Here is a 144179-nt window from a genome sequence, read left to right on the forward strand (position 1 = left end):
TAGTCACTCCTGAACATCAAGAGTCTAAAAGTAGTCAAACTACTATTCTCGAGCCTGCTATATAATGAATAGTAAGTAGAGGTACTAGCTCCTCTTTTTAGAGGCTCTGAAATGATAAATGTCGTTGATTGCATGAGTTGAGTGTTTGACTAGATAAATTGTGTTTCTGATTGCATAGACTATATTTCTGATTGCATGAATTATGTGGCATTATTTTGATGCATGTTTGTGATCCCTGAAGCCCCAACTGATATAAGCCCTAATGACATCTAAAGGGATACCTCGGATAATTACTCCCCCAGTCTTCAGGTGACGGTTCACTTGACTGTTTTATCGAGTCTTAGATAATGACTTAGTTGCATATGGTTTCTCACTACTCTACTCGTGTATACTGTAACCCATCCTTCCTCGAGTCCCATGATGGGCCGGGATATGTTATCGTGTACAGTGTTACTGCTTCTTTCACCGCATCCCGAACCGGATATGTATAGTTCCATGCACGAGGAGATGATGCCGTACGTGAGGTGTGATATATGTTATATGTTATGATGATACGATTATTCATCGAGTCCTGGGCCGGCTGTAATATGATAGTATATGTGGTGAAATAAGGAAGGAACACCGAGTCCCTCCTTAGAGGGCCGGGTACATATGTATATTATGATGGTACGCTATAGACGTACACCACTTCATTCACCTAGTCCCTCACTAAAGGGATGGATACTTTATGTAGGCATGCATATGAGATTAAAGCAATACATTGTGACCCTGAGCCCCGTAGTGAACCGGGTATAATACGATGATATACATGATAAGATGATACCGTATACGATGGTATGATACCGTATACTATGATATGATGAAATGAAATGCATTATGACACGATGATATGTGATTATGAAGTAATGATAATGACACTGAGTTCACTAGAGGGCCGGGCACAGTATATGATAGTGTATAGGATCACGTGTCCTAAGGTGCAGGTACAGTAATTTGTTAATTGTTATACTTATCCCCTGCATCCCTATTTCAGTTATGATCTCAGTTACGATGTGTTATTCTTTGCATACTCAGTACATATATCGTACTGACCCCCCTTTTCTCGGGGGGGCTGCGTTTCATGCCCGTAGGTACAGATGTTTATTCTGGAGATCCATCAGCGTAGGAGTTCCTCTCAGCTATGTTGGAAGTGCTTCACTGTTTTGGAGCCTAAATTTTGATGCTGGTCACTTAATGTATATATTTGTACATTCAGGGGTACGGTGGGGGTCTTGTCCCGCCATATGTTGTTGTTACTATTCTTAGAGGTCTGTAGACATATGTATACGTGGGTTGTTTGTGAGTTAGTTTCAATGTTGCCTATTCGATATGTTGTGAATGTTTCTGTTATAGCAGCCTTATCGGCTCGCGTGCCTTTTCATGATATGATACAAATGAAATAGGCTACATGTACATGAAAAAGTTTTAAACTATTGGGGTTTTTGTATATAGTATCATATCACACACGGTTCAACTTAAGTGTAGTTGATAAATACGAATGAGAGGGTCCAGGTCAGAACCCAGTTGCGGCCTACGGGGTTGGGTCGTGACACTTAAAACCCCAAATATGATTCATAAATCTTATTCACTTCTTGATATTAGGACTCTTGTGATAGTTGAGTCATTGTCTTACAAGCTCTCTATGTAATGAAAAGTAGTACATGTAAAACTTGTCTCTCCTTTCCTCTGGATAACTTGACTGTAAGTAGTGTATGATATGAGTTTGGGGGTTATTCCATCTTTAATTCCTATATAACTCATGACTCGTAGTTACTTAGGTATGTTAAAGGCTCTATAAGAGTGAAAGTTTCTGATTGCATAAACTATATGGCATCGCCTTGACACATGCCTTTAATGCCCAAGACTTCACTTGATATGAGTCCTATTGACCGTTAGAGGGTGCATAAAATGACTATTACCCTGATCATCAAGAAGTGGTTCACTTGATCACACAGTTGAGCCTTGGATGATAATATGGTCATATAGGGTCACGCACTGTTTTGCTTATGCATACCATAGTACATGCATATGATTATCTTTTTCCCTACTAAGGTTGACTAACTCGTTCCCCATTATAAAAGATACTATCTAAGAACTAGAAAAACGATAAACCTATGAGAGAACTCCTTTCAATACACTACGACTAAGAAAAACATAAATGAGGGAGACTCTCCCCTTCCATGAGAATAAAAGAAATAACCTACACTAGTCCTATTCAATTAAGCTACATATCATACATAGCTAAAATAAAGAAGAGCAAGTATATGAAAATTCTATTTCACATGGATCGAGAAAGTTCTTTTCATCTTTGTCCTTCTTAATCTTGCATACCAAGGTTGTCCTAAAAATAGGAAGAACAAAGTCTCTGCAGCTGTGCAATTTCTCAAACAATGAACTGTGAATGCTCCTCTTGTTATGGAGAAAAAGTTGAAGATGTTGATGTCCAACTGGGTGTCCTTGCAGCTTGAATTCCTGTCCAAATGTAGCTCAGCAACTCAGGAGAAGAACCAACCAAGGTTGCTCGAGTGGTATAGCAAGAATGGAGTGTGTAGTTCCTTGAAGAATCCCAGGATTTAGAGTTCTCCAAGAGTGGCTCAAGTGCAAGTCTGCTCCTTACTGTAGTTCAGCACTTTGTTGGTTGAAATTGGATGTTGTAGGTCCAGGTGTTGTGAATCAGTTGTTGTGATTATAGCAACTCCTCTTGTTGTTGTTATTCTTGGCTGCTGCAGCAGTGTGTTTAGATTAGCTCTATAGCTGTTGCACTCAGTAGCTCTATGAAGCGTGCACACAACAAGTAAACAAAGAACACACAACCAGCTATTGTGATTGCTGTAGTTTCTCTTGTTGTTGTTGTTTCTAGATGTTGCACTAGGGTATTGCATATTGAAGTAGCTCCACAGTGCAATAACTTTGGTGGTGTTGCTTTTCTGAAGTGTGTCGTTCCTTAAAGAAAGTGTGTTGGTGGTTGTTACTTCCCAGCAAAATGCCTCCTCTAAGTTGGAACTTCATTTTGGTTGCTGCAGGTTCATGGTAAGTGTTGGTGTTGTTGTGTAATGTTCTTGGTGAGTGTTTTTGCACCTTTGCATTAGCTGTAGTCTGCACAAAAACAATCAAACAAAAAACAAAAAACAACCAACCAAACAAGGACCAATAACCAGTGCTACAAAGCATTAAAGTTTCTACACAAACAAACAAACAAACAAACAAACATACAAACAAACTTCCAAGCAAGGACTTGTAAGTGTTCCTTGTGAATTGCAAGTTGCTGTGATTGTTTTTGGATGATGTGATTGTTGGATGATGTAGCTTACAAGTTAAAAATGTTGCACATGGAGAAATCTATAGCTTTGCACCATTCTTACTTCTCCAATACATGGCCTAAGCTGTCAACTGATGCACCATGCCACTATTGAACCAAAAACAAACAAGATTGGGCCTCTAACCCAATTGTATGTACCTGTACAGCCAATAAAAAGAAGATAAAAGGTAAAAACAACTCTATTCCTTACCTCTAATGGTAAGTTGGTTATTCTAGGAAGGCAATAAATGAGGGAGACTCTCCCCTTTACAATGGTTCTAACTATGGAATCTTCAAGGTAGTTATAACTATGCATAGTAATACCCATGTTGAAGAATGAGTTAGAACATCAGGGAAGAGTTCAGGGAGGTTTCTTGATTCTCTTGAGCCTTTTTCTTCTGAAGCTATCCATACCCAACTTGTCAAGTTCTAAGTATGCTCTAGCTTCTTTGGGGAGGTCCTGATTAGTAAAGTAAAGTTCTGGAGAAGTGCATTTGTGACTGTGCTTTGACAAAGCATCAGCAGTGGAATTGGTTTCTCTGAAGGTATGGTTGCATTTGAAGAGTTAGAATTGGTTGATGATGTTATTCAACTTGTCCAGGAGCTCTTTGATGGACCAGGGGGGTTTTGCTTGTTGTTGCAGCCACCTGATGAGAAGCTTAGAGTCCACTTCTAGTTCTACCTGGGAGTATCAAAGCTGAAGGCACCAAGAAAGGCCAAAGATAGTAGCTTCAATCTTAGCTTGGTTGTTTGAACCTGTACCTAAAGGGACAGAAAAGGCAAAGATGAGATGTGAATGAGCATTTCTAAGAATTCCACCTCTACTGATGTTGCTAGGGTTGTCAAGGGCACTGCCATCAGTGTTCAATTTGACCATGTGGCCAGTTGGTTTAATCCAGCTCATAGGAGTGATTTTGATAGCATGTGAACACTAATCAATCAAAAGGATCAGTTCCTTCTAGCTGGTTGGCCAAGTAATATAGGGGAAAGCAGTGTTGAGCAAGTTATGAGTATATTTGTAGATAGAGAACTTGACTCTAGCAATATTGGAAATTTTTCCATGATATTTAGAGGCACATCTATTTTTCCAAAGGTTCCAATAAATGAAAATGGGGGTAGCTTGTAAGATGAGCTTGTGGGCCTGATTCTTATGCTTTGATGTCCACCATCTCATCAATAGGGTTCTGAGGGGTGTGTACCCCTTATTAATGCCCAAAGAATTAGAGAAAAACTTCCAAATGTTAGTAGCAAAGGATCCAGCAACAAAGTTATGATCAATGGTGTCTTGGCCTGGAGTGTAACAGTAATAGCATTGAGAGGGAGATTTTCCAAATCTGATAAGCTTCTCATTGGTGGGCAATTTTCCTCTAAGGGCTCTCCAGACCAGGAAGGAATATTTGAAGGGGATGAGCTTATGCTAGGTACAAGTGTTGAGTCTAGTCTTGGGTCTTTTGTCTCTAATCAGATCCCAAGCAGTAGAGCAACTAAACTCCCCAGTGCTGTTAAGAGTCCAACAAGGTTGGTCTTGTTGGAAGGGTTGATAGTTGATGTAGGTAGCAAGAATGGTAGAAACAAATTATGGAAGGGCTTTTTGAATGATAAGCTCAACATTTCATTGGCCATTGTAGATGAAGGATGACACCTGAGTATTGTTGAACCTGCAGCTGCTAGAAGAGTAGTGTGCTAAAGGACCAATATCCAACTAGTTGTCCCACCAAAAAAGACAAGAACCAGACAAAATTTGCCATTGAATATGGGGCTCTATGCTGTGCTTGTTTTGCATTAAATGCTTCCAGGTAAGGGACTGACCAGTATGCCATTTATTGGTGATGATATTAGCCCTCTGACAGTACTTGGCTTTAATGAATTCTCCCCACAAAGTGTTCTTAGTTCTAAGAATCCACCATTGCTTGTATTCATGTATACGATTATGTGATATACGGATCGGGCTGTCGTACATCGGCATTATTATGCAATATATGGATTGGTCCATTGTACCTCGGTATTTTTATATGAGATACGTATTGGGCCATTGTTCTTCAGCATTATTATATGATATGTGGATCAAGCCATCGTTCCTCGGCAGGTACTTGCTATATATATGGATTGGGCTGTACGTTCCACAGCACTAATAATACACATGTGCTCATGATATCAAAATGAAATAATTATTACACCAAGTCCTTGAACGGACCGAGTATGGTATGTGATAATAGTATGTATGACTTTGTTTCATAAGATGCAGGTACGGTGAATGGCTAAACATTATAATTGCCCCCACATCCCTATTTTAACTGTAATTCTTCATTACTATTACATGCTTACATACTCAGTACATATGTCGTACTGACCCCCTCTTCTCGGGGGGCTGCATTTTATGCCCGCAGGTACAGACATGTGCTTTGGGGATCCACCAGCCTAGGGTTCCACTCAACAAGTTTAGGGAAAAGCTCCACTGTATCAGACCCTAGCTTTTGGTACTAAACTTCTGATATATATATTTGTTTATTCAGGGGTACGGTGGGGGCCCTATCTCTCCATATGTTATCACTAATACTCTTAGAGGTCTGTAGACACGTATATGGGTTGTGTATATATGCGTGTTCAATTGTGCCTGTATGACCTATATTTTGGGATATTCCCTTTGTTGAGGCAGCCTTGTCGGCTCACATATGTGTTTAGTGAGATGACCCCATAAGCTATAATAGCCTCGCCGGCTTATAAGTTGTATTGCCTATTGAGACGTTGTGACCCAAACAGGCGATAGGTTTACTCACGGTTACTAGGGGTATATGCGAGTATCCAGGTCGGATACCCAATCGCGCCCCACGGGATTGGGTTATGATAGAAATGTGTGCTACTAAGATCAAGGGATTTAAACTTGTTAAATATCACTCAAGAGTATAGCAAATATTTGGTACAACCGATAGGAGGAAAATCATAGTAAGGATGTTGAACCACCTGTTTGGGATAATATCAAGGAAGAATTTCTAAACCATTTCTTTCCCTAGAGCTATGGGAGGCCAAAGTGGAAGAGTTTGTGAACATAAAGCAGGAAGGGTGGACTGTGAAGGAGTACAATCTCAAATCCATTCAACTATCTAGCTATGCTCTAGAGATGTTTCCGGATATGAGATCTGGGATGAGGAAGTTTGTCTTTGTCTTAGGCAAACATATGAAGAAGGAATTCTAGGCTACACTATTGATTTATGATATATACATCTCCCGACTCATGGTGTATGCTCAATAGGTTGAGGAAAAAATTCAAAAGGATAAGGAAGACCACTAAAGTAAGAAATCAAAGTTAGTGGTTCATGAGCCTAGTCAATAAAAAAATGGTAATGATAACAAGTCTTTTTCCAAAGAGGTCATCTAGACCTGCTCATCATCAGCTAGTACACCTTCCCTTAGAAATTGAAATGATAAGAAGTTTCAGTTTGTCAAAATTTAGAGCTCGGGTTTTTGAATGTAGGGTAGTGTGGCACAAGGATCTACTCAGAATCCACGTTGTAGAAAGTATGGTAGGACCTATTTGGGAAAGTGTTGTCAAGTCACCAGTAGGTGCTATAAGTATGGCCAGTTAGGCCGCTCTCTAAAAGACTACTTGATATGGAAATAAGGTAATAGAGGCACTATAGTCCAGTCTTCATTGATAGCTCCAACAGGTAGGAGCTATATTAGAGTCAGGTAGAGGTTCAAACCATCTGTATGCTATGTCTAATCGCCAGGATCAGGAAAACTCTCTAGATGTCATTACTAGTATGCTAAAAGTATTCTCCTTGTATGCTTATACTTTACTTGATCCAGGTGCTAATTTGTCTTTTGTGAATCCTTATGTTTCCATAAAGTTTGGGATTCATACCAAACAACTTCGAGAGCCTTTCAGTTTTCTACTCAAGTTGGTGAGTCTATTCTTTCTAGGAGAGTTATAGAAATTACACCATCTCAATTCATCAAAAAGACACCACAACTAACTTAGTTGAGTTATATATGGTGGATTTTGATTTCATTCTAGGCATGGACTAGTTGTATTCGTGTTATGCCTCAGTCAATTGTAAAACCTGAGTTGTAATATTTTAGTTTCCAAATAAGCCATTCTTAGAGTGGAGGAGTAGTCTAGATGTAACGAGGTCATTTTATTTGATACCTTAAGGCTAGAAAGCTAGTTTCATAGGAGTGTATCTATCATATAGACAATGTTAAAGACTCTAGGGTTGAGACACCAACCCTTCAGTCAGTCCTAGTTGTGAATGATTTCCCAAAAGTCTTTCCCAACGATCTTCCTAGAGTATCTCCTAATAGGAAGATAGACTTTGAAATCGATGTTCTTCCCGATACTCAACCCATATCTATTCGTATATATTAAATGGCTCCATCCGAGATAAAATAATCAAAAGATGAGTTGAAAGATCTGCTTGATAAGGGTTTTATCAGATCGAGTATCTAGCCTTGGGGTGCTCCTGTCTTTTTTGTGCGATAAAAAGATGGTTCCCCTATAATGTGTATCAATTATTGCCAATTGAATAAGGTTACCATATAGAATAAGTATCCTCTTCCTCGAATTAATGACTTGCTCGACCAACTTCAGAGTACCACTTATGTTTCTAAGATAAACATTAGATCCGACTATCATCAATTGAAGGTGAGAGAAAGTGAAATCTTGGAGACAACCTTATGACTCGATACAGTCATACTAAGTTCCTTTTTATGTCCTTTGGTTTAAATAATGCACCTGCAATATTTATGGATATCATAAGAAGAGAAAAAAGCTTTTAGGAATTAAAAACTCATTTGACAATCAGTCTATAGTATTGACCTTTCCAAAGGGTACAAAGGGTTTTATCGTGTACTATAATACGTCTAGAGTTGGATTTGATTGTGGGTTGATGGCACGACGAGAATGTCATGAATTATGTTGCAAATAACTAAAAATATACGAGAGAAATTATTATACTCATGATCTTTTAACGACTCATTTTAGTTGTTATAGGTAAGCCACGGAAGGAATTTTGGTCCAAGAAACTTTGAATAGTAACTTAGAAATTTTGAGGCTAGGCTAGACTTAAACAAAATCTAAGTTGTGTAGGGTCTACAAAAATCTGATAATGTATTGAGCTTGATTTTTGAGTTTTTATTAGTTGAGGTAGTAGTCCAGACATTAAGGAGCCTTACGACTTTACAAAATTGAATTCGGGCTAATATAACTCCTAAAATTGATCATGGCATGAAAATATTATTTTAGAATGCCAAGGTTTAAGATTGTGTTGCGAAATGGGGGCTTGGACATGAATTTCAAGATTTTGTCTCCATGAAAGCCATCATAGTAGACAAAATCCTGCTATAGCGGGTCGAAAGCTGCCATAGCCGGCCAGTCGTAGATTAATCAATGAAAATTCCCAATAATGTTATTATTTATGCAAATTCATTCTTTGTAGAGAAAGGGTGACTTAGGGCTATTTCCTTCAATTTTTAATCAATTCTTTAGCTAAAGGTAAGTTAATTACTCCCCTATACTATATTTGATTCTTATAGCTTAGAAAACATGGGAATGATCTTAGGAGAGAGTTACTGGCCTAAAATAAATGTTAGGAAGCCCTAGTTGGGTGGTAAAATTATGAAATTGGCCAAGGGTTAGTATTTGAGTATAATGCAGGTGATTTAGGTCATTTTTATGGGCTATTTGTAGTTTTTATTTATTTTATACCAAGAACAAGTCAACGCACTTCAGAAAGGGGAAGCTCAAGTTCGTTAGAGCATTACAGCTTGATTCGAGGTAGGTGATGGTTGTGTTTTTTCGTATGTATTATATGTGCATGTTAAGTAATTCATTAGTATTGCATTTATGATATAAGATTAGGGAAAATGGAAAGAACATGAATTAAAATAAGGATTGTGATCTAATTGCATGCAATGACTGAATTTTACTATTATGCAACTGTTCATTGGTGTTGTTATTGTGATATATGATTTGAGGTTGGACCGGGTACTATATCGGTATTTTAATTGGGTACCATACTGGTATGATTGGGTTGGGTACCACACTGGTATTTTTAGAATGGATACCACCTCGGCACACTAACAGTTTGGGTATAGGCTCCATGAGAAGACCATTATTTTGTTGTTGTATTGTAATTGACTATTCTCATTTGTATAATTATTTGTATGTAATGGCATGCCTCGAGTCTACACCTAGGAATGACAGACACTCAGATATTATAGCTCGTTCCTAAGTGAAACCTTGACCTGGCTAACTACTCAGCGGAAGACTCAACTCATTGAAATAATTTAAGATGGGCATGCAAATTTATTAAATACAAGTGCTCATCGGTAAGTCTCAAAAATACTCTGAATATAATATAATTAAATATTTGCAAAATATGAACTCAAGTGATAATAATACTAAATAAACTCTACTATGTCTGTGTCTAGTCTATAAAACTTCTAAATCTGACTCTGAAGTGGGTACTTGGACATACCCATTGCTACCTCAAAAGACTAATAGTAATAACTGAAATAAATGACTCGAGATTTCCTCCAGAAGCAAAGAGGTCATACCAAAAGCAAGATGAAAATATGTTCTTCAACGATGTGCATGTGAAGGATCTCTATCATTTGTGTCTGCATCATAAAAAGATGTAGCGCCAAATGGCGTCAGTACATAAAATATATGATATGTAAAATAGCTGAAAAAAAACTACTCAATAATACTAAACTCGACTCAATAGAATGAATACTCAATTAACTCAACTAAATGGAATAGCTCAACTCTATAAAGCATGCAATATATATATATATAACTTTAAAAGAGTGAACTCCTAAATTAAAATGTTACATTGCTAAAATGTCCCTCTAAATTATCTATATATATATATATATATATATAACTTTAAAAGAGTGAACTCCTAAATTAAAAAGTTAAATTGCTAAAATGTCCCTCTAAATTATCTAAGTATCCTATATTATTAAAATCTTTCATATTTCTGAAAAAACCCAATTTATCAATTTAAAAAAGAAAAAATGAACAACCGCAAACTCAACCTTGCTTCTTGCGATGATGTACGAATAGTTTCCATAGAGATGCCTCTTTCCAACAACCACGTTGCTCTGCCAAGATTTGTCATAGATTCCTTCAAATAACCGTCTTCTTCTTCTCTCACTCATCTTCTTTACATAACTTTTTCTTCTACCTCTTTGCCAGAAGTTATGCCTATATGCTATTACATCCTCAACAAAACTTAAATAGATTGCAAGTTCACATTTTTTTACATCATGAAGCTTTGTGTTATAGAAACTTTTCATGTTACCCCTAATCCTTTTTCTCAAATGATTTCTAAATAAGGATTCCTTATTTTGTTGCTAAAACTACTGAAATTGTTTGTACTAGATCTCTATAACATCGACATGATTTGAGATAACACTGCTTTCTTTATTCCTCACATAATTGTGTGATAATTAAGGATATAGAAACTGCATAATACTTCTTCACATTGCAGAGCAAAATTTCACGAATACAAAAGACTGAAACAATCTAAAAACCTCCTGCCTCCTAATTATCTTTACACAACTTCATTCTTTGTTAAATCAACAAGCTTTATTTTTCGAATTTTGGGCATCCATACAAAGGGTAGTTTAAATATTATTTCCTTATCCATTGACCATATAGTACTTACAATATATTTTGAAACACAACACAAAATTGACTTGACAGTTTTCATAACCATGTAGTACCTTTTATATGTAAAGTGATTCTTTTATGCTCGTTAGTTTAAGCTTTATTTATCCTCAAAGAATCTTTACATTTTGTGTTCTTCTACTTCATTTGTCCCATTCATGATCATGTAGTACTTACTATTTAATCACTTATCAGATGAATTTTTTTCCAAACAAGTCTCTGTCCAAACTAATCACCCAATTAACTAACATTTGGATACTTCTTTCGAATGATCTATCTGCTTTGGTAATTGATATTATTCCTTCATGTTTATATATTATGCTTATACTAATACTTCTCTAAACTTTGTTTTCTATTCTAATTAAAGAATTTTGTAAGATCAACTATTTATAATAGTAGTGTGCTAATCAATTCAACAATTTAAAAAGTCACATATCTCCTAAATTGGTAATGTTAATTTTTTCCGATTTCTCCATAACTCTTCTTTTCACCTTCTAGCATGTTGGACTTTGTAATATATAATTAGACTAATTTACACATCATTAGGACATGGGGATCCTGAGTTAGGCGTACTGATTGATGAGTGATTAAGTAATGTTTATTATATACCTTCTTTGTTTCACTCATAATTTTAGAGATTTTTAAACTCATGTACTTCAATCAAGTACAATAATTTTTTCTCTGGTTTACTTTTGGTATTGACTTTTTAATTTGTTTGTTACCTACTGGTGGAGGCTTTGGTAGAAAGTAAAATTTTACATGGTTAATTTTACTTTGCACTTTTAAGAGAAATAAAAATGTGACAAGAAGAGGTATGGGGATGACAAAGTAATTAAAATGGATGAAAGAAATATACAATAACATACCCAATTTAATCCTATAAAGTGGGGTATGGGAAAGATATAGTGTACGTAGAATTATCTCTACATCAGAACTAGAGAGCTTATTTCCAATAGACCTTTGGCTCAAGAAAAATCGCCCAAAACATTATATAAAAGAGTAATAATAGGCGTACAGAAAATAAAGATAGTACAAAAAACAACAAAGAGTAACATGACAATAACTACAATAAAATGATATAATAATCAAGGTAGACAAGTAAACACAAATAATAACATAAATTGACGAGAAATAAACTACCGAGGAACTACCTTCTAACCTTCAATCCTAATGTGAATCTTCCACAAACTCCACGAAAGAATATACACTGTGAATACCGTTTATAAGGAAGTATTATGTGAGATACACTTAATTACTAGACTGAAACTCATAAAATCAAAACAAGAATTAAAAATAAATTATTTCTAAATAAACTTTGATTAATTAACGTCGGAAAATAAGTCACAATTCAACAATTACCATTGACCATTCACAAAAGCATTTACTTTATTCTTTCATTGACTTAATTAATTTTTTAATAAACAGTATTGATATTATTCTAAGAAAATGTTTATAATATAACGTCAACGCGATGTCCAATCATCTTGCCATGAATTGATAATCACGATCAATGCACGTGTCGAGAGACTAGTATATATATAAAAGAGAATACTTTAAAAGATATAAATATGTAAATGCAACTCAGTATAAAATAACATCTTACTCTAGGTGTGTCACGACCCGAATTAGGGCCAAGCCGCGACACGACGACCAGGAAATGAGGGACCCCAAACATAAGCCATCTTAGCATACATCGCATACATAAGGTAAAGAACATAAAAATATAAGAGGAAGTAATCATCAAATGGGGAAACAGGACTAAGGGAAACAATCCAATAGACGTCCAAATCGGACTACATCATAAGTCGTGTAATCATGCCTCTAGTATAGTCTTTGATGGGAGCTTAGGACAAGCTCCTAGATCACCCTAACAATAGAATAAAGTCAAAAGAATAACAACATGAATAAAAATCATGAGGGAAATCTCTAGCCACGAATAGGATGGTCGTGAGTGTCGTTCGTCCCTATATTATGAGATAATATAGGTAAAATATGCATTAGTATATTTGAATATACTGAGTACATGAGGTATGCATGAACAAGTAAAAGACTGTAATCAATATGCCATAAGATGCATGATGAGTCATAATGAACATGAGTAAATCATAAAAGAATTCTAAAACATGTGAAACTCATGGTCAACGCATATCATACAACTTCAACTTTCAACTCATAACATAACTTCAACTTGTGTGGTATAAGACCTTTAATCGACATCTAAGACCATGCGAGCTATTACATAGAATATGATAACTCCTACATCAAGATAGGGGAGGCTACCTTGCCAGGGCATACTCCATAAGTAACTCATCTCAACTCAACTCAACTCAACTCAACTCAAATCAACTCAACTCAATTGTGCTATATGTAGATCCACTACTATGCCATAAAGGCAATCCTACATGGGAAATATAGTTTGAGACGTTTGGTTGCTATTAGGATTCCCTTTGGTAACTAACTGCATTATCGGACAAAACCCCACCTAGAAGTCCTCTCGGTGCTTAGTCAATATCCCAACGGAGACTCATAAAATATGATCTTAATATAATAGAGAAAGCTAATAACTGCCTATCAACCCATCTTTGAAAAACATATTAGGAATTGCTCATCTAACTTAGTGATTCATAAGAATCCATAACTTCTATGAGAATTGTCCTTATCACCATCTTTGAACAAGATTGTGTGAGAATTGGACTTATCACACTATAATAACATCTTTGATCTTAAATTTTCTCATCACAATAACTTCACCTTTTTCAAAATCGTAATCTCATCTTTAACTCATAAAACTTCCGTTGAAAATCATTTAACTCATGATCAATTCATAAAATCATCTTTAAACAATTCATAAAATCATCTTTAACTCATAATCATAGCTTGAGAATAGATTTATGCATGAGAATTCATAATTCAACTTAAAATCATGCAATTTATAGGAGAACATTTATATAATAATCATTGATAATATCTAAAAACAGAATTTAATCAGCCCAATGCAATTCATCAAAACTAGGATTCATAATCAATTGAAATTGAATGAAAACTTGAGAAATCTTTGGGACTTCATGGGTAAAAGGGACCATGAATCAATCCCCACATACCTGCTTGAATTCACAAAGAATTAAAGAAGAACGTTGAAGAAATCTGGAAATCCTAGCTTGAATTTGGGGTGAAACGTTGAGAGACTTTGAGAGTTTTTTCCTTGAGAAATGTTGAGATAATGAATTGAATAGGAAGGGAATATGAAGAAATGAATACTTATAGATTTTGAACTTGGCCACAAAAGTGTCTAGGTTCCTTAAACTGAACTTTGTAAAAGACACAATTACCCCTCATTAATCTTCGAATTTTAACCCTACAGATCATCTTCTATGGGCCACCTAAAGAATGACGAATCGTCTAAATGATTCGTCTTGCAGATTTGAGAAAAGTTCCAAAAATCGATTCTCTGAATTTTGGGAAAGGGTCATGTTTACGACCCGTCAAAGTGTCTACGGGTCATTCTTTGGGATCGTCCTGCAAATCCTAAAAACCTGCAATTGGAGAGTCTCTAAAGTTTTTTTTACGTGTCGTTCTTATGACTCATAAAAACTTCTACTACCCATCTGGAAAGTCGTAGAACCTCTCCTGAGGACAACATCTATTTTTCTCAAGGGGTCATTCTATGAGAAATCTCTACGAGCCGTAGAGTGACTTGTTCACATGGGTCAGTTCAGGATTTTTGAGAATTTTCTCCTTGGTTCCAACTTTCCGACTTATGGGGTCTTATAATATCTCCCCCTTAGAAATATTCATCCTTAAATGAGATAACCTTATCATAGAAAGGACACAGAAAGAGGACTAGCAACCCAACACGAACATGATGATATGTAAAAATGCATGAAACTTGAAAACTTCAAATTAACATAAAATCATGACTTAAAAATCAACATGAACATCAATGCATATGAATGACATAGGAGGAACTGAATTCATAAGAGTTCAATTAACTTGAATAAGGAAAACTTACTACTTTAGGCTTGAGTAGAGAGAAAGAGGTACAAGTATCATTTCATCATATCCGCCTCCGCCTCCCAAGTAGCACTTTCTACTTGTTGATTCCTCCATAATACTTTGACGGATACAACTTCTTTGTTCCTTAACTTCTTAACTTGCCGATCTAAGATTTCCACCAGAACTTCTTCATAAGTCTAATTCTCCTCAACACTTACATCTTTCAAAGGTACATTGGAATGTGGATCACCCACGAACTTTCTCAATATAGACACATGAAACACCGGGTGAACCATAGCTAACTCAAGTGGAAAATCTAACTCATAAGATACCTCGCCAACACGCCTCAATATCTTATAAGGTCCAACGAATCTAGGACTCAATTTCCCTTTCTTGCCAAAATAAATTACACCCTTCATGGGTGAAACCTTCAAATCAACCCAATCATCTATTTTAAATTCAAGCTCACTTTTCCTAATATCCGAATAAGAATTTTAACGACATTGAGACATTTTCAACCTCTCCCTTATAAGTCTTACCCTTTCCATAGCATCTATCATGAAATTTGGACGATTCAAGGCCATCTCACCTACTTCAAACTATCCCATCGGGGATCTACATCTCATCTCATACAATGCTTCAAACGGAGATATTTGGATGCTAGAGTGATAACTATTGTTATAGGCAAATTCGATCAAGGGAAAATGTTCATCCCAACTTCCGTTAAAATCAATTACACATACCCTTAACATATCCTCTAAAGTTTGGATCGTCCTTTCGTCTTGACCGTAGGTTTGAGTATAGAAAGCGGTACGCAATTAACCTTTGTACCAAGACCCTTTTGAAATAACTTCCAAAAGTGTAAAGTGAATTGTGTACCTCGATCCGATATGATGGACAAGGGCACACCGTAAAGTCTTAACATTTCATAAACATAATCTTCGACATCATAGGAAGTCTTAACCGATAGAAAATGAGCCGATTTGTTCATTCGATCTACAACAACCCAAATGGAATTATGTTTCTTCTTAGTATGAGGCAAAACCATTACAAAGTCCATATTCACATTTTCCCACTTCCAAATAGGAATTTCAATGTCTTGGGCTAGCCTTCCCAATCTTTGATGTTCAACTTTAACTTGGTAGAAATTTCGACATTTAGCTACAAACTCCGCTATGTCTTTCTTCGTGCCATTCTACCAATACACTTCCCTCAAATCATGATACATCTTGGTGGAACCCGGATGAATTGAATATTAGGAATTATAGGTCTCATTCAATATCATCTTTCTCAATACATCAACATTAGGTACACACAACCGACCTTGATAACGAAGCGCACCATCTCTCCCTTGGGAGAAAGCCTCAATAGCCTTTTCATCACCTGACTTCTTCAACTCTATAAACATCGGATCATAGTATTGTTTGGCCTTAACATCTACCACAAGAGACAATTCTGAACCATTATAAACAAGAATAACTCCATAATCGGATTCAACCAATCGCACACCTAAACATGCCAATTTATGAACGTCTTTGATCAATTATTTCTAATATTCCTCAACATGTGTAACACTACTCATGGACAACCTACTTAGTGCATCGGCAACCACATTAGCTTTGTCTGGATGATACAACACACTCATATCATAATCCTTCAACAATTCGATCCATCGTTTTTGCCGAAGGTTCAATCTTTTTGTTTAAACACGTATTGTAAACTCTTATGGTCGGTGAACATATTCACATAGACACCATAAAGATAGTGTCTCCAAATCTTCAATGCAAACACAATCTCTGCTTGGTAAAGATCATGGGTTGGATAATTTCGTTCATGCATCTTAAGTTTCCTAAAAGAATAGGATATTACCTTACCTTGTTGCATCAATACACAACCAAGACCAACGCTTGAAGCATCACAATATACCACGAAACCTTCGGACCCTTCCAGCAAGGTCAAGATAGGGGTGGTAGTGAGATGATCTTTCAACTCTTGAAAACTCTTTTCACATGCCTCCGACCATTGAAACTTCACCTTCTTTTGAGTCAACTTGGTCAAAGGTGACGAGATCGATGAAAATCCTTCCACAAATCTTCTATTGTATCCGGATAGCCCCAAGAAACTTCTAATATCAGAAGGAGATAAGGTTCTAGGACAATTCTTAACCGCATCGGTTTTCTTAGGATCAACCATAATCCCTTTGTCGGACACAATGTGACCAAGGAAGGCCACCCCCTTAACCAAAACTCACATTTTTTTAACTTTGCAAATAGTTGTTTGTCTCTTAGAGTTTGCAACACGATCTTTAAGTGATTAGCATGCTCTTCCTCATCCCGAGAGTAAACTAAAATATGATCAATGAATACAATCACAAACATGTCTTAATATTGCTTGAACACCCTATTCATTAAATCCATGAAAGTCGCGGGGGCATTAGTCAAACCAAAAAACATAACTAGGAATTCATAATGGCCATATCTCATCTGAAATGCCATTTTGGGAACATCACACTCCCTCACCCTCAATTGGTATAACCGGAATGAAAATCTATTTTGGAGAAGTAACTTGCTCCTTGCAATTGATCAAACAAGTCATTTATCCTCGAAATCAGGTATTTATTCTTGATGGTTACATTGTTCAATTACTAGTAGTCAATGCACATACGTAATGAGCCATCCTTTTTTCTACCAAACAATACGGGAGCACCCTGTGGGGATATACTTGGTCTAATAAAACCCTTTTCTAACAATTCTTTACATTGATCCTTCAACTCTTTTAACTCTGCCAGAGCCATCTGGTAAGGAGGAAGAGAAATAGATTGGGTATCTGAAAGAAGGACTATGCCAAAGTCAATTTCTCTTGCTCTCACTTTTTTATTGATCAAACCAAATTTGAGCAACACCCTTTAATTAGTAAGTAGCCAACTCCGCCCTCTCAATCGGGATAATCGCCATGATCTCAACAATCTTATGGATACTATCAACAAACTCTTGTGGGTCCTCATCAACTTTAGAACCCCAAAACTCTGGAGGATTCATTTTCATGAAATCATGAACTTTTGTCGCCACCATACCAACATTTGGGTTCAAGTGAGCAACCACCTCATGGTTAACTTGAGCCATAAAGTCTTGAGCAAGTACTTGAAAGGCCACTTGAAACTTGGTATTGGAAACTTGATCATTCAAAGGATCATTCAGAGCTTGTTGCTCCTCTTCAACCACGTTGCTTCTAGTGTGGTATTGTCACGACTCGACCTAGGTCCTAGTCATAACACGGCAATCAAAATCCCGAATAGGCTCCAACCAAGCCTATTTTACATATCATAAACATACATAAGGTAAAGTAAAAGTAGAAACAGCATAATATAGTCTAAACCATGAATAGTAAATTAAAAATGTCACATGACAACATAGACTCGAAATATTTGTCCAACTAGATGCCTCTACTCATGAACATGGGCGGGGGCTAAGATATATTCCTAGCTCACCCTCAATATAAAACATAACAAAAGTCTTTGAAAATAATAACCAACTCAATGACTAGTTCTCGATAAATAAGGACTCACCACAAACATCGCCGGATAGGAAAGTTTAACTAGCCATGTGGATGAATATGATCTTCAATCTCAACCCCTACATTATGAGACAATGTAGGCAAAGAGTATGCATTAGTAAGTTGGAATGTACTAAGTATGAGGGCATGACATGCAATGTAAATTATGGGATGCAATGGTCAAGTAAGACACATGATAAGATGAGATGAGTACAGTCATGAGAAGATCATAATGACCAAAGCATTAGAAAAGCATATTTTAGATTATGAAAATACATATGAGGTCGTACAAATGTGGGATAGGAGTCATAACCGACAATAAGACCATGCGAGATATAACATGGAATCCCGTTGTCTCCCCATATAATAAAGTAAAAGGAGAATCTACTTGCCAAGGTAGACTCTACCCCGCTAGGCGGGTCATATATATGCTATTTATGGATCAAATAGCTAATCCATGAAGGCAACCTATGGTGGCACGTAATTTAAGAGACATGGGGTTCCTGCTAGAGCTTTTGGTAGGGCCCCCACCTCAAGTCCACTCGATGCTAAGTCAAATCCCACGGAATACATACATAACATAGAAATCATAATTACATATATCATAGTCATTATCATAGGTTTAAAACTATAGAGTAGCTCATTTTCATAACATACTTATAATTTGAGAATTGTCTTTTCATCATTACAATAACATTTGTATAATTCATATAGTTAGGTCTTAGGTCACCATATAGGTCCCTAAGTCACCTTACTTCATAACTTGCATAAAATTCATATCTTGAACTTAAAGTAAAACTCAAATGCATAATTAATTGAATTGAAAATCATGAAATTTACTTGAAAACATGCATGATCATATACTTTCTATCGCCCATAGATAATTCATAAAGATGATATCATTAGGAAGTATAATTGAAAATACCCATAATTTACATCAAAAACCCTAGTGATCAATATAGGAGAATTCATGAAAAAACTCTTCAATTCAATGCAATAACTATCAATTTATATCAAAATAGACTCATAATCATAATTTGGATCATAATTTATGCAATTGGACAAGAGATCATAATACCCATAAAATACCATACTTTAAATTTGATAGAAAACTAGAGAAATTTATTGGGTTTCATGGATGAAAGAATCAATGAATCAATACCCATATACCTTAAGTGAGAAAACCAAATAATTTGGAAGAACTTAAGAGTTTTGAGTGAATTTACTTGAAGTCTTCAATGGAGTCCTTGAGAGTATTTTGTAGAGAGAGAAATATTTGAGTAGGTGAATTGTAGATGAATGAATAGAATTAGAGGTTTAGGTTAATTTATAGAGCTGAATTAAGTCCTAAAAACATCTAGGTTCATTAACTAAAAATTAGGAAAAATTCTAAAGTGCCCTTACTAAAAAAATGAAATTCAAACAAAAACCACTGCCCAGGTCCACGACACGAAGGTGTTCCCTGATAGGCAAATTTTGAGCCTATGAGATTTTGGCTAGATTTTGACTTGAGAAAATTGAACTGAATGGGAGCAAGCCCGCAATGTTTACTTGTCGCGCACTTTACTGATTTGCATAATTTCTTTGAAAAATCTATCTTTCGATATATGGATCCTAAAAATCCACCGAGACCATTTTTCCGTAGGTTTTGACCCCCTATCGATATTTTGGACCTGAATTTGCCAAATATATTAAGGATAATGCATTACTTGAGCGACATATTCCCAAGGCATTCTTAAGGCACTTGTGAGCATTTTTGAGGAATGTTACAATATCTCCCCTTTGGGAACATTCATCCTCGAATGAGATTCAACTAATATAGGGAGGATATAAAAAAAGGACTAGCAACCCAAAATGAACATGAAGACACTTTGAAAAATGCATAGAACATGTAAACTTCATACTTAACATAAGACATAGTCTTTGAGAGAAAATCATTTTAATGAATCATGCATGCACATGAATGACATATGGAACTAAAACATAGGAGTTTAATCGATTTGATCATGAACATCTTAGTAACTTTAGACTTGAGTGGAAAGAAAGAGATATGGATAATGCTTTATCATGTCTGATTCTGCTTCACATGTACCACTCTCTACTTGTTGATTCCTCCATAACACTGTGACGGATAACAACTTCTTTATTTCTTAACCTCTTCACTTTTTGGTCTAAAATCTCAATCGGGACCTCTTCATAAGTCAAATTCTCTCTAATACTCACATTCTCCATTGTCACAATAGAATTTGGATAACCCACAAACTTTCTCAACATTGACACATGAAATACCGGATGAACCAAAGCAAACTCAAGTGGCAAGTCTAACTCATATGCCACTTTGCCAATGCGCATTAATATTCTATAGGGTCCTACATATCTAGGAATCAACTTCCCTTTCTTACCAAACCACATTACCCTTTCATAGGTGAAATCTTCAAATACACCATATCATCCACATCAAATTCAAGATCTCTCCTCCTACTGTCCGAATAGGACTTTTGATGACTTTGAGCCATTTTTAATCATTTTCTTATGAGCCTTACTTTCTCTATTGCATTAACTACCAAATATGGACCAATCAATGTCATCTCACCCACTTCAAACCACCCCACTAGAGACCTACATCTTCTTCCGTACAAGGATTCAAAAGGTGCCATTTGAATGCTAGAGTGATAATTATTATTGTAGGCAAACTCAATCAATGGAAAATGCTCATCCCTACTTCCTCTAAGATCAATCATACATGCCCTTAACAAATCCTCCAAAGTTTGAATTTTTCTTTCATCTTGTCCATCGGTTTAAGGATGGAAAGTGGTACTTAGCTTGACTCTAGTACAAAGACCTTTCTGAAATGACTTCAAAAAATGTGAAATGAATTGGGTACCTCTATCTGATATAATTGACAAAAGAACACCATGAAGTTTCACAAGTTCTTGAATGTACAACTTAGCATAATCTTCGACACCATAAGATGTCTTGACCGGTAGAAAATAACCCAAATAGAATTATGTTGTCTTCTAGTACAAGGCAAACCAGTGACAAAGTCCATATTCACATCTTCCCACTTCCAAGTAAGGATTTTGATTTCTTGAGCTAGACCTCCCGACCTTTTATGTTCAACTTTCACTTGTTGACAATTAGGACACTTATCCACGAACTCCGCTATGTCCTTCTTTATGCCATTCCACCAATACACTTCCCTCAAATCATGACACATCTTGGTGGATCCCAGATGAATTGAATATCGAGAACTATGGGCCTCATTAAATATCAACTCTCTTAATCCATAAATATTTGGAATGCATAAACGACCTTAGTAACGTAGTGCCCCATCTTCCCCTAGGGAGAAAGCCTCAATGGCTTTTTCAACAACTAACTTCTTTAATTCAACCAAAATTGAATCATTGTCTTGCTTGGCTTTGATGTCTGCCGCAAGAGATAATTTTGAACCATTTTGTATAAGAACGCCTCCATCATTGCAATCAACCAAATGCACACCTAAACGTGCCAATCTATGGACCTCTTTAACCAATTCCCTTTTGCCTTCCTCAACATGTGCAACACTATCCATAGATAACTGACTAAGAGTATCGGCTACAACATTTGCCTTACCCGGATGGTACAACACTCTCATGTCATAGTCTTTTAGGATTCAAGACACCTCTTTTGCCTAAGGTTCAAGTCCCTTTGGCTAAACACATATTGCAAGCTTTTGTGGTCGGTGAACACATCAACATTCATCCCATAAATATAATGGCGCCAAATTTTCAAAGAAACACAACCGCCGCAAGTTTAAGATCATGGGTTGGATAGTTCCTTTCATGCACTTTAAGTTTCCTAGAGGCATAGGCTATAACCTTATCATGTTGCACCAAGACACAACTCAGACAAACACGTGAAGCATCACAATAAACAACAAACTCATTCAAACCTTCAGGCAATGTCAAAATAGGAGCCGACATGAGATGATCCTTCAATATTTGGAAACTTTTCTCATATTCATCCAACCATTGAAATTTTGCCTCCCTTTGTGTCAACTTATTTAAAGGCGAAGCAATAGATGAAAACCCTTCAACAAACCTTCTGTAGTAACCGGATAAGACCAAAAATCTTCTAATGTCCAAAGGAAATAATGGTCTAGGCCAATTTTTAACCACCTCTATTTTCTTTGGGTCTACTTTAATCCCATCACCGTACACCACATGCCAAAGAAATGAAACTTCCCTTAGCAAAAACGCGCACTTACTAAATTTAGTGAATAATTTCTTCTCTCTTAATGTTTGTAATACAATCCTCAAGTGACCCATATGATCTTCCTCATTTCGAGAATAAATAAAGATGTCATCAATAAACACCACTACAAATATATCCAAGTATGGATTGAAAATACGATTCATCAAATCCATAAATATAGAAAGAGCATTAGTCAAACCAAATGATATTACTACAAATTCAAAAATGGCCATATCGTGTCCGAAAAACCATTTTAGAAATATCGCACTCCCGTACCCTAAATTGATGATAACCAGAATAGAGGTCAATCTTAGAGAAGTAGCTTGCTCCTTGTAATTGATCAAACAAGTCATCTATCCTTGGAACTGGATACTTGTTCTTTATGGTGATCTTATTCAATTGTCGATAGTCTATACACATTCGGAGTGACCCATCTTTCTTCCTAACAAATAACACGGAAGTACCCCATGGTGAAATACTCGGTCTTATAAAACCCTTATCCAACAAATCCTTTAATTGTTTTCAACTCCTTAAGTTCCACCAGATCCATACGATAAGGAGAAATAGAAATAGGTTGGGTATTGAGAAGGAGATCTATGGCAAAGTCAATTTCCCTTTCGGGAGGAATACCGAGAAAATCATCGAAAACCACATCAAAAAACTCATTAACTATAGGGATCGGCTCAAGAGTAGGAGTTTTTGAATCGACGTCCCTAGCTCACACAATATGATAAATGCACCCTTGAAAATCATTGTCTGTGCCTTAATACATGAGATGAATCGACCCTTAACCACAGAATCATTACCCTTCCATTCAAGAATAGGCTCATTAGGAAAGTGAAACCTAACCACACGAGTACTACAACATATAGATGTGTAAGCAGCAGATAACCTATCCATACCAAGAATGATATAAAATTCAGTCATGCCAAGTTCAAAAAGATCACATGGAATAACTCTACACAAGACCCCTACAGGATAATTTCTATAAGCTCTCTTGGCTAATAACGAATCACTAACGAGAGTATAAACCAAAAAAGTTTCTAATAATACTTTGGGGCACACATCGAATCTCATAGCAATGTAAGGAGTAACAAAACAAAAGTTGCCACCCGGATCAAGATATGCATAAACATAAAAGTTAAAGACTCGTAACATACCCATGACCACATCGGGAGTCTCATCAACATCTTGCCTAACTGAAGAGCATAGAATCAGTTGTTATATTGGCCACCCTTGGGTTGAGCTTGGGTGCATTGTTGCACTTGGCCTCCTAGAGAATGACCTTCTCCACCCTTGTTGGCAATATGAGGGCACTCGTATTTCTTATGGACCCTCTTGCCACATCCATATAAAGTACCTGTTCCCATCTAGAACTTTCTTCTATGATTTTTTCCATATTTTGCACACTTAGGAAAAAAAGGGCAACTAACATTCACACCTCCTTGTCCTTGAGCTTTAGGGTATGGCACCCTATCCTTAGAAAACTTCTTCCCTTGGCTTTTTTTCAAGCATCCACTACTACCACCGATCATAGCATTGGAGAATCCACCTTCATACCGAGCCCTCTTAGAATCCCTTATCCTTATTTTCTTGATCTTTTCTCCTTTAATTTGTTTGGCAAAAGTCATGATCCAAGATATGTCTACCTCCTTAACAAGCATAGCAGTATGAAATTCCTTAGAAACCAAGTAGGACACCTCCAATATGAATTGACTTATTCGAGCATGTGGATTGGCAGCCAATGAAGGAGCATACTTGGATAGCTTAGTAAACTTGAGGACATAGTCCCTCATCCCTGTATTGCCTTGTCAAAGATTTATGTACTCCAACAATTTATCCTCCCTTAACTCAAGACGGAAATAATGATCAAGGAAAGCAAGTTTGAAAGCTTCCTATTTAATAGGACATCCATCCACCCTCTTCATCTTCCATTGAGTGTACCAAACTTAAGCAACACCCTTAAATTGGTAAGCTGCCACCTCCGCTTTTTCTTCCAAAGTCACCCCCATAATACTTACTATCTTATAGACCTCATCAATGAACTCTTGAGGATCCTCATGATCTATGAAACTCCAGAGGATTCATTTAGGCAAAGTCCCTCACCCTTGAGGCCGGAGTAGGAACATTAGAAGGAGCCGCAATTCCTTGGTTGGTCACCACTTGGGCTATCATGGTAATGGCAGTTTGAAACTCCGCACTAGTCACTTGGTCCTATAGAGGACCATTGTCTTGAGGAGACGAGGGAGATTGGCATCATTAGCATTATTTCCCCTTAGAAATGGTGGTCTTCTTGGAGCCATTCTTCTGAAAAAATTACAAAGAAAGACCATTAGAAAAAAGAAGTCTTACGATAAACTCTATAGCACGACATAGATTATGAAAGATGTGAGAACTCTCATTAAATTTCTCTATAGAAAATCTCTCTACTAGGGGCAAAAGTGTCATAAAATCGGATATAGGGTGAGACCCACCTCCGAATATCGAAACGTTCGAAAGATAAGAACGAAGATATCGGTAATACGAACACAACGCAACTTGTAACATCAAAAAATTCCACCACAACTTTGTTAATTTGCAAAATCAATCTGCAATCAGTGTTGCACTATCAGAAGAGCAGCTTGCCTGGGTTCATCAAATAATCGACTTGGAGAAATCTGGTTTGATTCAAGTTAAACCAAAAATTGGGGATGATTCCTCATTGCAAGGTCTACAATATACTCAAATTTCAGCTGATTCTAACCAGAGGAACTCGAGAAATCCACTAGCGACTGAAGGCAGAAGTGAGACTGAGTCGCCTGAAAATCAATCTCAAATTTGACCAAGTTCTGGTAACCTTCGAGTGGCTCTCAACCCTGGGGTTTGTTCCTCATATCAAAGAGCCCCTCCTCACCAATTTTCAGACCCAATGGACGGAGGAATAGTGGAGGAGCAAGTCGTCAGAGAAGACACCGGAGCGCTGGCAACTTTTTAAGGCAAACAACAAGGCCATCCTGGGTGCTTCAGTGTCCTTAATCATCCCCACCAGGTGCGAGCTCTCGAATCAGTACACAATGATTCGAATTTCAAAAATATGGCTACTAAAACTCGAGCTGATGAACAATCAAAGGATGAAATTCAAGCGTTCAATTTGGATAATTCAATGATTTTTGGATTATTTGGAATTGAAAATGTTGATACACACCTACCAATCAGTAGAGAAGGAATCGAATCATGCCCACATAGCTCAAATATGCAAAAGATCCAAGATTACTATTCTAGTAATGGCGCCGGAGCTCTGGCGAACTAATTGTTGCATCTCCAATGCCAAAATGTTCCTTAAAGTGTTGCGGATATCCCTAGCTAAGGTAGAAACCTCGAATCATTACCAAAAAATTCAAATTCAAAAAGTCGTCAAGACACTCGTCAAGGTGATGTGCACAGTCTCACTACTTTTCAAGCTGAAGAACATACATTGGTCCATGACCAATGTCAGCAACAAGATCAATGCAATTAACTAAATGATGGTATGCACATAATTTACAATGCAAAGTTGATGAACCATTGTTCCAAGACTGATCATGACTTAGGAACTACACAGCACTGTCACAGTTCTGATGTTATAAAACTCCAAGATAAGTTCCTTGAATTATCTAACCAATATTTACCATATAATAACTATGTTAATAATAATGATCAAATATTTGCTAAGCCTGCTGAACCATATTTGCAAAATAATATTGCCCCTGCCACAAGTAGTATGCTGAAATCCATCGGAACTCATTTGCAATCTAATGCAAATAAGAACCATGGTGCTGTGATAGTTAATTCAAATGATAACAAAAATACTCAGAATATTAATGTTCAAAATACCTTAAGAGTCGAGCAAAATGTTCAAGAAATAAATCAGTCGTAAGGAGGGACAACCATAGGTAAGTCCACTTTCTCTAACTTGATATGTTCTAAAATTGATAAGTTGAAAGCCAGTGGAGTCCACTTGCAACCTCATGCAAATGTACTCCCTCGTACTGCTATAAACTTCTCCATGCAGGGCCCTGACTATAACAATATCAAATCTACTAGCAGCCTTGAAATTCTTCCCAAAGTTTTTAACAAGGTAAATTCTTAGCCTAATAACCAGCAACACTTTCAACAGCCCACCAACACCTACAACAACTTTCCTAAGGTGTCTAGCAACTTTGACATCCATGTTCAGAACAATCAACCTAAGATACCCAGCAACTTAGATAATACTAGTCCTAGATAGCTTGGAACTAAAGCAGCCAGTCCTCAGATTCAACCAAATAATAGTAATCAAAATCCCCAAAAAACAATTTTCTCAACTTGAATGACCTGGTCCCTCAACCTGCTCCTTACACTATTATTTAGACATTTGCAACCAAACTTAGAGCAAACCAGGCAAAAATGAGCCCTCTTTGACTAGCCACCCCTGAGTACACTACCAAGTAGGGCCTGCCTGCTGTTTTCTTTCAAAGAGAAGACTTCATGCACAAACTAGGTGACAGATGCAAGTACACACTAGTTGGCAAATTTAGTAACACAATGCCAAAGATAGAGTTAATAAGAAAAAGTTTCATTATTCAAACTCAACTCTCAGGTGGTGTCAAAATAGCACATTTCAATGCAAGACATGTCTACATTGATTTGGATAATGAGTTGAACTATACCACTATTTGGAAAAACAGAGGATGACTATAGAGGGACAACTCATGAGAATTCAGACATCGACACCTACTTTCAAACCAGATGAAGAAACTCCAATAGTGCTAATTTGGGTAGCACTACCTGAACTACCTTGGCACTATTATAACAAGGAGTTCATAAATGCCCTACTAGCCTCTTTAGGGAAAGTGCTCTATCTTGACACTACTTCCATTCAAAAAACAAGGGGAAGCATAGCTAAGGTGAAACTACAAGTGGATCTCACCAAAGAAAGACATCCCCATGTATGATTGGGATATGACAAAGATGATAAATCTCTAGGGTGGTGGCAGCCTGTCCTATATAAAAGTGTACCTAATTATTGCATGTACTGCAAATATCAAGGTCATTTGATATATGCTTGTAATATTCAAAGGAGGGATAAAGAACAGAAAAAAAAGAACAAAAACAAGGAGGGCATGATAAACAAGGATCATGATGAGGTACACATTAGTACACCTGCAAATGATGCTCCTACTCAACCACAACAGGCAGGTGATAACACAAAAGAAAAATTGTGGTAAGTTCAGAGGAAGAAACAGTCTAAGGGACAAAACAAGCCCCAACAAACCAATATGATCAATTCTATTCTACCACAGCATAACAGGGGATTGGATAAACCTCAGCAAAAAATCATAAGTCTAGGTAAGCACTCTATTCTTATTTCTACTTCTAATAATTATGTTGATCTTGGTACACAAGATCAAACCAATATCCAAGATGCAGGAGAACTAATCAACCAAAGGAATTTAATATTGAAGAATTCATCAAAAAAATAGGAAAACACCAAACTTCAAAAACAAGGTATTGACTTAGCTCTCCCAAAGTCCCATTCCCCCCATATTGAATGCATAGGTACTGCTTTAGCAGATACTAATCAAGGGAACAATACAGGAAGTAATGTAGGTATTGACTTATTACTCCCCATACCCCTGAAACCCCCCAGATTATATTTTTGCTACTGTTGATTCTGTAGTTGATGGAGGTATGGTTGGAGGAGTTCTAAAGAATCCCACTAATCTGCAGGATGGGGAACCCAAAAGGGAGGGGGGATTTTACCTCATGTTTTGCATGAGAACATCACTGACCCTAGGAGTGACCTTAGAGCTCCTGCTACCCCTGCACAAAGCCCAAACAGATACTCCAACTCCTGAATCCATAAGAAGAGATGTCCCTACTGATGATTCTACCATACAAAACATCATAGGCTCTATGGCCAAATATTTGGGCTCCATTGCAAGTACTAGTAGCAAAGGCTCTACTGCTAAAAAGAACAACTGGAGCAAGAAAAAAAGAGAGGCCATAAAAAAGAAAATTGCAGAAAAAAACTCTGCTGAGAAATGCCAAACTCCTATAACTGAAAGTGTAGTACTACAGCAAAGTGAGAAGGGATGTCAATAGTTTGTACTTGATGATGATCAGGTGGGTATGGATATCAATCCTCTTCAATCTCAATGCATCCTCACATATCCCATCCTCAACACCAACATACAGAATCTTACTAATGAGTATGTTGTGTGTTAGTCAGAAAATGAAGAGAACAATGATTATCAGCCATTGTAAGATCATAATAAAGATGATATTATAAGTGAGCAGTTAATCAAAACCTTCAACCCTTCTTCTGATAATGTATATGAGGAAGAGATTCAACAGATGGCTAGTTCACAGGGCCTTTCCCCCAGAAGGATACACAGGACCAGACTTAGCACCAATGCAAAAATCTCTACTATATCTACCCCTATAGGCAAACCAAGAACCAAGCTCCACATTTCCAAAGCCTCTCAATGATTAGTATTCTCAGCTGGAATGTGAGGGATATTAATACCCAAGGAGCTATGAAAAGGATCAAGCAGCTAAAAAAATGCATCAAATCTCCTTTATTGCCTTATTGGAGCCCTTTTCTGATAACTCTCAACTGCAACATTTTAGAAATCAGCTTAATATGGATTATGCCATCCATAATCCAAATGGTAAGTTTTGGATTTTTTGGAGCAAAGATGTTGACTGCAGGATTTTGGAAAATGATGAGCAATTGATCACATGTGTGGTTAATCATGTTATAATCCCAAATCAGTTCATCACTACATTTGTCTATGCAAAATGCAAGGACCAACTCAGAAGGCCTCTTTGGGATAGCCTACTACAGCAGTCAACCACTCCCCTCTCTTGGTGCACCTTAGGGAACTTAAATGTTATAACAGAACCTGAAGAAAAGCTTTGAGGGCTTACTTATAATATGAGAAAGAGTCTTGACTTTATCAGCATTATAGAAGCTTGTGGTTTGCAGGATCTTGGCTTCTCTAGGCAGAAATAAACATGGTCCAACCTAAGAGGTATTATGTTCAGAGTTTGGAAGAGATTGGATAGAGGGATGGTTAATGACAAGTGGATGGACACCATGCCTCACACTAGCATCACTCATCTCCCTTCTATGGGCTCAGATCATTACCCCTTTCTCTTGGAAATGGTGGATCATCATCACAACCCCGTAAAGTACTTCAGATTTTTGAATTGTTGGCTAGACCAACACTCATTCATGGACACTGTCAAGGAGTGTTGGAGCATATCAGTAGTAGGCAATCCAATGTAGAGCTTTCACCAAAAAATAAAGAGACTAGCTTCCACTCTTAGCAGGTGATCCAGAAATCAATTTAGAGATATTTATGCTAGAGTTAAAGAATATGAGGAGAAAGTTAGACAAGCTGAAGAGAACCTGATCAATATACACTCCAATGAAAACAGGTGTAAGCTTCATGCCATCAATGTTGAATACATCAAATACCTGAAAATGGAAGATGCAATTCTCAGGCAGAAAACTCAGCTGCACTGGTTCAAAGAAGGAGATGTGAACTCTAGCTATTTTTATGCCTTGATCAGAGATAGGAGAAGGAAGCTGTATATTCACAAGATCCAAACTGAAGAAGGTTCTTGGGTAAAAGAAGATACTGAAATAGCTGAAGCAGCTTGCAAGAACTTCCAAGACATATTCACTGGGGAGGACAAGTATATTCAGCAATAGGCTCTGCAGTGCATCCCCTCAATGGTTACTGAAAAGCACAATAAGGATCTCCAAGCCATGCCTACTATGGATGAATTAAGAATGTAGTATTCACAATGAATCCAAACTCAGCAGCAGGTCCAGATGGGACGAATGGAAAACATTTTCAAGTGTGCTGGGATATCATCAAAGAATATCTTCTTAGTGTGGTCAATTCCTTTTTCTGTGGACAAGCCATGCCTAAGTACTTCACCCATACTTGTTTGGTTCTACTTCTAAAAGTAAACCATCCTACCAAAATCTCTGAATTCAAACCCATAAGTCTGAGTAACTTCACCAATAAAATCATCTCCAAACTCCTTTATTTAAGGCTGGCTCCAATTTGTCCTAACCTCATCTCCCTTAATCAATCTGGCTTTGTCAATAATAGAAGCATCTCTGAGAATATTATGCTTGCACAAGAAATCATACACCAGATCAAAAAAACAAATGTAGGAGGCAATATTGTGATCAAACTTGACATGGCTAAAGCTTATGATAGGGTCTCTTGGTCCTACACTTGTCTGATTTTGAGAAGAATGGGATTTGGTGAAAGATTCATTGACATGAATTAGAGAATTATGGCATATAATTGGTACTCTTTCATATTTAATGGTTCAAGACATGGTTTCGTTCATTCAACAAGGGGTCTCAAGCAAGAAGACCCCCTTTCCCCTATCTTATTCATCTTTGAAGATGAGGTGCTCTCCAGACTCATGAACAACCTACACTATCATCCTTAATTTCATGGCTTCTATATGGCAAATCATGGTCCTCAAATTAACCATCTCAGCTTTGCAGATGATATCATCATCTTCTCTTCAAGAAGAAAGTAGACTTTGACACTTATCATGGAGACTCTAGATGCTTATGAAAAAGTCTCTGGACAGTTGATCAACAAGCATAAGAGTCACTTCATGATCCCCTCCAATGAATTCAAGTCTACTGTGGTGAGAATTAAGAAAATTACAGGCTTCAACCAAAAAGATAGCCCCATAACTTACTTGGGATGTCCTATCTATATTGGCAGACAAAGAGTAATTTATTATTCTGATCTTATTGCAAAGGTGGTTAACAGGATCACTGGATGGCATGCAAAAATCTTTAGCTATGGGGGAGAGTTGTACTAATCAAGCATGTTATCCAAGCCATACTAATACACCTGCTATCAGCTAGTACTCCACCTTCAACCACCATCAAGCAGATACAAAGCATAACATCCAACTTCTTCTAGGGATGGAAAAATGATAAAAGGAAATATCATTGGTCCTCATGGAAGAATCTGAGCTTTTCTTATGATGAAGGAGGCATATGAGTAAGGAAAATTGCAGATATGGCTAAGTCATTTCAATACAAACAGTGGTGGATACTTAGATCCAAGAATACCCTAAGGGGAGACTACATTAAAGCAAAATACTGTCAGAGGGCCAATATCATCACCAAGAAATAGGACACTGGTCAATCCTTGACTTGGAAACACCTGATGATCAATAAACATAACATTGAGCCCTATATTCAGTGGCAAATTCACTCAGGTTCCTGCCTCTTTTGGTGGGATAACTGGCTTGGAGTTGTCCCCTTAGCATACTTCACAACTGAAAGTTGCAGATTCAACAACACTCAGGTTTCAAATTTTATTACTAATGGCCAATAGAATGTTGATCTGATCATCCAAAAAACTCCCCCTTAGTAATCATCCTAGATACTCACATTAACTACCAACCCCTCAAATAGGACCATCCCTGCGGGATTCGAAACAGCACAGGGGAGTTTAGTTGCTCTTCTGCCTGGGAGCTTATCAGAGAAAAGAGGACCAAAACCGTGACAAATTCATGCACTTGGCATAAGCTCATCCCTTTCAAATGTTCATTCCTAGTTTAGAGAATCCTTAGAGGGAAGTTGCACAGTAATGAAAAGCTTATCAGCTTTGGACAAGCTCCTTCACAGTGCTATTGTTGCTATAGACCTGGACAGGATACCATTGAGCACATCTTTGTTGTAGGAGCTTTTGCTCAGTGTATTTAGAGGATGTTTGTTGACTCCTTGGGCATAAATAAAAAGTACACACCTATCAGAAACTTGTTAATGAGATGGTGGAACTCAAAGCATAAGAATGAGGCTCACAAACTTATTTTGCATGCAACTCTTATTTTCATCTGCTGGAACCTTTGGAAGAATAGATGTGCCTCCAAGTATGGTAGGAAGCAGTCTAATCTTGCTAGAGTCAAGTTCTCCATCTTCAAAGACACCTCTAACCTGCTCAACACTGCATTTCCATATATTGATTGGCTAAATAACTGGAGGGACCTGGTCTTTTTGATTGAAAAGTGTTACCATGACACCAAAATCACTCCTGTCTGCTGGACCAAGCAAACTGACCACATGGTGAAATTGAACACTGATGGCAGTGATTTTAATAACCCTGGCAACATTGGTGGAGAAGGAATCCTTAGGAATGCACATAGTGAACTCATATTTGCTTATGCAGTCCCTTTGGGTGCAGGTACTAACAACCAAACAGAGATTAAGGTTGCAATATTTGGTCTCTCTTGGTGTCTTCAACTTGGTTATACACAGGTAGTGCTGGAAGTTGATTCTCAGCTTCTACTCAAGTGGCTGCAACATGAAGCAAATCCACCTTGGGCCACAGAGCTACTGGACAAGCTCAACAACATCATCAACCAATTCCAATCTTTCAGCTGCAGCCATACCTTCTGAGAAGCCAACTCCACAGCTGATAGTTTGTCCAAACATATCACAAATGCACTGCTCCAGAACTCTACTTCACCAAGCAAGATCTTCCTAAAGAGGCAAGAGCTCACATGGAACTAGACAAGCTGGAAATGGCTAACTTTAGAAGGAGAAGGCTCAAGAGAATCAAGAAACCACCATTACCTCTTCAACTTTGTTAGTCCAACTTACTCTTCAAAATGGTTATTATTATGCATAGTTATAGCTACTTTGAAGGTTCTATTGTTAGGATCAATATAAAGGGGAAAGTCTCCCCAGCTACCGGCTTGCTTAGAATAACCAAACTAACTTTACAAGTTAGGATTAGAAGAGATATTTTCTTCTTTTTTCTTCTCTCTTGGCTGTGCAGGTACATACAAACCTGTAACATATCAACCATCAATTGGAAGGCCATTTAAATATGCATCCTGGTATAGTAGTGGCATGATACAATACTTGAAAACCTAGACATTGCCTAGGAGATGCAAGTATGATGCAGAACTGCAACAATGGAGCCAGCAAACTGAGGTGCATGCTGCTATAATGCAACCTCTTATTGGTATATTATACCTAGTACATGTGCTTGCCTTGGCTTCTTTTGGTGTAGGTACAGGATGTGGCAGGTAGTTAAGCAGCTGCAACTCTTAAACCATCCAACGTACAACATCCAACAACAAAATCATTCATCAACAAGTCCAGCAATCTACAACACACAAGGAATAAATCCAAAGTACAAGTTATAGCAGCCTGTACCTTTGTTTGCTAGCTTGTGCAGGTTGCTTGGTTGTGCAGTATCTGAGAAGATGCAGTGGGATTTAGAGAGAAAGGGCATAATGCTGAAGGTTGCCATAATAATATACACTAAGAAGCTCCCACACATGAACCACCAACAACTCCAAGAGATGAAATAAGATGAAGCAGCTAATCAGGAAGCTACAAACATCTTCAAAGCAATATTGCAGGTCTTTCCTCTCTTGTTAGTTTATGTTGGTCCTTTTTGGTCTTGTTTGTTGGTTTGTGTAGGTACACCATAGTATGAAGCCTGGAATGATTCAACACCAGTAAGAACAAGAGGAGTAGCAACTTATTGGTTTAGTTGGTTTGTTTTTTATGAAGTTGCAGGTTGCTGGAATAGAGGCAGCCATCAACAACAAAGCCATCAGAGATATGCACCTATCATCTACTCAAACTCTCAACACTCAAGACAAGCTGCAGTACTTATGGTTTTTTCCAATATGCATCACAGCACATTAGTAAACTTTGCAGATGGGGAAATGTAGCACATCCAAAGCTGTAGAATTATTCTACCTCCCACATTTGGGGAACCCAAGAAGTTGCGGCTTGAATGGATAATCGAAGATGTTAGTCAAGCGATCTTGAAAATCTAGCTATTTTTTAAATTCCTTCAATGATGGACACACTATTCATATCCAAATCAGCAACATCATGACAACATATACTTGCCTTGCATGACGCACCCGCATTACATGGATAAACTCGGTATGAAAAGATTAAGAAGGACAACGATGACACAGCCACTCTCGATCCATGAAAATAGGAAGTTTCATATACTTGCTCTACTTCGATTTAGCTATGTTTTTAATGTAGCTTAGTTGAATAGGACTAATGTAGGTTTCTTTCTCGTATTTATATGGAAAGGGAGAGTCTCCCTCATTTACGTTTTTCTTAGTCGCATTGTATCGAGAGGAGTCCTCTCATAGGTTTATCGCTTTTCCACCTAGTATTCGGGGATGAATTGGCCGACCTTAGTAGGTTAGCCAACTTATGAACCACCTTAAGTTTGGAGGTAAGGTTTATATCCCCCTTCGTGTATTTTTATTATTATTTTTATTTATGATAAGGCTTGGGGGTGCTGCTCAACCCCTGACTGTCCACGAGAGGTGGAAGCCTCGTATAGGGTCTGTTCTCGCAAAAAGAAGATGTGAGAATTCCTAAAATGTATCATAGCCTCCTATTCATAGATGTGGCGCACTTTACAATCATCAATAAGACTACTAAAGCGATATGTTGGACTCCCTAGGACACTTGAACCTTGTGCTCTGATACCAAATTTATCACAACTCGACCTAGGGCCTAATTGTAATATGACGATCGAAGCCCCGAAGGGGCTCCAACCAAGCCTTGTACATATCATAAGAATACATAAGGTAAAGTAAAAGCAAAAACATCATAAAATAGTCTAAACCATGAATAGTAAATGAAGAATGTCACATGACAATATAGACTCAAAACATTTGTCCGGATAAGATAGCTTAACTAGCCACGTGGATGAATATGATCTTCAATCTCAATACCTACATTATAAGACAATGTAGGCAAAGAGTATCCATTAGTATGTTGAAATGTACTAAGTGTGAGGGCATGACATGTAATATAAATCATGTGATGCAATGGTCAAGTAAGACACATGATAAGATGAGATGAGTAAACTCATGAGAAAATCAAAATGACCAAAGCATTAGAAAAGCATAATTTTGATCATGAAAATAAATATAAGGTCTTACATATGTGGAATAGGAACCATAACCGAAAATAAGACCATGCGAGCTATAACATGGTTGGCATGCAGTTAAACAGGTTAACACTAGAAACTGCCTCATTCCATTCGTCCATCCCTCTTCACGAACTTGTACAATAGATGCAACAAAGATTGTTTCCCCATACAACAAATAAACAGGGGAATCTACTTACTAAGGTAGACACTACCCCACCAGGTGGGTCATACATACGCTATATGTGGATCCATAACTAGGCCATGAAGGAAACCTATGGTGGCACATAGTTTAAGAGACATGAGATTTCTACTAGGGCTTTTTGTAGGGCCCCCACCTTAAGTCCACTCGGTGCTAAGTCAAATCCCACATAATACATACATTGCATAGAAATCATAATTACATATATCATAGTCATGATCATAGATTTGAAATCATAGAGTAGCTCATTTTCATAACATACTTGTAATGTGAGAATCGTCCTTTCATCATTACAATCATATTTGTATAATTCATATAGTTAGGTCCTAGGTCACCACATAGGTTCCTAAGTCACCTTACTTCATAACTTGCATTAAATTCATACCTTGAACTTAGAGTAAAACTCAAACGCATAATCAATTGAGTTGAAAATCATAAAATCTACTTAGAAACATGCATGATCATATACTTTCGATCAGCCCATAGATAATTCATAAAGATGATATCATTAGGAAGTATAATTTAAAATACCCATAATTTACATCATAAACCCTAGAGATCAATATAGGTAAATTCATAGAAAAACTCTTCAATTCAATACAATAACTATCAATTTATATCAAAATAGACTCATAATCATAATTCATGCAATTGGACTAGAGATCATAATACACATAAAATACCATACTTTAATTTAAGAGAAAACTTGTGAAATTTATTGGGCTTCATGGATGAAAGAATCCATGAATCAATACCCACATACCTTAAGTGAGAAAATCAAATAATTTGGAAGAACTTGAGCTTGAGTGAATTTACTTGAAGTCTTCAATGGAGTCCTTGAGAGTCTTTTGTAGAGAGAGAAATATTTGAGTAGGTGAATTATAGATGAATGAATAGAATTATAGGTTTAGGTTAATTTATAGAGTTGAATTAGGTCCTAAAAACATCTATGTTCATTAACTAACAATTAGGAAAAAGTCTTAAGTTCCCTTACTAAAAAACTAAATTAATACAAAAAACAACTGCCCAGTTCTGCGACGCAGAGGTGTTCCATGATAGGCAAATTTTGAGCGAATGAGATTTTGGCCAAATTTTGACTTGGGAAAAATTGTACTGAATGGGAGTAAGTCCACGATATGGACTTGTCGTGCACTTTACTATTTTGCGCAGTTTCTTCAAAAAATCTATCTTTCGATATACGGGTCATAAATATCCACCGAGACTATTTTCCTGCAAGTTTTGACCCCCTAATCGATATTCCTGACTCGAATTTTCCAAAAAGATTAAGGATAATGCATTACATGAGCGACCTATTCTCAAGGCATTCTTAAGGCACCTGTGAGCATTTTTGAGGAATGTTACAGGTATCTTCGTGGAGGCATATTCTGAAAATCACAAAAAATGAGCGTTAGAGAGAAACAACTTAACCACTCTACCGTACGACATAGATTATGAAAGAAGTGAGAATTTTCCTAAGATGTTTCATAGCCTTCTATTCGTGGATGTGACGTGCGTCACATCAATGAATAAGAATCTACTTAACGTGGTATGTTAGACTCCCTAGGACTCTTCTAAACCTTGTGCTCTGATATCAAGTTTATCATGATCCGAACTAGGGACAAGCCACAACACAGCGATCGGGATGCGAGGTACCCCAACCATAAGTCATCTTCACATAAATCGCATACATAAGATAAAGAACATGAAAAGATAAGAGAAAGTAATCATCAAGTGGGGAAATGGGACTAAGGGAAATCAACCCAATAGACTTCCAAATCAGACTACATCATAAGTCGATTAATCATGCCCCTAGTCTAGTCTTTGATGGGGGCTTAGGACAAGATCCTAGATTACCCTAAAAATAGAAGAAAGTCAAAATAATAGCAACACGGATAAAATTTATGTCCTTGATAGAATAAGTTCTCACCAACTCCTGGAGAATCTAGGGTAATCTCTAGCCACGAATAGGATGGTCATGAGTGTCATCCATCCCTACATTATAAGATAATGTACGTAAAATATACGTTAGTAAATTTGAATGTACTAAGTATGGGAGGTATGCATGAATAAGTAAAAGAACTTAAGCAATATGCCATAAGATGCATGACCAATCATAATGAACATCAGTAAATCTTAAAAGCATTTTAAAATATATGAAACTCATGGTCAATTCATATCATACAACTTCAACTTTCAACTCATAACTTAACTTCAACTTGTGTGGGATAAGACTTTTAACCGATATCTAAGACCATGCGAGCTATTACATGGAATTTGATAACTCCTGCATCTAGACAGGTCGATAACTCTTGCATCAATACAGGGGAGGCTACCTTTCAAAGGCATACTCCATAAGTAACTCAACTCAACTATGCTATATGTGGATCCACTACTAGGCCATAAAGGCAATCCTATCTGGGCAACATAATTTAGAACTTTAGGTTGCTACTAGGATTCCCTTTGGTAACTAACTGCGTTACTGGACTGAACCCCACCTAGAAGTTCTCTCGGTGCTTAGTAAATATCCCAACGAAGACTCATAAAATATGATCTTAATACAATAAGGAAAGAAAGTAAATGCCTATCAACCCATCTTTAAAAAATATATTAGGAATTGCTCATCTAACTTAGTGATTCATAAGAATCCATAAGTTTGGTGAGAATTGTCCTTGTCACCATCTTTAAACATGATTATCTGAGAATTGGACTTATTACACTATAATAACATCTTTGATCTTAACTTTTCTTATCATAATAACTTCATATTTCAAAATGGTAATCTCATCTTTAACTCATAAAACTTTTGTTGAAAATCATTTAACTCATGATCAATTCATAAAATTATCTTTAACTCATAACCATAGCTTGAGACTAGATTTATGCATGAGCATTCATAATTCAACTTAAAATCATGCAATTCATATGATAACATGCATATAATGATCATTGATAACATCTAAAAATATAATTTAATTAGCCAAATGCAATTCATCAAAACTAGGGTACATAATCAATTGAAATTAAATGAAAACTTGAGAAATTTTTTGAACTTCATGGGTGAAAGGGCCCATGAATCAATCCCCACATACCTGGCTTGAATTCACTATGAATTGAAAAAGAACCTTGAAGAAATATGGAAATCCTAGCTTGAATTTGGGGTGAAACCTTGAGAGACTTTGAGAGTTCTTGCCTTGGGAAATTTTGAGAGAATGAATTGAATAGGATGGGAATTTAAAGAATTGAATACTTATAGTGAACTTGGCCACAAAAGTGTCTAGGTTTATTGAACCAAACTTTAGAAAGGACACAGTTACCCTTTATTTAACTTTGAATTTTAACCCTACGGATCACCTTCTATGGGTCATCTAAGGAATTACGAGTCGTCTAAATGACTCGTCTTATAGGTCTGAGAAAAGTGCCAAAAATTAAGTCTTTAAAGTTTGGGAACGGATCATGTTTACGACCAATCAAAGTGTTTATGGGTCGTTCTTTGGGCTCGTCGTATAGGTCCCAAAATTCTTCAATTGGAGAGTCTCTGAAGTTTTGTCACGAGTCATTCTTACAACCCATAACAACTTCTATGATCCATCCTAGCAAGTTATAGAACCTCTCCTGATGGAAACATCTTATTTTGCTCGAGGGGTCACTCTATGAGTTGTAGAGTGACTCATTCACATGGGTCAGTTCAAGATTTTTGAGAATTTTCTCCTTGGTTCCACCTTTCTGACTTATAGGGTTTAACAAGGGGAGTTTCTCTAACCGACAACCATCACTATGAGCATCATAATGATATAATAAACTATTATTGTTGCCACAACCATCTAATACCTTGTTAGGGTAAGGGACGTAACTCATCTTATAAATCCAATAAAGTCCGTATTAGGGACTAAAGTGAGGAGTTGCCCGAACCAATAGTACGATCATATCATATGTTGGCTACATAGTTTATGCAGTTAGTTTTTCTAAATTCTTACCCAAATAGATTCTCAATCCTACTCCCAAAATATGTGTAGATGAGTATAAGTACTCAAATATAACTCATTTAGTCTCATTGGACTTTTCTCAATTAAACTCATCTCTTCTCTTTAAAAATAGTCATATTCTCAACTCAATGCATGCATAAAAATATAACTTTAATTTCTCAACTCAGTCTCAAGATAACTGTTTAAATCCATTGTTACTCAAACTCATTTAGACTCAATAATGATTATTCTCAAAATCAATGAATGAAACACTCCTCAAACTCAATCTCATGCTCAAACTCTTTCTCAAATTAAAGATGGCACATATCATTCTTTTATCTAAATTTAATACATTAAATATAAGCAATATGAATGTACTCAACTAGAGTTCATGTGAATGTAGACGTGAATAGTAATTCAAGAACTCAAATCATGGGAATCATCACCATAGGAATAATTACATAGAGAACTCAATAAGAGATTATATAAATAAATCAAAACTCAATTTAAAGGGAAGGAAACTCAAACTCAATACTTGATTGAATGAAGCTAAAAGGTACAAGGAAGAACTCCATCCAATAGTGTGATTAACCTTACATATTGGAAGATCAATGGTCTAAGAGAAACTCAAATAACTTGGTTGAAATGCTTGAACCTTAGATTTTCTCCTTCGCTCCAATCCTTGCTCTCCAAATATTTTAATTGTTAATGAGCGAAAAGCATCATTGGGTACTGATAGTGGATATATTTTAGTCCCAAAACATCCTTGTTTTGGTTTGGAAAATATGGTAAAAGACTATTTTACCCTTCATTAAAAAGGGGCAAGGGTCGTCTACCACTTTTTCTACGGACCTTAAAACTTTGTACAGACTGTAGAACGATTGTAGAACCTAGGTGCAAAAATTGGGGCTTTTTGAAAAATGGCTTGATGGGTCTATGACTCAGAGACCCTAAGATGGATCATGAAGTTGACTCGTAGAACTCAACTGGAGAATTAAGGGTTGGGCTCTATGGACCTCTTTATGCATTGTAGAACCCTTTACGGGTCATAAGACTGATTGTAGGACTTAGGTACACATTCTAGTAGCTAGTGGAATGTGACAGTTAGGTCTATAATTTATCCTACAGATCGCAGAATGTTTGATGACTAGTAGAAGGACTCATAAGAATGGGTCCTCACAACTAAAAGTTGTCTAAGTGATAGGGGCTTCTATGAGACCACCTACAATTCATAGAAGTATCTACGAGACGTAGGGTGGCACTCGTACTCCCCATTGGTCAAACTATTTCTCACTTTCTCTAGGTTCCTCGGGATTAATCTAAGTTAGAATAGTTCGAAGTGTTACAATATCTCCCCTTTGGGATAATTCTTCCTCGAGTGATGACCAAACTAAGAATTTACTCAATGCACAAGTGTAATACAAGAACTCAAAACTCCAACTCAAGAATAACTACTCAAATATTCAAGAAGGCACTAAACTTTGAGATAGGAATTGGAATATTACCTTCATCATAGACACTAGGAGAAATTAATAAATGGAGGTATTTTAGTTTCATATCCTCTTCTTCTTCTTCCCATGTAGCCTCCTCAACAAATTGATTTCTCCATAACATTTTGATCGAAGTGACCTATTTGGTCCTTAACTTGTGAACTTGACAATCAAGAATTTGGACAGAAATCTCCTAAGCATTTCTTAAGCATGGAAATATGAAACACTGGATGAACGACAACTAACTCTGATAGTAACTCTAACTCATAAGCTACATCGCCAACTCTCTTTATAATTTGGTAATGATCAATATAATGGGGACAAAACTTTCATTTCCAAATCTCGTAACTCTTTTTATGGGAAAAACTTTCAAATAAACCCAACCATTTACCTCAAACTCTAAATCTCTTCTCCTAACATCAGTGTAGGACTTTTGATGACTTTCTATGGTTTTCAACCTCTATAGGATGATTTTTCATGTTCCCTATAGTTTGATAAACCAAGTTAGGCCATATCAACTAAACTTTAGCAACTTCAAACCAACCAATTGGCGATCTACATGTCCTTCCATAAAGAGCCTCTTAAGGAGCCATTTAGATACTTGAGTGATAGTTATTATTATATACAAACTCAATAAGAGCAAGTGATCATCCCAATTACCTTTAAAGTCAATGACAAAAGCTCTTAACATTTCCTTAAGAGTCTGGATCATACGCCCTACCTGATCATCTGTCTAAGGATGGAAAATGGTAATAAAATTTAACTTTGAGCCCAAACCTCTTGAAATAATGTCCAAAACTAAGAAGTAGATTGGGAGCCTCTATCTAAGATAATAGATAAGGGCAATCCATGAAGTCAGACTATCTCTCAAATATACAACCTTGCATAATTCTTGGCCGAATCTGTAGTCTTAATGGGCAAGAAGTGACTGATTTGGTCATCCTATCCACAATCACCCAAATCAAATTATGCTAGCTGTGAGATTAGGATAAACATGTAATGAAGTCTATATTTATCATCTCCCATTTCTACTCTGGCAACTCTATATTCTAAGCTACACCACAAGGCCTTTGATGCTCAATTTTGACTTGTTGACAATTTGTGCACTTGTAAACAAAGTTTGCAATATCTGTTTTCATGTCATTCCACCAATATACTTCTCTCAAATCATGATACATTTTGGTGGAATCTAGATGAATCAAATATCTAGAGTTATGGGCCTCTTCTATGATTCTATCTCGAATACCATCAACACTTGAAATACACAATCTACCTTGATACCTCAACACACCATCTTCCTATTTGGAAAAAGACATTACTTTCTATTTGTGGATATCCTTCTTTATTGAACTAGGATGGGGTCTTGGTCTTTCTTTTCCTTCACTTCCATAACTAGCAAAGACTCAGTCCTATTCTGAACAATAACATCTCCCTCATCAAAGTCCACAAGATGAACTTCCCAACATGCAATTCTATGCATTTCTCTAACCAAATCCTTCTTTTCATTCTCAACATGAGAAGTACTCTCCACGAATAACCTGCTATGAGCATCATCAATATATTAGATTTACCTAGATGGTAGAGAATACTTATGACATAATCATTGAGCAACTCAAGTTATCTCCTCTATCTCAGGTTTAACTTTTTATGAGTAAACATATATTGTAAGCTCTGGTGATCAGTGAACACACCCACATGCACACTATAACGATAATGATGCCAAATCTTAAGAGCAAATACCACCACTGTCATTTCTAAATCATGAATCGGATAGTTCATCTCATGAATCTTAAGCTGCCTAGAAGTATAAGCTATGACTTTACCTCTCTACATCAATACACAACCCAATCCAACTCTGGATGCATCACAATAAATGACAAACCATATGTTCCCTTAGGCAGAGATAAAACTAGAGCAGTAGTCAATCTAGTTTTCAAATTTTGAAAACTTTTCTTACAAGCGTCTGACCATTGGAACTTAGTCTTCTTCTAAGTCAACTTAGTCAATGAAGATGGTATGGATGAAAATCACTCAACAAACCTCCTATAGTGACCAGCCAAACCCAAGAAAGTTCTTATATCTAATAGGGATGTGGGTCTGGACTAGTCCTTTACTGCTTAATTTTCTACAAATCAACTCGGATACCATAACCAGAAATAATGTGCCCTAGGAATGCCACAAATGCAAGCCAAAACTCAAACTTTGAAAACTTTACATATAACTTTTGGTCCTTAAGAGTTTAGAAAATAATTCTAAGGTGGTCTTCATGCTCCTCCTCATTTCTAGAATAAATCAGAATGACTTTAATGAACATGATAACAAATATGTCTAGATACTGCTTGAACACTCTATTAATGAGATCTATAAATGCTACATGAGAGTTAGTTAAACCAACGGACATTACTAGGAACTCATATTGACCATATCTGGTTCTAAAGGCTTTTTTTGAAATATCACTTGCTCTCACTTTTAGCTAATGATAGCCTGATCTGAGGCCTATCTTAGAGAAAAAGTGGCACCCTAAATTTGGTCGAAATTGTCATCGATCCTCGAAAGAAGATACTTATTCTTTATAGTGACCTTGTTCAACTAACGATAGTTAATGCACAAGGGTTGAGATGGTCATCCACTAACTCAATCTGCTTCTATAGGTCACTCATCTTAGTATGGTACTTCATATGGTTTTAGTGGTGGCCAGCGTTGGAACAATCTTTATGCTCTTCTAACTCTATATGATCAGGAAGATTCCCGTAATATGGTTAATGATATGTTACAAGTCTTTCGGTTTGATGTTTATGCTTCGTTAGATCCTGGAGAAAATCTTTCTTTCGTGACTCCTTATGTTTCTATGAACTATGATGTCGATCCCTGAATCTCTTTAGAAAATTTTTTAGTCTCTACTCTTGTTGGTGATTTTGTTTTAGCTAAATGGGTTTATAGAAATTCTTTGATATCAGTTTTTTAGAAAATTAACTTAGTTGATCTTGTAGAGTTAGACATGATTGGCTTTGATATTATTCTTGGTATGGATTGGCTTCATGCTTGTTATGCCTTTATTGACTGTAGAATCCAAGTGGTTAATTTTAGTTTTTGAATAAACTAGTCATAGAGTGGAAGAGTAGAATCCAAGTGTTTAAGGGACAGTTTATCTCATGCCTTAAAGCTCAAAAGATAATTTCTAAATATTGCATCTATCATCGAGTATGGGTTAGGGATACAAATTTTAAAACCCTTATTTTTGAGCCAGTTTCCATTGTGAATGAGTTTTTAGAAGTGTTTCTCAATGATCTTTCTGGTATTCCACCCAAAAAAGAAAATTGACTTTGGAATTGACCTTGTTCCATATACCCAACCTATCTCTATTCCTCCTTATAGAATGGTTCTAGTAGAGCTTAAAGAGTTTGAGGAACAGTTAAAGGATCTCTTGGGGAAAGGTTTCATTAGACCGAGTAACTGTTTATTAGGTGCTCTATTTCTCTTTGTTCGTAAGAAAGATGGTTTTGTTCGTATGTGCATTGATTATCATTAATTGAACAAGATCACGATCAAGAATCAATATCCTATCTCAAGGAATGATGACTTGTTCTATCAGCTTTAGGTGCTAGTCACTTTTAAAAATTGATATTTGATCGGGTTATCATCAGCTTAGAGTGAGAGAATGTGACATTTTGAAGACGACCTTTAGAACTCGATATGATCAGTGTGAATTTTTGGTTATGTATTTTGAAATAATGAATGCTTCTGTAGGTTTTATGGACTTGATGAACAGGGTGCTCAAGTAATACTTTGATATATTTGTCATTATGTTTATTGATGACATTTTGATCTATTCTCGAAGTGAGGATGAGCATACTGGGCATTTGAGGATTGTCTTGTAAGTTCTCAAGAATCGTCAATTATTTGCTAAGTTTAGCAAGTGTGAGTTTTGATTCAGGTCGGTTGCGTTTCTTGGCCATATTATTTGAGGTGATGGTATTAGAGGATCCTAAGAAGATCGAGACAGTTAAGAATTGTCGTAGACATATTTCTCCCTCATATATTTGAAATTTCTTGGATTTAGCCGGTTACTATAGATGGTTTGTGGAAGGATTTTCCTCTATTGCTTCACCTTTGACTACTTTGACTTAGAAAAAGGTGAAACTTCAATAGTTGAAAGCTTGTGAGAAGAGTTTCCAAGATTTGAAAGATCGACTAACTTCTACCCAGTTTTAACTTTTCTAGAAGTATCCAATGGTTTTGTTTAGTATTGTGATGCCTCAAGGATTGGTCTTGGTTGTGTATTAATGAAAACTGGTAAAATGATAGCTATGCTTCTAGGCAACTTAAGGTTAATGAGAAGAATTACCCGACTCACGATTTGGAGTTAGCGGCAGTGGTATTTTCTTTGAAGATATGGAGACACTATATCTATGGTGTATATATGGGTGTGTTCACCGATCATAAGAGTTTGCAATATGTCTTTAAGCAAAAGGATCTAAATATTCGCCAAAAATGATGGCTTGAATTGTTGAAGGATTATGACACGAGTGTTCTTTACCATTCGTAGAAGGCAAATATGGTTGTCGACGCTCTTAGTATGTTGTTGTAATACCCCCATGCTATTTTAACTTAGATAAATTTAGAGAATGCTGAGACAAGTTGTGAAAAGAGGAGTTAGATCTATCTAGTAGCCCATGTACTACGCCCCGTAGAAGTGTCTACAAGTCGTAGGTGGGACTTATAGAATACCCCAACACTTATCCAAATTTTGAATCCCGAGATTAGGTCCTACAAATCCAAGTTACGACTCATCACCCTTTCCATGATCCATAGGGTTCAATCGTAGAACTACGTGATGTTTTATTAGAAAAGGACGGTTTTAAATTGATTTTAACTTTTTAGGGAAACAAACCAATTTTGAAAGAGTCGCCACTTAATTTTTAAAGTAAAATCAAGAAACATTTTCAAATTAATTTCAAAAAGACTTAAAGCAAAAAATCTTTTCGAAATTCCAAGAACGGGTGTGAGGTTCTTATTTCCATTTCAAGAATATTTTACGCACTTGAAATGTCCACTAACATACGTTTATCCAACAATTTGAAAAACTGATTGACTAACTTTGGAAAACATTTATTGAGTAAAAGAAAGGTATTTTGAGTTACTTGAAAAAGAAAAATTAACTTAAATAATTGAAAAAAGTTGAAAATAAGATAAACTTAACCAAAATGATTGATTTTGTGATAATCATTTGATTAATAAAATTATTAAAATAACACAAAACAAATTTGTTCATTTTTAGAAAATTTTAACTAAGTTAACCTAGAGTTAGATTCAAACGAATAATCAAAAGAAAACATAATATGACATTATAAGTGGAACTTTGTCCCAAATCAAATAATCATCAAGTCATTGGGTCTGAACTTTGTTGTTGCTGCTGAAAACATTGGGCGTCTGGCTCATTTTCTTTGTATATCAATGTATATACTGACTGTATACCAATGTATGTAAATTGTATATCCGCTGTATATGGGCTCTGTTGTATACAAGTTCTCTATTTGTATATCACGTTTACATGAATGTATACAACCTACTTTTATCCACTGAAACTGATAATTTACCTTGATCCATTATGAAGAGGTAGACTCCATGTCGATGTCGATTTTATTCTGATGGAGATGCCCACAAAGATAGAGTCCAATGGACTCAAATGGTATCACATGCACAAAACAAGATGATAAGGATTAATACTCATTCGCATAACATGTAAAGGAATCAAACAAAATTATGTTAACAGAATTCACCAAAGAAAATATCTGAAGGAATAGTAGACTAACCCAATTATAATTGACAAAACATAACTACATAAAGCAAGGAAGTTACACAGAGGAAATATCATTCACGCCTTTAATATGTAAGCTAATTGGAATATGTATGATCTCATGACCTTATAAAAAATACTCTAAACAAAAGAGGTATGTGACCCAAGCACAACTTTGATAATCAGCCAATTCATATCTATGGTAACATATACATATATGACCGCATTCATTTGTCACTTTATTAAAAAACTGAAGTAATATATATACTAACAAGAGAGAAAACTTTTGTATCCTAACAAATTAACTATTTAAACTCAACATTTAAGCACGCTATTTGGATCATATGCATATTCAAACACGATTTAATTAAATGCTCTCTTAAAAATCCATCAAAACAGTCAGTCTTACAAAAATCATATCTTTAAACAAATATCAATATCCAAACCTTACTAAAGTAAATTTCAAGGACATCTAATAAAATGACATGATTTCAAATTCTAGTAAATTTTGATCAAATTGTAACTTGATCCATATGAACAACACCACAATATGTTTGATTTGTGAGAATATTAAGAAACATCTAACTATATTTGAATGCTTAAAATGGCAAACTCTATGTAAAATTAAAACTAAATGCTAATATTATTTAATACTAGCTATATTAGATATTAAGAAACAAAGAAGTTAACAACAAACAACAGTAACATAATCACAAAATGAAGACATCAAAACTCCAAGAATGTCCTACATAAACTTACTATACCGGAAAAAAAATTGAAGAATAATACATGAAGGAAAAGGATTCACCTTCTTCAGAGCAGCGTTACGGGACAAAAAGCTTAACCACGAAACTGCTTCCACACCACGATTTAGATTTGAGAAGCAGAAGACAACGAACAAAATTTCAACTATAGCTCTAATTTTCTTAAAATTTAGGAACTCAAAAAGTTTTGTATTTCTTGAGTGAAAATAGTGTATTCTTGAGAGTGAGAAGCCATCCCAAAACAGTGAAGCAATGGGGGTATTTATAGGGGAAAATGGAATCGAATTGGGAGAGGGGAGGGGGAATTCGAGTGGGAATTTAGGGAAATTGAAATTTGAAATTCAAATTTCCACAAGAGATAAGGTTAGGCAAGCCAGAATTAGTACGAATTTGAAATAAATTCTCAATAGATTGAGAATGAGAGACGTCGATTTCAAGATGAAGGACAAGCAAAGTGTGACATTGCTACACCTAGATACCTTCAAGAATTATTTTCGTGTGGAGAGGATAAGGGAGAGAGGAGAGGGACATGTGGTTGGAGGAATATTAGGGTTTGTTTGGTTGGATTTGGGGTTTGTTTGGGATGAAGGTGAACGGAAAGGGGTGGGGTCGGTGTGTTGTTATTGTTAGAAATGCATGTATTGTAGGTATTGTTGGGTATGGAAATTGGGCCGGTGTAATTGGGTTGTAAAGTTGGGCAATGAGAATTGGATTAGTGGGTATTGAGAAATAGGGGGGAAGTGGGCTCAAATTGGAGTGGAATTTGAGATAGAGTGAAAAATGGTTAGGATTGCAATTGAAAAAATGGCTATAACGGATTTCAAATTTAAACAAATAAGTTAAGAATTTAGACCAAATTGAGTTTAATTAGTGAATTTGGCTAAATATTAAATAACATAAATTAAAACTAATTAATTAACAAGCCTCTTCATTCTAACAAAAGAAACTAATTAACTTAATTATAAATTAATTTATTCAAGAATATAAACTCTAATTTATGGAATAATTAATTAAAAATCAAATATTTTTGATATCATTTTTTAATATTTAAAAAGCTAATAATTATATACATAATTATATAGAAATATATATATCATTCAAAAATTATAAAAAGAAAAAATTATCTAAAAATAACTTGAAAATATTTTGAATTTTATAAAAGCTAATTATTTCAAATTGTTTGAAATTAAAGAAGCTTGATGATTAATTTACATTGTGGAGAGCCAAAATTGGGAGTCAACAATTGTCCCTTTCTTTGGATAAGGTCGATGAAAGAGATCCTGGCCAAACAAAATTGACAAATCTAATTTTTACTGACCATATCCTCATCTTTCTGAAAGGGGGTTTTGTACGGACTTTGAGAATTATGGTCGGACCATAATATTGGATTTCATACACATCTCATGCTATATGATAATTCAGGCTACTTGTAATTCAAGATGTTTGATTTGTTGCACACGAAAGAACACAAAACCTATACTGGCATTGAATTATGGAGAGACCAGAATGCTCGAAAATAAGATTGAGAGTGATTCTTGGAGTCCATTCAAGTTTTCAACATCGAACCAACCTACATATCCCTAAACTTGGGAATTAGATTGCTTGTAGTTCGACTTAATCGGTTGAAAAAGAAATCTCTTATGCTAAGATAACCTTTGGTTGAGAGGAGTGACAAATAAATCAAGTATGAAAAAGAGGCTAGAAACCTCTTAGTCATGAATGTGGTGCACTTCACGCCCATAATTAATAAATTATATGGACATAATTTTCATAGCTCTTAGTGCATTGTCAGTTAGATTGGAAATTTGCTTCCAGTGAGAGTTAAAATTTTCTGAATGTGAAACTAAAACTAATAAACCTCAATAAATACCCATATGCCTTCTAATAGGGGTTTGGTTTGATTATGGTGGACTATGTCCCAGTTCGCTACAAAGAAAAAGTTCTACATTATGTTGCATCTTTTTTGATGTCGTCCACACCTATGGTGTAACCGGATGCCTAGGGCTTAGGAAAAGGAGCGTCCGGATCCTTTTAGATGTTCTTGACAAAAACTAAGATAAAACTCATTAGTATAAACTATAATTTAAATAGAGAAATAGTATCCTTTACCATAGTTTGCACATGTTCTTTTTTTGAATAATTTGATATCGGCCTTCTTTGATTTTGATATAATAGATGATAAGTTGATATGATGCAATAAGCTGATGGCCTCTTTGACGATGATACTATGATGATGGTTCCCTTGACAATGATACTATGATGATGGTTCCCTTGACAATGATATGAAGATGATGTCTCTTTGAACAATGATATGAAGATAAACCTGATGTCCCCCTCGGCAATGGGCAATGAAGATAATGTTCCTCTTGACAATAAAGACGATGTCTCTTTGGATAATAAAAATGATATCCCTCTAGGCAATGAAGATGATTTCCCTCTAGGTAATGATATTCTCCTTTGATAATATGGCATGAATGTCCCTCTAGGTAAATGTATTATCTCCTTTGATAATATGGCATAAATGTCCTTCTAATGATGATTTAAAGACGATGTCCCTCTTTGTAAATGAAGAGGATGTATCCCTCGACAATAAAGACGATGTCCCTTTGGGTAATGAAGATGATGTTGTCATGACTCGACCTAGGGCCCAGTTGTAACACAATGATCAAAACTCTGAAGGGCTCCAACCAAGCCTCTTTACATATTATAAGCATGCATAAGGAAAAGTAAGTGCGGGAATAACATAGGAAGAGTCTAAAACATGATTATAAAAGAGATGTAAACTTGACTACATAGACTCCATAGCATAGGTCCAGTAATGCCTCTACTACATAAGACGGGTGAGAGCTAAGCCATGTCCCTAGATCACCCTTAAAATAAATCATAACAAAATCTTTGAGAGAAATAACCAACTCATAACTAGTCCATGATAGATGAGGACTCACCACAACTTTTACCAGATGGAAACTCTACTATCCACGTGTGATAGGAGCGTGATTCTCAATCCCTACATTATGAAATAATGTAGGCAATATTATGCTTAGTACGTTTGAATGTAGTAAGTATGTGGGCATGCCATGTAATGTAAATCATAGGATGCAATGATCGAATAACATACATGATAAAGAGAATGAGTAAAGTCAAGAGAAAACCATAGCGATCAAAGTATTAAAAGGACATAATTCAAATTGTAAAAGAACATAAAAGTAGTATACATATGTATAGGATAGAATCATAACCGACAATAAGACCATGTGAGCTATTACATGAAATTCTGAGGTCTCCCCATACAACGGAAGAAAGGGAAATCTACTTGCCGAGGTAGACTCTACCCCGATAGGTGGGTCATCTACATACGCTATATATGGATCAATTAGCTAGGCCATAAAGGCAATCCTATGGTGGCACATTGTTATGAGAGAAGAGACTTTATATAAGGACCCCATAGGTGGAGCCCCCACCTCAAGTCATCATTCGGTGCTAAGTCAAATCTCACAGAATACATAACATAGTGATCATACTTAGCATATATCATAAACTTATTCATAAACTTCATAATTCATAGAGTAGGTCATTTTCATGTCCTACTTGTAATGTGAGTATAAGTCTTTCAACATTACAATACCATACTTGCATAATTCATGTCATTAGGTGTAACATCCCTCAAAAATGATTATAAGTACCTTAAGAATGCCTTGGGAATAGGCCGCTCAATTAATGCATCATCTTTAATTCTTTTGGAAAATCCGTGTTCGGAATATTGATCAGGGGGTTAAAACCTGTGAGAAAATGGTCTCAATGGATTTTTAGGACCCGTATATAGGAAGATAGATTTTTGAAGAAATTCACAAAATAGTAGGGTCCGCTACAGGTCCGCATCGAGGATCTAGGAGAGTTTTTTGGCCGAGTTGAGTTTTTTAAAAGGGCATTTTAGACCTTTCCCAAATTATTAATCAATGAAACTAGACGTTTTTAGGGCCTAATTCGACTCTATAAATTCACCTAAACCCCTAATTCTATTCATTCTTGTATAATTCATCTATGAAATATTTTTCTCTCTACAAAAAGGCTCTCAAAGGTTTCCATTGAGGAATTCAAGTAATCTACTCAATTTCTCCATCAAACTCTCAAGTTCTTCCAATTATTTGGTGTTCTCACTTAAGATATGTGGGTATTGATTCATGGATCCTTTCATCCATGAAGCCCAATCAATTTTTCAAGGTTTTCTATCAAATTAAAGTATGGTATTTTATGGGTTTTATGATCTCTATTCCTATTGCATGAATTATGATTTAAAGTATGATCATGAGTCTATTTTGATATAAATTGATGGTTATTTCATTGAATTGAAGAGTTTTCCATGAATTCTCCTATTTTGATCTCTAGGGTTCATGATGTAAATTATGAGTATTTTTAATTATACTTCCAAAGGATATTATCTATATGAATTATGTATGGGATGATATAAAGTTTATGATCATGCATGTTTTCAAGTCAATTTCATGATTTTCAAGTCAATTGATCATGCATTCATGTCTTACCCTAATTTCAAGTATAAGCTATGATCATGAATTTCCAAGTATGAATTATGATTATGTATTTCAACTACGATCATGGACTATAAGTATGTTTTGAATGACGATTTTCATGCAAATTATGGAAAGGGTGACTTAGGGTCCAATGTGGTGCCTTAAGGCCTAATAATATGAACTATGTATGTATGATTTGTAATGTGGAAGGACAATACCCGCATTGCACTTATGTTATGAAAATGAGCTACTATATGATTTTCAAATCTATGATCATGACTATGATATATGTCTATTATAATTTCTATGCTATATATATATATTCCGTGGGATTTGACTTAGCTCTGAGGGGACTTGAGGTGGGGGCCCTACCAAAAGCCCTAGTAGCAACCTCATATCTCTTGAACTACATGCCACCGTAGGAACAAATGGATTAGAGGCGAATACCCAAATTTCTAAGAGGTGAGTACCCAAAATATCAAGGCTTGAAGGTGAGTACCCGAGTCTAAGAACTAGGGGTGAGTACCCGGTTCACACGACCGCTTAGTGGATCCACTTAGGCATGTAGGAGTCTACCTTGGCAAGTAGTCTCCCCCTTTTCTCTAATGTAGGGGCAACATTGGAATTCCATGTTATAGCTCGCATGGTCTTATTGTCGATTATGATTCCTATCCCACATATGTATGATCTCTTAAGTACGTCATGATTTTGAATTTATGCTTTAAATGTTTTGGTCAATATAATTTTCTCATGACTTAAATTATTCTATATTATCATGTGTTTACTTGACCTTCGCATTCCATGATTTACGTTGCATGTCATGCCCTCATACTTAGTACATTCCAACGTACTAATGCATACTTTTTTCCTACATTGTCTCATAATATAGGGTTTGAGGTTGAAGATCCTAATCGTCCACGTAACTAGTAGCCGTTCTCTATCCGACCTTGTTGTGGTGATTCCTCATTGATCAGGGACTAGTTTTTGAGTTGGTTATTGTTTCAAAGAATTTCGTTATGTTTCATATTTAGGGTGAGCTAGGGACATGTCTTAGCCCCCGCCCATACTCATGTTTAGAGGCATCTAGTTGGACATATGTTTGAGTCTATGTTGTCATAAGGCATTTTCAGATTTCTATTCATGTTTTAAACATTATTATGATGTTTCCTCTTTTATATTTTACCTTATGTATGCTTATGATATGTACAAGAGGCTTGGTTGGAGCCCTTAGGGGTTTCGATCGCCGTGTTACGACTAGGCCCTAGGTCGGGTCATGATATTAGGTTCCTAGTCACCAACATAGATGCCTAAGTCACCATTCTTCATAACTTGTATAGAATTCATATCTTGTACATAGTCATAATCCATGATCATAATTCATACTTAAAATTCGTATACATAGTCAATTTGAATAAGAACCATGAAAATACTTTGAAATTATTGAACCTCATAATCATACTTCATAATATCATCATTAAAAATAGCTTCAATCATGGGCATTCATAATTCAACTTAAAATTGTGCAATTCACGTAGAAACATACTTATAATGATCATTTATAATGATTAAAAATGTAATTGAAATAGCCCAATGCAATTTGTCAAACTAAGGTTACATACCCAATTGAAATTCATGAGATTTTGAATGAAAACTTTGTAACGCCATGGATGAAAGAGACTCATGGATCAATCCCTACATACTTTGATTGATTTTGAACTTGGAATTGAGAGAGGAGACTTGTTCTAGAAGAAAACCTAGCCAAACTGGATGAAGAAGATGAACTCTTGAAGAAACCTTGAGAGAGAAGTCATAAAGTTGTTTGGAAATTAACAAGGGAAAAGAATAGATTTAGGAATATTTAAGCCAATTACTTAATTAATCTAGTCCAAAAAAGGTCCACATACATTAATAAAAGATTGGGAAATGACCGAATTACCCTTCATTTAACTAAAACTAGAACTCACCATGGAGGGCCCATCATGATCGGTGATCATCACCACGGCCCGTGGTGGTTCCGTGGTAATAGACTTGGTCTTGAAATCTAGTATTGTAAGGGAAATGTTTTAGGACTTCCTCCATAGAGGCCCTCATGGTCCGTGGAGGTCATCACAATTCGTGAACCATGGTCGTAGTGCAGGGCCTACAGGGAGGTCTACAGGAGTGACCACCACGGTCCATGAAAGGCTACACAGCCCGTGGTGGTAAGGCGTGGTCCTTGCCTTGGGATCATTTTTCTAAGGTCTCAATCGGAACCTCTTCATAAGAAAGACTTTCTTTAACCTCAATGTTATCCAATAGCACAATTGAGCTAGGATCACTAACAAACTTCCTCAATAATGATACATGGAACACCAGATGCACGGATGCCAAATCTGAAGGCAAATCTAACTCATAAGCCACCTTACTAATTTGCCTCAAAATATGATATAGGACAACACAGAGGGAACATAGCTTCCCTTTCTTACCAAATCGCATCACACCCTTCATGGGTGAAATTTTCAAGCAAACCCAATTATTAACCTCAAATTCAAGTTCCCTTTTTCTCATATCTGAATAGGACTGTTTTAGGCTTTGGGCCATTTTCAACCTCTCTCTAATGATTTTAAACTTCTCCATTGACTCAAATACCAACTCATGTCCTATCAAAGCAACTTCGCGTACCTCAAACCAACCGATAGGGAATCTACACTGCCTACCATACAAAGCTTCAAATGGAGCCATCTCAATGCTAGAGTAATAATTGTTATTATAAGCAAACTCTATTAATGAAAAATGGTCATCCCAATTTCCTTTAAAATCAATCACACATACTCTCAACATATCCTCTAATATCTAAATAGTACGCTCGGCCTGACTATCCATTTGTGGGTGAAAATTTATGTTAAGTTTTACTTGGGTACCAAAAACCATTTGGAAACATTTTCAAAACTAAGATGTAAATTGAGTACCTCGATCTGAAATGATTGACAATGGAACACCATAAAGCTTCACCATCTCTCGAATATATAATCTAGCATAGTCCTTGATTGAATATGAAATCTTAACTGGGAGAAAATGAGTCGACTTAGTCAATCGATCAATAATCACCCAAATAGAATCATGTTGCATATGAGTACGAGGAAAACCTATAACGAAGTCCATATTCAAGGCTTCCCACTTCCAAGTAGGAATCTCAATGTCTTGAGCCAAACCTCCTGATCATCACGCTCAACTTTCACTTGTTAACAATTAGGACACTTAGCTACAAATTTTATAATGTCCCTCTTCATGCCATTCCACTAATATACTTCTCTCAAATCTCAATACATCTTTGTGGAACCAGGATGAATAGAATACCGTGAACTATGAGCTTCGGACAATATCATATCTTTCAAGCCATCAACATTCGGCACACACAATCAACCTTGATTTCTCAAAACACCATCTCCCCTTTGGGAGAAAGCCTTAATGGATTTTTTGGCAACTTCTTTCTTCAATTCTACTAAAGAAAGATCAATATCTTTCTTTGCCTTTACATCTGCCATAAGAGATGATTCGTAACCATTTTTATACAATAACACCACCATCCTTGGAATCAACTAATAGAATACCCAAACAGGCTAATATATGCACATCCTGAACTAACATTTTCTTCTCAACCTCAATATAGGAAACATTGTTCATGGACAATCTACTAAGAGTGTTGGCGACGACATTTGCTTTACCTGGATGGTATAACACACTCATGCTATAATCCTTCAATAGTTTAAGTCATTACTTTTTTTGAAGATTTAAGTCCTTTTGAGTGAACACATATTGCAAACTCATGTGATCAGTAAAAAATCCACATAGACACCATAAAGATAGTGTCTCCATAGGTTCAAAGAAAATACCACCGCCTCCAACTCCAAGTCATGAGTTGGGTAATTCTTCTTATGTGCCTTGAGTTTCTTTGAAGCATAAGCTATCACTTTGCCATTTTTTATTAGCAAACAACCAAGACCAACTGGTGAAGCATCACAATACACAACAAAATCATTGAAACCTTTCGGTAAAGTCAACACCGAAGCGGAGGTAAACCTATCTTTTAACTCTTGAAAGCTTTTCTTACATGCCTTAGACCATTAGAATTTTACCCTTTTTTAGTCAAAGAAGTCAAGGACGATGTAATGGAAGAGAAACCTTCCACAAACCATCTATAATAACTAGCTAAGCCCACAAAAATTCAAATATTGAAAGGATTTAATGGTATAGGTCAATTCTTAACTGCTTTGATCTTCTTTGGATCAACCATAATTCCTTCTTCGAAAACAATGTGACTAAGGAAAGAAACTGACCTTAACCAAAATTCACATTTGCTAAACTTTGCATACAATTAATGGTCCTTAAGACTTTGCAACAAAATCCTCAAATAATCGGCATGCTCTTTGTCACTTTGAGATTAAATCAAATATCATCAATAAACACGATCATGAACACATCCTAATACTGCTTAAACACCCTGTTCATCAAATACATGAAATTTGAAGGGACATCCATTAGGCCAAATGACATAACCAAGAATTCAAAGTGACCATACTGAGTTCGAAATTCCATCTTGGTAATATCACACTCCCTTACCCTTAATTGATGATACCCGAAATAGAGATCAACCTTTGAAAAGTAACTTGCCCCTTGCATTTGATCAAAAAAGTCATCTATCCTCGGAATTGGATATTTGTTCTTTACTGTGACCTTACTCAATCGACGGTAATCTATACACATTTAGAGATGTACATCGTCTTTTATACAAGGCCTCAAATGGTGCTATCTCAATACTTGAGTGAAAACAATTATTGTAGGTGAACTCAATATGCGGTAGATGATCATCCTAACTTCACTTGAGCTCTAACAACACAATCCCTTAACATATCCTCTGGAGTTTGAATTATTCATTTGACTTGCCCATCGGTTTGAGGATGAAATGCGGTACTTAGCTTAACCTTGGTGCCAAGACCCCTTTGAAACAATCTCCAAAAATAAGAAGTGAATTGGGTTCCATGATCTGGAATAATTGACAATGGCATACTGTGCAATCTCACCAATTCATAAATATACAACTTAGCATAATCCTCAACACCATAGAAATTCTTGACTGGTAGGAAGTGACCCGACTTCATCATTCTATCAACAATCACCCAATTCGAGTCATGATGTTTCCTAGTATGAGGCAAACCTACTACGAAATCCATGTTCACAACTTTCCACTTCCAAGATGGAATTTCAATGTCTTATGCCAAACCACTTCGCCTTTGATGTTCGGCCTTAACTTGTTGGCAATTCGGACATTCAACCACAAACCTTGCTATGTCATTTTTCATGGCACCCCACCAATAGAGCCCCTTTAATTCTCGATAGATATTTTTGAACCAAAATAAATAAACTATGAAGAATTATGAGCCTCATTCAATATCAAACCTCTTAATCCATAAATATCCAGAATACATAGTCGACCTTGGTAGTGTAGTACCCCATCTCCCCCTTTTGAAAAGACTTCTACCATCTTTTCTTTCACAACTTCTTTAACTCTACTAATGTCGGGTCAAGATCTTCTTCTAGCATTGTCGTGCAGTGTGTGTCTTGTTGTTCTCTGGAAATATGACTTATTCCACTCTTTTACATAATGGATCACACGCGTGCTAGAGGTAGAGGCCGACCACGGAGTCATTTCAGGGCTGAAGCACCAGCGCGAGACTGAGAGTAGACTCCGAAGCCAGAGGTCGAGCTACTAGTAGCTCAAGTACATCAGCAGCTGGTGGGCTCGGGACCAGCCCAGCCACTGTCTGAGCCAGCCGCAGCTCCAGGATTACAGGCTATGTTCGCCCAGATTTTAGATGCCATTAGGGGTATGCAGCAGGCTCCAGCTCTCATCGCTCTAGTACCGCAAGACTAGCCCATACCAGCAGCACTAATTGTTCATCAGCCACAGATACTAGCCGCTCAACTTAATTATTTGGAGGTTATCATGCCACTCCAGGAGAAGAAGATGCTCAGGGTGTTCCTTAGACTATCACCATCAAGATTTTCTAGGGATGTGGGTGAGGATACCCATGAGTTTCTACTTACTTTCCATGAGCGCCTATAGACTTTGGGTTTAGTGGAGTTGAGAGGAGATGACTTCACTTCTTATCAGTTAGATGGTCTCGCCAAGCAATGGTGGCATACCTACCTAGAGACCAGGCCAGCTGGGTCTCCAGCAGTCACATGGGTTGAGTTTTTAGAGGCCTTCTTGGCTCGATTTATCTCTAAGAGAGTTAGAGATCAGCTCTGGGATTAGTTTCATGATTGGAGCTAGCTCCATGACAGTATCAGAGTACGAGGCCTAATTCAACAAGCTCTCCAGGCATGCCGCCATGATATTACCTACTACAGAGAAGAGAATTCGGTGCTTCGTCAGGGGATTGAGACTCCAACTACAGATTGAGACTCAGTCTTTAGTCTTAGTGGGCCGTTTATTTCTAGAGGTGGTAGACCTTGCCTTCACACTTGGGTAGCTCCATTACGAGGCCCAAGGGGGCAGCAGCAAAAGAGCTAGATAGGAAGAGATCCATGATAGGCGCCGCTTTAGATCCCTGAGACTCCTATGATAGATCTCGCCAAAGATTTCAGTTGGGTTAGTCTAGCCTCCCCTTTCAGGCCTCTCTTCAGAAATTGGAGAATGATCAGCCCCATCAGATAGGTTCTAGTGCCGATCTGAGTCATGGACGAGTTAGTTTGCATATGGTTTCTTCTATCTGAAGTAGCCGACCTCCACCTTTCAGCCGACATTCCTAGGGGTTTTATGAGTACAGGGATCAATATCATTGGTCCAGTAAGTGCCCTCAACGCAGGCTAGTGGTACCAGCTCTACGAGTAGGTAGACCCGTGCCAGCACTAACACCTCCATTTAGAGGTGGAAGTCAGGGCCAAGACTGTAGGGGTGGTCATCAAGATGACAGAGGAGGTCCCCGGGGAGGTAGGTCAGGAGGCAGAGTCGATGCGCAGGGTAGAGGAGCTAGGCCTACTTCTATGCAATTCTATGTAGAGCGGAGGCTGAGGCCTCGAACAATGTGATCACAGGTATAATTTTATTATGACATCAGCCACAACCTTTTTATTTATATATTTATTTATTGTTCTCCTCAGCTGAGTATGATCTCAGAGCCATTAGTTGAGTTGTTGCGTGTTTTGACCCTGGTAGGTGATTCTTTAATAATGGATCGGGTCTTTAGATACTATGTGGTGACTATGCAGGGGAGTGACACTAGGGTTGATCTCATTTTGCTTGATATGGTGGATTTTGATTTGATTATGGGCATGGACTGGTTATCCCCTCACTGTGAGGTCATGGACTACTATGCCAAGACCATTACCTTGGCCATGCCTGGTATTCTGCCAGTGGTGTGGCAAGGCTCTTGTAGTCGCACACTGATTGGGGTGATTTCTTTTGTTCAAGCCTGGAGGTTAGTGGCTAGATGGTGTTTAGCATACTTGGCTTATGTTATAGATGTGAGTATGGAGGTTCCCTCTTAACCGCGATATTGACTTCACTATTGATGTAAAGCCGAGTACTCATCCTATTTCCATCCCACCATATCATATGGACCCCGTCGAGCTCAAGAAGGTCAATGTTCAACTTTAGGATATCTTAGATAAGGGATTTATTCGACCTAGTATATCTCTTTGAGGTGCCCCAATCCTATTCGTTAAGAAGAAGGATGGTACTATGCGGATATGCATCGATTATAAGTAGTTGAACAAGGTGACCGTAAAACAACCATTACCTCATGCCTAGGATTGATGACCTATTTGAATATCTTTAGGGTGTCGTGGTGTTTTCTAAGATCTATTTGAGATTCGGCTACCACCAGTTAAGGATTAGGGCAACGAACATCCCTAAGACTGCATTTAGGACTAGTTACGGCCACTATGTGTTCCTAGTGTTGTTTTTGGGTTGACTAACGCCCCTACCGCATTCATAGGCATGATGACCCGAGTGTTTAGGCCGTACTTGGACTCATTTTTCATAGTAGTCATCGATGATATTCTGGTACACTCGCGGAGCCGGGAGGAGCATGAGTAGCATTTGAGAGTAGTGCTTCAGACTTTAAGAGATCAGCGGGATTACGCCAAGTTCTCAAAGTGCAAGTTTTGGATTGAGTCTGTAGCATTCTTGGGGTACGTAGTGTCCAAGGATGGCATTATGGTGGATCCGGCGAAGATTGAAGCTATTCGTTATTGGCTAGGCCCACCTTTATGACTGAGATTCGTAACTTCGTCAAATTGGCAAGGAACTACATACGTTTTGTTTAGGCTTTTCTACTATAGCGGTGCCTCTGACTTGGTTGACTTGCAGGATGTCCTATTTGTGTGGTCGGAGGATTATGAGAGGAACTTTCTAAGTCTTAGGGAGTTGCTGACCACTGCTCCTATATTGACTCTTCTAGTTGAGGGCGAGGGATTCACCATTTATTAAGATGCATCTGATATTGGTTTGAGTTATGTACTGATGAAGCAACGTCAAGTTATTTCTTATGCATCAAGAAAGCTTAAGTTACACGAGCGCAACTACCCCACTCATAACTTAGAGTTGGCGGTGGTAGTTTTCATGCTTAAGATTTGGAGGCACTACCAGTATGGAGTTCGATGCGAGATTTACACTAATCATAAGAGCCTTCAGTACATTATGAGCCAGAGGGATCTTAATTCGAGGCAGCGCCACTGGATTGAGCTCCTGAAGGACTATGACCTCTCTATTATCTACCATCAGGTTAAGGTGAATATAGTAGCGGATGCCATGAGTCGAAAGGCGGTGAGTATAAGTAGTCTAGCCTTTCTTTCTACTGTGGAGCAACATGTAGCTTTGGACATCCATTCCTTAGCTAACTAGATGATTTGACTTGATATTTTTGATTCCCGATGTGTGTTAGCTTATGTGGGAGCTCAGTCATCTCTATTGGACCAGATTCGCAACTGTCAGATTGAGGATAAGGAGTTACTTGCACTAAGATATTGGGTTTTTGAAGGTGACGCCGGTCTGGGTACCTTAGACTCAGATGAGGTTTTGAGTTTTGGTGGTTGTCTCTGTGTTCCAAGAGTTGGGGGTTTGTTTCAGATGATCCTTAGCGAGGTATATGACTCCGAATATTCTATCCATCCAGGCACTTGTAAGTTGTATCGTGACTTGAGGCTGCACTACTAGTGGAGCGACATGAGGAGAGATATTATGGATTATATCTCATATTGTTTGAGTTGTCAGCAGGTTAAGGATGAGCACTTGAGGCCTGGTGGCAAGCTTCAGAGACTACCCATTACCAAGTGGAAATGGGAGTAAATCGCCATGGATTTTATTATGAGGTTGCCTCGCACTTCCCGTGGTCATGATAGAATTTAGGTCATCGTGGATTGATTAACCAATTCAGCACACTTCCTTCCTGTTCATACATCCTACAGTGCTGAGAGGTTGGCCCGTATTTATATTCGGGAGGTGTTTTGCCTTTATGGTAGGCCTATTTCTATCATCTCATATCGGTGCTCACAATTCACATCTAGCTTTTGGAGGACTTTTCAGGAGGATTTGGGTACCCGTGTCAACCTTAGTATAGCTTTTCACCTACAGATTGATCGTCAGTCAGAGCGCATAATTCAGGTTGTCGAGATATGTTGTGGGCTTGTGTAATGGAATTTGGGGGTCAGTGGGATCAGTTTTTGCTTTGGCAGAGTTTAGCTACAATAATATCTACCACTCAAGTATTCATATGGCCCTATTTGAGGCTTTATATGGTAGGCGTTGTCGCTCAACAATTGGTTGGTTTGAGTCTATGGAGCCCAGGCCGTGCGATACATACTTGATGCAGGAGCCTTAAATCATGTGAGGGTGATTCAGGATAGGCTCAAGACAGCTCAGAGTAGACAATGGAGCTATGCGGATCATAGGCATTGACCATTGAGATTTGCCATTGGTGATAGAGTATTCCTCTAGGTGTCTCCCATAAAGGAGTGATGAGATTTGGAAGGCAGGGAAAGCTTAGCCCTAGGTATATTGGTCTTTTTGAGATATTGAGGACAGCTGGCTAGGTGGTATATGAGTTAGCTTTGCCTCAGCCTTTTCATCTATTCATCCAGTTTTTCACGTTTCTATGTTGACCTAGTATGTTCCAGATGAGTCCCATGTGCTTCGGTATAACGCGGTTGACTTGGATGATCGTTTGAGCTATATTGAAGAGCCAGTTGATATTTTGGCCAGAGATATCAGACAATTGTGTTCCAGAGCCATTCTTGTGGTTGAGGTCTGTTGGAGGCATCGTCCAGTTAAGGAGGCTACCTGAGAGACCGAGCATGAGATATGGGCACAGTTCTCCGGCTTATTTGAGCCTTCATGTACTTTTTGACTCTTACTTTCACAAATGAAAGTTCTTTTAGTAGTGGATATTATAATGACCCTCTAGGTCATTTTTGAATTAAAGCATTCATTCTGTCGTTTAGAGCATTCCTGGAGTGACCCCAAGTCATTTATGATTTACAAGTACTGACGGTTCGGTCGCCTGGTCATTCCTTTGGATTTTAGGCCTATTTCCCTATTTTGGAGCTTTTATAACTTGAAAAGTTGACTTCGGTCATAAATTCAAAAAAATCACATCAGAACAGAATTCTGACAGTTCCATCAACTCCGAAATGGTCAAATTAGGCTCGTAGCATGGTCGGCATGAGTACCTAGGCAATCAGTACGAGTTTAGGACCATTTCGCGCTTTTGCCTTAGAAATTTGGCCTACAATTGACTTTGGTCAACATTCTTGGAAAATGCGCTCGAATGAAAATTCTGACAGCGTGATTAGTTTCGAAATGTTGACTTTGGTCTAGAACGATCCTTCATTCGCTTCTCGAGGCTTTTGGTCTAATCCTGAGGCCCATTGGGGAATTAGGCTCAAAATAGCCCTTGGGTATGGGACCCACTTTAAATTGTAACGACCTTGTATGGAAATTTCGAGTGCGTCATTGAGTCTGGAGCATTGAATTTGGTGAAGTAGAATATCTCATTTGCGCGCACATAATTCTGAATGATTTTCGAGCACCCCATGGCCGTGTTCACGGAGGTGTAAGTCTTTGGCCTCCGCGATCGCGAGCCTTTGGTCGCGTTTACGAAGGTCAAGTTTCTTGTGCTCCACGTTCGCGAAGGCCAATGTCCTGGTCTTTTAATAACGAGCAAGGAGGATTTTTAACTCCATTTCAGAACTTCAAGCATAGATTTCTCCTTCATTTTAAGCTCAAATTAGGTAATTCAAAGGTCCAAATTCAAGAGATTTTCGCGGGTAATCTAGTGGCGAGCTCGTAAATGTGAGAGAAGCTTCGTGTGAGGTAAGAATTCATAATTAGCTACTTATGTAGTTATTTGTGGAGTGGTATTTTGTTGAATTTGTGGAGATTATATCTTGATCATATGAACTCTATTTTTAGTGACTTTTTAGGCTAGATTGTGGGGGGGTTTGGAAGGAACGTCATGGTGTAATTCTTTTGGATGGGGAGAGTTTCTTTTTTACAGAATTCGTTAATCAAGAAGTTGTCATTTTCATATTTTATTTTGAATTTTTTTGAATTCTAGTTGCATGCTTGTTGTGTAGTTTTTCAACCCCGTATTAGTTACCAAACTGATTTGTGAGCTTCGGGAGATATTTAGAGCCTATTTTTTGGGTCAATTTTAAAATTTTGGATGCGGGTCCAACATTTCCTATTTTAGACTTAAAAATTGATCCGTCTTCGGATTCAATAATTTTAGTGTCATAACGACCGTTTTAATATTGTGATTCTATTATTTATAGTATGGCAGCACTCGATAGCCGCTCAGAAGGAAAAAGCTCCGATTTTGTAAGTTGAAGTAGCGTAGTCGGCTTACAGGTAGGTTACAGTTTTCCCCTTGTAAGACTGAGCATATTTAGGCAATTGTACATTGATTTGTATGAGTTTAGTGGGGTTGGATGTCGAGCATGCTAAATTCCTAAAATCCATGTCCAGTGCCTTATTTCGGGTAATTGTTGGACTGTGTAAGCATGACTCATGTAGTTGTTGGCTATTCCTATCCTGTAATGAATATTGTGCTTATGTAACACATTTGGAAGCATGGTTGGCCTTAGTCAAGACTTAGACCAGTGTTGCCTTAAACTTGCGTGATTTTGGTACCGTTGGGCCTTAGACCTTCTCCGACGTCGTTTCGGACGGTTAACTCCTAGTAGACTAATATAGCAGAATTGAGTCGGATAGTCTGAGCCTTAGCTAGGAAGTAACTCAGATTGTGAGCTTACCTCCATAATGCCCTATTCTCCTATCGATCCTGTATCACTCAGTTCTTGATTTTTAGATGTTTCCTCGGCGATTCAGGTTGTATTTGGTACAGAAGGGAGTGGTGCATTAATGAAACTCAGTTTGGGGGTACTCCTCATGAGGCACGGTTGGTTGCTAATTTTAATTCATTCCGATCCCCTAGCAACAAATACCCGATTAAAGTATGTGGTCCAACTTACTTCTGTTTAGCTCTTTTGCTACATACACCCGGTTAAAGTTTATGGTCCAACTTACCTGTGTCAAGGCTTCCTAGCTACAGATACTCGATTAATGTCCGCAATCTAGCTTACTCATGCTCGACCTTTGTCTATAGTTACCCTATTAAAATCTGTGGTCTAGCCTACTCATGTCGACTCATTAGCTATAGTTACCTGATTGTAGTCCGTGGTCTAGCTTGCACGTGGTTAAACTTCTGATTCCCTAATAAATTTTTGGTTTAAGTCTTCATCTAATCTCGAATGTGGGTTGAGGTGTTAGAGATTGGAAATGGTTCGATTCAAGTCCGGGAAATGGTGATATTATTGAAATCCTTTTGGTTTCATTCATTTTCTTTCAGCTATTCTTGTATCTATCGGGCTTATGGTAGTCCGTGCAGGTATTTACTCTTTATTTGTGCACAAGAGTACCCATCGAGTTTATGGGATCCCGGCGGAGTTAGTTAGATTCTCTCTTTGTTTTCTAGTACGCTTGTGTATATACCCACATTTACTTCTTGTCCTGTCTTTGATTGTGATCTTTTACTCGCATTTTAGTTTACTTTTGTGTATCTTCCTCAGTCGCCCTGTGATGCCTAATGCATACTATACTCTGCATCTATTTTTGTCATACAGGTCCGAGTACTAGCTACCGACATTAATTTGAGTCAGCTGCATTCGTGATCAGAGGTAAGGGTGAGCACACTGCGTTCTATATTTATTCATCTAATTTTATACATATATTTTGCCTGTCTTTTGCTTTTTGAGACAACTCTGTTTTTCTGGTCCACTTTTGGGACTTGTACTCTTTTATTAGAAGCTCTATACATGTGACTTTCAGGTTGTAGAAGGGATCCTTTTGTTTGTATATATATATGGTTGCTTCCGCTCGTTCATTGTATGATCGTATTATTACTTTACTCTTTTAGGTTAAATTGATATTCTTCTACCCTAATATCTCATTACTTGTAGTTCTGGGATATGGGTCGGCTTGCCTACTGATGGGTCATAGTATGCGTCATCATGACCTGAAAAATTAGATCGTGACATTCCCCTGGACCAACATCATTGTCACGCTTTCGCACTGGGAAAGATTGGTATATATGATGCAAAGGCTTTAGTAGAGCATGATAACCTCCTTTTTGTTCTGACCTTCTTTGACACTAAATCAAAAACTTAATAGGGTTTCATAACCACAAATTTGGATTTCTCACTTATGCTCAGTGAGGCTACAACTTTATCAAGGCTGATAGGATAGATTGGATTATAGTTTCATCCACATAACAATTTTCTTCGTCTTCAATCATGTTGATAGTTAACCCATAGTTATTTGGTAAGGGGTTATATTGACACTGGAAGTGGTTGAAGAATGACGACCTTTTGATCCATTAGCTCTTGAGTTTTATGCTTCAAGTTAATACAATTCTCAATTGTAAGTCCATCACCTCCTAAATGGTAAGCATAATGAAGATTGGGTCTATAGAGTTTGGAGTTGACATTGATATTTTTCACATTAATTGTTTGTATCAGACTAGAAGATTTCAACCTCTCAAAGAGTTGTGTTCGGCCCTCAACCAAAGGACTAAAGACTCGAGGAGGTTTTTTCTCAAGGTTTGAGCGAGGAGGATTGTGTTTATTTCATGGACGTCGAGGTACTTGACAATAGTCTTGAAAACTCTGGTGAGTAAGTGATGGCTTAGAAAATATAGGTAATATAGAAATGAAATTTGGTGATTCGAGCGAACATTTGGGTAATTTGGTGGTGGAACTTTGTAATTCGGTAATGTATTTGAATAATATAGTTGTGGAGCTTGGTAATTCGGCTGGACATAAAAGATGGGGTAATGATTTTGTGGAGCTACATGGTAAATTCTGGGTGGCAAAGACTTTTGGATATTGAATCTCGCATGCCTCTTTGATTTTGATCTCAGTGCAAACGAAATGGAAGAAACATCTTCCCTCTTCTTCCTCAACAACCCTAAGGGATTCACTTAGGGCAGCCACTCGGGTAATCTTGCCGATCTTAATACCATCCTCAATATTCTCATCAATTTTGACTATCTCAATGAATTTTGCTCCTATAATGAGCAACATCCTATTGTATTACTTCGGCTATTGAATGCGCATGAGAACTTCGATAATTTCTTTCTCAGTCGTGGTAGGTCTGACACTTGCGAGCTTTTTCCACCAATAATAGGCGTATTCTCGGTAACTTTTAGTAGACCTATAGAATCAATCAGGAATGATTTCTATATTATAATTAAATCTTTTGATGAAGTCTTTATTCCCAGTTGGCAATTGTTTTATTTCTTAAGAAGTAAACCAGTCCAAAGCTTGTCTGCTTTGACTTTGAGTAAAGAGCCGCATCAACAAAGCCTTATTTTTCTCAACTCCTAAAAGTTGATCAAAATAAGCCCTCAAATGAGCCAAGGGATTTCCAAATCCACTAAAAAGCTCGAAATCTGGATGAATGAATAGGTCTTCATAATTCAATCCTACAGTGTCTAGGATTTAGTGAAACTCATTCATACCTTTTGCAATTTCTTCCTTCATACTTTGTTTAGTCATTTTCTATTCTTCCCTCCATCTTTCTCATTCTCCTCATAGTGATTGGGTGCGAAATATATGGTGATGGGAAGGTATGATTATTTATAGCATTGGGACATGAAAAATGGCTTTTGAAGGTATGGGTTAAATGATAGGTCAATTTGAATGTCTTGAGTAGGAGTTTGATATGCGAAAGGGAGAGTTTGGGAACTGTTGGCATTTAAGTTTTGAGGAGGAGGTGACTTTTGGTATTAGGAGCTAGCATGATGTGGTTTAGGGATAGTTAAATCGATAGTGGGAGGTTTGAAGATTCTAGTAGTGGGTGGGTTGTTTGGGGACCTTTCAAGATTCAGAGTAGAAAAATAGAGTGGAGGTCATCCGTCGCCTGAATAGGAGTGTTAGTGGTGATAACCAGATTTGCAAAATCTCGAGTCTTTTGTATCTCAACCTTCATTTCAGCAATATGCTACATTAGTTTTGCAATGAGCTTGGTTTGTTCAGCAATGATAGGGTCAATCACAATAATTTTGGCCAAACTAATGTCCCAACTATTTTATTTATTTTTCTTTACCCTTTGACAGACTTTGGTTAGGGAAGCAATCTTTGAGATCTTTAGATATCGTGAAGTATGGATGTTCAGGCATTTTCCAACACAGATCAATTTTTTTACATGTAAAAAAAAGAACTCAAAAGGTAAATATGTTAGTCTTTGTAGATGATAAATAATACAAAATATCACACACATAGCAACACACAGACAAGATTGCATCATTCAAAGATAAACAACCCGTGGATATAGAAAAATGAATAAATAGACAGAATTTTGCCTATTTGGTTTGAGATTTTTGAAACTTGAAGGTTGACTTGCATTGAGTCAAGATTTTCTTACATCTTCAACTGTCGTATTTCGACATCTATTTATGTGAAATTTTTATTTTCTTGTAAGATTGAGGGGGAAAATAAAATTTTCAAAGATAAGGGACAAGCCTTAAAAGGATACCTACATATATAATGGAGGAGGAATCAAGCCCTACGTAGTTCGACTAGCATGAATCTTTTTTCGAATGAAAAAATAATATTTTTTGAGATAGAGAGTGAGATTTGAGATTTGAAAGTGAAGTTCGAATTTTGTTGAGAAACTAAATATTCAAGGAGCATTTGGACATACTTTTAATAGTGACTTGATATTTGTGCTTAGGGGGTTCTAGAAAATTTTAAAAAAGAAGTGGGATAGACTGTCTTCAATTAAAGCCACACATTCAGACAAACAGTTATAACATATAGTAGATAAATATGTATTGTGCATTCTAAACAGATATATGACCCTTTATGCCAAGGGTAGGCACAACTATTTGAAGGATGTATAACGATTTTTGAAATGTTTTATTGCCCCAAAACCATATTTATACAAACTTTATGAATAAACTAAATAGGTTATGTAATAGGGAAAATGGGGTATAAATAATCAGTCTCATGCAGGGGTACGATCCTAAACTAAGCCTTCGTGGAAGGCCCTTTGCTCTTGACTTCTTGACATCTCTGAACACCAACGCTTTTTGAATGAAATAGAAGCTTGTAAAGAATCTTCTTCGATTACAATAAGCTATTAACATAAGCCGCCAACCCTGAGGGACAATGATTTGCCAAATGACATATACATCCTTCAAACTTAAACATATAAGTATGACCGTCCATTTAGGCCGAGAGTCGTTTTAGACTCAAGATGGTCTTTCTAATGGGCCCTACACGCTTTGGGTGTCGTGGCATCTTAGGTCAGTGCGCTAAAGGGTTTTAGCTTCACTATACGCTAGTTGACTAAGAGTGGTCTTTTTTGAAGTGTATTGATAACCCAAGCAGACAACTCGAGTTGGGGAAAGTTAACAACCATTGACCATTCAGTGGCCAACTCATTTCGCCAGGGTACCCCCAATATATATTTCAATTCAACAACTGCGACTTGCATAACTTTCATTCAAGTAATAAAAAAAAGTCAAGTGGCAAAAATATGCTATGTATGCATGCAATGACAGTTTAATATTCACAAATAAACACATAAATGACAAATAATCAAATTAATTACTAATTATTACATTCTCGACTAGTTAGTCAAATAAGTCAAACAAATATAATGGTTAGAGCCTAATTAAATCCTCAGCAGAGTCATCATTTCTGTTTTACAAGAAAAGGACAGTTTAAAGTCAACTTTAACTTTTTTAGGAAAAAATCAATTTTAAAAGAGTCGCCACTTATTTTTAAAGGAAATCAAGAAACCCTTTTAATTTAATTTCAAAAAGACTTAAAAAGGAAAAATCTTTTTAAAATTTCAAAGAACGGGTACGAAGTATAATATTTTCATCTCAAGAAGGTTTTACGCACTTAAATTTCCACTAACATATGGTTATTCAACGATTTAAAAAAGTAATTGACTAACTTTGGAAAGAATTTATTGGGTAAAAGAAAGGTATTTTTAGTTACTTGAAAAAGAAAAATTAACTTAAATAATTGAAAAATGTTGAAAATAAGATAAACTTAGCCAAAATGATTGATTTTCTGAAAATCATTTGATTAATAAAATCATTAAATTAACACAAAACAAATTTGGTTCATCTTTAGGAAATTTTAACTAAGTTAAACTAGAGTTAAGATTCAAAGAAATAATCAAAAGAAAACATAATATGACATTATAAATGGGCCTTTGCCCCAAATCAAATAATCATCAAGCCGTTGAGCGTGAACTTTATTGTTGCTGCTGCTGAAAATGTTGGGCTTCTGGCCCATTTCCTTTGTATATCAATGTATACACTCACTGTATACTAGTATATAAATTGTATTTCATCTGTATATGGGTCCTATTGCATATAATTTCTCCACCTATATATCACGTATACATGACTGTAACAACCTACTTTTGTCCTCTGAAACCTGTAATTAAACTTCCTTTGCCTATTTCATAGCGATCCATTACGAAGAGGTAGACTCGATGAAGATGTCGAGTTCAACCCGACAAAGATGCACGCAAAGATTAGAGTCCAATGGATTCAAATGATATCACATGCACAAAACAAGATGATACGGATTAATACCCATTCACATCATATGCAAAGGAATCAAACAAAAACATGTTATCAATATTCACCAAAGAAAATATCTAAAGGAACAGTAGCTAAGACCATAAGAATGTTTAGTTAAAGGCAACAATAGACTAACTCATGAATTATAATTGAAAAAACATAACTACATAAAGCAAGAAAATTACAGAGGGGAAATATCATTCACGTTTTTAATTGGTCAGCCAATTTGGAAGATATATGAGCTCATAAGCTTATAAAAATACTCTAAACAAAAGAGGGATGTGACCCAAGCACAACTTTAACAATCAAACAATTCATAACTATGGTAACGTATACAAATACGACCACATTAATTTGTCATTTTATTAAAAAAACTAAAGTAATATATCTACTAACAAGAGAGAAACAACTTTTGCATCCTAACAAATTGACTATTTAAACTCAACCTTTAACAAAGCAATTAGGATCATATGCATATTCAGATAAGATTTATATCAAATGCTCTCTTAAAAATCCATCAAAACAGTCAGTCTTACAAAGATCATATCTTTGAACAAATCTCAATAACCAAACCTTACTGAAAGCAAATTTAAAGGACATTTAACAAAATAACAGGATTTCAAATTCTAATGAAACTTCATACTGGCAATTTTGATCAGACGGTAACTTGATCCATATGAACAACACCACAACATGTTTCATTCGCAAGAAAAGTAAGAAATATCTAACTATATTTGAACGCTTAAAACGACAAACTCTATGTCAACATTAAAACTAAACGCTAACATTAAACAAAAAAATTAACAACAAGCAATATTAACATAATCAAAAAATGAAGACTTCAAATGACAAGAATGTCCTCAATGAACTCACTATACTGAACAAAAAAATTGAAGAATATTACATGAAGGGAAAGGATTTACCTTCTTCGGAGCAGCGTTACGGGGATAACAAGTTGAACCATGAAGCAGCTTCCACACCACAATTTCGATTTGAGAAGAAGAAGACAATGAAGAAAATTTCAACTATAGCCCCTAGTTTTCTCAAAATTTAGAGATTCAGAAAATTCTGTATTTCTTGAATGAAAATAGTGTATTCTTTAGAGTGAGAAGTCATCCCAAAATAGTGAAGAAATGGGGTATTTGTAGGGGAAAATTTGTGTGGGAATTTAGGGAAATTCAAATTTGAAATTCAAATTTCCACAAGAAATAAGGTTAGGCAAGCCAGAATTAGTACAAATGGGAACAAATTATCAACTGATTGAGAATGAGAGTTGTCGATTTCAAGATGAAGGATGAGTGAAGTGCGAGATTACTACACCTAGACACCTTCAAGAACCATCTTCGTACAAAGAGGATAAGGGAGAGAGGAGAGGGACGCATGGTTGGAGGAATATTAGGGTTCGTCTGGTTGGACATTGGGTTTGTTTGGGAAGGAGGTGAAGGGAAAGGAAAAAGGAATGGGGTCGGTGTGGTGTTGTTGTTAGAACTAATGAATGCATTGTAAGTATTGTTGGGTATGGAAATTGGTTCGGTGTAATTGGGTTGTAAAGTTGGGTAATGGGAATTGGATTAGTGGGTATTGAGAAATAGGGGGAAAAGATGAGTAGGATTTGGATAGAGTTAAATGGTTAGATTTTTAATTGAAGAGCTGGCATATAGATTTCAAATTTAGCCAAATAAGTTAAGAATTTAGTCAAAATTGAGTTTAGTTAGTGAATTTGGCTAAATCTTAAATAAGATGAATTAACACTAATTAATTAACAAGCTTCTTAATTCTAACAAAATAAACTAATTAACTTAATTATAAATTAATTAATTTAAAAATATAAACTACTAATTTATAAAATAATTAATTAAAAATAATATTAATATATATATCATTCAAAAATTATAAAAATGACAAAATTACCTAAAAATAACTTGAAAAGATTTAGAATTTTATAAAAGATAATTATTTTAAATTGTATGAAATTGAAGAAGCTAGATGATTAATTTACGTTGTGGAAGAACAAAATTGGTGTCAACAGGTGACACATTCTAGTAGCTACTGGAATGTGCACCTAGGTCTTACGACCCAGGCATACGACCCGTAAGGTCTAGTACAAACCGTAGAAAGGGGTCCGTAGACCCCAAGCCCATTTGCTAGTCGAGGTTTAAGAGTTGTCCCATACGACCCGTCTTAGGGTCTACGACCCGTCTTAGGGTCTACGACCCATTGAAGGGTGGTCGTACAACCATTATGCACTTTCCAGTAAGTCCAACAATTGGACCTTAGTTCCTACGAAAGGGACACTACGGTCCGTAAGAACTCCTACGGTCCGTAGAGAGTTCTTATAGATGGCCCAACCCATTTTAATGAGAGGCATTCTTGTCTTTTCTCACCTTTTTCAAACTAAACCCAAGCCATTTTCGGACAAAATTAGTCCCTTATCAGTATCCCAACGGGGTTTTTCTCTCAATAGCACTTACAATCTTTTGAAAGCAAGAATTGGAGAGAAGGAGAAGAGCTAGGGTTCAAGGGTTTCAAGCAAGATCTTCGGGTTTCTCTTTGATAATCTTCGTTCTAGGTATGTAAGACTAATCACAATGTTGAACAGAGCTCATCCTCGTCCCTTACATCTTCATTCAATCAAGTTGAGTTTGAGTTTGAGTTTCAATCTCGATAACTTGAAATCTTGAATTATTTATAAAATTTCTTATTGAGTTCGAGTATGTATTTGACTATACTTTAATGAGTTGAGTTCTTGTGATTATGGCCTCATATTTGCATTCACATGAACCCTAGTTGAGTTTTACATTAATTATGATATGCATTGTTTGAGTAAAAGAATGATATACTTCATCTTTTAATTGAGAAAGAGTTTGAACATGAGTTGAGTTTTGAGAAGTATTTTAATTATTATTTTGCGCATGGGCATTATTGAGTGTAAATGAGTTGAATATTAATACATTTAAACATCTATTTTTAAGATTGAGTTGAGAAGTCAAAATTGTGCTTTTAAATGCATTTATTGAGTTGAGATCATATTTACTTTAAAGAGAAGAGATGAGTTGAGTATAGCTGAGTTTTGAGAAAAGTCCAAAAGAGACTAAATGAGTCAATTGAGTAAATACACTTACTTGAGATATGAGCATTGTAAATATATTGTTTAGAGTAGTAATGAGCACCGATTTTTGGATAAGAGTATATAACAACTCAAACCTCATAAACTATGTAGTCAACATAGGATAGGGTCGTACCGTTCATTCGAACGACTCCTCATAGTCCCAAAAGAGGACTTTTATTGGATTTATGAGATGAGTTGTGTCCCTTATCCTGGCAAAGTATTGGACGATTGTGGCAATGACAGCAATTCTTTGTATCATCACGTAGCTCATAAGTAATAGTTGTCGATTAGAGAAACTCTCCAAGAATAAAACATTATATTTTTATGGGTGTATTTGGTATGAAAGAAAATATTTTCAGAAAATATTTTACAATTTTCTCATGTTTGGTTCACTTAAGTGTTTTGGAAAATGTTTTCCCAATCAACTTATTTTCCTCAAATTTAAGGAAAATGACTTCCCCTAAAAAAGTAAGGAAAATATTTTCCAAAACCATTTTGAACCTCATATCTCAACTTTCCATCCTAACTGAGGACACGGATATCGATCTACAATACTATCCGAGATCTGACTCCTGATTTTCAATTTGAGACCCGACTCTTAACCTCGATTCGAGACTCAATTCTTGATTTCTAAATTGAATTGGGGTCGAGTCTCGAGTAAAAGTCAAGTCTCGGGTCAAGTGTCAGGATCAGGGTCGGGGTCTCAAATTGAGATCGGGTCAAAAGTTGGGGTCGAGGTTGGGTCTCAACTCTCGGGTCAGGTTCTCGGGTTAGGTCTCGATTAAGGATTCGTGGTTGGGGTCTTAAGATGGGTCTTGAGTTAGGAGTTGGTGTCGGATGACAAAGTCGAGGTATGGACCCGGTGCTATAGTCGAGTTCAAGTCTCGAGTTGGGGTCTGTGTCGGGCCCTAGGTCAGGCACATGTCTCGGGTCAGTTGAGGTCTCCGATTGGGTGTCAGGTCAAAGTTGGAGTCGGGGTAGGGTATTGCATCTCGAGTCGGGAGTCGGGGTCGGGGTTGAGGTTTGGTTTTGGATCTTGGGTTAGGATCTCTAGTCGGGGTCGAATCTTGAGTTAAGAGTCAGGGTCAAATCTTGAGTTAAGAGTCGGGGTCAGGGCTCGGATCTCGAGTCTAAGTATATGGTCGGGGTCAGGTCTCAAATCTTACATAGGGGTCTCGAGTTGAGGTTGGGATTAGGATCTATTATCGGGAGTTGGGTGCTGGAGTCGGGGTCAAGGTCCAGTCTCGAGGTTGGGTTAGGGGTAAAGGTCTTGGGTTGAGGTTAAGATCGGGTATTGTACTAGGGTCAAGGTCTCAGGTCAATGTTGAGGTCCCAAGTCGAGTCGAATCTAGGTCAAAGTTGAGTAGGAGTCGGGTGTCAAGTATCGGGTCAAGTCGTGTGTCGGGATCGGGGTTGGGATTGGGTATAGGGATCGAGACTTAGGTTGGGGTCAAGTTTGGGTCTCGATTTGGGTATTAAGCTATGGATCGAGGTCTGGATCAGGTCTTGATCTTGGGTCGAGGTCGGGATTAGGTCTCGGGTTGAGGTCAGGGTTAATTCTCAAATTAGGATTGGGTCTTAGGTCTGGGTCAAAAGTCGAGGTCGGGTGTCGAGATTGAATCTCGGGTTGTAGGGTCGAGTCTCGAGTTAGATGTCGGGGCCGGGGTCGAAATCGAGGTCAAGGTCGGGATTGGGTCTCGAGTCAGGTATCGGGGTCAGATTAAATAAAATATATTTCTTAAAAAAATTCATTCACAAATCATACACTAGAAAATATTTTTCACTCACCAACCAAAATGAGAAAATCAGTTAGAAACCAACTTATTTTCCAAAAAAATATTTTCACGAAAAACATTTTTCTTCATACCAAACACACCCTATATGCTAAGCTGTATTTACTTCTTCATATATTTTAAAGCATTGTTTTACATATATTGCATGCTTTATTGAGTTGAGCTTAGTTGAGTATATTTGAGTAAGTTTCTTTTCAGCTATACATACCATACATTTCATGTACTGACGTCATTTGGCATTGCATTTCTGCATGATGCAGACATAGGAGATAAGGATCCTCAACAGGTGCATCGTTGACGATCAGATTTCCACTCAGCTTTTGTTGAGACCTCTTTACATTCAAAGGCTCTCTTGAGTCTTTACTTTTCAGTCTATATTTATTAGTGAGGTAGTCGTGGGACTGTCCCGATACCTATTCAGAGTCAGTATTTAGAGGCTTCATAGGCTAAACAATCAGAGATCATATATTCATTGATTTTTTCAAAAATTATGTTTAAAGCTTTATTTGTTTATATATGGAGTATTAAGCTATTATTTTGAGAAGTTAAGTTCTTATACTTATTCACGCCCACCATGAGTTCTATTTTATGAGTTAAGTCTTTTTCTTAGTGAGTTAGCTAGGTCAAGGGTTCACTTGGGAACCATCAATGGTTTCTGAGTGTCAGTCACACCTAGGGTGTAGTCTCGGGGCATGACAGTTGTCCATGAATAGTGTTGCCCATGTTGAAGATGAGAAAAAGGATTTGGTTCGTGATGTGCATAGACTAGTTCATTTGGATATTCTCTTGGTTGATTCCGAGAATGATGGTGTTATTGTGCAAAATGGCTCAGAATCATCTCTTGTCTTGGATGTGAAGGCAAAACTAGATAATGATTCGACTTTGGTTGAATTGAAGAAAATGGTTTAAGAAAACTCTATAGAGGCTTTCTTCCAAGGGGGAGATGGTGTACTTCGTTACCAAGGTCGTTTATGTGTTTCGGATGTTGATGGTTAGAGGCAATAGATACCGTCAGAAGCTCAAAATTCTCGATATTCTATTCCCCCGAAATCCACTAAGATGTATAATGATTTGAGGAAAGTTTATTGGTGGAATGGCATGAAGAAAGATATTGTAGAATTTGTCGCAAAGTGTCCAAAGTGCCAATAAGTGAAGATTGAGTATCAAAAATTGGGAGGTTTGGCTCAAGATATTGAGATTTCTACTTGGAAGTGAGAAGACTTGACTATGAACTTTATTATGAGTTTACCTCGTATGTGTATTCAACACGATTCAATTTAAGTTGTTGTAGATCCAATGACTAAGTTGGCACAATTTCTTCTTGTTAAGACTTCTTATTCGGCTGAGAATTATGCTAGTTCTATATCCGAGAGTTGGTTAAGTTGCATGGTGTTCCATTGTTTACCATCTTGTACAGAGGTACTCAACTTACTTCTTAGTTTTGGAAATTATTTCAGAAGGGTCTTGGTAGTAGAATTTTTCACCCTCAGACCAATGGTTAAACCGAATGGACTATTTAGACTTTAGAGGATATATTGAGAGCTTGTGTGATTGAATTCAAAGGTAATTGGGATGACCATTTTCCACATTGAGTTTTCTTGTAATAATAGTTATCATTCGAGTATTCAAATGCTTTGTTTGAGGCTATATATGGTAAGAGGTGTAGGTCTCCTGTTGAGTGGTTTGAGGTTGGAGAAGTCAATTTGATAGGGCCCGAATCTGTCCATGAAGCTATGAAGAAAGATAGACTCATTAGATAGAGGTTGAGGACTACCCAAAGCCGACAGAAATCATATGCAAATGTGAGAAAGAGAGAGCTTGAATTTGAAGTTAATGATTGGGTTTACTTGAAAATCACACCTATGAAGGGTGTGATGCATTTTGGTAAGAAATGGAAGCTTAGTACCGGTTATGTAGGTCCATATAAGATTTTGAGGCATTTAAGTAAGGTGGCATATGAATTGGATTTTCCTTCGGAATTGGCATCAGTGCATCCGATATTCCATGTTTCTTTGTTGAAGAAGTATATTGGTGATCCCATTTCGATTGTGCCATTAGAGAGTGTTTGTTTGAAAGAAAGTCTCTCCTATAAAGAGGTTCCGGTTGAGATTCTTGATCGTCAAGGCTGGAAGTTGAGGAATAAGGAAGTTGTTTCCGTAAAGGTTCTTCAGAGGAATCAATTAGTTGAGGGTGCTACTTGGGAGGCCAAAGCCAATATGATATCCCAATATCCTCATCTCTTTATCTCCACTTTAGTTTCTTCTTGAGGTATTAGTTCCTCATGTTTACTCTTTCGGATTAATGCATCTCAGTTATGCTCATGTTTTTGTATGTATGCATGTTCATGAAATCGGATTTTAAATTCATGTTTTGTCTTGGGTTTGATTACTCCTAGATTTCATGCATTTTGATATATTTTGCATTTCATGTTGGATTGTTAGAGATCTCTCCCTACTATATTCATGCTAACTTGAGTCACATTTTAAAAGGATAAATATTTCAAAGAAGGAGATACTGTAACACCTAAAAAGTTGAAATGTTTGATTGGAAAAAAATGTTACAGAAAATTCTATGGTGCATGACCCATGAAGCCTACCTACGGGCCGCATAAGGTCCTACAGCTTGTAGAAGACCATCTTAGGTGATGTTCTGAGTTGAGAAATTTTTAAGGTCTCAAATGCTTTTGGACGAGCCCACAGGACGGGCTGTAGAAAGTGTTATGAGCCGTAGAGGAGCTCATAGATAGAGATTTAGAGTCACTGATTTTCTAAGTGAATAGGATGAGGGGTTCCTATGAACCGTAGAAAGAGTTACGGTCCGTAGGTGGTCTCGTATTTGGAGAATCAACGAGTTTGATTTGAGGTTGTGTAGGATGAATGGGGTCTACGTTCGTATGGTAATCTATGACCCATAGGGTTGGATCGTAGGGTGAACTTCAGAAACTTATGTTTTTTTATCCTGATTCCACAAGTCCTTTTTTGACAACCCGTAGAGGGACCTATGACCCATAGGTAGGTCTCGTAGATCACCTCCCGCAGTTTAATTCCAGAGATATTTTAGTCATTTCTGATTCTTTTAGTACCTAATTATGTCGTTTGGACTATTTTCTAAGACATATAACTACTCAAATCCTTCAAATTTTCCCTATTCCCTCTCATTACTCAAAACACCAAAAGCTTTTAAGGAAATTCTCTCTCAAGGCCATCTTCTTCAACCAAACTAGGGTACAAGGATTAAAGTCTCCTCTTTCAATTTCAAGCTAGGATTCCATTGAGGTATGTGGGAATTTCATCTATGGATTCTTTTCATCTACGTAGTCCCAAAGTATTTTCAATTACTCTTTATGATTTCTTTCTAACCCTAGGTTTTTGAATAATTTTGCATTGGGTTCAATCAATTATGCTTTTACTCATTCCCCAATGATCTTATTATGCATGATTTAATTTTAATTACATGTTGTTGATGAATTTCTCATAAACACATGCATTATGCTCAGTTTTTTATTATGAACTATGTTTGAGAATTATGCATGCATCACGAATTTGAAGAACTATAATTTTAAGGATGCCTTTAGATAAAGTATCAATGATGTTTTTATGGAAATAAAGTTGCTTCAAAGGGTGAAATATTCTTATCACGAAGGATTTTCAAGATTTTCTATGAACAAGCCTTTCATGATTTCGATGCCTAGATAAGTATCATCTATGAATATGTTATGAAATCATGATTTGTTAAACGAGTTATTCTTATGATTTTCAAGTATGGTATGATAAAATTGGTCTTACAAGATTATTACCATTTTCAAAGATTATGCTATGATTATGACTATTCTTGTTGAGAGTATTAATTAGCACCGAGTTGGATTAGTGGTGATTACTCAGGTCCCAGAACTGCATGCCCCCTTAGGGTTTGCCTTCATTGGCCCTAACTAGTGGATCGATCCACAAATAGCTCATGTTAATGGTCTTTACCTTAGCAAGTAGAACAATATCTTTTTGGCGTGGGAGAGATGATACCGGACTCTATGTTATATATCACATGATTTATGTCAGTTACGGTATCTTTCACTTATGTTCTGTTAAACTTATGATTTTCTTACAAATATTGCATAGACCATGTTTTATCTTTCTAACAATGTTTTAAAGGATTATCTCATGTTTTAGCTTGGTCATTGTATAATCATATTTTATGTCATACATTGCACATTCTTCTTACTCAGTACATTCCATAGTACTGATAATATACTTCTTTTGCATGTATTATCTTATAATATAGGTCACGACACTCCTATTCGGCTTGCGGTTAGTATTGGATCCTACCTATGTTGCACTGCTTGGTAAGTCCTCATGGTTCGAAGGCATTTCCACATTGTGAGTTCATTATTTCTTTTCATTTTCAGACTTCATTCAGTTTCAGTTTATTTCGTGAGCAAGGTCTTGGTCTATGCCCCACATATGATAGTAGCGGTTATGTCAGACTAGTATAATTTTCGCATTTTCAAATGTTATACTCAGATTTTTTCCTTATGATTAGTTTTCTACACTAAGACTTATCTTCCACTTTCAGTTTACTTTGATTATCTTATGATCGTAACTCATGCTTATGCTAATTGACTTGTCTAGGGTCTTTCGGATCCTAATTGTCGTGTCACGTCTAGGGTGTAGCTTGTGAAAATTATACTCCATGAGACATTGTTTAGTATAGATTAATGTGGGGTAGGGATGTATATGAAGGGTTTTGGATTATTTCCTTATTCCTATTGTCTTGATTCTCATACGAGCCTCAAGCTAGCATTGTGTTGCAAAATCCTTAGCTTATGTGGGAAATTCCTTCCTTATGTATTAGTTGGTGTTGATAGCCTCTTCAGAGTTTAATATTCGAGCTATGCTTTAAAATAATTTGGTTATATGTGTGCCTTAGAATAAATTTTTAATGATACTTTAGATAATATAGTTACTCCTTGTAGTAATTATTATGGATTGGTACCCACTATTAGTGCATGGAACTTGGCTTTTCTTCGATATTGTGGAAATTCACTCTAAATAGATCCTTAGACTTTATGTTGATCTCTATCTCAAATTAGGCTGTGGAACCTTAGTTGATTTTTACAGCCGTAGATTGGCGTTAGTTGTACTTAGTTCTCACTTAAATAGTACATTAGGTAAAGGTTGAGATAATACTTCTGGTTGATTGATTCTTCGTAATTTCCTTCATTTCTGAGTTTTAGTGATCATATTATGATAGTATTATTGCATATGTTGGAATATTATTGGGCCCGAGGCCTTGGTCGAAAAACAACTAGATTTCAGGTTAGTTTTCTATGCTTTAGGAGCAGGGTGATTCTGATTATGTGGATTCAGTTGTTTAGATGCTATTTATTGAGTGTTGGTGATGACATGCACTGAACTGGAACTCATTTTCACGTGTTTTGTGGTATAATCTCAGTAAATACATTGATTTTCATTACATTATTGAGAAAGTATGATTTTGCACTTTTTACTCTTAAATTGATTTAGAGGGGAACCGTACCACCTTTACAACTTTGATAAATGGATTTTCAAGATAAAGTTGCATCAAGGATGCATTCACTACTTACTTGATCAGTCAAGAAGGATGCCAACCTTTTTTATACTGGTGTAATTTTCTTATGTATCTCTTATACTATGACGGAGCAGATCTAAAGCGGATCAATTATGGAAGTCCTAGGTCGGGACAAAGCAGTACATACATGCTTTTTGAGCCCCTTATGGGTCCTGTGTGACACATTAAGTAGGAGGAGGGGTGTCCTCATAGGTCCTACCTTGCGTGTTGGAAGCAAGAGGTAGGTGTATATACTTGGTTACTTGACACTTGGTATTGATGATACCACTGGTTTGTATTGCATACTTGCATTAATGTGCACCACTTATCACCATTATAATTGATTGTTGTTTGCACCTGCTAATCTTATAGGAGGTCGGTTGGGTTAAATTTATTGGTGTGTACCTTTCGGGCTTATGGGGGTTAAGTTAGGTTATTGTTTGATTATGATTGTGTTGTTTGTGACAGTATAATGGATGGTTTATATGGCTGAATTAGATCTGCCCTTTGTTTCGCTCTATATTGGAACTTTCAAACTAAGTTGGATTGGATTGGCCTATTGTCTCTTATGTGTTTCGTGGTGGATATTGTTAGTATATCCTCGGTTAGTTGATTTCCGTCAGATGACTAGAGAAAAGGAATTGGCTCATAAGGTCTATCCTCCCCAAGAAGTTATCGAAATCCAAATCCCTTTTAAACTTCTAGTTGTCTTATTTCAAGGGGAAAGTCCTAATCTGATCCTTAGTTTTGAGACCCTACAAAAAATTCACAAACAGAATTTAATAAAGAATCATTTTACCATATCTACTTCGAATAGATTTTGATCATTCAGTGGTAGAATCTAGTCCTAGCTCACTACCGAAGGTGCATACTATTCCTCTGTTTAAAAGAAAAGATAAAATCTCTTATGACCAAAATAAACTTTCAGATGAAGATCACAACACTTCTGATGAAACTGTTAACCACTTGATACAATCCTTTGGTGATACTCTTATTGATGTGTATATTGTGCAAAATGAAACTTACTATTTGTGTACGCAAGGAGGTTTATCACCTAAACAACCAAAGAAAATTCATATTACTAGAAATCAAAAGAAAAACCTCAAACTTCTCTCATCCCAAATCCTTAAAGATCAGCATCATCAATTGGAATATTAGGGGCATGTAGTACCAAGCTGCTACTGAAAGATTAAAATTTCATATCAAATTTCACAATGCTTTTTTTATTGCTCTACAAGAGCCTTTCATTGACGAAACTCAATTAGAGCACTACTAGAGAATCCTTCAACTAGAAGGCTGCTAAGCCAATTCTAGTCAAAAAATTGGAATATTTTGGAACTATCTTCTTAAAATTTGATGAAGATCAAATGACCACTGGTCAGATTAGTCAACCCGAGGTCCTCTCAGACATCCACATCTCTATTTGTCACGTTCTGAAATCTCAGGTCACGATGACACCCACTAACATCCCACTAGTAGGTAAGTCGAATTCATAGCTCGGAACCAGAAGTAACGGGTTATCACGCGGAAGAGAAGAATTCGGAAAAAAAATATAAAATAAAAAAAGAAGAGAGAATCAAAATATATATAATACACCCCAAGACCTAATATTAGTCGGTAGTGGAACTACTAATCACAACATGAGTACAAGGTAAGTACAAATTTACAGAATTGCCTGGGAATATAGAATAAAGACTAGTCCAGCCTAAATAGAAGGAGAAGAACAACTCCAAATGCCAGGAGCTTACCCCAAGTCTCTGATTCATAGCTGCTCCGCCTGACGTACAAATCAACGGCGAGAACTCATACTATGATCTGTAGGGTGCAAAAGTGTTGTATGAGTATAGGCCAACTGAACTCCAAAGATAAAGTAAGTATAAATAACAGGTAAAGAAGGAGTATATATTACAAGTAGCTAAAGAAGAGAGAACACGCAATGAAGTTAAGCAGAGACAAAAGAATATACGATAAAAGATGCAGGTAACTGAGGCAAAGGAACATACCTGGAGGCACTAGCTCAATAACCTAACCATAACATGAGAAATGGAGACTTGAGTTGATTCAGGAGTGATCTAGTAACCACTCTGAGGTGTCAAGTTATTAGTGATATCATTGTTTTGCACATTAACAAGCACATTCCCAGAATCATTCTGAACCTTATCAAGTCCTTGGCACCCTTCATCATTAGCAACACTATTTTTACTTTCATTTTACTTATCAGATGGATTTTGCGAAGATGAGGATATTAAGATGGATGTGTGGACATACTAAGAGTGATAAAATTAGGAACGAGGTTATTCTGGAGAAGGTGAGAGTGGCCTCTGTGGTAGACAAGATGAAAGAAGTGAGACTGAGATGGTTTTAGCATGTGCAGAGGAGGTTTGTCGACATCCCAGTTAGGAGGTGCAAGCGGTTGGATTTGGGGGCCATGTAGGTAGGGGTAGACCAAAAAAGTATTGGGGAGAAGTGATTAGACAGTATATGACACAACTTCGTGTGACTGAGGACATGACCTTAGACAGAAAGGAGTAGAGATTATGTATTAGGATAAAATGCTAATAAGGATAGAAGGCTAGCAGGGGTAGAATGTTGTCTTGCCCTGTCATGGTTTAGGGTTAGTCTTAGGTCTAGGCGTGCCTTTATAGTTGTATTGTTATTGCCCTTGATTATCTCATTATTTTGATATTGGTATTGTCCTTGCCTTGTAGAATTTGCATCGCTTTTTGTTTCAGCTTATATGATACATACATTTATATATATGTATGTGTATATATATATATATGTATGTGTATATATATATGTATGTGTGTATATATACATATATATATATATATATGTGTGTGTGTATTTTGTGATTCTCCCTTTCTTGGGACTGCTACTTTGAGCCGTGGGTCTTTCGGAAATAGCATCTCTATCTCCATGAGATAGTGGTATACACTCTACCCTCTTGAGATCCCGCTTGTGGAATTTTCACTGGATATGTTATTGTTGTTGTTTTAGTATTGTCATTGCTATCGTAGAGAATTTCTATTTGTTCCATGTTTTGAGCAATGTCTTTATCATTGGGAAAGACAACCCACGTTGATTTTTATACGCTTGGGAGGAAGATGTTTACCCCTATTGTTCTTTAAAATGATCTCCCATATCTTACTTTTTATGCAGGGAGTTCTGTTAAAGTCCATCCTCTTCAACTTTCCCTTCCTCTTTCGTGACCATTGTCTGGTCTTTTTCGTTATCTAATACCTCAGGTTCGTTGACATTCTCTTGCTCATTTTGGGTAGCTTTTTCGTACAACAAATCTTTTTGTTTGATTCTATTATTATGTTTTCCATGTCCATGATGCTTACAGTACAAATAGTGGTCCTAAAATTCCTCTAATTGATCAACCTCCTGCTTCACTTCATCATATGCAATCCAAATTTAGGATTAGTAACTTTATCCAAAGCTAAACAAGGTCCATGAAATCCAAGGCTTCGCTAATAACATATCATGGATACATAGGTCAGGGTAAACTAGGTAAATAAAATCTAAATTGTGGTAAAGAAGTTCTCTTCATCAAAAAGGAGGGACCATCTAAAGACTCGTCAAGTCCCTCAAATTCCAGAAATTGCTTAAAATAAACTTATTTGAAATCAATTTTGTTGTCAAAATTCAACAAGAGAGAGTTGCTTGGATAATAAGCACCCCTCACTGGTCACTTCCAACCCAAAGGTTGTGAGTTTGAGTCACCAAGAGAAAAAAAATGATGGAAGCTCCTAAGAAGGGGTAAAAAAATAAATAAATTAAAAAAAAATTCAAATAGACAAGTCTATAATCAAAATGATCACCTAGACCGAAGTTTTTAGTGGCACCTAAGTAACAAAGGACTTCCTGATTTTATCAATTTTGGGCATGCCCTTTAAGAATTTCTCGACGAGAGTGAATCTACAATCATGCAACATAGTGTCAAAGAAGTCTTTCTAGGAAAAATATGTCACTGATGGAAGGCCCATCTTTGTGGACTTTTTGATAGCCACTACTCATTTTTGAAGAAGCCCAAACTGTCGAAGGTCTCAAATGGTTCGCATATGTAGATTTTGTGATGGTAATTTGAGGAGTTGAGAGGGTCGAGGGGAGGCGATGGGTTGGTTGGATTAGCATCACGGGCTGAAGGAACCGTTATCATCAGGGTGGAGGAGATTCTCAGTGGCATGTGAAGCACGTTCTAAAGAAAGGAGGCGTTCTTAGACCAACACATGTAACATAACGAATTCCATTTTTACACATGCAAATAAACAAAATAAAGCAGAGAAGTAACAAAAGATTAATAGTGTCCCACTACAAGGACATCTTCTCAGATATGAAAAGATCATAATATGTTCCACTCAACCAATTGACGGAATCTTAGCATAGTGAATATTGTATATCAGAATTTCAGTCAAGCAGCAAAAGCATGGAGTTTAAGACAGTCGCACATAAGCTTAGCATTACTTGTGCACCCCCGTGTATATATCACTAGTTCTATATAGTAATCATTTACATATCTGGATCAGCAATATGTGCAGTGAAGTCATCACCCTGTGTCGTACTAGATGACAAATACATGTATTAGCACCAAAATGTTGAGATATTCTTCCCAAACTCACAAGACAAGTGCAGAGAAGAAACATCTCTTCCCTAAAGTATGAAGCAAAGATTGGATATATATTCTAAACCAAGGTAGAAGTGATAAATAAAGTAATATACTGTATTTAGAATTTCTTCTTGATCATTTACTCCGCCAATTTCAAATATTTTTCCTCCTATCACAACTGCTCCAGAGTAACCCCTGGGACTGTTCATCTGCTCTCCCATCACCCATGAACTGAACCGTGGATCAAGTATCTCAACAGATGAAACCATGTTCTCTCCATCATAACCACCCAAGGCATATCTACAAGAATAAATTTATATGTCCGGATAAAACCATCTCCAAGCACAATGACCAACATGAAATCAGGAGCTTCTAAGGTCCAGTAACTACTAGTAATAGGGCAATAAAATATAAAATCAGGTCATAGTCAATAAGATCGATCCTACCACTGTTACCCCTCCCAAATATTTCTTATACCATCCATTACCTTAAATTAGAGGTGTTAAATGGGTGGGTTGGGTTGAAATTGAATATATTGAATTGGGTTGAAACAAAAATCGGGTTGGGTTATATGACCCGCCCAAATTTACTTTGGGCTCAAATGAGTTGGGTTCCAATGGATTAAAAATTGGGTTGGGTCATGACCCGTCCAATTTGACCCGCTTAATCACAATAATTTTAACATATTATTATTTACTTTTTATAACCACAATTTAAATTTCAACTCAAGAAAATAAAATAAAAATAAGTTGCAAGTGGATAGATAAATCCTACAAGAGATAAAATAGATGGTAATTTATACCTTCAATATGGGAACATATATTACATCAATGCAAATAAAGAGTCTTAAAACGGGTTGAAATTAAAGACTAAATTGGGCTCAATTGAAGATTCTTTTAAATTGGATTAAGGTTTGAATGGGTTGAGATTGACCCAATTCAAATTATCTTGAGTCCACCCCATAAAATTTTAGGCGGGTTGGGCGGACTACCTATATTTGAGATCATTTTGACACCCCAACCTTAAACCTACTATTAGGGGTGTACAAAACCAAAGCGAAAACCGAATCAAACCGCAAACCAAGTAAAACCGAAAAAAAAAACGATTAGTGATTTGGTTTGACTTGATTTGGTATTGAAAAAAATTCGACTATACTTGGGTTGATTTAGTTTAAACTAAAAAAAAATCAATCCGAGATCAAACCAACCCGACATTATATATATATATATATATATATATATATAAAAATTTAAAATTTATTTTATTCATAAAAGTATTTACTTTGATATAATTTCTAAAAATTTCTTATACTTTTTCATAGTTTTTATCTTTTAATATATTATTTCAAGTTTGAAACTTAGAATTTTGAATGGTCCAATGAAGGTTATATCTCATAGATATTAATTACTCTAACAAAGTTCAAATCAAAATCATATCAATACTAATACTAACAAAAACAATAATCAATTCAACACTAAAAATGACAACGATGTTTGATATTTGTTCTTTAGTTTTAAATTGATTTAGACAATTAAAATATATAATTTAATTTTAATTTTTTCTTTAATATTTAGACATGTAACTAATACTTATTAGACTTATTTTAACATGATTTAGTACTTTTAAATTATGATCATTTTGATTATGACTTATTAATTTGCAGTATTTGTTTTATGCAATTTCATTATTAATTTTGTTGAATATTTTAGTGTCATCACTCATCTCATATTTTATGTTATTTTTTATTGAGAATATCTTAGAGAGTTGTATTTTGATAGGACTAAAGAAATACTTGAAGCACAAGTTAACTATATGTTTGTATGGATATTTTACCAGAACCCAGAAACCCGAAAAATCCAAAAAAAATAGGTTGAAAAAATCAAATTTTATTAGTTTGATTTGATTTATAGATTTAAAAACCTGACACAAATGGTTTGGTTTGGTATGTGAAAAACCCAAACTAACCCGGCCATGTAGACCCCTACCTGCTATAGAAAACTCACAAGGACAAAGTCACAGTGCACCCATCTAACAATCATTTGAGGACCATGAAACACAGTTAAGATAGTTCGATGGTAAAATTAACATATCTAACAGAAGCTTCTAACAGAAATGGACTTACAACTTCTCATTATAGGCAACCAAAGAGTGGCACCCCCTCCTTGTTTTCATGCATCCAACTGTAGTCCATGTATGTTCCGTCGGGTCAAATCTTTCAACAGATCTAAGTGTTGAACCAAATATCAGTCAGACATAAATGCACTCCAAACAGATCTAGACAAAAGTGTCACTATTATTAGGTAAAAGCATGATACGGTCGTACATCCACACCCAATAAACCATGGTATGAAGCACCCATTGAAACCAAAAGGCAAACCATATGTAACCTCTACATCGTTTCTATTAAAACTTAAAGTGCATCCAGATATTGAACAAAACCACCACACAAACTTTTGATGTGTTAACACTACTCCATAATTGCCAATATATGTACAGAATGACATACGTCAAGACTTTCTCCTCTGAAACTGTTTATACAGAGAAGAAATGTAATCATATTGAACTTCAAAATTTCTGTTCAAACGCATACTTTAATGATATCAAATTTAAGGCTTTCATGCACCGCACAAGCAAAATGAATGTTGCTCCTAGTTATGAATTTTTAGTTTTTTTTTTGGAAGTGGAGAAGGTATTTCTATTTGTCATTTCATGATCTCTGTGACTTGAACTTTTCAAAATTAAAATTATGATATCTATGTGACTTGGAACTTCTTATAGTGAAGATGCCAGAGCTTAGTGATTGTTGTTTCCTAGACAAAGATGTGATAACTCTTCAAATGGGTTCAAATTACAGCACGGAAAACAAAACCTCATATATGGTTACCTTCTAACTAAGAGCTAATAATACCATTTAGGGAAAATTGTGTGTCGAGTATAGTATATGACTTCCCCAACATCTACAAATGCTTCACTATTTAGGTAATAATAGAGAGCTCTAGGAATTAAAAGAAAGGCGATCCTAGTTTCTTTAAAGTGTATGATGTTATTTATTTTATATAGAAAATTGATAATCTAGATTTATTTCGGCTTTTACTAATGATACAACCCAGCTTACTCAATCTAAAAAGAACACATACACACACACATATCTATACATATATAAGTATTTTTAGTTATATATATAGTACTCAATTCCTTATCACAATGCGGCTTTGACAGCTGCCTGCAGTACAATGTCCCCATCGCTTGGCAGGCCAAAGAGGTGATGTGAACCATGAGCATAGAAATGATTGGGAAAAGTACATGAAAAAAGTGAAATAAAAGATCCACCTTACTTGACCATCTAGGAAAAACTAAATGGGATTTGACCTACACAATTACACCTTCCTACATAAGATAACAGGGTTGCCATTAAACAGAATTTTAAAAGCTGGATATATAAAACACATGCAAGGACTTATCCTGAAAAAAAGGGCACAGATGTTTCATAAAAGATGTGGCACATAAGAAAGTGAAAATGATTTGAAGCATGCAACAAATGGCTAAATAAAATGAATTACTGGAAAATCACGGGAAGCTGAGCCTCAAGGAAGACAAAAGTTAGCAACAACACTAATTCTTACTTTGTGTAAGCCTTCCCATCATAACCACCAGCAACATATATAGCACCATTAATATCTGTTGCTGCTGGAGCAAACCGCTGCAATATATGCAAAAAAAAAAAAATATCAGTAGAACTGAACAAACTTCAAGATATATTGCTTCTAGCTTATCTCTAAGAAAAAGACAAAACTTTTCTCATTAACAGAGCAACATGCTTGCACAAATCAGTCGTGTAGAACACCATAAATTGTAAATAACTGGATGATACCTTATGCATCATTGACTGAGTAGAGATCCAATGTCCAAGGTTCAAGTCAAACATTTCGACCTCTGAAAAACATTGAACACCATTTCCACCACCAAAAGCAAAAATTTTATCATTCAAAGAAGCTCCAGCTAAGCACCGCTTCTTCTCATTCAGTGAAGGTTGTTGGCTCCATTGATTTCTCAATGGATTGTATGATTCAACTAGAAATGAGCAAATAATGTCAACACATTTCTTTTGGAAACAGACAAAAATAGGGGAAGGAACAACCTCAATTATTATACCTGTATTGAAATACACATCATTACGCACCCCACAAAGTACAAAAAGTTCACCATTTAATTTCACTGCCGACGCATGTGATCTTGGAAAGGTCATTGGGCTGAGTGTTTCCACACAATCTTCCGAAGGAAAGTAGAAATTTAAGGATGGCAGCCATGAAGAACCATTAAATCCTCCCACAATGACCACAGAATCATTAATTTCTGGAGGAAATTGTCCTCATGGTACGTGTACTTCCTCAAGAGCCCTTGAGGCATACAACAGCCCAGGTACCGATCTATTAAGCATGTTCATGAATTGCCGAAGTTCCAATTTGTAATGAACCTTTACATGTAACAAATAAATAAACTTGATGAACTGAAAGCTCATATAATTCAACAAAAAAAGGAGGTCACAATTTACTATAACAGGTTTAGCATTAGCTTCAATATTTCTTACTTTTATGTTCTGTGGCACAGAGAGGACCTCAGTAAACTACCTCTCAGAACTATGTGCAAACACACAGATACAAATAGATGATTTTCGGGAGAGTTCACGACTAACGGACATAAACACCAGGTATTTCAACACAATAGCCATAACTATAGTAAACCATGAAAATTATTTGGAAACCCTTGTAGATCTTCTCAAAACAGACACTGCCTCTCCGGAAGTATATGATTTAATGCATAATTAACATTGGTATTTGCTGAGCTCAAAAGTGAAACATATCTAACACGCTATATTATTGCTGTTGACTCTATATATAAAGTATTCTTGGGGAGACACAAAGCTCAATACTGCCTTCAATTCAAACTTATTTAACTTCCATTTTCTTAAAGTATGAAAATATGCCATGCAACATTAAAAGCTCTATGTAAACCACATTACTCTTCATATTAAAATGATTTTCATATCCTACTACTGAAAACCCAAAAAGTAACATGTAGATCTATATGTAACCCTTGAAAAATACTACTGACACTCCATGCCATTTTAACCATCAAATTTGACATAGGGACTATTTATTTTCAGTCAGGACTATTAAGAGAAGAGTTAGATGGCTTATTATCCGTTAGGAACATGTCAAGTCATTTCTGTGTTATAGGAATGAAATAGGAAAAGTTGCATAGGGGGGGGGGGGTAAAAGATCACCACTGGAAACAGTTTCCAGTTCACTACAAGAGAACATCTATACTGCATATCTTAGTGTCACGGACTTAGACTTCAACTAAGACCTCCGTGCGGCACTTGACAACTTACTCACGAATCTTTCACGATCTTGCAAGCTCAAGTAAGCCTTTTAGACTAGATCACTAAGGGAACACTAGATTAAAAGAAAGACGAGAGAGCTTTTATGAAGGCTTTGTATTGCTTTTGGAAGATTGCTTGTTTCTTGATGCCTTACAAATGAATGGACCCCTCTATTTATACTACTCCTATGGGGCTTAAGAGTAAATAAAAATTACTATACAAGTCCCTCCATATTTACAAAGAAATCCCTAATCTAGAATTCTCTACACACTCTAGAGGACTCTAGGTCATTGAAGACTTCTCTACAAAATTTTACAAGGATCTAGAGTCTTTCATTAACCTCCCCAAGACTCTAGATTCTTTTCCCTTATTCATGATCAAGTGGAGGGTCATGACATTCCCCCCCACCTAATGTAGCGACGACCGCAGCACACTGCTACTGCAAGAACTCCCGAACTTTGTCATTGAACTGCCACAAGTCTTCATATCTCTCCCATGTGGCCTCCTCCGGAGATTATCCCTTCCAGTGGACAAGGAGACAACAAACATGGCAGTGGCTTGTTGTGCCCGTTTTTGCTTGGCTTGGTAGTCCACAATAGCCTCAATGTCTCGGTCATGGGAGGCGGTGATTGTGATTGGCACCAAACTTGATTCTCCTCGACTAGAATCATCCTTGTCCTCATGGTATGGCTTGAGGAAACTAGCATGAAAGACGGGATAAACCTTGAGATACGGTGGTAGCTCCAACTTATATGAGATCTTGCCAACCTTAGCAACGATCCTGAACGGGCCCTCATACTTTCGCATCAAGTTTTGATGCACGCCTCGCAATGCTTTGAATTGCCTTAGGTTGAACTTAACCAAGACCATGTCTCCAACTTTGTAATCCATGAGGCGACGCTTGCGGTCGACAAATTTCTTCATCTTCTTCGTTGCCTTGTCCAAGTAGGACTTGGCAATATCAAGCTGCTCTTCAAAGCCCTTGGCTATGTGATAAGCCCCCAAACTTTTGCCTTCAAACGCGGCCGATAGTGAATGTGGAGTTTGGGGCTGCTGGCCTGTGGCTAACTCAAACGGCATCCACCTTGTGGCCTCACTCCGCTACAAGTTGTATGAGAATTAAGCTACATCCAATAACCTCACCCGATCCTTCTGATGAGAGCTCACAAAGTGCCTCAAGTAGCACCCCAGCAAGGCATTGACTTTCTCGGTTTGGTCATCTGTCTGCGGGTGGAAACTAGTAGAGAAATGCAACTCCGTGCCAAGGATCTCGAACAACTCTATGAAACGTGGGTCTCTGTCGCTAATAATGTGTCTTGGTAACCCCCAATACTTCACCACATTTTTGAAGAATAGCTTGGCAGCTTCCTAAGCAGTGCAACCTGCCGTGGCGGGCATAAAGTTAGCATACTTGGAGAACCTGTCTGCCGCAACCATAATCGTCCCATACCCGTCGGACTTCGGCAAACAAGTGATGAAGTCTATGATCACACTCTCCTATGGACGCTCCGCTACGAACAGGGGCTCCAAGAGTCCTCCTGGTTGATGTTGCTCCACCTTGTCTTGTTGGCACACAAGACAAGTCGGCACATAGCATTCAATATCTTCCCGCATGCATGGCCAATAGTAAATCGCCTCAATGAATGCCCTTGTGCGATGCTGCACCGGATGTCTGGCCCACAATGTATCATAACTTTCCTTCATGATTTGCCGCCTGATGGTTTTGAATTTAGGCAGATATATCCTTCGTCCGACAGTGAGCAATAGTTCGTCTTCTACCCAGAAGCACCTCGACTTGCCTTGTGTGGCTAGCTCCATAAGTCTCTTTGCCTCTGGATCGTGCTGCAGGCTATACCTGATTGCATCTTGAATGTCACAGTATGTTGTAGTGATGGCAGCAAGCTCGAACTTTCTGCTCAAGGCATCGACCACAACATTACCTTTGCCTGGCTTGTATTCTAGCTCATAATCAAACTCAGCTAAGAAGTCTTGCCACCTAGCTTGCTTTGGGTTGAGCTTCTTCTGTGACTGGAAGTAGCTAGTGGCCACATTATCAGTCTTGACCATGAACTTGGAGCCAAGTAGATAGTGCCTCCACATGCGTAGGCAATGGACAATGGCCATCATCTCCTACTCTTGCACGGTGTACCGCCGTTCCATCTCATTTAGTTTGTGGCTCTTAAAGGCAATGGGGTGCCTTTCTTGCATCAATACTCCTCCAATGGCATAGTGGGAAGCATCCGTGTGCACCTTGAATTTCTTGGAGAAGTCAGGCAGCGTTAGGACCAGCTCCTCTGTCACGGCAGCCTTGAGGTCTTCAAAGGTCTTCTTGTACTCCTCGCTCTAATCCCACGACTTGTTCTTCTTCAATAGCTCAGTTAGTGGAGCGGCTTTGGTAGAGTAGCCACTTATGAACCTGCGGTAATAGTTAACAAGTCCAAGAAAAGATCTAAATTTGGTTACCTTTGTGGGTGCCTCTCACTCCTTGATATCCCGAACTTTCGCCTTGTCCATCCGTAGCTTGCCTGGCTGATAACATGTCCTAAGAAGTGCACCTCATGCTAGGCGAACTCGCACTTCTCCCGCTTGATGTATAGCTCATTTCCTCGCAAGACTTGGAACACTTTCTTCAAATGTTCCACATGCTCCTCCAAGGTGTTACTATAAATGACTATGTCATCCAAGTATACTACCACGAACTGATCCAAGTAGGGATGGAAGATCTTGTTCATTGGTGTGCGAAAAGTAGCGGGTGCGTTGCTTAAGCCGAAGGGCATCACCAACCACTCGTAAGCTCTGTATCTTGTCACACATGTCGTCTTCGGCTTATCCTTTTCTGCTATGCGCACTTGGTAGTAGCCCTTCCTCAGATCCACCTAGGTGAAGTACTTGGCTTGTCCAAGTCTATCAAACAGGACGGCAATGAGCGGGATGGGATACTTGTTCTTCACGATCACCTTGTTGAGCGCCCGATAGTCTATTCATAGGCGCAACGAGCCATCCTTCTTTTTTTGAAACAAGACTGGCGCGCCATAAGGCCTTGGATGGACGGATATGACTAGCCTCGAGGAGCTCCTTCAACTGCTTCCTTAGCTCCTCTGACTCGGGTGGAGCCATGCGGTATGGTGGGTATGCAGGCAGCCTGGCTCCTGGCTCCAGGTCGATCCTGTGGTCTACCTCCCACAGTATGGCACCAAGGTTCTTCATCTCCGGGCATCTGGCATAGCCGTGAGGACCTCCACATATATAGCAGTCGCTACCCTTTGTGGTCTACTCCCTCTCGGCATAACCCTGTCGTTCGAATTTCCTGCCATCGAACTTGTTGGCATCATGGCTCTAGGTGGGAGGGTGTTGCTCCTTGCCCTTGCTACGATCTCCCCCACCTTTGGTATGACTACTCCTTATTTTGTCACTGCTACATTTTGTTCAACTCCATGTTTGCGATATTAAGATAGATTCCTCTATGTCAAACATCAGTCATTCTTGAATTCATCCTTTTATAGAGGCTTCTTCCTTAGCGTGCTTGTGAGCTTCCATGGTCTATCATTGGTACCATGGTCAAGTAAAATTATTCAGATAGATTCCAAAAACTCAAGCAATAAATTTGTGATCAATAATTGAAATAATTCAGCCGAGGGTTTTATCATCCTATAAAATCTTTTCCTTACCACATTCTCTTCCTTGGTAACAACCATGGTATTGTACTTGCATATTCTCCCATTGTCTCCCTGTTAGCTCTATCTACGTACAAAATGTTTCTATTGGTTACTTCGTCCTTTCTGTGTTTGTTCATATGATGCACTTATGGTTACTTCTTCATCTCAATTCATGATCTCAAGATAGGACATGTCCGACTTATGCCTAGAATGAATATTCTTTTTCACTATCTGGACATCTTTGTTTACTCATTTTGGTCATTAAAACACACAGAAGTACAATTTTAGAACCTTGACCGTAGTTACTATTGATGTTACTTGTTTTTTGTTTCTACTTCAAAGCATAGTTAACATTTATGAAGCCAACCTTACACAAAGGTTCCTAGCTGCTATCACAAGAAGTTGATGCAATCACCTTATCACCAAAAGAAAGAAGAAAAAAAAAGAAAACACTTTGATGCAGTCATCGTGCATTTGAATTCCACCATTGTTGAACTTGTAATTTTTCCAGATGCTCTTAACAGGAAGGCCACCTTTTGTGCTCATAAGAAATACTTGTCTGTTATTTCATCCCTAAATGTCCTGCATGTCATGCTTTAACATTGTTAATGCTCATAAAAACTACTTGAACCTAGTATTCCATCCTTTGTGATAGTATGAAAGTACTTTAACATGCTTATCTTCGCTGATACATGTGGATTTGAGACGGCTAGCATCAATCTTAATTCACTCTTCTCATCAATATTCTTTAGTTAATTCTTGAAAAGCCTAGAGCTAACGGTAGAGGCAGAAACAAATTTCGTGTGTGACCTTTAGTCTTTTTCTTTTGGTTGTTGAGTACTGACCATTACTGATCATAGTGTGCAGGTTCGCCGAGAACTGTGATTACCAATTCTTACAATTCAAGACTTCAACATCATTGGTCCTCGACTGACAGGTCATTAATCCCATAAAATAATGGGGGCTGGGAGAAAGACAACAACAGTCAGGCTAAAGGAGAAAACCGAACACCTATCAACAGTTAATGGTAGTGCAACAGCTAGGAATCTGAGAAAGGCTAATCTTGGAGCAGTAATTTTTGGATGCAAGCATTTCACTTATTCAAACAGTTATTTGGTTAGTCTTTTATTTCAGATCAGACTTTTGTTTCAGTGCTATTTTATTGGGTGAAGATTGCACAACAGTTGGATAATATGGACCTTTTCTTCTCTTGATCTTGTTGAACAGGTTTACCAGCTTCTCATTTCTCATATGTGAAGAATATCAACATTGGCTTAACTCTATTCCTATTCAACTATAGTGATCGAAAGCTCCATGGCATCTTTGAGGCTGCTAGCCCTGGGCAGCTGAATATCAATCCGTATGCCTGGACGTCTGATGGAACAGAAAGTTATGTATGTAAAGCATGAATTATCACTTTCATTTTTATTCAAAGCTATTTTGGGTAAACTCTTGTACAAGGCAACCATAGGCCGCAATTTAGCCACTGCAAAAAATTAAATTACAGTTCAAGACTATGCTGATTTTGCAGGTATCGAAAGAATTTCTATGCGGTTAAACAACAGGGAGCTTCTAGACTTTGAAGAAGGAAGTATTACTTACACAAACCACAGCAAGTTGGTTATTAATCATTAATGCAAAGGAAAATCAAGAAGTAGTGAAATACCATGGAGTTGAAGGACTCTAACTAAGTACAACTTTCATCAACACAGAAGCTTACAGGTCACAGCATTAAAAACAACAACCAATGGAGAACTTCTTAGAAATTTTGAGCAGCTCTAGAGAAACATAACAACGGACAATGTGCTACTTAACTCAGTAATAAAAAGGTAATAAAGGATAAGGTCGTAGACCAGAATCTATATTCTACAACTACAAGTAATCCAGATAAGCTTATGGAGTCTGGGGCGGACCCACGTGCAGTTCAGGGCTGAACCCCTTTCGTTAAAAAATGACATTTTATATATGATAAAAATTTTAATTTATGTGTATATATATTTAATATTGAACCCCCTGAGCATAAGCCAAAGGACTAGCTCGGTGGCAAATGGGGTTCAATATTTCACCTTAGCTTGTCTCAACTCGCGGGTTCGAATCCGAATAAGAACTTTTTTTTTCTGATTAGCGTGTTTAATTTTTTTTGAACCCCTTCATAAAATTCCTGGATCCGCCACTGTATAATGGAGTTATATTACTAAGAGCTTTTAAGCTTTCCAGGAGTACTTATTATTTTGCAATTATGGCAGATTGTATCAATCCTAACTACAGTGATGACATTCTAACAAAATCAAATATGTGGCCAAATTGCAAAATTTGACAAAGAAATTTGGCAAACAGCCCAAAGTTTGTTTCTGGTTTCCAACTTCTGAATTCATCAAGTATTCTCTGAATAAGTCTCTTTGCCCATCTTGATTTTATATACATGTACAGAAGGCAACTTCATTTGAGCAGTGATGATGACTTTGAATTTAATGATATAACAAGCAATCTGCTTCAGTAGTAAATGAAACACCATGTGCAATTCCTCTAAAGTCTAGTGTTTTACTCCTTTGCTTGACAAATTTAAAATAGTTTCAGAAGATTTGAAAAAAAACAGTAAAAAGTTCTAATCTCAAACAACCCAAACTGACTTCACAAGAACCTATGGAAACAAAAGGTAGCTAAAGATAGGTCATAATGTCTTGATACAGAAGCACAGCATTGCTAGTAATATCCTATACATAAACAAGTAGTGAAACACAAGAAAAACCTAGAGCCATGAGAGCAAATGTTTTGAAATAAAGTAAATACAACTGTATCAAACAAAATAGAAACAACCCAAGCAAAAAGCGTTACTCAGCCACCTAAATATTTATATTTGGATCGTACCTTGCAATCACAAAAGAGGGAAATGTATGTTGCAGCAGAAACAACTCCTAGTAGAGCACAACCAGTCGTTACAAACAGAAACTAAAAACACACATTCTGAACCATTTCAAAGCCAAAATTGATAGCAAAATCGGAAATCTAATCACAATCTAAGAGCCATGGATGCATCCTGTAGGTAAGCTAGTTTCATTATCAAAAAAAGATCACATTCAAATTTCAGAAAAGGGAAAAGCTGTTTCTGTAGAAAATGAGACATGATTATGATGCCGTCGAAAATATCCTCTCTTTTTTTTCTACGAACAGTAGTGTAACCTAGAAAATAGCAGTGTAAAGACAGTCCAACACAAAATGAAAAGAAACATACTGTAAAAAAACACTCTTCACTTCAACGAACAGTTCTCAAAAGTGAAAATACATTACAACTCCAACAATATGCTACATACACATACGGAAGATATTCGAAGACGATCACCTATATCTCCGGAAACAACCACATAATTGTTCGATAAAAAGCACAAACGATGATCATTAAGCATGAAACTGAAGAAAAAAACTACCTTTGCACGTTTCAAGTGAGAATGGAAGAGACCTTCCGCACAATGGTGAGAAGTATGTGAGAGTGACTATGAGCAGTTTGGATTGGCTTTAAGTTGGTCAAAGCCCCTTTTCAGCTTTTGGACGTGTTTGCCTAATGCTAACTTTAAGACAGAAAGTTCTTAAATCAGTCAAAAATGAAAAGTTAGGATTCCTAACTTTTTTTTCTAAGGCTTAAAGTCATTTTCTTTGACCATGAAAATTACTTTTATATCCCTTATATTTTAACTAAATTCCCAAACTACCCTTTTTATTCTTTTAACCCTAAAATTCACATAATTTTCCTCATTTAAGCACTTTTATTCAAACACTCAACTGCTTATTTATAAAAATAACTTTCAGCACTTTAAAATTCTAAAATCACTTCATACATAAAAGTTACTTTTTTTAAGCCCATCCAAACGGGCTCTATATAAAGAACGGGAAAATCACACTTATAAAAGCTTTTAGAAATTATAATCGTATTTATTAATGTTCTATAATTTTCAAAAAAAGAAAGGCATAGAGCCCGTTTGGATGAGCTTAAAAGTTATTTTTATAAATAAGCTGTTTGGATAAAAGTACTTAAAAATACTGGCTATTTCTATACTCTATGTGTATTGTATTGATATAAATAAAGGACAAAATGATAAAATCTTTCAATGTATTAATGATTTTTTAATTATCGTGTAAAGTTGGAAGTGTTCATCTAATATGACACTGAGGGAGTACTTTACTATTAATTTTAAGAAGGCAAAAAGTCATTAATTTATTCATTAAAAAATATTAGGGTAATTAATCAAATATTTTTTTATGACTAATCTGATGAAATAATTTTTTTTAACAAAATTAACACGTTACTATAAATTATTTATCATTTTTGTTAGTCTGTAGTTTAATATTTTGGTATAAAAAGTTAAAATTGATTTTTGAACTAACTTCACAATGGGGAGACCCTTGACATTTCAAAATACGCATGAAATGGTGCCATGCCTCTATAATAAGTCGATTACTTGCCAACTCACAAGTTTACTAATTAAGGAGGTGGCGATATTAAATGAAATTGAGCAAATTGACCGACTTACCACTCCAAATCCTTTTAAGGCGGCACACTTCTCTGTCTTCTTTTTTATTTTTGTACTTTTAATAGGTCCTTTAGGTTTCAACATTTGGTTATATCTGCTACTCCACATTTGGTTATATCTGCTACTCCTAGTGTTTTTAGCATTTAATCTGTTCAATCTCCTTTATTACCGTCTTTGGAATAAGACAGACCATGAGAAACACAGCAATGGTCGTGGTGGGTTGTGACTTGTAAGGTGGATGAATTCAAAATATATATCTATGTAAATAATTAAACTACTAATTAAAAAATGTTGGTGCTTTGTTTTTTCGACAAACTAGTCGTACTTTCCATTAGGAAAAGGGGAATAGGGTCAAAATATCCCTTGAAAATATAATTATTTTTTTCCAGATTTTGCGGATTTGATGAAGAAAAAATTACATAAATACATAATTATTTCTACATTTTTCTAGCATTAAAAAAAGTTACAATATTTTCTTTCGGATATATTCATATCCCCTCTCAGATATATCTTTATCCCCTTTTAGATACATCTTTATCCCCTCTCGAATACATCTATTTTCTCTCAGATATCAATGTATCGGACAGTCAAGGAATGTATTCGAAAACAATGAAAAATTTGGGATTTTCATTGTGAAAACTTTCAGAGTAGGATGTAATTAGCCCCAAATGTTTGTGATTGTTTATACTTTTATTAAATCTCAAGAAATCTTATATAGACCCAATTAAAGGCCCATAACAAAATAGGACATAAATTAGGGAAAATTATCAAACTACACACCTTTTATTATTATATTTGCTAAAAGTTCCAACCCTTTAAAAAAATTATCAAAATCCTTTATTTTTAGTTTTCCCCTTCATCTTTCGGATACATCACTTAAAAAACGTTCTCTCTCCTTTAAATCATTTTCTCTCGTTATCTTTCCATTTTCAAGATCCAAAAAATTAACAAATTTCTGATAATATCCCTAATTTCTCGCCTAAAATCACTCACACGAGTTAGAAGTTACAATCTATCATCTCCTTTTGATTATCAACTGTATTCTCTCTCTATTTTCATAGATGTTAAATGGATTGACGATTTATTGGACAAATCAGTGAGGCTTCTTGATGTTTGTGGCACTACAAGGGAACTTGTCTCACAATATAAAGAAAATGTAAGAGATCTTGAATCATCTCTCAGAAGGACAAAAGGAGATTCAACTACAGATGACGGCGTTGAAAGATTTTCGAAAGATTCACTGCTTCTGATACATTGTGTTTTTGTATCAGATTCTCATATATCAAGCTTTAATGCTTCTGATACATTGTGTTTTTGTATCAGATTCTCATGTATCAAGCATTACTGCTTTTGATACATCTTGTTTATGTATCAGATTCTCATGTATCAAATTTTAATGCTTCTGATACATCGTGTTTATATTTTTTTAAAATGTCATTTTTTCTAAAGATTTACTTCTTCTGATATATCTAGTTTATGTATTAGATTCTTATGTATCGAGCTTTAATGTTTTTGATACATCGTGTTTTTGTATCGGATTCTCATGTATCAAGCTTTACTGCTTCTGATACATCTTGTTTATGTATCAGATTCTCATGTATCAAGCTTTACTTCTTCTGATACATATAGTTTATGTATCAGATTCTCATGTATCGAGCTTTAATACGTCTAATATATCATGTTTTTGTATTGTATTCTCTTGTATCAAGTTTTACTGCTTTTGATACATCTTGTTTATGTATCAGATTCTCATGTATCAAGATTTAATGATTCTGATACATCATGTTTTTGTAACAGATTCTCATGTATCAAGCTTTACTACTTCTGATACATTTTGTTTATGTATCAGATTCTCATGTATCAAGATTTAATGATTCTGATAGATCATATTTTTGTAATAGATTCTCATGTATCAAGCTTTAATGCTTCTAATACATACTGTTTATCTATCAGATTCTCATGTATCAAGCTTTAATGCTTCTGATACATATTGTTTATGTATCAAAATCTCATGTATCAAGCTTTAGTGCTTCTGATACATCGTATTTTTATATTGGATTCTCATGTATCAAGCTTTAGTGCTTCTGATACATATTGTTTATGTATCAGATTCTCATGTATCAAGATGTAATGATTCTGATACATATTGTTTATGTATCAGAATCTTATGTATCAAACTTTAATGTTTCTGATACATATTGTTTATGTATCAGAATCTCATGTATCAAGCTTTAGGACTTCTGATACATATTGTTTATGTATCAGATTCTCATGTATCAAGATGTAATGACATGTATCAAGATTTAGTGCTTTTGATACATCTTGTTTATGTATCAGATTCTCATTTATCAAGATTTAATGATTCTAATACATCATGTTTTTGCAACAGATTCTCATGTATCAAGCTTTAATATTTTTGATACATCTACAACATATATCAATACAAAATGTTATGTATCAGATTCGGCACTGCATATTCATCTTGATTTGCTTGATGAAAATCAAATTTTGGATTGAATTTTTTGTTCGCAGTTATGCTCTGTTTTTTTAGTTTTTCTTCTTCTTCATAACTGTTACATTTTTTTAAGGATTATTTCCCTTAATTAGCACGGTAATTGATTAAAATAATCAATCTTAACTTAAATTACGTTACTATCCATAAATAACTCAACAACATTAATTATTCTACACCTAAAACCTGATGTATCAGCAAAATAAGTATTGTATCAGAAATATGAAAAAAAGGGAAATTGGGTAATTTAAGAAAAATGAGGGATATATTGTAATTGAACTTTTTCATTATAGGATTTAGGTAAAGTGTACTAAATTAAAGGGATAATTTTAAATATATATAGTAAAATAATTAATTTACAATAAATATAGTTATGCTTTTATTTACATAAAAAGTAGTCAATGCATTTCTCGCATTAGAAAATGAAAACAACGCGATGAAGCAAATTTCTACCCCTTTGATACATGTGAGAAAAATCTTAAACAAAAATGGTGGTTGTATTTATAATGTGTATATAATGTATATATAATGCATCAATATTGTATAAATATTGTATAAACATATATCGATATTATATAAAGGGAAAATTACGCGGTATGACAAACTTTTCTACTATATTATGCGGTATGGGTATAGTTTAAAATAATTACGGCTCGCAGTAAACATATTTACTCGGTATGGAAAATCTCGCTGCCAAATATACAATATTTATGTATATCAGTTACCATTATACAATTTTTCTGACAAATATACATATACAATTCGACAGATATGTATATACAATTCGCCTCTCTCGATCTCGCTCACCTCTCTCCTCCCTATCTTGATCTTGCTCTCCTCTTCTCTCTCAATCTTGTTTGCCAGATATACAAATACATATGTATACCAGTTACATATATACAATTTTTTGACAAATATACATATACAATTCGACAGATAAACATATATTATTCGTCTCTCGCTCACTTCTCTCCTCCATCTCTCGATCTTTCTCGTCTCTCTCCTCCTCAGTCTCAATCTCGCTTGCCAGATATACAAATACATATGTATATCAGTGTTTGTATATATTAATATACAAATAATTCGTGGATATAACGATTGTATAATTTGCTACAGCTTTTGTATAATTCGCTACAACATTTATATAATGGCAAAATTTATGTTTGCCATTATAAATAATTAGGGAAACTATACCATATGAAGTAATTATGCTTAAAAGGTTTGTCATATTTATATAAATGGTGTATAAATATGTATATATAGGAGTGCTACGAGCGATATAGGACAATGTACTTTCTCTTTTGTTTTAACATTTTTTTTGTAACTTTGTTTTTCAACATTTTGATGCAAATGTTGTTATCGCATACTTAGAAATAAAAACCATTGAAAGCCACTGTAAGATGCTAAGCATAAGCATATATTTATCGAACTAATTTTTTTGAATATTTATTAGGTTAATTAATGAAGAAGGAGGTGATTCCGAAAGTAAAAATGATTTTATTGCATGTAATTTCACTTCTTTCTATTCAATTCCGATCAATTCAAAATCTCCTCTATACAATCCGAAACTTTACATATGAAATGCTCTCCATGTTTTGAGTCCTTTGATATATAATCCGGTCAAAAGAATTCACATTTGCAGTACATCAAATTTTAAAGAAGAAGAAGTTAAAAACACTTTTTAGAAACATTAGGAAATCGATGAAAAGGGTAAAAAAAATAAATTAAAACCTTCTTTTGATATATAATTCACTCAAAACGATTTACGTTTGCGGTACGTCGAATTTTAAAAAAGAAGAAGTCAAAAACGCTTTTTAGAAAAATTATGAATCTGATGAAAAAAGTCTTTTTTAAAAAAAAAATCAACTTATTTTGATATATAATTTGCTCGAAACGATTCATGTTTGTCGCATGTCCAATTTTAAAGAAGAAGACGTCAAAAACGTTTGTTAGGAAAATTAGGAAATCGATGAAAAGGGTAGTTTTAAAAAAAATCTTATTTTTGCAAAAATCAAAGAAAAGGGTTAGAGATCTTTTTATCTCCCTAGGAAGGTGTGAGGCACCTCAGAAAAAATACGATTGATTGGCGGATTTAAAGTATTTTGTGGCTAAAAGTGTATAAAAATTTTAAAATGAAAACTTTGAAAAAGATGTTTATTTGAAATCATTTTTCACACTTAAATTATTTCATTAATCCAACTAGTAAACTAGCATACATAGGAAAATTAGAAAATCGACGAAAAGGGTATTTTTTTAAAAAAAAATCTTATTTTTAAAAAATTGAAGAAAAGGATAAGGGTTCTTGTTATCACGAGGAAGGTATGAGGCACTATAAATCCGTAAATGTAGTTGACCAACAGATTTAAAATATTTTGTGGCTAAAAATGTTGGGTTTAATTGATAGGTTGAATGGGAAATTGAGGGAAAAAGAAGTGGAGAGGAAATGATATGTTCTCTCTTGCTTTATTAAATAAGCTTTGGTCCCACATAGGTGGTGGAAATGAAAAGTCTCCTACTTAAAAGTAGAAGCACTCCTTCATGTTGCTAAAGGGTCAAGAAGAGGGTCTCCCCTCGCGCCGTCGTCGTCGTCGTCGCTCGCTCGGCTCGGCTTCGGCGACGGCTTCGGCTTCGGCTTCGGCTTCGGCTTCGGCTTTGGATTTGGATTTGGATTTGGTCAATTGATATGATTGATAATCTTTTTGGACCAAATTTTCTTTAAATTTTTAATTAATTAATATTATTTATTTATTTAATTAATTAAGTGGAAAAAATCCTGACCCGCGACCCGCGACCCGTTTCTTTCCCGGATTAATTTAAAATTTCCCTCCGTTTTTTCCAACAAAAAATCGACGAAAAGGGTATTTTTTTTTAAAAAAATCTTATTTTTAAAAAATTGAAGAAAAGGATAAGGGTTCTTGTTATCACGAGGAAGGTATGAGGCACTATAAATCCGTAAATGTAGTTGACCAACAGATTTAAAATATTTTGTGGCTAAAAATGTTGGGTTTAATTGATAGGTTGAATGGGAAATTAAGGGAAAAAGAAGTGGAGAGGAAATGATATGTTCTCTCTTGCTTTATTAAATAAGCTTTGGTCCCACATAGGTGGTGGAAATGAAAAGTCTCCTACTTAAAAGTAGAAGCACTCCTTCATGTTGCTAAAGGGTCAAGAAGAGGGTCTCCCCTCGCGCCGTCGTCGTCGTCGTCGCTCGCTCGGATCGGCTTCGGCTACGGCTACGGCTTCGGCTTCGGATTTGGATTTGGATTTGAATTTGGATTTGGATTTAAATTTGGATTTGGATTTGGATTTGGATTTGGTCAATTGATATGATTGATAATCTTTTTGGACCAAATTTTCTTTAAATTTTTAATTAATTAATATTATTTATTTATTTAATTAATTAAGTGGAAAAAATCCTGACCCGCGACCCGTTTCTTTCCCGGATTAATTTAAAATTTCCCTCCGTTTTTTCCAACAATTTTTTGAAAGGTTGCAACCTTGTCCAAAAAGTTGCAAACCTTTCCTCAACAGGCAAACCTTTTCCCAACAGGTGTCTTTTTCTTAAAAGGTGTAAACAGTCTATATATATATCTGTTAATCCTCAGAATGTTCCATACGAAATTCTGAATATATACCATCTTCTTCTTCTTTCTGCACTTTCTAAAACTCGTGTGAAATACAGCCATCAAGTGGTTCGAAGTCATCAAAGATTTGCAGTACCTCTACTTTGGTGAGTAAATCGTTCTATCCTAGGAGGAAAGATTCCAAAAACCTCGGGTACTTTGAGGGGAATAATTTCCTTAAGGACACACTGTGCAGTCAGTGGGCTCGATTTTGTTCTTGCATTAAATTTCCAGATTCTGTTTTTATTACTTTTAGTTGTTGTTACTGTTTTAATATTTTTCAATACAGTTTACTAACTATCTTAAGGAAATTATTATTATTATTGTTTTCTGATCAAACTGTATTCTGTCTTTGGAGACTAAAACCTGTGTGGTTTTCTACTCCGTATGAAATAAATATTCTGACTTGAAGAGTATAAAAACTTCGTTGGAATATTAAAGTTCATACTTGTACAGCGATTTGAAGAGTATAAAAACTTCGTCGTTGTTTTTGTAAAAGGTCTAATATTCTGAAATATTAAGACAGTTTATCTATTTTGATAGTGAAAAGAAATGACAAGTGATACTGCTACTACTTCTGCGACTGTTGCTGCAACAAGCCGCACTTCTGTGCCACCGACAGAAAAACCAGGAAAATTTTCTGGAGCCAACTTCAAAGGATGGCAGCAAAGGGTGTTCTTTTGGCTTACAACTCTTGGTATGCAGAAGTTCACTAACGAAGATCCTCCTGTGCCCGCTGCTGATATGCCAGCCAATGAAAAATTTATGATTACTGAGGCATGGACACAGGCAGATTTTCTATGCAAGGGCTACATCCTAAGTGCTTTGGATGATGATTTGTACAATGTCTATAGTGCTGTGAAAACTTCTAAAGAATTATGGGATGCACTTGAGAAGAAGTACAAGACTGAAGACGCATGCTTGAAAAAATTTGTGGTTGCTAAGTTCCTAGACTATAAAATGATAGATAGCAGAACTGTTGGAACCCAAGTTCAAGAACTACAACTTATTTTTCATGACCTTATTGCTGAAGGTATGGTAGTTAATGAAGCATTTCAAGTGGCTGCGATTATAGAAAAGTTGCCTCCTTCGTGGAGAGATTTCAAAAATTATCTAAAGCACAAGCGTAAGGAAATGAAGTTGGAAGATCTTGTGATTCGTCTCAAGATTGAGGAAGATAACAAAACAGCAGAAAAGAAGTTGCGTGGAAATTCAACAATTATGGGAGCGAACATCGTTGAAGATGCTGCTCCAAAGAATAAGAAAAGGAAGCAACCTTTTGGAAAGAATCAGGAGCAGAACAAGAAAAAGTTCAAGGGCAATTGTTATAATTGTGGGAAAGTTGGACACAAAGCTCCAGATTGTCGTCTTCCGAAAAAGGACAAGAGAAAGGGACAAACCAATATGGTGGAAAATAAAGAAGGTATTGATGATCTGTGTGCAATGCTATCAGAATGCAACCTAGTAGGTAATCCCAAAGAATGGTGGCTTGATTCGGGAGCTACTTCGCATGTGTGTGCAGTCCGAGAAGCCTTCTCTACTTATTCCCCTGCAGCACCTGATGCGACGATCTATATGGGAAATTCTGCAACTGCTAAGATTGAAGGATATGAAAGAGTATTTCTGAAAATGACATCCGGCAAGGTGGTGACACTGAACAAAGTGTATCATGTTCCAGAAATGCGAAAGAATTTGGTGTCTGCCGGCCTTCTTATCAAGAATGGATTCAAATGTGTTCTAGTTTCAGACAAAGTAGTTGTCAGTAAGAATGAAATGTATCTAGGAAAAGGCTACCTCACTGAGGGTCTTTTCAAACTAAATGTAATGGTTGTTGATGATAATAAAGTTCAAGCTTCTTCTTACTTACTTGAGTCAAATAATTTATGGCATTCACGTTTAGGACATGTCAATCATAAAACCTTGCGAAAACTGATTAACTTAAATATATTGCCTAACTTTAATTGAAAGGAATTCTAGTCCCTTAGAATTGATTCACACAGACATTTGTGATATGAAATCTACACCAACTCGTGGTGGAAAGAAGTATTTTATAACTTTTATTGATGATTGCACTCGATATTGTTATGTATATTTGCTTAATAGTAAGGATGAAGCAATTGATGCATTTAAGCAATACAAGAACGAAGTGGAAAATCAATTGAATAAAAAGATAAAAATGATTAGAAGTGATAGGGGTGGAGAATACGAATCTCCTTTTGAAAAGATATGTTTAGAATATGGAATTATTCATCAAACTACTGCCCCCTACACACCACAATCAAATGGAATTGCGGAAAGAAAAAACCGAACATTAAAAAAAATGATGAATGCTTTATTAATAAGTTCCGGTTTACCGCAGAACTTGTGGGGGGAAGCTATCCTTACAGCTAATCGAATACTCAACAGAGTACCCCACAGCAAAACACAAACTATTTCATATGAACTATGGAAAGGAAGAAAACCCAACTTGAAATATTTCAAAGTGTGGGGGTGTTTAGCAAAGGTCCAAGTTCCTTTGCCCAAAAGGGTAAAAATTGGACCAAAGACCGTGGATTGTGTTTTTATTGGCTATGCTACAAACAGCAAAGCTTGTAGATTTTTTGTTCACAAATCGGACAATCCTGAAATTAATGTTAATATGGTAATTGAATCAGATAATGCTGAATTTTTTGAAAATATTTATCCGTATAAAACTAAAAGTGAATCCTCAAGTGAAAGATCTAAACGACCAAGAAAAGTTCAAAAGGAAAGTAAATCAACCGAAGAGGATCCAAGGCGTAGCAAACGTCAAAAGATATCTACTTCCTTTGGACCAGATTTTGTGACATTCTTGCTTGAAAATGAGCCTCAAACATTTAAAGCTGCAATGTCTTCTTCTGATTCAGCATTTTGGAAAGAGGCAATCAATAGTGAGATTCAATCAATTTTGAATAACCATACATGGGAATTGGTTGATCTTCCTCCTGGAAATAAACCTTTAGGATCAAAATGGATATTTAAAAGGAAAATGAAAGCTGATGGCACTATTGATAAATATAAGGCAAGACTTGTGGTCAAAGGTTATAGACAAAAAGAAGGTCTTGATTACTTTGACACATACTCGCCGGTAACAAGAATAACATCTATTCGGGTGTTAGTGGCACTTGCAGCTGTATATGGTCTTGAAATTCATCAAATGGATGTTAAGACGGCTTTCTTAAATGGAGAATTGGAGGAAGAAATTTACATGGAACAACCTGAGGGTTTCGTAGTTCCAGGTAAAGAAAGGAAAGTGTGCAAACTTGTTAAGTCACTTTATGGACTTAAACAAACACCTAAACAATGGCATGCAAAATTTGACCAAACAATGTTGGCAAATGGATTTAAGATTAATGAGTGTGACAAATGTGTTTACATTAAAAATACTCTAAATCATGAAGTCATTGTTTGTTTATATGTTGATGACATATTGATAATGAGTAAAGACATTGCCAATGTAAATGCTACGAAGCGTATGCTTGCCAGCAAATTTGACATGAAAGACTTAGGGGTTGCTGACTTAATCTTAGAAATTAGGATCCATAAAACTCCACAAGGTCTAGCATTATCACAGTCACATTATATTGAAAATATACTTGATAAGTTTAAATATTTAAATTTCAATGTTGCAAAAACTCCAATTGATGTAAGTTTTGCACTTCAAAAGAATGAAGATAAAAGTGACTCACAATTGGACTATGCACGAGTTTTGGGAAGTTTGATGTATATTATGAATTGTACACGACCAGATATAGCATGTGCTATTAGCAAGTTGAGTCGATTCACGAATAATCCTAATCAAACTCATTGGATGGCAATGAAACGAGTCTTGGGGTATTTGAAACACACCCAAAACTATGCTTTGCATTATAATAAATATCCCGCAGTAATTGAGGGATATAGTGATGCAAACTGGATCACCGGACCATCTGAAGTTAAATCCACAAGTGGATATGTTTTCACCGTTGGTGGAGGAGCAGTGTCTTGGAAATCATCAAAACAGACATGCATCGCCCGCTCTACAATGGAGTCTGAATTTATAGCTTTAGACAAGGCTGGTGAAGAAGCTGAATGGCTTCGAAATTTTTTAGAAGATATTCCATTTTGGCCCAAACCTTTGGCACCCATATGTATACATTGTGATAGCCAAGCGGCAATAGGGAGGGCAGGAAATGTTATGTATAATGGAAAATCGCGTCACATTCGACGGCGACACAATACTGTTAGACAACTACTCTCTAATGGTGTTATCACTATTGACTACGTAAAGTCAAGAGATAATGTATCGGATCCACTAACAAAAGGCTTATCTAGAGAAGCTGTTGAAAGATCATCGAGGGGAATGGGGTTAAGGCCTAGGACAAGTCAACATGGCGGTAACTCTACCTAGTAGACTGGAGATCTCAAGAACTAGGTTCAAAGAGATCAAACAAAGTTATGATTGACGGTTCAACATTGTCAAATAACTCAACCCATTCTCGTGATGATGACAATGTTCAGAAACAAAGGATAAAACCTTAAGGCTTTTTAATGAGTTAATAAAGCTTTAAAGGTTTTTTAATGATTATCTAAATCTGACGGAAAATGACTAGATAGTGTGTCTATAGGACTACACGTTTAGAAATCACCTATGTGAATGTGAAGTATAAGCCGCTTCAAGGGGAATGACGGTAAAGGTCCATTCTCTATGCATTCACGAAACCAGGCGGTGTTCATGGCTGAAACGAACACAACCGTGAGAACCATAGATGGTTGATGATTGATTGTGTGACTTATGTTGTCTAGTTATACAACAAAGTTCGACGGTTCAAAGATATCGCATCTACCGATTGATCGAGTATATCCTATATAAGTTCACTATGGAAAGTTCAAAGGGAAACCTACTTATCCAGAAGCAATTAATCTTCGCTTGTATATCACACACTTATCCGTGCATTCCTTTATCTTGTAGACATTCCCCATTCATGTGGGGGATTGTTGGGTTTAATTGATAGGTTGAATGGGAAATTGAGGGAAAAAGAAGTGGAGAGGAAATGATATGTTCTCTCTTGCTTTATTAAATAAGCTTTGGTCCCACATAGGTGGTGGAAATGAAAAGTCTTCTACTTAAAAGTAGAAGCACTCCTTCATGTTGCTAAAGGGTCAAGAAGAGGGTCTCCCCTCGCGCCGTCGTCGTCGTCGTCGCTCGCTCGGCTCGGCTCGGCTTCGGCTACGGCTACGGCTTCGGCTTTGGATTTGGATTTGGATTTGGATTTGGATTTGGTCAATTGATATGATTGATAATCTTTTTGGACCAAATTTTCTTTAAATTTTTAATTAATTAATATTATTTATTTATTTAATTAATTAAGTGGAAAAAATCCTGACCCGCGACCCGTTTCTTTCCCGGATTAATTTAAAATTTCCCTCCGTTTTTTCCAACAATTTTTTGAAAGGTTGCAACCTTGTCCAAAAAGTTGCAAACCTTTCCTCAACCGGCAAACCTTTTCCCAACAGGTGCCTTTTCTTAAAAGGTGTAAACAGTCTATATATATATCTGTTAATCCTCAGAATGTTCCATACGAAATTCTGAATATATACCATCTTCTTCTTCTTTCTGCACTTTCTAAAACTCGTGTGAAATACAGCCATCAAGTGGTTCGAAGTCATCAAAGATTTGCAGTACCTCTACTTTGGTGAGTAAATCGTTCTATCCTGGGAGGAAAGATTCCAAAAACCTCGGGTACTTTGAGGGGAATAATTTCCTTAAGGACACACTGTGCAGTCAGTGAGCTCGATTTTGTTCTTGCATTAAATTTCCAGATTCTGTTTTTATTACTTTTAGTTGTTGTTACTGTTTTAATATTTTTCAATACAGTTTACTAACAAAAAATGTATAAATTATTTTAAAATGAAAACCTTGAAAAAGATATTTATTTGAAATCATTTTTCGCACTTAAATTATTTCATTAATCCAACGAGTGAATTAACTTATAATTTCAGTTACTTTAATAAAGAAATGACGATTTCTAAAATGATTGTGTTTGTTCATGATTTCTAGACTTTGAACTAAATTTGTTAATTCAACTTCTCGACTCACAAATTTATAGGCTTTTGTTTAACAACTATAAAGACATAATTTATTCTTTAAGCTGTTTTGTGCTCCTTAATTAATTTAAAAATTAGTTAGGTGCTTTTCAAAATGTACAAACTAAAATTTGTCTTTAGATCCACATGGTTATTAGCTAAAAAATTATTCATCAAAGTCAATAGAGTTGACTATTTAATAAAAGACCAAATTAAAAAAATATTTTGAAATGTACAAACTAACGCACACTGATTATTTAGATTTTGACCATAATTCTCGTTTTAGCTTTTTTGACAAAGAGGGGCTGGTTTGAACGTTATCCAAATATTATATGTTTGGCGCCAACCCAACACAGAATGTGAAAAAAGAGTTCCTCGAATTCATCGAGTTCATGCATAGAAAAATAGAAAAATAAAGATTATAATAAAGATGTCTTATATTTAGGAACGAAACAAAGAAATATCCTGAATAAAAGAAGTTCCTTATAAATTGAAACAAAAAAACTACACAATCTATGATATTTCTTTTCCTTTATTACAACATCCGACTTCAGCCGAAGCTAATAGATGTGGGGTCTTTGAATTCTTCCCAAAATTCCAAATTGTATGGTTGTTGGGTCAGGGTCATCTGAATTGTTCGAGATCGTCTTCTACTGTCTCCGGTCTATTCTCCGGCGACGCTGACGAGATCAAGTAGCAAAACTGCAGTCTCTTTGTCTTCCACGTTTATTCCAAGTGCATCAGTTCAATTTGCAACGAAACCGCCATTGTTGTCCTGCCAATCTAGCAACTACTGAGGCTTATACATTGTTGGATTTGTCAATTTCTATGCTCTATCTTTCTGCTTGTGCCTTGATTTTTGCAGGTTCCTTCCAGCAAGTTAGCAAGTACTCCAGATCTGTTCTTCGAGCTGCTACTAAAAGTCATCACGTACAGATCCACTTGTCGTCGTCGACCGCTCTCGTCTCCCACACTCACAAGCAGAACAGACAGATTCTCCGGCATCATTTTCCGGCATCATCCAGTGATTTTTCGTCTTCCGGCGTGAACAGTGTTTTCCGGTGTGAACAGTATTTCCCGGCGTGAACCAAGTTCTTACAATTGGAGTTGGCACCTCTGGTGTACAAATCTGTATTCCCAGTGACGAACAACCGTTGCAACTCAACCCCTTACGCCGACGTGAACAGTATTCCGACGTGAGCAGTATTTTTCAGCGGCAACCAGGTTCATTTCTATCGGAGTTACCCCCGATTTTTATATCTTTATATATCTATTCTTTGTTCATATACTTGTAGTTATATTTGGTCGACTTTAGACCCCCGAATAATTTATTAGTTCATACGAATTTTCGTGGCTTTGAATAGTGATGGTAGACTAGGGTCATGTTCTCGCTCAGGGACGGGGACGAGGGTAGGGAGAGGTAAGTGGGTTAAAGGAGCGTCTAGACTGAGAGTAGGTTCTTGGAACATTGGGACGTTAACGGGTAAATCCATAGAACTGGTTAAGATTCTAAAGAAGAGGAAGATTAATATAGCCTGTGTCCAGGAGACAAAATGGGTAGGCTCTAAAGCTAAGGAGGTAGACGGGTATAAGCTTTGGTTTTCTGGTAAATCGAAGTATAGAAATGGGGTAGGCCTTTTAATAGACAGTGATTTAAGGGATCAGGTGGTGGAGGTTAGGAGAGTCAATGATAGGATGATGTCGATTAAAATGGTCGTTCAAGGGATCACGTTGAACATTATTAGTGCTTATGCGCCGCAAGTGGGCTTACGCGAGGAGGATAAGAGGCGCTTTTGGGAGGATTTGGACGAGTTAGTAGGAGGTATACCACCTACTGAGAAGCTTTTCGTGGGAGGAGATTTCAATGGGCACATCGGGTCTATTTCAGGAGGGTACGATGATGTGCATGGGGGCTTTGGTTTCAGGGACAGAAATGGAGGAGGAATCTCACTTTTGGATTTCGCAAGAGCTTTTGGGTTGGTGATAGCCAACTCGAGTTTCCCAAAGAAGGAGGACCACTTGGTAACCTTCCGTAGTTCAGTGGCTAAAACTCAGATAGATTTTTTACTTCTTAAGAAGGATGATAAAGGTTTGTGCAAAGACTGTAAAGTCATCCCGGTCGACAACCTTACAACCAGACATAAGCTCTTAGTGATGGATTTAGGGATCAAGATGACGAGGACGAAGAGGGTCGGGGAAGAACGACCTAGGATCAGATGGGGGAGTTTGACAACAGTTAGTGCCCTAGAGATGGGAGAGAAATTGAAGGATATGGGGGCCTGGGATAGTAGTGGGGATGCGAACGGTATGTGGGATAGGACAGCTAGTTGTATTAGGGCTGTAGCAAGGGAAGTGTTAGGAGTCTCGACAGGTAGTCGTAGTCGACATCGAGGGGACTGGTGGTGGAATGGAGAAGTACAAGGGAAAGTGGAAGCATAGAAGGTGGCGTATGCTAAGTTGATGGAGAGCAAGGATGAGGTGGAGAAGTGGACGAATGGGGAACTGTATAAGATAGCGAGGAAGGAAGCGAAGTCGGCGGTTGCAACGGCAAAAACGGCAGCTTTTGAACGCCTTTATGCTGAACTAGAAGAGAAAGGCGGGGACAGGAAATTATTCAGGCTAGCTAGGGCCCGGGAGAGAAGGGCACGCGATGTGGACCAATTGAAGTGCATTAAAGACGAGCACGAAAAAGTATTGGTAGAGGATACCCTTATCAAACAAAGATGGCAGTCATACTTTCATAAACTTTTGAATGACAAAGGGGACAGAGAAATTGTGTTGGGAGATTTGGAACATACAGGAAGTAGTCACGATATTGGGGGTTGTAGGAGTATTACGGTCGATGAGGTTAAAAGTGTCGTTCGTAGGATGCGCTGGGGAAGAGCGACCGGACCTGACGAGATCCCTGGAGAATTTTGGAAGAGTGCGGGCTCGGTAGGTTTGGAATGGTTGACTAGGTTATTTAATGTCATCTTTACGACGGCAACGATGCCCGTAGAATGGAGGTCGAGCATCATGATCCCTCTATACAAAAATAAGGGAGATAGCCAGAGTTGCGACAACTATAGAGGTATCAAGCTTCTAAGCCATACTATGAAAGTGTGGGAAAGAGTGGTGGAGATGAGGATGAGGAGAGGCGTGTCTATTACAGAGAACCAGTTCGGATTTATGCCAGGACGCTCAACTACGGAAGCCATCCATCTTATGAGGAGACTAATGGAGCAATATAGGGAGAGGAGAGAGACTTGCATATGGTATTCATCGACTTAGAAAAGACTTACGATAAAGTCCCACGAGAGATACTATGGAGATGTTTGGAGGCTAAAGGTGTACCTGTAGCGTACATAAGGGTGATCAAGTACATGTACGAGCAAAACCAGGGTAAGGACAGTAGGAGGGGACTCAGAACACTTTCCAGTTGTGATGGAGTTGCATCAAGGATCAGCTCTTAGTCCGTTTCTATTTGCCTTGGTGATAGATGTGTTAACGCGACAAATTCAAGGTGAGGTGCCATGGTGTATGCTTTTTGCGGACGACATAGTCCTCATCGATGAGACTCATAGCGGAGTTAACGCTAAGCTGGAAGATTGGAGACGCACCTTAGAGTCTAAAGGGTTTAAGCTGAGTAGGACCAAGACAGAGTACCTAGAGTGCCAGTTCAGTGAGACTCCTCAGTAGGTTGGCACGGATGTTAGGCTCGGGGACCAAGCCATCCAAAAGAGAAGTAGTTTTAAGTACCTTGGTTCTATCATGCAAGGCAGCGGGGAGATCGACGAGGATGTCACACATCGTATTGGGGCAAGATGGATGAAATAGAGGCTCGCCTCCGGTGTGTTATGTGACAAGAAGGTGCCACCACAACTTAAGGGCAAGTTCTACAAAGTGGTGGTTAGACCAGCTATGTTATATGGGGCGGAGTGTTGGCCAGTTAAGGTCTCCCACGTGCAAAAGATGAAAGTTGCGGAAATGAGAATGTTGAGATGGATGTGTGGGCATACCAGGAGCGATAGGATTAGAAATGAGGCTATTCGAGATAAGGTAGGAGTGACCTCGGTGGAAGACAAGATGCGTGAAACGCGATTGAGATGGTTTGGGCATGTGAAGAGGAGAGTCCCAGATGCACCAGTGCGGAGATGTGAGAGGCTGGCCATGGATGGTTTCAGAAGAGGTAGGGGTAGGCCGAAGAAATATTGGGGAGAGGTGATCAGACAGGACATGGCGCATTTACGACTTACCGAGGACATGACCTTAGATAGGAGGGTGTGGAGGACACACATTAGGATAGAAGGCTAGTACATAATGGCATTATTCCCCCTTATCCGTAGGCGTATTAATGCACTATGATTTCTTCTACTCTGATTTATGTTATGTATGTTATGTTATTTATGGTATTTATATTATTATCTAGCAATATCTACTGTTTTTGGTGCTTTGATTATACTATTGTTTGGACCGCTTTCGTTATCTACTTACCTACTTTTAATATTCTTGTCTGACTTCTTTTTCTATGCTTCTATTGAGCCGAGGGTCTTTCGGAAACAGCCGTCCTACATTGGTAGGAGTCAGGTCTGCGTACATTTTACCCTCCCCAGACCCCACGATGTGGGATTTCACTGGGTTGTTGTTGTTGTTGTATTACAACATCCCAAAGCTCCAAATTCATTAGTTTTGCCTAAACCTATTCCAAATTTACCAAGTTTGCCTTTTGAAAATGTTAATACAGGAAGTGCAATATCAGTAGATCAATATGTTGATATGCTCAAGACAAATAAAGAAGCAGTAGGGTTTAAGCCAGCAGTGGAACCTATCCCTATTAAAAAACTTAGTTACAATGACGGAATCCCAAGGATGGTACGGACTGAAGAGGAAGTTGATAGAATGAATACATTGGAGAACCTACAGTATGCTATGGTGGGGAAATTTTCCTATGGATGGCCAGATCTTGAAGAGTTACGGATCCAAATACCAAAACAATGTAGTGTGAAAGGGGAATGCAAAATAGGATTATTAAGGAATAGGCACATACTAATGCAATTCAATAGACAAGATGATTTTATTAATATGATGTCTAAACCTAGCTACTACATATTATCAAAGGATGGTTATTCATACATGATGAGGTCGCTTATTTACGATGCTACATTCATTGTTGAAGCAGAAACAACACAAGCAATGGCATGGATATCTTTTTCAGATTTAAAACCGACCTTCTGTGTTAAGGAACTCATTTTTTCATTAGCATCAGTGGTAGGGAAACCATTACACCTAGACATGGCCACTATCAACAAAACTCGACCTAGTTGTGCTAGGGTAAAGGATCAGGTAGATTTGGTATCCGAATTTCTAAAGTTTGTAGAATTAAAAGTTGTGAATAAAGATACTAAGACTTCGAGGGTGGAGATAATTCAAATTCAGTACGACATATTACCAAAGTATTGTAAACAATGCAAGTTACAGGGTCATACTAGAAATGATTGTAGTGTGTTACACCTTGAACTTAGAAAATCTGTGCAAGAGGAAGAGATTAAAGGAAATAAACTGATAGATTTACCTGGCAAGCAGAACAACAAACCTATGATAAGGGTAGGAAGGCATTTTAAGAGGTGGCATCCCACAAATAAGACTTTCTCGAGGCAACAAAAAGAAGATCAAAAAAAGGAAGAAGAAATAATTAGCACAAGCAACTCATTTGCAACTTTAAATGAGGAGGGAAAAAGCAAGGAGGTGGAGCATAATAATGTGGATTCCTCTAGCATGATAAGAGGGAAAGACAAAGATCAGGGTGATGCAGCAGAGAGCTTACCTGTAACAAAGAATGATGAGGTTGTCAACAAAGAAAAAGCAACATGCAAGGAAGATATAAATCAGCAGCACAAGTCGACTAAAAAATGGGTAACAAAGAACTTTATAAAAAGAGATAGCAATAAAATCAATACTAATAATCAACAAGGTGGAAGTGAGTTGTCTAGTAGCACTTTTTCAGAGAATCAGAATGAGGGGATAATAGGAAGGGTTGAGGAGAATGTTGTTGGAATCTCAAACTGCACAGAGGAAGACAATATGAAGGGCAAGGGTGAAAATAATCATAATGAGGAAGGGAATTTCATACATATGAAAGATGGATCATCACCACAAGCTCAACATACGGAATTAAACACAAGTATAATTGAAATGGCTTTAGTTATCAGAAATGAGAATGTTCAGATGGTAGCAGCTCAACATAATGATGACAGAAGAATTTCTGAGGAGGGAGAGATGATCTTGGCACAACAAAATATTGGTGACCTACAACAAATTTAAACATTAATGTTAACACAGAACAATCAACAGAACTTAGAAGAAATAGTTACCTTTCAAGAGCCACTCCAAATTGTTGGGAGGGACTCATAGATGGCATTGGAAGATAGTCACTCTAGAGCAGTAGCTGAAACAGTGGCAATAGGGAAGGTGATAAGGGGGAGAGAACTGACTGCTGTTACTGAAGTCATCAACACTTGTAAAAAAATAAGTTCTGTTAATACATTGCACAATCTAATTTCTCATCAAGTCATGAAAAAAAATACACTGGACATTATAAATAAAAGAGAGGTGGAAGAAGTAGAAGATATAGAAGAGGAGAGCAGTAACAACATTGATAATCTAATATTGAGAAATGTTGGGCTAAATGCCTTTTCTAATTTTAAAAGTGAGAAAGGGAAGAGTAGCATGGAGAATAAACCTGTTAGGCGTAAATCCTAAGAGGAGTGTGAAATCAGTTTCTAAATGAAGATGAAAACTCTGCTTTGGAATGTGAGATCAGTAAGAACTCAAAATTCATTCCAAAGGATGCAAATGTTGAACATGCATCATAAGTTCTCAATTATTGCACTGATGGAGCCTTTTCAGGAAGGAAGGTAGATTCACAAATATAAAAAAAGGTTAGGGATGTCCTATGCAATTCACAATCAAAATGGGAAGATATGGGTATTGGTTTAGGAACATATTCATGTTGGGGTGATTTCAGACTCAGATCAACAATTAACCCTTCAACTTCATTTTCAAGAAACTGGAGCTACTATTCTGACTACAGTAATGTATGCAAAATATGATGCATTAGAGAGAATCAGCTTATGGGATGATATTTACAACATTAAAATCAGCTTTAATCTTCCTTGGTTGGTTGGGGGAGACTTTAATGTCATTATGAGTGATGAAGAAAATATTGGGGGTCTACCAGTCTGAGGACTTTGCCTTTTGTATGAACTCTTGTGAACAGATGGACATTAATTTCAAGGGTAGTCCTTTTACATGGTGGAATGATTGATGGTGAGTGTATTTTTAAAAGATTGGATAGACTTATGGTGAATCAATCTTTTATTGGTTTATTAGGCCGCCTTGATGTGGAGCACTTGGCAAGAACTGGATCTGATCGTGCCCCTATGCTTCTATCTTATGGTTCTCATATGCCTTATATAAGGAAACCTTTCAGATTTCTTAATGTTTGGGTAGAGGGAGAAGGATTTTTGGAAACTGTGGTCAATAGCTGGAAATTAGTGGACTCTACAAATGTGTTCATTAGCTTGAAACAGAAGATGAAGAACACCAAAACAGCTCTATCTAGCTGGAGTAGAGAATGTTTTGGAGATATTTTCAAACAGCTTAGTATCAGAGAAGAGATTGTGAGATTGAAAGAAGAGTTATTTGAAGGATGTCCTACATCAGGATGATTCTGCAGCAGGCTCAAATTGAGTTACAGAAATATATTCATTTTGAGGAAGAATTTTGGAGACAGAAAGCAGGTATACAGTGGTATTCAGAAGGGGATAAAAACACTAGATTCTTTCCTTGTCTAGTTAATGGGAGGAGGAAGAGGCTTTGTATTAATAAAATGATCAAGGAAAATGGGCAATGGGCTGAAGGCAATGACCAGGTAGCTCAGGAAGCTATCAAGTTCTTCATGGATCAATTCTCTGAAGGAGGAAGGATAGGTACAGAAGATCTGACTCTGCTTAAACACATTCCCTATTTAATTTATAAAAAGAATAATGAGTTTCTTAAAGCCTTGCCTACTAAATATAAGGTACAGAAGGTAGTTCTCGAGGTTAATGGTAATAGTGCTAGTGGTCTTGATGGATTTACTGGACTTTTTTTATCAAAAGTGCTGGAATATAGTGGGTGATGATATCTGCAAGGGGGTGACTGCTTTTTTTAATGGGTTTACTCTCCTAAAGTGTATTACACACACAAACTTAGTGCTGATACCAAAAAAAGACATTGTACAGTCCTTTTCTGATATGAGGCGGTATAAGTTTGAGTAATTTTTTTAATAAGGTGATTTCTAGGATTGTGTATGATAGAATGGAGGGTTTGGTTCCTCAATTTCTAAAAATCAATTTGGCTTTTTGAAGGGAAGAAATATTTCAAAAAATGTCTTACTAGCCTAGGAGATTGTTTCCGACATTAGAATAAGAAGTAAGCCTGCAAATGTGGTTATAAATCTAGACATGGCAAAAGCTTATGAAAGAGTTAGCTTGCAGTTCTTAATTAAGGTTCTGGAGAAAATGGGTTTTGATAGCACAATGATGGATATGATTTGGAGGTTGATTGCAAACAATTGGTACTCTATCCTCATCAATGGTCAAGCTCTTGAATTTTTTCATTCTTCTAGGTGTGTCAAGCAAGGAGATCCTCTATCCCCTGCTCTTTTTATATTATCAACTGAAGTATTAACAAGGGCCTTGAATGATTTGCTTAATATCAGAGAATTGTATTAACAAGGGCCTTGAATGATTTGCTTAATATCAGAGAATTGTATTAACAAGGGCCTTGAATGATTTGCTTAATATCAGAGAATTTAAAAGTTATGGGATGCTAAAGTGGAGTGAAATTATTAATCATCTAGCCTATGCTGATGACACTATCATTTGGGTATCAGTTGACAGGGCTTCTTTAAAGCTGGTCATGGATACTTTGGGCCAGTATGAAAAACAGTCTGGTCAACTAATAAACAAAAGAAAATCTGCCTATTACATGTTTAATAAGGTGAATAGTGCTCATGTGGATGTTGTGGAGGAGATTACAGGCTTCAAGAGAGGTGTGTTTCCTTTTATTTATTTGGGATGCCCTATTGGCCATGCAAAGAAGCAGAAGGTACATTTTAAAGAATTGATCAAGAAGGTACAAAATAAATTACAATTATGGAAAGGTAAACTCCTGTCATTTGGAGGTAAAGCTGTTTTGATTCACACAATACTTAATAGTATTCCTATTTATCTCCTCTCTGCCATGAGTCCCCCAATCATGTTTTTCATGATTTGCATAGAATCTTTGCTAGAATGTTATGAAATTTTAAATAAAATGGGAGGAATAAGCATTAGATTGCTTGGCCTGATATTTGCTTGCCTAAGGTGGAAGGGGGATTAGGTTTTAGGTCATTGTTTGATGTTTCTAAATCTCTTTTTTCTAAATTGTGGTGGAATTTTAAAACACAAAAATCTATGTGGGCTAATTTTCTATTGAACAAATATTGTAAAAAGATGGGTCCCCAAGTTGTAGAATGAAAAAGTGACTCTCAAACTTGGAAGTTAATGCTAGAAGCAAGAGAGATGGTGGACCAACAAGTATGGTGGGAACCAAAGATTGGTCATTCTAGTATGTGGTTAGATAACTGGACACAATTGGGTGCTCTTCAATACTACATGCCTCTGAATACTGTAGTTAATCATCAGTTGGAAGATGTGGAACAATTGTACAGTCAAGGGGAATGGAACTGAGGGATAATAGAGGGGTTTTTTAATGAAGAGGTTTATTCTCATGTTGCTAAACATGTTGTACCAGTCCTAGACTCTTAAGATTGGGATAAACCATGGTGGATGTTAAATAGTACTGAAAATTTTTGTGTCAAGTCTTCTTGAAATTTTGTTAGACAAAGCAGAGATTACAATGATCTTTTTCAACATATCTGGATGAAAGGGGTTCCCTATAAAGTTTCCTTTTTTATATGGAAATTGTGGAAGCAAAGGATTTCTATTGGGGAATTACTGGTAAAGAACAGAATAACTGATAATGTCCTATGTGTGTGCTGTGGACAAGGGGTGTTAGAAAATATCGAGCACTTATTCATTAATTGTTATTTTTCTAGTAGATTATGGTCTGTTTTTGCAGCTGCTGCAGGGATTGGAGGTCCTTTTATTCATATGAAAGACATAGTAATGAAGTGGTGGAAAGCAGAGGTTTCTCCCAAACTTAAGCTCATATACAAGGCTGTTCCTTTGTTTATATTGTGGTAGATTTGGAAGAGAAGAAATATGATAAGAAATGGAGGGAAGATGTTTCAGAATGGTATGATAATGAAAGTAGGAAGAAACTTATATCTTATGGCAAGATGTCTATATCCATGGTTGAAGGATATTCCTGTTTCTTGGCCTATGCTAGTTAAGTTTTTGGAAAAATGCACTCCTATTCTAGGAAGTAAAGTAGTGAGATGGATTAAACCTTTGGTTGGTTTCAAATGTAATTCTGATGGTGCGTCAAAGAGCAATCCTGAGCCTAGTTCTACAGCATTTTGCATCAGAGATATGTAAGAAAACTTTGTATATGCTGAAGTCAAGAGGTTGGAGGTTAATAATAACTTGGTGGCAGAGATCAGTGCTATTAAAATGGGATTGGAATTTTGCATTGAAAAAATTTTGTTACCTGTAATCCTTGAAGCAGACTCCCTTATTGTGAAGAAATTGATTGATGGGGAATGGGAAGTCCCATGGAATGTTACAAGAGAGATAAGAAAAATCAAGCACTTGATGAAGAAGAGGGAGGTGGTGGTGGAATATTTTTTTCGAGAAGGCAACAAGGTGGTAGATTTTCTAGCTAACTACGTTTTCTCTTTTGCAGGTACACAAAGTATTACTTTCTCATCTTTTCAAGATTTATCAAATGAGGCAAAGGTGTTGATTAATATGAATAAAGCAGGAATTTCAAATTTGAGAATCAAGAAAATGCAAAACAGAGATTACGGCTACTATAGCACTGACAACAATATACAATAGAGCAAGGAAAAACAACAACACAAGAAGTGAAAGCAAAAGGAAATCAAAATCTTGGAAAAAGATTTTTGACACCATTGTAAAAGCTGAAGAATAGTGAAATATTGTTTTATGGGAAGATTCTTAGCAACATTCATAAGAAATACCTGGTCTATGCAGTGGTATTAGCTAGGCTTGACTGGCTCAATATGCAGAAATGAGTAAATCTTAGAAATGGAGCTCAAGGATCGATTTTATAGCTTATTTGCAAAGGACGATGGAGTAAATCAAGTCTTACCTGAGCTGATCGAGCTGAGTTGAAGAAGTATTCAGTGGATTTGTTTTCATGACATTCCTTAGAATTTTTGAGTATTTTTGTGGAAACAATCTGAACTTAGCTGGTTGCAGCCTTAGACGAACCGATCTTGATCTAAGGCAATCCATGCCTTCGTCCGCCATAACAGAGAAGCTTTGGTCGGCCATGGAAGATGTTACTAGAGGCTTCTTTTTGTCTTTTTTTATTTTTATTTTTCAATGCTGGACAGATTTTATTTGGATGGTGGGTTGGGTCATGTGGCCTACCTTTTGTTTTGTTTTTACTAGGTATAACTTACCTGAATTTCATAATGTAAAGGGTAAATTATATTTTATTTTAATCCTTTTTTAATTTATAAAAATTCCTTTAAATTTGTCATAGTCGGATATATAGGAGCCATTCGAATATATTAATTATGATATATTAGATAACTTGGTTGTTGCATTTAAGAAGAAAATTAAAGATAAAATTAAATATCAGTTCCACAAATCATGCAAAACAAATTGATATCAATCTCTCCCAAAATTTTAAAAATTTCAAACAATTCAAATTTCAAATTTTCTTCTTCCTAATCTATCCCATATCGTAACAAATTTTCTTTAATTTGAAACAAACTTCAAAAAAATAAAAATAAGACCAACAAAGGAAATCAACAAATAGAAAGGTGAAAAAAAGCTATGTTTAGTACCATGTATAATTACCTTCATCATGACAAATTCAAAATTTGAGTTTTCCTCCCAAGACTTATACAATCTACTTAATCGATCAGCCTAACATTAAAAATAGGATCAATTACAGTCTTACAAAATCATAAACAAGCACATTTTCTAAAGAGGAAAATGACGAACAATATAGGGAGTAAGAGCATTAAGAGCAGATGGTCTATTTAGAATAGATGCTCTTGATTTAGCCCTTCTTCATCCATTTTTTCCTTTTCAGTTTTTCTAAATTCTTTTCTCCCAATTTATCCCAAAAGATGGAATTTTTTTAATCACATACTTCATACTCTGTATTAACGAAATTTGTACTTAAATTTGCAGCAATTATGTATCAAGTACATGATCATACAAATGATACATAGAATTTTATGATTCATAGACCTAGGATTATGTATCAGAATATCCTAGGTTTGTGAATGATACTAGATGAATGTATATGGTACTAAATTGTACTTAAGTTTGCAGCAGTTATGTATCAATTACAGAATGATACACATGATACATAAAATTTTATGATTCACGGACTTAGGCTTATGTAACAAAAATAACCCTAGGTTTGTGAATGATACTAGATGAATGTATCTGTTATAAACTTTTACTTATACTTGAAACAATTATGTATCAAGTACAGAACCATACAAATGATACATATAATTTATGATTGACATGCTTAGGGTTATGTATTAATCCTATGTTTGTGAATGATACAGTTGAATGTATCGGGTACTAAGTTGTTCTTAATTTTGCAGCATTTATGTATCTAGTACAAATCATACACATGATACATAGGATTTCATGATTGAGATACATAGGATTATGTATGAAAAATAACCCTAAGTTTGTGAATGATACTAGTTGAATGTATCTAGTACCAAAATTTACTTAAATTTGAATAAGTGTGTATCTAGTATAGAATCATACACATGATACATTAAAATTTATGATTCAAAAACTTAGGGTTATGTATTAAAAATATTTGAATACGATACATTACATTATAAGTTGTAATGTATCATAACGCTGAAAACTACAGATTATACATGATTAAAAAGTAAAAATACACTAGATACATTAGAAATCAAATTTTTTGGTAAAGAAATTTCATTTTTTCTTGCATTAAAATACTAAAAATTTTGTACAACAATTATGCTGACACCAAACTATTTTTTTATCCCAAAGTTGGCACATCTGGAAAAACTTATGATGAATAATCATATAAAGTAAGTAACCAAACATTCAAAGATGAAAATTATGTGGCTGCCATACCGATGCTTTTAATGATTGCGAAAAATCATACTTGTTTCTCTCCGCACATTGTTAGTATCAAATTGGACTTTTCCATAAGTTGAAGAAAAAGAAAAACTACCTATTGAGAAAGTTGATATAGATTGACTAGAGAGAGAACTAATTTGAATTTCAAACTTATAATTAACTGTTAAGATTGTGGGAGTGAAAATAGAAAGAAATTGGAGGAGTGGAAAAAGAAAGAGAGAAACGTGGATTTGGAGGAGAGAGAAGATGGAATTAAGTTTTGAATTAAAAAAAAGAGATTTTAAAAATATTTTAAAATAATAAAAAATAATAAAAAATATGATAAATAAAGATGTGTAAATAGATAATTTTTTTCTTTAATAAACGATCCTTGAGGCCCATATCTTTAATATAAAAAAATAATAAAAACTTCACATGTATTTATTTGTTATCTAAATGTGATATGAATCAACATGGAGTACACTACCGTTCACTGCCTCGTGCTTTTAAAAAAATCATATAAAATCACGCATCAAAGGCCTACTGATATAATGCCATGTCGTGGACACATTTCTAGACAAGTCTTTGAGCCCGTTTGGATTGGTTTATAAGTTATAAGTTATTTTTAATTTTTTTGATTGTTTGACTGATCAACTTAAAATTATTTTATGCTTAAAATAAGCTCCAATAAATAATTTGATTTGTTTAAATAGATTTATTTAAAGCAATTTATAAGTTGAAAACAACTTATAAGTCAAAAAAGAAGAAATTGGACTGCACCTATTTTTTTTTAAAACTTATAAGTTACTAAAAATAAATCCATCCAAACAAACTCTTTATCAATTAAAAAATAAAGAATCCTACAGCATGAACTTTTATCATCTAAAGTGTTATCTCCATTCAATATAATATATACTCCCTCTGTTTCTTCAAAATGAATAACCTCATTTCCTTTTTAATCTGTTCTAAAAAGAATGATCATCTTTTTTTTGGAAAACTTTAATTTCAATTTTTCACGTGACATGTTTAAGGCCATAAGATTAAAAATATTTTGGTATATTTGACATAACTTTAGTTTAAGACCACAAGATGAAAAAATCTTCTTTATTTTTTTAAACTCCGTGCCAAATCAAATTAGACTATTCTTTTTGAAATGGGGAGTAACTAATTATGAAGAACATCAAGTTAAATACATTTCGAGTTAAGGAGCGATCTAAATAGCTAAGATGAGCCTAAATACAAGTAAGAACTGTCACTATTGAAGCAATAGAAAGTTTTCTAAAATTTTGACAAGTTGAAACTAGTATGAATAAGCGACTAGTTACATGCACGGTTCTAGTTACGAATAAAGACTTGAATTAATTATCCAAACCATCATGAACAAGGATAAACCAAATGAAACATAATTAATTATCCACTAGAACATTACTATCCTATAGACTTTTTTGAAGAAAAAAAAAAGGATAAAGGAATATTAATATCCTAAGATGATGGAGGAATGAAAAAGCTCAACAATTCACACATTTAATAAGACCCACCTGGAATAGTCATAAAAACGAAAAGAAACAGAAGTAGAAGTTTTTAAAAAATTAAATAGTTACTCCAAAGATGAGCTTTTATAACTAAAACATATGGGAGAGCAAAAGAGATTTCTTTTTTGTTTGCAATTTTATTAGGTTTCTAACATTAAATCAATATACCATATCAAAGATATAATCCGAATATGAAATAAACATGCTACTGTCTGTAGGTAGAATGCAGGGAAATGAAAATTTATATGAAAGAAACAAATAAATTTATGCCTCATGCATTCAAGACAAAGCTATTTTAAAGACAAAAGAAGATTAACTAATTTATGCTTATACTAATGGACTTTAAAATAAAGATGAACAAATATATGTCTAGATTTGACGACATTCTTCATTCAGATTATCGTTTAATATAATTATCCAATAAATATAAACATTTTAAATAGTAGCAACTAATCACAAAATGACGTGATCTCCGAATAAATATAATTAAAATTCTCAAGTTGTGACTTTTACTACACGAATAGCGATTAAATAATAATTTCTACAAGCGGACAAGAAAAACTTCTTTAATAGTACATTAACTACTAAAAATATTCAACTCAATCATTTTGCATAGACGAGGAAAATTCCAACAGAAAAACATGAAGGAGCTACTTAAATGAAATCAAACATTAAACAAATAAGGCTGAAAGATCGAAGTATATGTTAAAAATGTAAATGAAATGGATGTTCGAAATACAACGGAAATGAAAACAAGCTTAAGCTAATTTCTTGAAATGAAATTAGTTGCAATTCGTGATAACTACACCATGAAAAGGAATCTGTTGCTATGTAGTTCTGATGCTTTGCAAAACCATGGGAACATGTGAGGGGCCTGATCCCATGTGAGATCTCAGATGCACTGAAAGAGACAACCGACAAATAGTACACTGCATACCTTGTCAAAACTGTAAGTCTGTAGTGTGCTGGGACGAATTGTTTTGCAGGGTGACAAATGTCTAACCAATGACATACCTCCAGCATTACATCTATCACATTTATATATGCCTTCCTCAACAATTCTCGGTGACTTTGGCATCTGAGTGAAGAATATACAACAAGAGGTTTTCTCTTTAGAAATACAGTCTCGAAGAACATAAGGACTAGATAGAGTTATCAAGTTCTTATTTGTTTTAGAGTCTTTGCTTCTTATTCGTATTATTGTAGATCTATTTCTGATTTATAAAGGAATTAGATTAACTCGTATTTCATATAAATGTGTCAATATAGCTAGAGTCAGCTATGGAGACATCTTGAAGCTAAGTCCATTAGGGTTTGTTGATTAAGTGGGAAATAGAGCTATTGCTCTGAATATGCATGTAACAGGGGTGTTACGGTGAGGTGAAATGGATTGTGAGTTCAATTCCTAGATTGCAACAGTTTGTAATCTAAATCTTTGGTTCGTTGATTAGTGAAGTTTGTGGTGAAATCCTGTGTGACAGATCGTGATTTTTCTCCTTTGAGCAAGGAGGTTTCCACGTAAAATCTCATGTTTGATTTTACTTTCAATATTTACTTTTCCGCTTTGTTATTCTGATAAGGAACTGGTCTCTTACTAGTAGTGGATGCATACATTCTAACAATTCGTATCAAAACCTAGGCTCTCTATTTTGGTTAACACCAAAAAGAATCCTGTGGAAGAATGGTTTCTCCACTAAATCTGGAGGAAGGACAATCATCAACTAGGCCACCTCGTTTCAATGGCCAGTTCTATAGCTAGTGGAATAATCGAATGCATGATTATCTTATGGCTGAGGACAGTTAACTATGGGATGTGGTGTAGGATGGTCCCTTTATTCCTACTACTAAAGTGAAAGATGGAGACATCACAAGGATCATTCCAAAAACCAGACAACAGTACACTAAAGCTGATAGGAAGAAGATTGAGAAAAGCTATAAGACAAAGAAATTGCTGGTGTGTGGTATAGGAGTTGAAGAATATAATAGAATCTCTATGTGTGAATCTGCTAAGGAAATTTGAGACTGCCTGAGAACTTCTCATGAAGGAAGTGAGCAAGTAAAGTAATGAAATATGGACATGCTTACTTCCCAATATAAAAAATTTACTATGAAGGAGGGAGAATCAATCTATGATATGAACACTAGATTCTCAGCTATCAAAAATGAACTTAGAGCCATGGGTGAACCTATCTATAATAGCAAACAGATTAAGAAGATTCTGAGGGTTTTTCCAAAATTTTGGGCAAGCAAGGTTGATGTTAGTACTAAAGCTAAGGACCTAAAAGTTCTGACCATGGATTCTCTCATTGGAAACCTTCAGGAACATGAGAGGAATAAAAGTCAAGACTCGTCAAAGAAGGAAGTCAAGAAGGACAAATCACTTTCTCTAAAAGTGACTCAAAGTGAAACCCCTGAAGAGGATAAATATATGGCCTATCTAACTCGGAGATTCTAGAAAATTGTGAGAAAACATGTGGGTTTCATGAAAAGGAGTAACACCAGTCAAACTTCTAATGCCATATATCTGTGTCATAAGTGTGGCAAACTACAACATTTCATCAGAGATTTCCCTATACATAATATGGACTACAAGGACTATGTCAAAACTGAAGGAGATAAAGACAAAAGGAGGGACCAGGTCCTAGATAAAAAGGAAAGAAAAGCTGTTGCAGACTATGTGGTGAAGAAAACTCTTGCTGTTTGAGGGAACACCTCAAGCGATTATGAGGAATATGAACATCATGAAGATGCATCTATGCTTGCATTCAAGGATGACGAAGACATGTTTGATTCATGTTTGCCTTCATGACAAAGTTTGATGATGAAGAAGCTGAAGAAGAGGTAACCCTTTTTGACGTTAAACAAAACTTGCATGTTTGTTCTATTAAAAGGTTGAGAAGTCTAGCAGTTGTTCTGATTGACTCAACTACTAAGATAACCAATGAAAAGAATTTGGTGAATAACAACTTAGATATTTTTCAAGATGAAAAGTGGCTCTGGTTTCTCAAATGTCTGAAATGGAAGAACAGATGATGTTTCTAGTAGCTGATAATGTAGAACTTAAAGAAGAGCTTAAGAAGTTGAATAAAAGATGTGCTAATGGAAAGGGTGAAGCCATTAGCTTACAATTTGAGCTTGAAACTAGCCTGAACACTGCTGAAATGAAACTAGCTATGACACTAGAGAGAAATGAATAGTTAGAAAAGGACCCGATCTAGGTTAAAGAAGAACTGAACAAGTCAGTAAAATAGACCACCTCCTCAAAAATGCTTGCAAATCTTACTAGTTAGGGTCACAATGATGGAAGAGGTCTAGGAATATTGAAAATTAGTCCTCCTTATAACTCTCTCATTAAGTATGTGTTAGTGTCTGATAATCTACTATGTATTCATTGTGGCCAAAATGGTCATCTGAAAAAGGATTGTCCAGCTTGGAAAAAAACTAAAGAAAATTTCTCAAACTATTCCAAACATAAAGTCAGATAGAACAAGGGACCTAGTCCTAGTTTTGGATCCTTTCATAGTATGAGAAAGACTAAATTTCTCATCCCACTTCCACTGTGGTATCTGAACTGGCTGTAAGGGTCCTGCTGGTACCATACTGGATAAGAAATTCTCTTATTATGTCTTTATTTTCTTATTGGGGACTCAGATTGAAATGGGTTCCCAAATCTAACAACTAATCTATGTTGTAGGAAAGTGGAGGAAGTAGCAGTCAATGCTGGTTTATGGATAGTGGATGCTCAAAGCATATGACTGGAAAGATTGAAAAATTCCTCTCACTTAAGGCACTTCAAGGTGGAGGTGTCTCTTTCGAAAATGGCAAGAAGGGGTACATTCTAGTAGTAGGGAGAATGTATATTATGTGAATAGTTTGAAGTATAGTCTCCTGAGTGTCTCTCAAATATGTGATAAAGGAAATGAAGTTAGATTTTTGTCAAATATATGCATTGTTACTAATATGAATTCAAAAGAGGCAATCCTAACTGCTAGAAAGTGCAAAAATATAAGACCCCAAAAATTTGGAAAGTCCTAAAATGAGAAACAAAGGATGAAATCTTAGAAAAATCAGAAAACTAGCACCAGGTGATGACCACGGAAGGCCATCACGGGCCGTGGTACGTACCACACCTCAGGTGAGACACCGTAGTGGAGTTTTGATACCTAACATGCAGGGAAAGGACCATGATGAGGGACCGCAGACCATGGTGAGCACCACAAACTATAGTGACCTCTGTGGTAACCCCTCCCCTAAGGCTTCAGAAAAACTTTCCAAGGCAAGGACCACGAGTGACCACTACAGGCTGTGGAGCTCTTCATGGAATGTGGTGTATTCTGTGGTGGTCACTTTTGTAGGCCCTCCTGTAGGACCTGCACCACGGCCACAGTTCACAGACCATGATGCCCTCTACAGACCGTGAAGGTCTTCGTGGAGAAAGTTTGAAGACTTTTCTTCCAACCCCAAATTTTTTTCTCCAAATCATTTACCACGGGACACCACCACGGACCATGATAGGTCTTCTTGAAGCCCAGTCCGACTAGTTTTAAAAGGGATATTTTAGTCTTTTTTCGTGTTTTAACACCAAAGTGTGATAGTTTTGGGGACTAAATTTGACTTTATGTAAGGATCCTAAGCTATTCCAATCCTCATTATCACACTTAGACTCAAACACACAAAGTTCTTTCCTCTCAAGTTCTCCCAAGGGTTTCAAGCCAAGCTAGGATTTCATTTCTAGGTTCTTCAAGTATCCATTATTTTTAAGCTTTCATTAGGATTTTATTCCCCAAGGTATATGGGTCTCTTTCATTGGTTCCTTCACCCATGGAGCCCAAGTATTTTCCTAAACCTAGCAACTCAATTTCAAGTGATGAATTTATGGGTTTTCATTTTATGATTTTAAACGATGCCCGAAGAATGGAGGTCGAGCGTAATGATCCCTCTATACAAAAACAAAGGGGATATCCAGAGTTTCAACAACTATAGAGGTATTAAGCTACTAAGCCATACTATGAAACTATAGGAAAGAGTGGTAGAGGTGAGGGTGAGGAGAGACGTGTCTATTTCAGAGAACCAGTTTGGATTTATGCCGGGATGCTCAACTACAAAAGCCATCCATCTTATGAGGAGACTGGTGGAGCAGCATAGGGAGAGGAAGAGGGACTTGCATATGGTATTCATCGACCTAGAAAAAGCTTATGATAAAGTCCCAAGAGAAATACTATGGACATGTTTGGAGGCTAAAGGTGTACCTGTGGCATACATTAGGGTGATCAAGGACATGTACGAGGGAGCCAAAACCAGGGTAAGGACAGTAGGAGGGGACTTAGATCACTTTCCAGTGGTGATGGGGTTGCATCAAGGATCAACTCTTAGTCCTTTTTTATTTGCCTTGGTGATAGATGGATTGACGCGACAAATTCAAGATGAGGTGCCATGGTGTATGCTTTTCGCGGATGACATAGTCTTGATCGATGAGACTCACCGAGGAGTTAACGCTAAGCTGGAGGATTGGAGACATACCTTGGAGTCTAAAGGGTTTAAGTTGAGTAGGACAAAGACAGAGTACTTAGAGTGCAAGTTCAGTGAGACACCTTAGGAGGTTGGCGCTGTAGTTATGCTTGGTGCTCAGGCCATCCAAAAGAGAAGTAGTTGCAAGTATCTTGGGTCTATCATGCAAGGCAGCGGGGAGATTGACGATGATGTCACACATCGTATTAGGGTAGGGTGGATGAAATGGAGGCTCGCTTCCAAAGTGCTATGTGACAAGAATGTGCCACCAAAACTTAAGGGCAAGTTCTACAAAGTGGTGGTTAGACCGGCTATGCTGTATGGGGCGGAGTGTTGGCCAGTTAAGACTTCTCACATTCAAAAGATGAAAGTTGCTGAAATGAGAATGCTGAGATAGATATGTGGGCACACCAGGAGCGACAGGATTAGAAATGAGGCTATTTGAGACAAGGTAGGAGTGGCCTTGGTGGAAGATAAGATGCGGGAAATGCGACTGAGATGGTATGGACATGTGAAGAGGAGAGACATAGATGCCCCAGTGTGGAGGTGTGAGAGGCTGGCCATGGATGGTTACAGAAGAGGTAGGGGTAGGCCGAAGAAGTATTGGGGAGAAGTGATTAGATAGGACATGGCGCAGTTACAGCTTACGGAGGACATGACATTAGATAGGAGAGTGTGGAGGACCCACATTAGGATAGAAGTCTAGTTCATAGTTTTGTTATTCTTCTCTATTCATAGGCGTAGTAGTACATTACGATCTCTTGCGCTTTGACTTCTGATTTCTGTTATTTCTGTTATTATTTATTACTTTCTATGTTTTGATTACTCTATTTTACCTGTGATGCTTTCATTATTTATTTAATCGTTATTTGTTATTGGTATTTATTTATTTGTATTTATTTGTTATCTATTCGTTATTTGTTTGTTATTTTTCTCATAAAACTTTTAATTTCCTATTCTTATCTAACATTTCCTATTCGTTATTTGTATGTATTTATGCTTTTACTGAGCCGAGGGTCTCCAGGAAACAGCCGTCCTACCTTGGTAGGAGTAAGGTCTGCGTACATTCTACCCTCCCCAGACCCCATGTTGTGGGATTTCACTGGGTTGTTGTTGTTGTTGTAAATGTATAGATTCTTGAATATTTGAAGTTTATTTACCTATATTGACTTATATTGACTCTTATTTACATAAAATTTATGATTTATCAAGGTCATTATATAAAGGCATGAAAGTAGATTTAAAGTGTATTGGCGGGTTGTTTTAAGATATTTTAAATGATGCATCCATTTACTCTTATGCATGCTAGCATTGATTTAAATGACTAGAAAGTTGATTAATTTGAACTCACCTAGTGTCACTATGTTTCAATGAAGTTTGAATTGAGAGTTTTGACTCCAAAATAAATGTTTATGATCAAAAGAAGTCTTATGAAATGAAAGAATGATTGAATAATGATGAAAGGGCTTCTTAGTCAAAGAATGGATTCTATGTGATAAGGACAATTCTCACATATTTGAATCAAAGAAAAGTTTTTAATGAGCTATTCCACTGAATGATATTTTGATGATCTAAAGATATGTAAATGATTATTTTCTTATTATATGAACTATTCCATGGGATTGACTTAGCACCAAATGGGTCATTGAGGTGAGATTCAATAAGGGAATCCTAGTAGCAACCCCTTGTCTCATTAACTATGCGCCAACTAGGAGCCCTAGTAGGCTTAGGCTAGTGGATCCACAAATATCCCTTAAAATTAAAAGTAAAGAAATAAATGAAGTTGACGAAACTTCTATCCGACAAGTAGTCTCCCTGTGCCAATGTAAAAGGTTATGTTGAATTCCATGTAATAGCTCGCATGGTCTTAAATGTCGGTTATGGTCATCTTCCCACAAAATAAATATTTCAAATGCTATTTACATGATTGATTATGCATGCATTGCATTATGTTTCATACTATCTTTGATGTTATGATATTTCTCTAATGTTCATGCATGCCTACATACCTAGTACATTTAAAGTACTAACGTATACTCTTTTGCCTATATGATATCATCATGTAGGGACCGATGTTTTGATTCGTTGAAGGCTACGTAGTTGGTGAGTTCCCATATTTCGAGAACAACATCCTATTTCCTTTTCTAGCTTATGATGTGTATAAACTTTTGGTTACCTTTTGGTACTTTGACACTTCATTATGAGGGTGAGCTAGGGACATGTCTTATCCCCCGTCAAATCTTTTAGTAGAGATATGCTTGGAAATAAATGTGTGATGTTTAAGTTTGACTTTTGAATCCTATCCCTTAGTCCCATACCCCTTTTATTTCCTCTTGTTATTGAATATCATTACCTATGAAAAGCTAAATGAATGCTAAGAGACTTAGGTGAGGTACCTGCAGGTGTCTCATTTGCCGTATCACGTCTAAGACCTAGACTTGGGTCGTGACAAAGAATATGTATATTGATGACCTGGATTTTGCCCAAAGAGATGATCTCCCTTGTCTTAGTGCCCACAATGAGGATGCAGATTTGTGGCACAAGAGACTTGGTCACGTGAGTTCTTTACTATTGAACAAGCTTGTATCCAAGGAACTGGTCCATGGATTGCCAAAAGTAAAATTCACTGATGGTAAGGTGTGTGATGCTTGTTTCAAAGGAAAGCAAACTAGATTATCTTTCAAATCAAAAAATGCAAGTGAGTACCACAAGACCTTTTGAGCTGATTCACATGGATCTGCATGGTCCTGTGAAGATTCAAAGTAGAAGTGGGAAGAAATATATACTAGTTATTGTGGATGATTATTCTAGATATACTTGGACCATGTTTTTAAGGTTCAAATATGAAACATATGAAGTACTGATGATATATGACAAAATGATTAAGAAGAAGCTGAACTGTAAAATTGTAGGGATTAGGTCTGATCATGGGACTGAGTTTGAAAATGCCAAGCTTGATAACTTTTGTGTTGAAAGTAGGATTCATCATAACTTTTCATCCCTAATAACACCTCAGCAAAATGGTGTTATTGAGAGGAAGAATAGAACACTGGTTGATATTGCCAGAACTATGCTCATTGATTAAAATCTTTCAAAAACCTTTTAGGCTGAAGCTATTAACACAACTTGTTATATGACTAACAGATGCTTGATCAAGTCTATTCTAAACAAAGCTCCTTATGAGCTTCTCAACACTAGGAAGCCCAAGTTAAGTTACTAAGAGCTTTCGGATGAAAACACTTTGTTCTAAACAAAGAAAAATATGATCTTGGAAAGTTTTCTCCTAGAAGTGATGAATGAGTGTTTGTAGGATACTCATTTTGAGCAAAGCTTACAAAGTTTACAATAAGAGGACAATGTGCATTGAATAAAGTATTTCTGTGCTCTTGATGAAAATAGATATATCAAGGATCTGAAGAAAAGAGATGATGATGAGCTTGAAGAGCTATTACAAATTTAGAGAGATAGTCTGAATGAAACAGCACAAACTGAAAGGACCAAGATCTAGATGTTATTGAACCAGAACCAGTAGAAGAAGTCAATGAAGATGCTGAACCTGAAGTGGGACCTGGTCTATTTGAAAACACTGCACTAGAGGATATTGTTCAACCTGAGAGTGGAAGTTTTGAGAACAAAGATGAAGAAAATGATCAACAACATCAACCCTCAACATATCAATCAAGGTGGAAACATAGGACTTCTCATTTGCTTGATAACTTGATTTCTCCTTTAAATTCTGGACTGCAAACTAGGTCCAAAACCAGAAATCTAGTTGCCTTTTTAGAATTTATTTCAAGCATTGAGCCCAAAAATATCAAGGAAGTCTTGAAGGATGCTGATTGGGTGAATTCTATGCAAGAAGCGTTGCATCAATTCGAATAGAGCAAATTGTGTCACTTGGTCCCTAGGCCCTCAGATAAAACTATAATAGGGACTAGGTGGGTTTTTGGGAACAAATTAGATAAACATGGTACTATCAAAAGGAATAAGTCAAGATTGGTGGTGCAAAGATATAATCAAGAAGAGGGCATAGTCTATAATAAAAACTTTGCCCCTATGGCAAGGATGGAAGCTATCAGACTTCTCATTGCTTTTCCTGCCTTCATGGAGTTCAATTTTTTTCAAATGGATGTAAAGAGTGCATTTCTCAATGGCTATCTGAAGGAAGAAGTTTATGTAGCAACCCCCTAGGTTTAAGGACATTGATCATCCAAATCATGTTCTTAAATTGGTCAAAGCTCTATATGGACTGAAACAAGCTCCTAGGGATTTGTATGAAAGGTTGTCAATTATTTTTCTGAAAAATGGGTTCAAACAAGGAAATATTGATAACACTCTCTTCTTGAAGTCAAGAGGCAAGGAGATGATCATTATTCAAGTATATGTTGATGACATAATCTTTAGAGAAACCTTTGAACCTTTGTGTGAAGAGTTTGCTGCCTTGATGGGAAGTGAATTCGAAATGAGTATGATGAGAGAATTGAGTTTATTCTTCTGATTGCAAATCAGGTAGACTCTAAATGAAACTTCTATCTATTATGAAAAATACACCAAGGAGCTGCTCAAGAAGTTTCACATAATGGATGTAAAGTCTATTGACACTTCTATGGTCACAAATTCAAAACTGGATGCAGATGGACATGATCCGTCTGTAAATGAAACCATGTATAGAGGTATCATTAGTTCACTGTTGTATTTAACAGCATGCAGGTATGAAATTTTGTTTAGTATTGGTATGTGTGCAAGATTTCAAGCTTGTCCTGAGGAATCACACTTGAAAGCTGCCAAAAGAATTCTAAGATATTTAAAGAAAACATGAGATCTGGTCCTATTCTATCCATCAAACGATTCTTTTAACTTGGTGGGATATGCTGATGCAGATTATACAGGGTACAAATTTGAGAAAAAGAGTACTTCTGGGATGACTCACTTCTTAGGCTCATATCTCATCTTTTGGGGTACTAAAAAGAAGAATTTTGTTGCTCTTTCAATTGTTGAAGCTGAGTATGTGGCAACAACATTATGTTGTGCACAACTATTATGGATTAAACAACAATTGGAGGATTTTGGAGTTGTCACTCACACAATCTATCTTTTGTGTGACATTACTAGTGCATTATACATGACAAAGAATCCAGCTCAGCATCAAAGGACTAAACATATTGATGTCACACTTCACTTTTTAGGAGATAATGTTGAAAAGGGAAATATTTTTATGCAATTTTGCAAAACTAAAGATAAAATTGCTGACATTTTTACCAAGGCTCTAAGCAGGGATTATTTAAGAAGAATAGACTGAAGTTAGGAATGCTGAAGCTTAACTAAGATGATTTCATCTGAAGCTTACAACTTTCATTGACTATGATTAGAAGGAAGGTGTCTTTAGTCTTTGTATTTCATTACTTTATTAAAGTTAGTTTCATACATATGTAGGTATACACACATAAGGAATGAGCCTGAGTAAAGGGAGGACTGGAGAAGCAAGAGAAATCATTTTTAATTTGAAGAGAGGGACCTAGTCCTATCTTAAAGGTTAGTATTCTTTACACTATATTTTAACAGCTTATAAGAACTATTGTGATTTCCACGTGTTAGTCAGCAGTCGTCTGACCTTTGTCCAATCATTTAATACCAAACATCGTGAACTTTCAAAGGGACCTGACACACCTCTTCTTTTCCTTATATACTCCCTCCATTCAAAAGAATTCAAAAATCCCTATTTCCTTGAAGAACCTTCTTCTCTCTAACATCATTTCTCAGATTCTCACTCAAATCTCAAGCATGTCTCAACCAAGTTCTCAAACGAAAGAAATGCTAGAACCTCTCAATGAAATCGACCCGTCTGCTTTCTCCTCTATTTTGGATAACCTATTTCCTTCAACTCCTATTTCAACCATTCCTGCGGTTGAATGCATAGCAAATCTAGTCACTAATGCTCTTCCTTCAACCATTGAATAAGCCTCTTTGATATTCTCTCACACATTGGATTTGAATGAACCATAGAACGCCTCTCCTGATGGCTCAGTTCAATCTAAAACTCCTTTTGAGCATGACCTACCCCTATTCAACTAGGTCTCTCTACTTCTGCCATCTCTGTGTAACATTTTGAAGGAGGCCTTCCTTAGAGAAAAGAAACAGAGTCAAACATTTTATCCATGAGCGAAGAGTTGGTTGTGGAAAGTCTTGCCATGGAAAGTCTCGATGTAATAAAGGACAATGTAGTTCCTATTTTTTTAGAAGAATAGACAGGTACTCTCAATCTTTCTTCTGAAGAATTTCCTTCCAAGTTTGATAAAACCCATGGAACTACTCCACCCTATCTAATAATTTTGATGATGAGGAGGAAAATCATCCTTTATCCTGGGGAGTCAAAAGGAAAATGGTCCCTGTTTCTAGCAAAGGAAAGAAAAATGGTCCCTGTTTCTAGCAAAGGAAAGAAAAATGGTCCTTGTTTGTAGCAAAGGAAATGAGAAAGTCTTGGAAACATAAGTAGTGAAGTCAAAACCCTATCTTACTACTAGTGGTTCTGCTAAAAAACTTATGAGTGATGCAATGAAGGAGAAAAAATCTAGAATAATTGAAAGTAGGAGAAGGGGGCAAGCCAGAGTAGAAGAGAATCTAATCCCTGAGGAGAATATCATTGAAGTCTCTAAGGGAAGAACTGTCAGTGAAACTAAGTCTGATAAATTTGTGTAGGCTGCAGAGCAAAAGAAGGGAAAGGATCTGCAGAAGGGAAAACATGACTCAAAATTCAAATAATCCAAACATAGAAAATCTTCTACCCGATAGATAGTTAGCACAAAAGGAAAGGAGAAGGCAAAGGAAGAAGAGAAGGAAATATCAAAAAGGAAGAGAGAAACATCACCGAATACCGAGGAACTATTTACTGCATCTAAGCCTGAGTCAAAAAAGGGACCACGTTTGCACAGTGAAAATATGAAACTTGAGAAAGAGTTAATACTAAAGGAGATAGTCAGCATTTTGAAGAATCAAATGTGTTAAATGGTAGAGTGTTTGATTATGATATTCTAACCAAACTAGGAATGTGTAATTTGGTTGATGCTGTTGAATTGCAAGGATGGACTCACTTGTTTGTCGACCATAGTCTAGTGATACATGAAGAACATGTTAGGGAGTTTTACTATAATGCTGTTTTTGAAGAGGATGGGAGTCTTTACTCCAAAATAGGAAGTCATAAAATTCTCCTAGATGAGGATGTGATTGGGGAGATAATAAAAATTTCAACAGAAGGGATTAGGTCTGTTGGAGGAATGGCCTACTCAAAAGAATTTATTCAGGAGTGTGGGAAACTCCAAAAATTGAGCACTGCTGGTATTCCTAAGAAATTTCTCAAAGGGGGATATCGACTGTATTTTGAATTTTTGAACAATGTCATTCTTCCTAGATCAGAGAAAAGAACAATGACATCTTCTGCTGATCTGTTTGTCATGGAAGCCCTCAGTAAATTTGATGCCATCAACCTGCCTGCCATTATTCTAGAACATATGCACAAGATTGTCTCAGTCAAGGATGGAAATCATGGTATGAAGTATGGCTATTTTCTCACTCGAGTGTTCAACCATTTCGATATTCCCTTAGGTGCAGGTGTTAGGGGAACTGTGAAGCAATCTTTTTCTATGAATACTCTAGTAGAATGTGAGTGTATAGAAGAGAATACTGGCAGGTTGCAAGATATATGAACTATTGATCGAACAGACACAGTCTAATCGTGAATTGGAGGAAATGACAGCCCTATAAAGTGCCAAATATACTAAAATTGCTCGACTCAAGGCACAGTTGGCCAAGGCACAATCTGAGGGACTAGGTTCTGCTGAATGTCATGATCTCAAGGATCAGAATGCAAGACTGGTTGCATAGGTCTCGAATCTCAAGGTCAAGCTGCTTCAACACCATGAAAGTTCTACTAATCATTTGTCTCTTGTCATTAAAACCTCACTCGGTAACCTGCATCCTCTAATGACCCTCTTTTTGTCAAGTAATGTCATAATAGTTTTTATCTGCCGTTTTTGTGTAATGTTTGACTACTATTTTGATCAACTAGTTGGAATGAATTATTCTATTTCTATTATTCTAATATGTATTCATTTGGCTTATTGATTTATGCTTGTGTTGCCCAAAGTGGCTTTGACTTTTTTGAATCTTTTCTTACATTGATCGTGGTTTACTACTGTTCTTTTTTTATGATGTCAAAAGGGGGAATATTATAGTGGGGTGCAAGATGTTTTCAGATTAGTGTGGATTGGGGATTTGTGACAAGATGTTAAAGGGAATATTGTTGAAAGGGAGAACTTTGAGAGGGGAAATATTATTGAATGGGGGAACCTTGCATAATGGTTTGTCATCATCAAAATAAGAGAAAATTTTGCTATCTAGTTTTGATGATTTGAAAAACCATGGGAATAGGTGAGGGACCCGATCCCATGTGAGATCTCCAGTGAACTGAAACATACAGCCGACAAATAGTACACTACATACCCTACCAAAACTGCAGGTCTGTAGTGTGCTGGGATGAGTCATTTTGAAGGGTTACATATGCCTAACCAATGGCATGCGTCAAACATTACATCTATCATATTTATATGCGTCTTCCTCAACAATTCTTTGTGACTTTGGCATTTGAGTGAAGAATAAAGGGCAGCCCGGTGCACTAAAGCTCCCGCTATGCGCAGGGTCATACAATAAAAGTTTTCTCTTTAGAAATATAGTCTCGAAGAACATAAGGACTATATAGAGTTATCAAGTTCTTATTTGTTTTAGAGTCATTGTTTCTTGCTCATATTATTGTAGATCTATTACTGACTTATAAAGGAATTAGATTAACTCGTTGTTCATATAAATGTGTCAGTATAGCTAGAGTTAGCTATCAAGGCATTTTGAAGTCTAAGTCGACTAGGCTTTGTTGATTTAGTGGGCAATAGAGCTATTGCTCTGAATATGCATGTAACAGGGGTGTTACAGTGAGGGGGAAGAGATTGTGAGTTCAATTCCTAGATTGCAAGAGTTTGTAATCTAAATATTTGATTTATTGATTAGTAAATTTTATGGTGAAATTATGAGTGACGGGTTGTGGTTTTTCTCCCTTGAGTAAGGAGGTATACACGTAAAATTTTATATTTGATTTTATTTTCAGTATTTACTTTTCCACTTTGTTTTTCTGATAAGGGACCTGGTCCCTGACTAGTAGTGGCACATACATTTTAACAGAATCTAAAAATGGAAAGAATATGCAGAAATTGAACGTCCAACTCACAAACAAAATCGAGGAAAAACTAATCATCCAAATTAATATAAAACTTAATCAAATAGAGTAGGCTTAAGAAAAATAGCAAAATACATAAAAGAATATTACTAACCTTTTTCAATGTCGCAACTATACAAAATGGAGTCGAGAATCCTTCCACAACTTGAAATGAAAAAGCGATATGTTAAATGTTTGGGACGATTCAATCAAACATTGAGGTAGAAAATCATGTCTAGATGTCACGGCCCCAACCTGTCGTGACTGGCACCCACTCTCACTCTCTGATTGGAGAACCATTCTAACAGCCCAATAATAAAAATTGAAATATGTACACAAGCTTAGATATGTGGAACCAGGATATAAACTAAAATATTGACTGAGTCCTCATAAACTGAGTTAAAAAAAGGATCAAATATCAAGAAGTGCAAAAATACCCTAGAAAACTGAAAGTCGTCCATAACAAAACTCTAACAATGAAAACTAAAGTTGTCCGCACCAAAACTCTAACAATGTCTAAAACTGAAAGGGATACACTCCCAAAAGAAAATATAATAATAAAACAGTGACTAAAGTCTTAGTCTTGGAAAATAGACTAGAACATGGAAGAGTCCATGACAGCTTGAAACAAATAGCTCATCCTTGAACTCGAACAAGCTTAATCTTCTAATCGAGTTCTCTCCGCAGTTGGCTGAATATGCCCTATACTCAACAAAAAGGCAGAGCAATAGTAATATCAGTACACAAAAATAACGGTGTACTAGTAGGATTACGCAGTTATCTAGTAAGAAGATCATAGACAAGTGAATTCATTACAATAGGCATATAAATATACAGAATAAGTGAGCAACATCTCAATATCACACTCAATGTCTTCGACATGCTGTAATTTCACACAAAGGTCCTCTCAAGGGACCTACAAATAATCAACTTTGTGTCAGAATATTACACCTGATCTAAGTATGTATTGAAACATGAAACTCGATCTAAATACATGTCAGAATATGACACCCAATCTAAATTATGTGTTGAAATGTGACACCCGATCCCAAGATATCATAATCACAATCACAATTAATGTTTACAACATTTATACCACCAATAATAGGTTCATCACAATAATAGGCCAGCAAGTGATCATTTCATATATAATCTAGTATGTTTCCCTATTCATATACACATACGCATATCATGAAGTAATTTAACAAGTATACGAAACACATACGGGAAACTAGACCATTACCTATCTCAAATTCAAGCTTTCACCACTTTACAATGCAAAAGCCTTCCCTTTTTGGGTTCGTTATTCTCGTTCTTGGTCTAGAAAATATTACAAACATATTAAGGATCAATGCAATGGCCTAACTATTAGGAAATATAACACAATTTCACTCCCTAGGCCAAACCCATAATTCTAACCTTACCCTAGGGCTATTTCCCATCATAGAGTTTTATTTTAAACCCTCTCCCAATGATTATCACCCATACTTGTAGTTTTCAAGAATCAAAGTATGAATCTAGAGAGTAAAAAACTTACCTTAAGCATGAAAATCCATGAAAAATCAATGGAAATCACCCTAGGTCGCCTCTTGGGGTTTTAGAAACTGATTGTTGCAGAAAAGACCATTTTTGATCTTTTTCATGACTTAAGTCGTGCTTGTCCTACTCTAGTGGGAATAATCCTGGTCTAGAGGGATATGCAATAATAGTGAGCTCGGAGTTTCTGCTCCAAGCCTCCATTTTTCAACACACCCCTTCCAAAGATGCATTAAAATTATACTCTTCACGTCAAATTTGATTTCGATAGTTTTACTCACCCGAATGCGATTCCGCAAAGCCGTAAATACTTTGTATCATCTTAGCTATCAGCCTATATAATCAAATTATAGATTTGACTTCCTATGATTCACGTGATCACCCTATACTTTACCTAATTCTGAATTCTTCCAAGTTTGATCTAGGCTCAAATATTTCCAAGTTACTACCCAAATTTTTCTAGCCCGAAATCCTTCCCTATTGTCCTATCATTAATGACGGAAATAGGTCATTATAATAGATACTAATTTACCCATCACTCATCCCTGAGTGACTAATTAGGAAAATAGGGCTAAAGTAAAGATAGAGTAATACCTGTTTCATGTCTTTCTCAGTCTCCCAAGTAGCTTCCTCTACCGAACGATGTTTCTTTTGTACTTTAACCATATTGATCTCCTTATTCCTCAATTTTCAGATGTCACAATCAAGAATTTCAACTAGCACTTCCTTATACTGAAGTTTCTTATCTAATAATACCGAGTCATATTTAATGATGTAGTCCCTATCCCCATGGTACTTTTTCAAGATAGTCACATGGAACACCGAGTGTACCCCAGAAAAGCTAGGTGGTAAGGCCAATCTGTATGCCACTGTCCCTACACAATCAAGAATTTCAAAAGGACCAATATAGCGAAGGCTGAGTTTTCCCTTATTGCCAAACCTCATCACCCCTTTAATGGGTAATACTTTTAGAAGTGCTTGCTTACCAGCCTTGAATGTCATATACCCTACCTTGCGATCAACATACTTCTTCTAACAACTTGGATCCACTAGAAGCTTAGCTTGGATGCTTCTTACCATATCTTGAGCATCCCTCACTAAGTCAGCCACCAACGGCTCCACTTCTCCAACTTCAAACCATCCTATGGGAGACCTGCATCCCTTTCTATATAGGGCTTCGAATGGTGCCATATCAGTACTAGCGTGGTAGATATTATTGTAGAAGAACTCATACAAGGGCAAGAATTTGTTCCAATGTCCCCCAAAGTCTATCACACATGTCCTAAATATATTTTTCAGCACTTGAATAGTCCTTTTTGACTGCCCGTCTGTCTTTGGATGGAAAGCTGTGCTGAAAGTGAGTTGTGTACCCAACTCTTCATGTAACTTGTCCTAAAATTTTGAAACTGAAATGCGTACCACGGTTTGAAATGATAAAAAGGGGCACCCCGTGCAGCCTTACTATCCCCTTCACAGAAATTCTGGCCAACTGTTATGCAGTGTAATCCACTCTAACCGTAATG

General features: G+C 36.5%; 2 protein-coding genes and 2 long non-coding RNA genes across 9 annotated transcripts; 1 reads left to right on the forward strand and 3 right to left on the reverse strand.

The window, feature by feature from the left end:
* Positions 1-12535: 12535 nt before the first annotated feature.
* LOC129901316 (uncharacterized) lies at positions 12536-47649 on the reverse strand. Of its 3 annotated transcripts, XR_008769812.1 has the most exons (6): positions 47019-47649; positions 37897-37961; positions 37306-37354; positions 35534-35570; positions 18568-18634; positions 12536-12973 (listed from the first exon to the last, which is right to left on the reverse strand). It is a non-coding gene; the product is annotated as an uncharacterized LOC129901316 (long non-coding RNA). The 3 variants fall into 3 exon arrangements; XR_008769810.1 differs by lacking the exon at positions 35534-35570; XR_008769811.1 differs by lacking the exons at positions 35534-35570; positions 37306-37354.
* A 37857-nt stretch (positions 47650-85506) lies between these two features.
* On the reverse strand, positions 85507-96591 carry LOC129901441 (uncharacterized). Of its 2 annotated transcripts, XM_055976616.1 has the most exons (6): positions 96457-96591; positions 89904-90225; positions 89623-89822; positions 89375-89451; positions 87874-87975; positions 85507-86051 (listed from the first exon to the last, which is right to left on the reverse strand). In XM_055976616.1, exons 2-6 carry the CDS (start codon positions 89995-89997, stop codon positions 85796-85798), a joined length of 729 nt encoding a protein of 242 aa, XP_055832591.1. In that variant the 5' UTR covers positions 89998-90225; positions 96457-96591; the 3' UTR covers positions 85507-85795. The 2 variants fall into 2 exon arrangements, with proteins under 2 accessions (XP_055832591.1, XP_055832592.1); XM_055976617.1 differs by lacking the exons at positions 85507-86051; positions 87874-87975; positions 89375-89451; positions 89623-89822; positions 89904-90225 and adding an exon at positions 90237-96164.
* Positions 96592-111954: 15363 nt separating this feature from the next.
* Positions 111955-123159, reverse strand: LOC129900919 (uncharacterized). Of its 3 annotated transcripts, none has more exons than XR_008769724.1 (4): positions 122834-123159; positions 122703-122734; positions 117886-118028; positions 111955-117820 (listed from the first exon to the last, which is right to left on the reverse strand). It is a non-coding gene; the product is annotated as an uncharacterized LOC129900919 (long non-coding RNA). The 3 variants fall into 3 exon arrangements; XR_008769725.1 differs by having other exon boundaries at positions 111955-117338; positions 122703-122738; positions 122834-123154; XR_008769723.1 differs by having other exon boundaries at positions 111955-117338; positions 122834-123150.
* An 11159-nt stretch (positions 123160-134318) lies between these two features.
* Positions 134319-135743, forward strand: LOC129899893 (uncharacterized). Its single transcript, XM_055974892.1, has 3 exons — positions 134319-134498; positions 134617-134913; positions 135357-135743. The coding sequence occupies exons 1-3, from the start codon at positions 134319-134321 to the stop codon at positions 135741-135743; spliced, it is 864 nt and encodes a 287-aa protein (XP_055830867.1).
* Positions 135744-144179: the final 8436 nt, after the last annotated feature.

Source organism: Solanum dulcamara, chromosome 8 (assembly GCF_947179165.1).
Source record: "Solanum dulcamara chromosome 8, daSolDulc1.2, whole genome shotgun sequence".
NCBI classification, from domain to species: domain Eukaryota; kingdom Viridiplantae; phylum Streptophyta; class Magnoliopsida; order Solanales; family Solanaceae; genus Solanum; species Solanum dulcamara.

What these genes read in the sequence shown, in the direction of transcription:
- LOC129899893 (XM_055974892.1), top strand. Translation starts at nt 134,319, where the DNA reads ATGTATATTGATGACCTGGATTTTGCCCAAAGAGATGATCTCCCTTGT. An exon ending in TAAAATTCACTGATGGTAAG is followed by an intron (nt 134,499 to 134,616) that starts GTGTGTGATGCT and finishes GGTCCTGTGAAG; the next exon opens with ATTCAAAGTAGAAGTGGGAA. An exon ending in AGAGGAAGAATAGAACACTG is followed by an intron (nt 134,914 to 135,356) that starts GTTGATATTGCC and finishes ACAAACTGAAAG; the next exon opens with GACCAAGATCTAGATGTTAT.
- LOC129901441 (XM_055976616.1), bottom strand. Translation starts at nt 89,997, where the DNA reads ATGACCTTTCCAAGATCACATGCGTCGGCAGTGAAATTAAATGGTGAA. An exon ending in TGATGTGTATTTCAATACAG is followed by an intron (nt 89,823 to 89,903) that starts GTATAATAATTG and finishes GCTCATTTCTAG; the next exon opens with TTGAATCATACAATCCATTG. An exon ending in GATGGGAAGGCTTACACAAA is followed by an intron (nt 87,976 to 89,374) that starts GTAAGAATTAGT and finishes TTCAACACTTAG; the next exon opens with ATCTGTTGAAAGATTTGACC.